At 45.1% G+C, this 117,962-nt stretch overlaps 1 protein-coding gene across 18 annotated transcripts; it reads left to right on the forward strand.

Moving 5' to 3' along the window:
* The first annotated feature begins 9,381 nt into the window (after positions 1-9,381).
* On the forward strand, positions 9,382-99,028 carry RIMKLB (ribosomal modification protein rimK like family member B). Of its 18 annotated transcripts, XM_075902205.1 has the most exons (11): positions 9,382-10,318; positions 11,225-11,738; positions 18,526-18,748; positions 65,311-65,541; positions 72,638-72,724; positions 78,879-79,082; positions 83,239-90,243; positions 95,264-95,332; positions 95,974-96,016; positions 98,540-98,608; positions 98,847-99,028. In XM_075902205.1, exons 3-7 carry the CDS (start codon positions 18,574-18,576, stop codon positions 83,700-83,702), a joined length of 1,161 nt encoding a protein of 386 aa, XP_075758320.1. In that variant the 5' UTR covers positions 9,382-10,318; positions 11,225-11,738; positions 18,526-18,573; the 3' UTR covers positions 83,703-90,243; positions 95,264-95,332; positions 95,974-96,016; positions 98,540-98,608; positions 98,847-99,028. The 18 variants fall into 18 exon arrangements, with proteins under 18 accessions (XP_075758320.1, XP_075758280.1, XP_075758299.1 ...); XM_075902165.1 differs by having other exon boundaries at positions 83,239-95,508; XM_075902184.1 differs by having other exon boundaries at positions 83,239-95,332.
* Positions 99,029-117,962: the final 18,934 nt, after the last annotated feature.

A 117,962-nucleotide genomic window follows, 5' to 3' on the forward strand; every position in this document is an offset into this window, starting at 1 on the left:
GGCTCCCAGCACATGTGTGGCCCTGCCCTCAGTGCGCGGCACATGTGTGGTGCCACCCCGGGCACACAGAGCATGAGCGGTGCCACCCCCACCCGGTCTGGCAGCTCCATGCAACGCCCCGTACAATGGGGCGCCCTGGGTGGTAGCCCGGCTGGCCCATTCTTTGGGCCAGCTCTGCAAAGAGAGAAAAGGAATAGCAAGAACATGAGGGGAGGTATCCCGTAAAAACTCCACCGGGTCCAGGGAATGCATCTGCTCTTTAGAGTTTTTTTGTTTTTTTTTAAGGAAGAGCAGATATGCTCTTTCGGAAGCCCTGTCTTCCTCCTTCCATAAGGAAGAAGGGCTCTTCTGAAAGAAGAGGCTTTTCTGAAATTTGGCTCAGTGTAGACAGGCCAAATTTTGGAAAAGCCTCTTCTGAAAAAACTATCAGAAAAGGGTATGCAAATTGCGGAGCGCAATTTGCTACCTTTTCCCGATAGATCAGTGTAGTCTAAACATAATGGGAGAGACAGAAAAGACTTTTCTAAGGCAGAAATAGAGAAAGAAAAAACTAGAAAGAAGCAGAAAGTATCAGAAGGAATTAGAGAGATGCCCAGAAAGATGCAAGGGGAAAGAGATCTGAAAGAAAAAAATCACAGAGAAAGGGGACAGGGAGAAGAGAGAAAGAGAGAGAGAGAGAAGAAAGGCATGGAGAGAAAAAGAGAGAAAAAGATGGGAATTCAGAAAAGTGAAAGAAAAGGACCAGGTGGAGGAGAGAGGATATAAAAAGATCCATCCCACCCTCCATCTTCTACACCATGGGGCATCATGGAAAAAGTGCTCTGGAAATACTGCTGAACACTTCAAGCTGCAGCTGTCAATCTCAGCCCAATTCAGTGTCCCCTAAGTTATACTTTCTCTCAAAGACCACTAAATTCCTCCCTTCTTTCTAGCACCCCAGTAGTATTTTCTTTCCCTGCAATGCCATTTTAGCAGTAGCTATACAGTTCTTTCTCATGGGGCCAACTACTGGCTGGCTGATTAAGCAGGGCACTTGAGAACTATGTCAGTGGTTATCAAACTTTTGTGATTGGGTGCCCCCTTTATTTATATGAAGATATAGCTATCTCATAGAGCTGGAAGGGACCTTGAGAGGTCATTAAGTCCAGTCCCCTGCCCTCATGGCAGGACCAAGTACCATCCCTGTCAAATTTGCTCAAAATGGCCCCCTCAAGTATTGAACTCACACCCCTAGGTTTAGCTGGCTCAAACCACTGAGCTATCCCTCCCCCTTCTTTATGTCTGCAATGATTTACACTCCTCCCACAGTACATATACTACCACCCAACTCAGAAGGCAGTCTGGAGAGCAGCAGTTTCTGGTTTAACTCCCACCTCTGAAGGCAGTGCTGAATGAGCAGCACACACACACACACACACACACGAAAAGTGTGGCAATGTGAAGAGTATTATTCATCAATATTACCTTTTATAAAAGACTTTGCACCCCACTGCCACCTTTACTTCTCCATTGCTACTGTTGCCCTGGGGTTGACTCCTGGGGGCTACAATCAGACAGGGTCGTGTTATGGCTAATCGAGCCCATTTCTCTAGAGATCAGTGCAGGACTAGTTACTCTCCAGGGCTTTGTCCACTACTCCTAGTTTTAAATTACATCAGAAATGGAACTCACCCTACTTTTTCTTGGGAAACTGTCCCACAATCCAACAGAAATGTCCTTTGGGTTCAGTTTCACCACTTTATTTCTCGTTTATACTAAATAATTCTTATCCTGCCTAGGAGTCTGCACCCTTCACATGCTTAACAGATGGGTTATGGTGCCCTCCCCTCTCACGCCCATTAGTTAAGCTACATGGAGCTCTACAGATTGAATGTCTGCAGCTCTGGAATTCAGGAAGGGAAAGAAACAGGCACCAAAAAAACCCCAAGCCCCACAACAGAAAAATGTAAATAGATATAAATTAGCAGCACCTTTTCCAGCTCCTCTCTCTCCTCCGCCTCCCTCCTTCTCCCCCCTGCTTCAGCCGATCTCGTGTCCCCCCAGATGCTCCCCTCCCCGCCCTGCCTGCGTCTTTGAGTAGCGAGTAGGCATTTTGTGTGCTAACTCAGTGATTCTGCTCAGCATGAGCTCAGAGGAGAACTGGAGGAGAGCAGCGGGAGGGGGAAGGCAAAACGGGCGTTTAGCCATACTGACTCTGACTGCAGAGACCTTGCTGCTGGGGCCGGTTCTAGCCGGCTGGCACTGGGTGATGGGAAGGCTGCAGACAGAAATGCTGCAGCAATTGCTGCTACAGCTATTGCTGCAGGGGAAAATATGGAGGATTTAGATGCTCATACTCAACACAATGCACATAAACAATCAGCTTACACACTGCCACCCCCATGCAATGTCACAAATATAGTCACATATTCACTAACCAAGCCTAATGCACGCGTACTCGCACTATTATGTACTCGTACTCACTCCTGTGTGAACACTCCTACTATACAATCACATACTGGCATACATACTAATGCACACTCACCCACATACTAACACACCCAGTCATATCATTACATGCTCCCTAACATCCCCTGCTCTGCTCAACATAATGTACCCTTGCACACTAGCACAGCTCAGACACAGTCACAGACAAATGCTTACTCATCCTGCAGGGCTTGAAGGTTAAAACCAGGTTTCTGTTTAAAGCTTGTCTCTAAGTACTCAAAAATCTACTCAATTTTCTGATTGCCTTGATGTTCTAACAGGGAAACATAGCCACACTCACACTAGCCACCCAAGCAATACACACACTCACATGACATGCCTACCCATAAGCACATGTACATGAGAGCACCAAATAAATTCATCTTTAACAGTGAGGTGCAGACCATACAACTGAATTGCCTGTCTCAGCCTTTCTTCCCATTCTCCTTCCTGTCTCTAGACTTCAGAACAATTTCCCTCTGCCATTCTCTCCTACCATTGATTTCTTTTGCTACTTTTGGACCCAGGATCAAGCAGTTTCTTCAGTGATTTATTATATATTATATATATCAGTGTGCAGTTGGCACATTCCTAGTCCTAGCTTTCCATAGGTAAAAGTGCAACATAGGTTTGTCATAAACATGTGGTTGCTGGGTTGGGGGAGCATCTGCCACACTGTGAAGTACAGGATTGGGAGTGAGAATGTTATATGCATAAGGAATGTAGGGCAATGGGTTGGGTTTCTCCCAGGTGAGGTGGGAGTTAGTGTTTCAAATAGGACACAGAATAACGGGCTGAGTGTGTCACATATATTGGCAAGGAGGTTACTTAGTTGAGTGTCATCATAGCTTTGAATGAGGATGCCTGGGGACTAATTGGGTGTATTATATCTGGGAGGCATGGGCAACTGGTTGGGGTTGTCATACACAGGATGGAACTGAGCTGTGACAGTTTTGGAGCTGATTCAACCAGACCTGGAATTCTCTGCACATTCCTTTGTTTGATGTCCTCTGCATAAGCAGTCATCTCCCTATTTTCTGTTACTTTATAACACTTTATTCTGAACTGAAATTACAACAGTCCGTATTAGCCAAAAACTGTGGCTGCATGAAAGTCAAGGTAGTTTTGCACCATTTTACACAAGCCACATTTTGCTTTAAGTGAAACATTGACGAAATGGCTAACATCTGAACACAGTCATTCACATGTGAACAGGAGCTTTTGCCTTGCCTTATATTTCTTATTTACTATTCAGTCATCCAGGTAGGCAGAAATAGTGCTATATTACTTAGGTGACCAAATGATTAGTTAAGGTAAATGTTTCACAAGTAATATATAGGTTGAAATGTATTGACATCAACCTATGGGCAAATATTTGTGAAAAAACAAATGCATTTGCCATCATCCAAATAGGCTTGAAAAAGCATTACAGTATTTAGTTACCAGAAAGAGAAACATTAATGTATTTCTGTTCCATCATTTCCATTGGTACTTAGCAGAATATACAGACAGGCATTTTCCACCATATTTCTTATCAAAATCATACACATCCAATCATACACACACAAAAGAGTGTATATATGAAGCCATCTGACATGCTAATCACACCTCTAAATTTGGGATTAAGTTGTGTTTCAAAACCAAAGTGCTATCTTGCATTTTTAGTGAGCCTACTGTCAAGAGATGTTTCATGAAAGCAACTATGAAATCTTATTTCAGCTACACAGAGGTTCTGGAACAGTATTTGCAGTATACATTTCAAGCATTATATCACATCTTGCTCTCAACATAACTGAGCAAGAGAAAAGGCAGAAAGGAAAGTGACAATGATGCTTAGTGCACTGATGTCCAGTATTCATTAATTAGCTTTTGCCCAAATTAAAATGAATAATATTATATGGATTGCCTGAATGGTAAAACTGACATTGTCCTCTGCTGCATTTGCACAGAGGGCAAAGGTTACTATAAAACTTTCTGTTTCAATCATCACCATTTCTTTGACTTGGGATCAGGGCTGTAGTTGCTGAGAGAGCTCTCATCTTTATCAGACTAAAAAGCTTTGTTTTCCTCAAGAGGGAATGTACAACAACCCCACCCAGCTCACAGGACCAACAATACAGGAGTAAGGACTGAACTTCTCAGGGTCTCTCCATCTACTGCCATGTGCCAGGGAACAAGATTGACAGGCAGAGTCCTCTGACAAACAGAGGAAAGACCCTTAGATTATTCCCAGACAGGGGCTTGGCTTCCAAATAGCGAAAACTTGAGGACAGGCAACCTTTTATATTTCCTCAGTACATTCCAGCAACAGAAGAAGGTGATCAGTCCAGCAATCAAGGAATGTGTGTGAGAGAGTTCAATGTACCTCAAGTTAAGCATCAAAACAACAGATCTCCATCTTCAGGCTACATCTCCTTTCCAGAGAAACAAGCAGGTAGGCAGTGGAAGCATGGGCAAATGTCCCAGCTGCTTCCAGTGAGGCCTGGGAAACTAGAGAGATAGCCATTGAAGTTAAGTCAACTGAGTTCCCCTCTTCTATGACACACTTTTGGAAGGAGGTTCTGAGACAGACTGCTTGGATATGGATTCAGGCTGCTTTGGAGAGCTCAAAAACATCTTCAGAAAAGCCTGTTGAAAATAATCACTGTTGAAAATAATCATCAAAGTTTACATCAGTGAGTATTTTTAACTATGAGCCATGGATTTGACGAGGGGAGGCAGGGCGCAAGGGGAGGACTAAGAAAAAACAGTATTACATATTACAGGTTGAACCTTTCTAGTCCAGCACACTTTGGTCTGTCAACATCTGTAGTCCGGCATGATTTTAGTTAACTAGATGTCCACTTATCATGGGTGTGGCCAAGTTTCCTGTGGTCCCATAAAGTTTATTTACAGCCACAATTCTTGACTCTCAATATTCTGTGCTCTTATTTAGCTCTAATTATCCCTAAATGTCTTCTGAGAGCCCAGTAAGCAATGGAAGTGTTGGTAATGCTGCTAGACAATATTGACTTCTTGTGGTTTGGTAAAATATTTGGTTTAGCACTGGTCAGATCCTGAGGGTGTCAAACTAGAGAGGTAAATTAGCATTGCAGCACAATGTAGGTGTTTCTTCCGAATAATTTGGGGGTTGCTGCATTAGGTGACTGGTAAAGAGGGATACAAAGGGGTCACTGGCCACATGACATCTTTACACCCACCTGACTCCCTGTGCCAGACTTTGCCAGGCCCTGGGCAATGTGTGTGTGTGTGTGTGTGTGTGTGTGTGTGTGTGTGTGTGTTTGTGGGGGACTTGGTTCAATGCCCCCGGAAAGAGCAGGGCCTCGGGCAAAAGGAATAGGGCTTGAAACCTGAGTCCTGCTTAACTATACCTTAATACTACAATTGGACAATGACTTCTCACACATACACATCCCTTTCCTGCATATACAACAGCTGACTTTTGTTCAGTGAATATGTCAAACATACATCTTTGGGTTCCTTTGTCTTTTACACAGAATTGTCTTTTACAATTTCTTGTAAATTTTGATCCTCACACAGATATCCCAAATTGTCAAGGGGCACACATCGAAACATGTCAATAGTTTTCCATTGTTGGTTTTCCTTATACACCCAGGAATGATGATCAGTGGAATACATAATCAAATTTTTTGTGAGCTGTATTCCCGTAGGCACCACTGGATAGATATCAATAGTTAGGCTATGGTGTACAGTTGATGCTCAGGTCCTTGAATTAAAACATGAGCATCAATTTTTAGCCTCTGCACTTAGGCTGGAGCAGCCAGCCCTCGGTGCTGCCCAGACCATGCTACGCCTCCCCTAGCCAGCCCTCATTGCTGCCTGGACCAACTGCTGCTCCTCTCATGGTAGTGGAGGCAGCAGCCCAGAGTCCTGGGGTTTTTTAAATTGCTAGGCTGCAGGGAAACTGCTCCCTTTGCCTCCCCCCCTCAGTGGCATCCCTGGTGCCACCCCTATTTGGGACCCACACACTCTCCCCATTCTGTCCCTTCCCCATCCCCTTACCTGGGCCAGAGAGTTGTCTATCTGTCCAGCTGCTCTGCACCAGGCATCAAGTAGTGCCCCAGGCAGCGTGGCTGGAGGTGCCTGGGACTCAGGAGAGTGCTACTGCACTATCCTATTCCCTCCTCCTGACAGGGGAGGGAAGTTCTTTCCCTGCAAAAGGCAGGCAGTGCCAGAGATTTCTTGGGAGAGCACAGCATCCAGGCAACATGGTCAGAAATGCAGAGACTCTATCCCCACCAACTGCTGTCCCTTTACCCCTCCCTCTATGGCATTGCAGGGGGACATGATCCTTCCTGCCCCTCCCCCTACACATCTCTCCTGGTTGCTGCTGTAGAATATGGGCCCATCAGGCCCAATAATACTTGGGTCTTGTTTTTGGAGCATGTATGACACACCCATAACCAGGTGATTGTTGCAGCTGAAGGATTCTCAGCTGGAATGGGTCTACGTGTGTCATATGAGCTGATGGTAGGTAGGCTGGGTTTTTCAAGCATCAGTCATTCATTTAGAAGGGTAGGGCATTTGATTGGGATGGGTCTGTCACATATTTGGGAGGTGGAGAGAAGCAGGCTGGGTGTGTAACAGCCATGTGTTACATCCATGGCTGGTGTATCACACATTTGGGGGCAAGGCTCTGAGATAGGTATGACTAATTTTTGAGTCCTAGAGATGGCAGGTTAAGTGTGTCACGTTTTCGGTGGTGCAAGTCAGTGATTTGGTATACCTAGGAAGACACAGGTTGAGAATACACTTGAATCTCTTTAATCTGGCAACCCTGGAAAACAGAATCTGATGGATTAAAGAATTTATGAGGCCAGGGAGGGCACTGAAGGATCTGGGATAGAGGGGGATGGCAGTGGAATGCTTACTTGGTGCCCCACTCCTGGGGGCACATGTGGCTCCACATTTAGTGGGTAAAAGCCTCAAGGGAAGTGTGTCACTGTGCTGCAGTTCCCCAGCTGGGCACACAGAACTGCTTACTCCTCCACTTGGCAGGGTCTGTACCATGGGTGTTTCTGAATTATGGAGGTTCATATGTATTATATATGCAGGCTGAGAGGTTGCGAATGTGACATGGGAGCAAAGAGCAGTACATTTGGCATATCAGGTGTGTGGTGATGAAGGGTAGCTATGTCACATGCCATCTAGCTATGTCACATGCAAAGGTGTCCAGAAGTAGATTCATAGGAATGTTATTTGGATTTGATAGTGTGTTAGATGTTAGACATGAGTGGCCGGCTAAGTGTATGTAGTGCAGTGCATTTGATGTTTCACATGTGAGACAGCATGGGACAGATAACGTTTTGGACATGTCACACCTGTGAGGGAATGAAGGGCAGTATGTATTGGATGTATTACACGTGATAAAAGGATACGGATGTTACATTTGTATGAATGGGCCTGAGACAACATGTTGGGAGTATAGGTTGGCCCTAGTGGGAATGTAGCATGCATACGGACAAAAGGCAGTTGATGCCTTAGGTGTGCCATGTGATGGGAAAGGATGTCTAGTGTGTTCATTTTTGGGGATATGGGTCAGGACAGTTATTATGTTAGATGTGTTATATGTGTAGTAGCTATAGGGTAGACAGTCTATTAGGCGAATCATAAATGTGGATGTGAGGAGCATGACAGGTGTGTTACACATACTGGTGGAAAAGGGGTTGACTGCTCTGCTTGGTGTGTCAGAAGCATTAATTGCCAACAGTATTACTTTGTCAGACATTGGGGGTTGGGTGTCTCTGTGTGTCATGCCCATGTCAGCCCTGAGGGTTTTCTGGGTTTTCTGTCTTTCTGGTTTTCTGGCTGGTGAGTCTTGCCCACATGCTCAGGGTTTAGCTGATCACCATATTTGGGGTCAGGAAGGAATTTTCCTCCAGGGTAGACTGGCAGAGGCCCTGGAGGTTTTTCGCCTTCCTCTGTAGCATGGGGTACAGATCACAGCTGGAGGATTCTCTGCATCTTGGGGTCTTCAAACTATTTGAAGGCTTCAATATCTGAGATATAGGTGAGAGGATTATTCTAGGAGGGGGTGGGTGAGAGTCTGTGGCCTGCATTGTGCAGGGGGTCAGACTAGATTATCATAAAGGTCCCTTTTGACCTTAAAGCCTATGGCTACGTCTAGACTGGCCACTAATTCCGGAAAAGTCATGCAAAGCAGGTAAGTCAGAATAGGGAAATCCGCGGGGGATTTAAATATCCCCCGCGGGATTTAAATAAACATGTCCGCCGCTTTTTTTCCGGCTTGGGGAAAAGCCGGAAAAAAGCATCTAGACTGGCCCGATCCTCCGGAATAAAGCCCTTTTCCGGAGGATCTCTGAAAGTAGGAATAAGAGATCCTCTGGAAAAGGACTTTATTCCGGAGGATCGGGCCAGTCTAGACACTTTTTTCCGGCTTTTCCCCAAGCCGGAAAAAAAGCGGCGGACATGTTTATTTAAATCCCGCGGGGGATATTTAAATCCCCTGCGGATTTCCCTATTCTGACTTACCTGCTTTGCATCACTTTTCCGGAATTAGGGGCCAGTCTAGACGTAGCCTATGAGTCTATGTGGCCCAATCTCTGTGTTGGCTGTGTTAAACATGGTGGTGGGGACATGGCAGCACGCTATGGGGTAAGGACGATTGTGTCTGTGCTATGTCAGGGCCGCAGGGCTGGTGTGGTGCAGGTGTTGTCCATGCAGGGGCGTGGGCTGCGAGGCAGCGGGACTGGTGTGCGGCACGCTGGGGGGCCAGGTGTGCCCCACACTCAGAGCAGGCCCGTGGCAGAGAGGCGGGGTGGCCGCGAGTAACACGGGGCTACCGCTGGGGAGAAGGGCGGGGCGGGGCACAAGTGGCCAGGGCACAAAGTGACGGTTAATCCCGCCCCCTCTCCCCGCTTTGTGGCGCGTGAGCTGTTCGCTGCAGCGCGGGCTGGAGGAGGGGGGCGGGCCGGCCCTTCTGCGCGTCTCGCGCAGCCCGAAGAAGCAGCAGCGAGCCGCTCCTGCGCTGAGGGGGGATTCTTGCCCAGTGCGCGTGCTCACCCGGCCGCCTCGGTCCCCTGCCCGAGCCTCGCGCCCCCTCCCTTTTCGTATGTTAGCGTTCGGCGCCTCGCGCACTCCCCCGGGCTGAGCTGGCTCAGTCGGACAGCAGCAAGCGCAGGAGGCGGCGGCGGCGGCGGCTCTGCGGTTGGAGCATCCGCAGCACGAGCAGGGGGGAGGAGGGCTCAGCAGGAACAGCCGAGGCCGGGCTCCCCTCTGTCCGTCAGAAGGGGAGGGAGACAGCGGAGGGGGAGGGGGCGAGGAAGGGGCGGCCCGTCACCCCGTCTCCCAGCGTCGCCGCGCGCGCCACTCCTGCTCGCAGCGGGGCGACTCTCCACTGGCCCCGCCAGCGGCCCGGCTCCCGCAGCGCCCTCCCCCAGCCCGGGGCGCGGGCTTGGCGGGTCGCGCTCTTGGGGGGCGGCTGTTGTTTTCCCCTCGGTGCTTAGCGGGTGTGAAGGCCGGGGCGTGTGCGGCGGGGAGCTCAACTGCTTAGCCGCTGGGGGATGATGTAGGAGGGTTGATTAGCTTTCCTAATTAGCGTGAATAATTCGGGGCGCTGCCGGCGAAAGCGATTGCCGGGGGCTTGCTCGGGGGCTTCTTTTTCGGTGGGTGGGATAATTAGTGGCCCCTTTTTTCGGGATTATTCTTCTTTCCTCTCCACGTCCCACCCTCCGGTTTTCACTGGTTTAGTTGGTTCCCATATGTATCTTTTACACTGTGCCTGGCGGAGACGGGGAGCATTTTAACCTCCATCCCCAACTTTCCCACCATCACACGCAGTGCTGCCCGGGAGGACAGAAGCAGCGGCCAGGTTTGTGACTTTAAACAACCACGTTTCTTCAGGCGTGCATTTGAACTCGTGCTGTGTCCTCCGCCCCAGACTCGTGTGCTGTGAGAATTCTCTGTCTGTGGTGGTTGTGCGTGTACCATAATATCTGCATTTACACACTCGTGCTTGCAGTCTGTATATTCACATGCATCACTGTGTAAACATGTTAAAATACATAAAGGGGTGCAAAAATGCGGGGGCGAGTGTTTGTATGGTTCTAAAATGCGTACAAGCGTGTATCCTATACTCTTATAACAAAATCCTTTCAACTGGGTTTCTTTCTCTTTAGTTGACTCTTTTTATTTTAATATTCGTTTTTTTATTGTTAACTTCTGCCATCATTCACGTATGATACATAGTGCCAAAGACGATTCAAGTGCTGAATAGTCATTAATCTTCCACTATTTAAATTTACTAAATTATGTAAGCAAACATCTTTAGGAAATGGATTTTATCTTTTGGTTATTTGCTTCTGTTTAGAAACCACTAGGCTTTATGGGGCTATGATTTCATTCACATGAGCATGCTTCTGAGTTTAAACATGGTTCAGTTAATTTAATAATTTTGTGTCTTGATTGGCTTCAAAATGTGATATTTGAAGGGTGTAGAATAAAATATAAAGCATGAATTTTCTTCCTGTATTGACATACCTGTTATTGAATGCAGTTACCCTTGGGTAACCTCATTTGTTCCCTATTAAGACTTCTGATTTTGTATATTTTATATAAATTATTTTACTTAAGGTCACGCTCCCTAAAATTATATCCATCTGATTTTTCTTCATATCTTGTGTCTGTCATTTTCTTTTTTCCAGGTTACAGTCTGATTTCCTGGTCAATAGGTTGGGTTGTTTTTTTTTATGTCTAATATAAATCTTTCTTTCCATAGGTGTTGGTGATTCCAGACCAGACAGTTAGGGGTTCAGTTCTCAGGAAGCAGAGACGCAAGGGGCTTATTGGATTGAATCTATTTTGCGCAGGGCGCCACAGCTCTACATCAATATCCTATCTTCTCTTGCCCACCCTCCTCTCCCCCAAGGGGGGGGGAGGAGCTGGGAATCACTTTTAATACCCCCACCCCTTCCCCAGCACACCTTGGTCCCTGGGGCAGACGCCAGGCATCACCCATTGTTGTATTAGGAGAACATAATCCTCGTCGCTCCTTTCCTGGCTTTGGGGGCTCCAGCAGGACACTGTTCCCTCCCTTGGAGTGCAGATCAGAAAGGCACTGAGAGGACTTCATTAGCACCTTCTTCTCAGGGGACATCAAGGAAAGAAGGTTACCTGCAAGCCTTCACTTCACTGGGAGAGCTGGGACTGAAGCACCAGCTATTGGAGGCACTGAAAGAAGCACCAGTCTTTCACACCCCTTCATCTCCTGCCCCCTGCTCCCCAGTCCTCTGGTAAGTTGTACCACATTAATTCATTGGATGCTCTTTCCCCTCCCCCACTGCTACAAGAGAGACATGTAGAGATATTGAGAAGAGGGTGGGGGAAGGGAGATGAGAGAAATGGTTATGTACATGTTTTGGGGGGGGAGGTGTATCACACACCCACTCTGCTATGGAATAAGGACAGAAGCCTGCTGTCCTCAGACAGTGTAGAATTTATACCTTATGTGCACACTAGAGAGGTGTGTAATAGCTTTGAGTCTCTGAGAGAAATGAGATGGATATAACATGTTTACAGATCAAGTAGTGGTGGGGAGTTAATGTTGACCAATATCAGTTTTTTTAAGGCAGGGAGGCAAGGGAATAGATTACTCGCTGAAGATCAGGAACTGTGGTGTATGGGTGAAAAATGTTCTCCCCTACTTGCAAGCTTGGAGAGATGAGGAAAGAGGGGGCAGATATGTCTGTGTGTGAGGGAATTGTGTGAGATGGGCTGCAGGTATCTTTAAGATTACTCAGTTGAAGGGAGGAGATTTGAGCCCATAAAAGTAGGAGGAGGTTCTGCAGGAAAGAGGGCATACTGTAAAGGAGGCAAAAAGGAAGATGATTTTATTTTTTTATTCTGTAGTCTTGTTTACCACACAATATGCTTACCATGGTCCTTCCTCCTTGGACTGCAGTAATCTACAAGTACCAAAAGGAGATGGGGAAGAAGGGTGTATGAATACAGTGCTTATGATTTCAAAGAAGTGTGTTTTAGATTCACCTGCCTGCAGTGTTTAAAAATTGTATAATGTGTATATGGGGAGGGCAGATGATGTGTAGGAGTGATGGATGGATTAAACTGCTGTTCAGGATACCATGGATTTTTGTTTTATTCCCCCCCCCCCAATTTCATTGTTTTTTGTAGTCTTTTGTTTTCTCTAAAGGCCTTGAAGCAGTCATGTTGGTACATGTTGCCGTTTTTATAAGAACATCTAATTTTTAAAAACAGTGAGCTGACCTGTGGCACTTTAAAGACTAACAGTTTTATTTTGGCATAAGCTTTCGTGGGTAAAAAGCTTATGCCCAAATAAATCTGTTAGTCCTTAAGGTGCCACAGGACTCTTCATTGTTTTTGCAGATATAGACTAACATGGCTACCCCTCTGAAACTAATTGTTATTTCTGTAATAAAGGAACTCTACTCCTTGAGGCTGTCCCTAGGCATCTATGTAGTGACATGAGGGTGGGTTGCATTTGTTTTGGTTTTATTTTTTAGTAATATAATAAATGGTCAAAGATATTTTTTAAGTAAGTCCTTATCTGTGAATATCCTATTGGTTAAATTCTTGATTCATAACTGTTTCTGTAAGTTTTTTTTCTTAGGTGCTGATTGCCTTGGTATCTATATGCACAGAAGGTAGAATTAGCTACTTCCTGTACTTCAATTTAAAATATTTTTGATTAGTTCTTTTTTCAGCATGACATAGGGAGCAGTTCTGGTTCCATAATGTAGTCATTTATCATGACTCTGCTCCCCTTGCACAATGACTCTGAAATTCAGCCACAGTCTTTTTCACCAATGTATGATGGATGGCATTTTGCTAACTGTCCCACCTTATCTCATCCCTGACATTGATCAGAATTATTATGGCAATCATGGGCTAGCTATCTTCCTTCCTGCTATTTATGTCAGTCTCGCAAAGGTCCTTTGCCAGTCTTGTAGCTGTTGATCCCACTGTCTTAAGGTGTGGCCTTGAAATAATGTAGAAATTGCCATCATGGAACAGGCATCTGTTCTGTTTAAAGTATAGTCCAGTATCTGCTTATTCATGAGGATTTGGGGGAAAGTAAAATAACCTTCCTCTCCCCAATAATGTGCTAACGAGAGTATTAAGAATTTGTTATAAATCAGAAACAAGGGAGTGCGTAGTAAAGTGTGGTGGGTGGGGTTTCTTTTCTTGATCACCTTCTCCCTGGGATGATCAGATTTCCTCCCACCTTCTGAATAAGATTTGATTACCATTATAGCCCCCAAATCTGAGCTGATAAGGCTCAAATAGACTTTGAGATCTATTAAAAATAAGATTAGCTTTTACTAATAACTCTGGAGTAGCTTTGGATGTAATTGAGACCAGAGTCTAACCCAAAAGACTAGAAAAGAGTTAATGAGAGATCCTCTCCAGTATCTTGTGCCCCCCATACTATTCTGCAGACAGTGGGAATATACCATAACCGCAGATCACAAGCCAGACCAATTGAGGAATCTAAATGACGTGCAGTCCTAATGTTGTGAAACATCTGGAATTTCATTCAGCATTCCTTCACAGAATAAATTAAGTGTGTTGGTGTTTTTATTTAAAATGCAGCGGACTCTTGTGACAGTGGCACATTGGGGAAAAAGGCTATGGAACAGTTTACTTCTACAATGGATTGATTCTAATTCAGTCACTTGTCAGTAATACCTAAAGGAGTTACTATCTTGATGGTTGTTCAATTTGTGCCGTAGGAATTGTTGGATTCTCAGTTCATCTGCTAAAGGAAAACTCTTCACATTACAAACAAAAAAATAGATTAGCACAGTTGTTCCTTTTGTTGGCTGACAATAGTCCATGGAGATACTGCATTGCTAGAGGTAAAGGTTGAGATGCACTACCATACTATCCATAATCAAATCACTGGAGGGTTGTGACTGATTTAATCTCTCTGAAGCAGATACAATCCCTGATTGCAGAGATAGTCTAACTGGCATTGAGTTAGCTGTGGTCCTTAATGGGATTTTTGTTGTCACTTTCGATCAGGTAAGTGGGTCGAGCATTTGATTGTTTCCAGTTTGGAAATTGTGGCTTTCAGTGCAAAGGCTTTTCAGCCATCCTAATATCGGAAGATGTTTACACATCATCTGCTTCCCTTTCCCCCTCATACATGGATTTTTGGAATTAGTACTCCCATAGACACTATGGAAAATATTTAACACACATGCAGCGTTATCTTAGTCTGTGTCTGTTAGATCATGGTGGGTGGGGTTAGTTTCTGGGGAGGAGATCTGGAAATCATATTCTACTTAAAAGCTGATGCTGTATGCAGCTGTCTGAAGCTTGGTGTACGCTGGTAATATATGTCAGTATAACTGTGTTGCTCTGGGAGTGGATTTTTCACAGTAATGGCATCTAATTCCTGGTGTAGACGATGCTATGTTGACAAGAGACCTTCTCTCGTAAGCATAGCTGCTGCCTCTTCATTACATGGATTACCTACCCTAGTGGGAGAAGCTCTCCCATTGATGTAGGTGGCTTCTTCACTGAATAACTACAGCAGTGCAGCTGCAACCCTTTAAGTGTAGACAGATTTTGAGAAGCAGACATTCCTCAGAATATTATTGAGAATATGGGCAGTTCTCTTGAGATGCTGGTGTTAATGGAACAAATTATATTTTTTTTCGGTGTGTTCCTAATGACACTAACTTTTAAGAATTCTAATGAGAGCTTGAAGCTGAATTGTCCAGACTGTCTTTCTGATCAGAATGCTAAAATAATGGTGATAAGATATCTTTACACCCCTGCATGACTTTCTTAGACTGTGAAACAGGTGGTGATCATGTGCTATGATGCTGGCAGAACAGAAGACTGGGAGCTAGGATTTGTAAGTTCTTTCCTCATCTCTACTGGTTGATTTGTTTTCTGGCCTTAAGCAAGTTCCTTAACTCTGTGTTCCAGTCAGTAAACTGGGGCTGTTTTCTACCTGCCTTACAAGGATGTGATTTATAATGTTTAAATGTTATAAACCACATTTAGATCTTCAGATGAAAGATACCGTAGAAAAAGAAAGTCCTGCTTCAAAGAAGGCTGATCTATATCTGTTGTTTACATAGATCAAACTAATTTGCAATGTAAACAAATTAGTTATAAGATATTTCTGATGTGTACATCATCTTAATATATATGTGACAGTATCTAGATGACTTTTCTCCTTCCTGGTCCTATTACATCTATGCATGAGAACTTGAAGTCTCCCACTCCTATGCTTGTTCCTAAGAAAGGAAGAACCAAGATAATCAGGAAATAGACGGCTGAGTCTCTGCAGTGTTCAAGGATGGAAGTAGTGTTAGGTTGGGAAGAAGAGATTTGAGAGAGGGGAAGTGAAAGGAAGAGATTCCTTTTGGCAGAGAAACTAAGGGGCAAATTGGTGGCAAGCAGTAGGAAACAAGCACAAGTGAGAGTACTTGATACTTGTTTTGATACTGGCAAGGGGATGAAATGTAGGGTTTGTTTCTATAGAGAAAAATTGTTAATTTAGATTGGAGATGTCAATGTATAATTGACTACAGGATTAACTGATAAATCTGGATGGGGGGCAGGTGGGAGCCGATATGCACAAGGAATCAGCTTTCAGGCAGGCTGTCCATGCGTGCTGTCTCTGTGGACCCGCCTGCCTCCCCGTCCTTGCTGCCTCCTATAGAGGGAGGGGAGCCAGTTTAAAAGCCCCTGCTTGCTCCCTCCCTGCCCTGCTGCCTCTAATGGGAAGGGTAGGCTGCTGTGAAGCAACCTCTGTCCATGGTGGTTTGGGTTCGCTGTGGACAGAAGCTGGTTCATGGCAGCAGCCCCAGTCTGGGGGGCGGTTCCGAGCTCCCCGTGGACAGAGGCTGCTCCGGCATCCTACGGAGCACCCTCTGTCTGTGGTGAGCCTGGGCCCACCATCGACAGAGGCTGCTCTGTGGCAGCAGTCCCTGTCCGTGGGGAGCTTGGACCCCTATGGACAGGGGCTGCTGCCACCCCACAGTGTTGCCTCTATATCACAGGGAGCAGCACAGAGTGGCAGGCAGCCAGTCTGCATAGGGAGCTGGTTTTTAACCTGTATCAGAGGCAGCAGCAAGGCATGGCAGGGGGCAACCCAGGAGTGGTGCTGGGAGTGCACTGGCTGCTGGCTCCTACCCCAGAGACTATCGAATAGTCATGTAACCGCCAAGAATTAATGCGGTTATACAACTATTCAGTTACATGATATCTAACATCTCTAATTTATATACACTACTTATTGGTGTGGAAAAAACAACAAATGGTCTGGTAGCACTTCAAAGACTAACAAAACATGTAGAAGGTATCATGAGCTTTCATGGGCACAGCCCACTTCTTCAGATGACTGGAGTTACTGGTATGGACACTCATTGCAGAGTGCCTTTGTTTGTATATTAGCTTAATGCACTTTGAAAGTATACTAAGATGCCTGAGTGTATTCTTAGTGTGCAGGAAGAGTGTCCACATGGGGAATTAGTGTGGGAGTTACAAGTGTGCTTTAAATTCACACCCTAGCTTAGTGTATGCTAATTTCCTTGTATATACAAGCCCCTTGAAATACATGCTGCAGACTTATAATAGTTTTAAAAATCAAAACATGTCCGTCTGTATTTTTATACATTTGATGCTTTATGGCTTGGTTTAAAATAAGGTATGTCTGCCTGGTTAAGGGTTATAGCGTACTTTTAAGGAGGAGGACAATAAGTGGCTTCTTTCTGTCTGCCATTAGTAAGGAAATGTTTGTAGAGAGCAGAAAGGCTAAACTGACAAGGAACCTACTGAACTTGGCTTTTCCTTTGCTGTTTATATTTTGCTCTTTCTGAACTAAATATCCTCTTCCAGTGCTTAATATGCTGCCAGCAGAGCTTCAGTAACCTGCTAGCCATAGAAGGAAACCTTAACCTAATTCCCAGAGGCTAATACGGAAGATGAAGTAGGGCAGAGCTGCAGAATTGCCGGCTAGTGAGGCCCAGGTTCCTAAGTTTCCAAAGAAATAGCAGTAGAATGATGTTGATACGATTTTTGGCAACTTTCTTGCTGTACGCAGGTCTCCAAATAGCAGATGAAAATGACCAGTTTTAATTTCATCCTGCTGTTTGGGAAAGTGAGTACCAGCTTTGCGTGTCTACAGTTACATTTTCTAACAGTTTCTGGCCACTGATGGGTGTTTCCAGAGAAAATCTCAGCATAGGGAAAGTCTTTGGGTAGATGGAACCTGCTTCAGATAATATTCAGGAATATTCTTTTCCTTTTTTGCCATCCATGAGAATAGGAAACTTAATACTTGAACAAGTGAAAGCAGATCATCTTTAATTCTGCTGCTTACTTCATGCTTCCTCATATTCATCAAGGAAGGTTTCTTATACACCAAAGGAATGGATTTTTCAGTGATACAGCCTTTTTTCTTGATTGCTTTACTGTTTTGAATGATGTCAGCAGGTGGTAAAAAGGTTACTAGAGACTGACATCCTCTATGTATCCAAAGCGGCATGGGGAGCAGCAACAGTGCAAAGCCATATGGTGCTACTTGTCACCTGGCAGGATTATTTGTACCAACAATGTGGAATGAGGAGGCTGTGGGTTTTATAATTTGAGGTAATATGAATTCAGTACTTTTCAGCTCTTGTGGGAATGGGTTAGAATCTGCTGATATATTCAGTGTTTGAGGAAGGATGTCCTTTTAACTGAGGAACAGAGTTGGGACTAAGACCTGAGTCCTGATTCTGCCATGGGCTTAGTGTATTGACTTGGGCAGGTTACTTTATCACTGTATGCTTCAATTTTTCCATCAATAAATTGGGATAATATTGAATGTCTTGACAAGATAGCTGGGAAGATTGATGAATGCTTATATTAATTGCGTCTTGCTTTCCTTGGATAGGATATGCTATATAGATACATTTTTTTCCCCTCCTCTCTGGACCCGGGGCAGAGCGTTGTGTACAAGGATGAGGTTGAGGTGTGATGGGAAGCATGGACACACAAACCTTCATATTCTGACTTCTTATCTTCCCCCTTACCTAGAGTTCCGTTGAAAGGAGACCCCAGAGGTTGCAAGACTACTCTATCAAGATGTGCAGCTCAGTTGCTCCCAGGCTGTGGTTCTTAACAGATCGTCGTATCAGGGAAGACTACCCTCAGCAGGAGATCTTGAGGGCGCTCAAGGCCAAGTGCTGTGAAGAGGAACTAGACTTTCGGGCCTTGGTGATGGATGAAGTGGTACTGACCATTGAGCATGGAAACTTGGGTGAGGATGAGGGGGAGGGCAGAGTATGGGCTGGGGAGGGGATCTGACAAGGAGGCTGTAATACTGGGGGTGGCTAATCTTTGTATTAATAAAGTACATATGTGCCAGCATCAGTATGTCTAATATAAATAGTTCATATAAATGCACTGCTCTTGGGTACTTGATCATCAAATAGAAATTGTTGACTTACAGTTAGATAAGTTTTATGCTCTGCCTGCATAATGAGGGGAGCAAAGCTGTTTTAGAGCAAAGAGGTCATGCTTGGGCATTGAAGCCTTACTATATGAGAAGGTTCTCTCCAAGAGATCATAGTGAGCTAATACAAGGTTAACTGTCTCCCGGATGGCTGGGTTGAAGAGAATTGATTTCATTTAATTTTTGTGGGTTTTGTAAGTTGATTACTCATGTTTAGGGGAAGCCATGAGGGTAATACATCAATATCTCGCTACAGGTAGAGAGCCAAGCAAACAAACTGAAAGTGAATTTCAGAGAGGAGTAATATGAATGATATTGGAAGGAGTGATTTATATTGAGATTAAAATAGTTAAATATCTGTAGCTTAGTTAAAAGATGACTAAGATGTGTCCTCTTCAAATATGATAAATATAAACATGAAAAATGAAAAGGTATATGGAAGAGGAAGTGAGCAGTGAGGAAATAAAATGTCAACAATGAGCACAGTTATTTAGGTTAGTTGAGACTGAAGAAGACTGGACTTAAAAGAACAAAGAAATTAGGTGAGTGGATAGCACAATGGCAGCGGGGCCGACAGCCACTGTGTGCCACTGGGCAAGGTGAGGAGGGGCTACTTCACACTCCCGGAAAGGGCCAGGCAGAGGGTAAAAGGGGTAGGTCCAAGGGCATTCAGCCTTCAGCGCCACCAGGAGCATGGCAATGGTCCCTCCTCCAGTCCTCAAAGCTGTGCAGAGTGGCACTCGGGTGCTCCCATGGCAGTTCAAAAGGGACTGGGGCTCCACCTGCTGCCACAGTAGCAGCGGTGGCGGCCAGGAGTTCCCACATTTGTCCCCTCCATTGGTGGGCTTGCACAGTGGCAGATGAAATTTAGGGTTGACAAATACGAAGTACTGCATATCAAAATAACTTGATCTATTGGTACACCTTCATAGGTTCAGAATTAACTGTAACAGTTTTGGGAATAAATTCTTGGTGGTGTTGTGGACAATCAGTGAATACCTTTAGTAGTGATGAAAAAGAAAATAAGACATTAGGATGTATAAGTAATGGGATTTAAAATAATACTGAAAATACAATACCATTATTACAAGTGGAGTGACATTATGTATAGTTGTCTAGCAGTTCCCGTTATCAAAAGCTTTCTAACCTTTAAGATTTCTAATGCTCTGTGATTTGTATCAGGAGCATGACCTTTTCCTGTGGTCAGTGAAGTGTTTTGTGTTTTTCCCCATGAAGTTTGTTCAGATTTGGCAGTGATCATGTTGTGCAAGCTGTACTGAACTCCACAGAGTTTGCAAGAGTCTTACTGCTAACATTTCAGAACATTCCGTCTGCACTGAGCATTCTTCCTTATGCCAGGCTAAGGCAACTACACAGAACCATAGGTACCAGTATTGAAAGATAGATGGAGTGGGAAACACATTAAAAAGCTGGAGGCCAGAACATTTCTGATGGTAGTGGCTTCATCCACTATCAGAAGAAGAGATACTGGGCTGGATGGACCCAGTATAGCCATTCTTGTATTCTAACACTGTGCAGATATAATCCAAGAAGATACTGACATGCTGCTGCCAGCTCATTTTATTTTTGCAGAAATTGTAGGTACCTAATGTAGTGTAGGGTTCAAGTGTCACTAACACATGGTGTAGGGAAGGTTTTTACACTTGAGTTTGTGTTTGCATTTTTCTTTGTTAGAAACCTAGGTCATTATGTTTTTAAAAAAAAAAAAAAAAACTTTTGGCACATTTTGCATAATCAATAGCACATTTTCCTTCAGCTTGTGTACAGTTGTTGTCATCCTGTTGCAAAAATATGGCAGAAACAGCAGAGGTTCAGAGGGAAAACTGATCAGCAGCAAAAAAAAAACCCCTTACATATGATGAGATTAAAAAGACTGGGACTGTTTACCTTAGAAGAGATGAATAACAGAGAATATAATAAGCTGTCATACAAAATAATGCTACAGAGAAAGTAGACTGGGCCCTTCTTTCCTACATTCTTACAAAGCAAGAACGATAGAGCACCGAGTAACATTGAAAGCCAGCAAGTTGAAAACTGATAAAAGGAAAAATAGTGCAGTGCACTATTAACAGTGGAACTGCTTGCCATAAAATACCACTGAGTCTGAAAAATTAGCAGGATTGTGTATCTACATGGAAACGGAGAACATCCAGAGCTACAGTAATAAAGTGGCTTTTTTTTTAAAGCTTGGAAGGGGTAGAAACTGCTAATCATTTGGGGGCATGAATCAGATCCTAAAGGAAGTGATAGAGGACTTTCCTTATGCGTTGGATGCTCCATAATTGCAAACTTCAGGGTTCTTGTAATCAACATTGAAGTATCTCTTGTTGGGCATGTTGGAGATAGGATACTATATTATTAAACTAGGTCAGTGGTTCTCAAACTGTGGCTCAATCCTCCCCCTCCCACTCTCCTCAGCAAGGAGCCCGCACTATCCCTACCCTGCTCCTGCACCCTCACCTGTACCTGGACACTCTATCCTCTGCCTTCTACTGCACCCTCACTTACTCTTGTACCTTGGCCAGACACCTACCCTGCTCCTGCATCTCCCCCCTGGACAGACTTTCTATCCCCAGCCTGTTTCTGCAGTCTCCCTCTTGGCTAAACGCTTCCCTCCCCAAGTGCTCCAGCAGCTCCCCTTGCTCTTGTCTGCTCCCCTTGGTGCAGGAGCAGAGTGTCTGGCCTACCTCCCATCCAGACTTGGCACCCTCACCTCCTCCTGAACCCCATCTCCCACTCAGATCCTTCACTCTCTTTCCTATCCCACTTGCTGGCAGACTTGTCCCACAAACTGAATCCCACATTTTGTAGGCCATGGGGGTCTACAAAATCCACTAACCCTGGGACCCCAGAAGAGTAAACCTGGCCTATGAGAAGCCCTGAACCTCACTATTCCTTGTCCCTCCCTCTCCCTCTGTGGGGCTCGAGCGTAAGAGGAGTGAGGTGTTTCAGTTGGGGGCCACATCAGTGAGGGTTGAGGGATTTTTTAGAGGCTTTTTTTGCTTCTCACTTATGTGGTCTCCAACTGATTGTTCTGTGGGTCAGTGGTCCCCAACTCAAAAAAGGTTCCCCACCCCTGCCATAAATAAATAAAACATGGAAACCCTCTGTGTTGGACACAGATTATTTAAAATGAAGTTTGATAAACTGACATGAGAAAGTTAAAGTGCTTAATCTGTTTAAGAATTTAAATTTATATTTTCTTTCTTACTGGTTAAATTAATCCATTCTCTCTAGCTACAGCACTAGCAAAATGACTCGGGCATAATTATGTAATTAATAGCGAGTTTCCATTAGCAACTGGTGGTCTGCAGAAAGGTTTGCATTGAGCTTGGTGGGCTGTGGGACAAAAGGTCTGAGAACCACTGAACTAGGTGAACTGTTGATCTGATCTAGTATTGCAATTGCTCTATCCCACTGAATGTGACCAGAAATAAATGGAATAAAATTGAGCAAAGTTGTGTGACTTGAGTCTGGATATCAGAAAATGCATGCTAACAGTAAGAATTCTGTTAAACTAGGGAATGATCTTCCCTCATCTCTCCGGGACAGCCATAAGGATCTTGCGCAAAATGGGCTTTTTGCGTGAAAAGGAAACGTCTGCATGGCTTCTTTTTGTTCAGAAACCCCTTGTGCAAAAAGAAACGGCAGAAAATGAGCTAATGATGTCACAACTCATGCTAGTGAGTCCCACGTTAGCATATTTTCTGCCGGAAAAAACCTGTTGTGCAGACGTAGCCATAGAGACTACTGGCACCATTCCTATCCATCCTGGAAAATAAATTCATGGAAGATAGGTCCATCAATGGCTATCTAGTTCTTTTTTTAACCTTGTTAAAATCCTGGTTGTCTTAACATCGTCTGATAAGGAGTTACATAGGTTGACTGTGCATTGTGTGGTGAAATACTTCCTTTTGTTTGTTTTAAATCTGCTACCTATTAATTTAATTTGATGACCCCTAGTTCTTGTGTTATGGGAGCAAGTAAATAAGGAAAAATTATCTACTAATCCAATAGTTTTCTATATAGAATTGAGAAGGTTTTGCATAGCTTTTTGTTAGTTGGCCAGTTTCTTTAAAAAAAGACAACAGAGAAATGGAGTAGGGGACGTAGATGCTGGTGAGAGCATCACTAAAGAACCCTTCCACCAAAATTGTTTATCTGAACATCCATCTTTGAAATCCTTGCTCAGTAATTACCAGCAGTTCTTCTTTGCCTCTGATATTGGAGGGGAGAGAAGGTTGGGTGTGTGAGATAAAACAGAGAAGCTCTTTTAGGAGCTCTTCATCAGGTAGAGCTGCTGAATTGAATGTAGGTGGTACGTCCTAAAAACTATTTGGTCATAAAACGACGACTGCAGACTTTAGAGGATTTTCCAGGCTCCCCCACACCTGGAAATGCAAAAATGAATGAGACCCTGGATAATAATGAACTACAGGAAGGGAGAATAGTGGTATGGGCATAAGTGGAAAAAACCCCAGCTGGGATTAGCTGGCCTGTTTGTTACCAGGTGGATGATGTCTGGAAACTGTAAAAGGGCTTTATTTCTATATTTTTGAAAGGGAGATACTCATAAAACCAAGATATTTTGTTGTGGAGAATGACTGTAGGGGCAAGCCAATAGGAGATACTGATTCAAGCATTTGAGTTTTCTCAGGTAGCTGTGACCTGGAAGGATGCAATCAAGTACAAGTCCACCCTGACCTACCTCTCCTCCACATCCAGGGACCTGACTAATTTCTTTCCATGCAATCTGTATCTTGTTACTGATTCAGCCATCGAGTTGGAAAGAAGTAGTTGAGGTCCTGTCTCACTAAGTTCCTGTGGTGGCAGACAAAGATGCTAAAGGGAATGATGAGAGCAGGACATGTGGGCAGAGAACTGGAAGGAATAATGAGGATTAGAGGATGATGATCATTCTTCTTAGTACAACAGCATAAAGAGTAGAAAGGTGCTTTCTTGTGTTTTAGAAGCAGTCCCTCTTACTGAAGCCCTTTAAGAGCCTCCATTAAATCTACTGAAATACTTTAATTTCTCTGCCTTTGTGTACAGATATTGCTGCTGCTCCCTTCATCATCTTTTTGGTATTAGTCATTCAGCTTTGTTTGAGAGCTCTCCCTACAATATGCAGCAGATAATTCTGGGAATGATGGAATGGATGCCAGTATGTATGGCAAGCCTCATTCAGCACTGAAGAATTGGAATGTCTCCTGCTGCTGCCAGCAGCTGTCACAAACTGTTTCCTTGATGATGTGTGGATTAAGGATGTTAAGAAGTGGGTAACTGACTAATAGTGTAACCGATACAATTTATATCAGCTACACAATTTGTCAGTGAGGAGAGGAACTCTGTCCCAACTCGTGCTAGGTCTAGGAGCTACTCCTGCTGCAGCTCTGCAGTTTAATAGTAATAGGAGCTGGGTGTGCAGGACTGTGGTGCCTCTTCATTTTAAATGTAGTAAGAGCTACTCAGCTCTTACTACAATTAAAATGTAGTATCTCAGCGGAGGTGGGTCCAGGACCCGGTGCGAGCTGGGACAGAGCAGTCCCAGGTCGTGCTGGATCCCAGACTGCTGTGCCTCTGCCTTCCCATTCCTCCTCCCCTGCATCACAGAGACAGTGCTGGGGTTTCTGCTTTCCCTCAGCCCCTCCCCGCACACTTGCTGCCTCTGTATCAGAGGCAGCAGTGTGGGGAGGGAAGTGAGTAGTCAAGTATTGACTTGACTAATCATTTACATTCCTAGTGCAAATGTTGTAAATCCACACTAGAGACTGGAGAGGAAATTTAGAGGCTGGAGAGAATTTATGTGAATGTAATGCTCATGGAAGGTGCTGAGATCGGTACCTATTAGAGCTGTCATAGTCTTTTTTCCATGATCAAGAACAGCAAAGGTGCAAGATATTTTTTGTATTGCCCGCCTCCCAGTGTACATCAAGTTTTAGTCAGGGCCATGTCTAGGAGAAAAAGCAAGATTAATCTCTGGTTTATTTAATCCTTGGTTTCTCTGGAGACATTCCCAACATTCTAAAATTAAATTTAAGGATTGTTTCTTTGCTTACCTTATGAAACCTGATATTTGCTCTACAGGACTGCTCATTGTTTTTTAAGGCTATCTCAAAATTTCATAATTATAAAACAGTGCAGTGACATGCAGGTTCCTTTGCTGTTAATTATATCAGCAGTTGTTCAAGACACTTTTATAACTACAGAGTTGGGTGTTGACAAATTAAAAAGCAATTTCAGTTTACATTTTAGTAGTACCCAAATTCCATCACATTAATTCTGCCTCTTGCTCTCTCTAATCTGAATTTCCAAGGATTTGCTAAATTGATTCAGGTTAAACCCAAGAGTTCAGAATCACTATTTGGACAATTACAGAGCACAAATTGTGGGGTTTATAATGGTAAGAGCAGCAACTTTTGTCATTCAAGTCCTGGCATCTAAAGAAACTGCAATTTAAACTGTTATATCTGTATACACTTTATAGCTGTCACATGAAGTGGCAAACATTGCTGATTCTCTGCATGTTTTCATCATCATGGTATTGAATATAAATTTTCCACTGCTGAACCTTACTTGCAGGTATTAGAGTTCACTAACGTGGTATTCTGTCAGCTAAAATTATTCTGAAGGCTAAAAGTGTGGATAGTTATCTGAAAATTCTTAGTCATTCCAGTGGGTCTTAATAATATCCCACCAATAGTAGAACTGGCCTCACTCCAGAGTATCATCTGTGCATGATTAAGTAATCTAGTTAGAAGGACAAGAATCTCTATGTGGGGAGTTGTTTCTTCATCTATCATCTCAGAAATGCGTATAGAAATCAAGCCATTGTTTTTTGCTTTAGACAATTGAGCAAGAAACTGCAGCTAGAAACTTGCTCAGAAGGTCAGTGTCTGAAAATGTTGAAGAATATGGTTGGATTTTGGGATTTCTGCAAGGAATCCCAAGGATGGCTGTATTGGAAAAACACTTCTTTATCTGGCATTATTGGCAAATATGACTTTTTGGATTATGCCCAGTTTCCAGGATGGCACTCCAGGCCAGTTCTGGTGTTGAAGCAACTTCTCCTGCTTTTGAGGTTCCCAGAACTGCTCAGGAAATCAGACCTCCTAATCTGCAGATGCTTCACCTAACAGCCTGTTTTTTGGATGGGCATCTTTGCTACCAAAAGGATGCTCATCAGCAGTGTGAGATGTCCTCTTTGGTTGCAGAAAATAATCCATAAAGTGATCCTACCTAATCGAATGGAAGCTTTACCGCCTGGGCTTAGTGCAAAGGTGTCACAGATACTATCGGCATTCTTAGATTATCTCCTATCACTGAAGGTATTGGTGCTTGCTCTCAGCTCTGTCAGGATGTATGTAGTGATCACTGATGTTTTTCCATTCCCTTGTGGAGGGGCACTCAGTTGTCATTTACCCATTGACTTATGACTCTGGAAGGGTCTCATGTGGATGTATCTTCTCATTTAATTGATTGCTTCCCAGTGAGACCTCAGCCTTGTCCTCGTGGCATTGATGAAGTTGTTCTTTAAACCTATGGCATCCTACTCCCTTCCCTTTCTTTCCATGACGGTTGCTTTTCTGTAGCTATAAGATGAGAAGATGGGTGAATTGGGGACCATGACAGCAGGGCCCCTTTTTCACTATGTTCTGAGACAAAATTTTCCTGTTTTGTATCCCAAGATTCTGCCAAAAATGGTTTCCTGCTTTCACATCAACCAATCCATACACTTACTAGCTGCCTTTCTGAAGCTGCATGCCTAAGAGGAGGAATGGCGCCTTCACTGTCTATAGAGCTCTGGATGAACCTATTCATGAAATTTTCTAGGCTATTTCTTGTTATAGCAGAAAGAAAAAGGACAGGCTATCTATGCTCAGAGAATTTTTAAGTGGGTTTCAGGTTGCATTATGCTCTTATCAGTTGTTGGGACTATTTCAACCCCGTGGAGTACAGGATCATTCCACAAGAGTGCAAGCATCAACTACGACAGTGCTTCTTGACATGCCATTCGTGGCCATATGTATGGGAGACATTTTATTTAGTGGGACTTCTGCTGATGCATCTTTTCGCACATTTCACAGAATCATAAAACACTAGAACTGGAAGGAACCTTGTGAGGTCATCGAGTCCAGTCCTCTGCCCTCATGGCAGGACCAAGCACCATCTAGACCATCCCTGATAGATGTCTATCTAACCTGCTGTTGAATATCACCAGAGATGGAGGTTCCACAACTTCCCTAGGCAATTTATTCCAGTGTTTAACCACCCTGACTGTTTGGAAGTTTTTCCTAATGTCCAACCATTTCTTTGAAGTTTACATCCTAACTGGTTAAATCCAGCTTCATGCACACATTCAGGCTGTCTTCTATCAAATCTTATGGCAGGGGGCTGGAGATGTGGAGGTGCAGGAATCTGGGTTGAGGTGTATGAGTGGCTCAGGGCAAGGGCTTTGAGGATGATTGACTCAGGGCACAGGGTTGGGGTGTATGTGGGTGTACTGCAGCCCTAGCCCCCAGAGCCACTGCACAGCAGCCAGCTTCAGCTCAGGCAGCTGTTGGCCATGTGCCCGGGTTATACCCTAGCCCTGATCCCGGAACAACTGCAGTATCACTGAGCTCTGGCAGCCGTTCACCACACAGCCTGGGTCTCCCCACACCCCTGTGCTCCTCCCTCAAGTCCACCAGCAGCAGGCCAGGAAGGTGAGTGCTGCTGTTGAGGAGGTGGGTGAAGTGCAATATTTTGGGCATGCCCCCCAGGTGCACACCCAGTGAACTCCAAAAGAGCCATACTTAGATCTCTGGGTCACAAGCCATAGGTTGCCGACCCTTGCATTATAAGAGGCTATTTTCAGTTGCTTGTAATTTGGTCAGGTTTTAAGTAGGAATGTTTGATATCGTGTACTGTAGTAATTGTGTAGCTGCAATAATTTTTAGCAGTTACTAAAATACTTCCTGGGGGCGAGGCTGCCAACCAGTGTACTCCTGGCTCCCGGCCCCAATCCCAGGAAGTCCCCTGCCATCCTGCGCTGGTTTTAAAAATCAGCTTCCAGTGCAGACTGGCTCCAGCCTACCATCCCGCACTGCTCCCCGTGGACAGAGACTGCTCCATCATCCTGTCTGCTCGCCTCTCCCCCATCCCAAGCAGAGGCAGAAGTGTGTGATCTGGTGCTCATGGGGAGCTGGCTCTTACCTTTGCCCCATACTGCTGCCTCTGTGTGGGGCGAGGGGGCAGGCAGTTCCACGGGAACGAGCATGTGCTGGGAGCCAGCTTTTAAGCCAGCTCCCCCCAAGCATCAGCTCTTGCTTTCCCCCCTTGCATCCTCTGATAGAGAGGCAGCAAGGGGCAGAGGGAGGGTTGTGTGTAGTCATTTGGATTAATTGATATGCCTAGGTTAATTGGTTAATTGTTTACATGTCTATACGGTGATATCCCTAACTACTTCTTCGGGTAGTGTCCCCGTGGGTGCTCCACTTGAGGTGTTGGGTTTGTCCCGGTGTTGCAGTTGGGAGAATCATCAGCTGTAGTTCAGCCGGACCGCGCATGTGCGGCAGCACACGCTGTTCGCACCGCTTGTGAGCATGCGCACGATCCGCCTCCCACCAGTTCCTCCTAACCATTCAGTCGCAGGCGGAGCTACTCCTTTCTCCTCAACAATTTGTCAGCAGAAACCTGTGAATAGTTTAGTTAAGAGTTCATAGTTATATAGTGTTAGCTTTTAATATACCCCTGTTACCTCATATTTAAAAAAACAAAAATTCCTTCTCCTCAGTTCACCATGTTGGCTTCCCCTGGTTTTAAGAAGTGTACACAATGCCGCGACGCAATGCCAACGTCAGACGGGCATTCTATGTGTATAAAATGTCTGGGTGAGGGTCATATACCCCAATAATGCCCACACTGTACAAAATTGACCGCCAGGGCCAGGCAGGACTGCGAAATGAGGCTGAAACTGCTACTCTTCAGCAAGGCGCTCCAGCCCGGTGATGCAGACCCTTCTAGGCCATCGACATCAGCGACCCCAATGAAGGGCACGAAATCGCCACACTGCTCATCTGCATCTAAGAGTGGGAGTGTTAAGCCTGGGTTCTCGGGCTCAAGGTTACCCTGGGAGGCCGAGCAGCATAAGTCCAGCCGCAGTGTCTCAGAGCCGAGTCCCTCTCGTCATAGAGGGCTGGCATTGACACCCGCCATGCCGCTAAGACCAAATTCGGCTCCGGCATCAACTAAATGTAAGCCGGCACCGGCAATATTGACGCCTACATTGCTGTCTGTATCCTCACCGGCACTGACACCAATGGCACAGGCTCCGCAGGCACCGGCTCCGTTGGTCGCTGCATCCACTGCCCGGGCACCGAGAGCAAGGGCACCGAGCACCCACCATTTGTCTCTGGCACCATCTTCTGCCGCCTCGCTCACAGCTTCCTCTCCCACATCGGAGTTGAGCTTCTTCCCGGCACCAACCGAGCATCGAGCACACGCCATTACACCGAGGGAGCATACACCTTCAGCAACGCACCGATCACCGTGCGGGGGAAGGCCAAGCAAAAGTCCAGATGAATAATAACTCCCTCTCCCAACCCGGAACCTGTGTTTTTTTTTTTTTTTTTTTTTTTTCTCCCCAACCACTATCACCAGCCTCAGTCCATTCAGTACCACTCCAACAAGAAACACAACCCACACCTATACCAGAAGATCACAGGCACTCCTCGAGGTATTCACTTTCACCTCATGATACAGCAGACATTCTCTCTGCTCTTCATATGCTAGACACAGATCTCGCTCCCCTAGATCGCTCACACGATCGTCCTCTTTGAGATATCGCCATGGCTCTAGAAGGAGATACTCACGAGACCACTCTCCTAGACACTACTATCACAGTCATTGAGACTATTACCGTCGACGCCAATACTCTTTGGAGCACTCTTTATCCAGATCTCCACGCCGTTATCATCGACACTCCCACAGTAGTTTTAGGTTGCCCACACCAGCAGAACCGTCTACCCGACCACCTACACCATCTGGCGATGTGCTGCTTCCTCCGGGACAATCAGAGCCAGTGCAGGCAACTGTACCAGAACAGATGCAACCGCTTGCCCAACCAGCGTCAGAACACTTTGTCGTCTTCGCCAGACGATGCGGTCTTCCCCGGTGACTCATCCCTTACCGGTGACATTTGCCAGTTCCTAGAACTGTTCAAAAGAGTGGCGGCATCTCAAGAGCTTCACGCAGCAGAGGTTCAACAAAAACAGCATCACCTACTGAAGAACCTCCAAAAATCACAAAAACCGAAAATGGCACTACCTTTCGATGAGGCAATCGTAGAGATTGAGGACAATATTTGGCAAACACCTGCATCGGTCCAGCCCACACACAAAAGATCGGACAAGAAATATTTCATCCCCCCTAAGGGGATGGAGTTCTTATTTACGCACCACGCCCAAATTCCCTAATCTTTAAGGTAGCGCAACAAAAATCCAAAGCACCACAGCATAAGAACATCGCTGCAGACAAGGAGACCAAACAACTGGACCTGTTTGGATGGAAAATTTATTCCTCTACTACTCTGATACTCCGGATGGCAAATTATATCGCACATCTCTCCAAACACAGTGTCGACAATTATTCAAAAATGGTAGCAGCCTTGCAGTACCTTCCAGAAGATCAACGACAGCTCGTTAAATTGCTGATTCAGGAAGGCTACATGGCTTCAACAACTGCCCTGCCAATCACGTTAGACATTGCTGATACAGTAGCTCAGTGGTCATGAGGCGGTCCTCCTAGTTGCGGATGGCCTCAGTTCCTAAGGACCTGCAAACTAAAGTTGATGACCTACCGTTTGATAGACAGAGTCTCTTTGCTGAGAAAACAGATTGGCTGTGTCTACACTGCACCCCTTTTCCGAAAGATCCCTGTCTAGACTGGTGCTTCTTTCCGGCAAAGCCCTGAGCCGGAAAAAAGCGGCAGCCATGTTCATGCAAATGCAGCAGGGAAAATTTAAATCCCCGCTGCATTTGCAATTCTGACTTGTCTCATCTGCATCCCTTTTCCGGAAAAGGGGTGCAGTGTAGACACAGCCATCAAGTATTACGCTCCGGCAAGGACTCTAGGACCATCCTAACAACATTAGGAATGTACACACTTCCGTATCGCTGTAAGCGATACATTCCTTACTTTAAACAGCGACCATTCACATACATGCCACCCAGGTACCAACAACAAGACCAGCAGCAACAATGTATGAGACCCAGACAACAAAAACATAGACGACAAACTGGACGACCTTCCAACTCCCAGTACAACAGGCAGCAAGTTTGACGGTTCCATCGAGGGATTGTGAACCATTCCTCTTATGTATCCTCCAGAATCAGAGATTATTTCACCATCGACTGAAACCCTACCAGCACAGATGGTTTGCCATCACTACAGATTGCTAGGTCCAGGAATTAATAACATTAGGCTACTCCATTCTCTTCCTCTCTCTTCCTTCCACCTTCCCCCAATACCGTTCCTTTTCTGGGACCCCTCTCACCAGAACATTTAAATGCAAGAGGTTCTTCGACTTTTAGATATTGGGGCGATGGAGAGAGTGCCCGACCAAGTTCAGGGCAAGAGATTTTACTCCCGCTGCTTCCTCACAGAGAAGAAATCGGGAGGATGGAGACCTATCCTGCACCATCGGAATCTCAACAGGTATCTCAGGAAACGCAAGTTCAAAATGGTAACCCTAAACACTATTTTCCCAGAGTTAAACGAAGGCGACTGGTTCACGTCCCTCGATTTACAAGATGCCTACTTTCACATGACAATACACCTGGCCCACAGATGCTTCCTAAGGTTCGTCATAGGACCTCACCTTTTTCAATACAAACTCCTTCCCTTTGGCCTGTCATCCATGTCCAGGGTCTTCTCCAAGACGCTGTCAGTGGTCGCGGCATATCTCCATCGCCAGGGCATCATGATCTTCCTGTACCTGGATGACTGTCTTATCAAGGCTCATACGTATGACCACACTCTCTATGCCACCGAAGTCACGCGGGACTTATTCGCGAATCTCAGCCTCGTACTCAACGTTCCGAAGTCCTCACTAACATCACAAAGATCCCTTGTATTCATTGGGGCATGATTAGATACTATGATGGCCAATCTTTCTCTCCAAAAGATTCCACGGAATACAAACCCTCACACAAACACTTTCCATCAGTCCAAGGGTACCAATACTTACCTGTCTCCAGCTACTAGGACACATGGCAGCCGCGACGTATGTGGTCCAACACACCAGGCTACGTCTCGGATGCCTCCAACACTGGCTGGTATCTGTCTACCGACCAGGCAATTCCGATATATACAGACTAGTGACATTGTCTCACTATCGGTGGCAATCTCTAACATGGCGGGCTTCCCCAGTGAACATGCTCGCTGGAGTTTCCTTCCATTGTTCGCATCCTACTATCCAGGTCACGTTGAACGCCTCTCTCCTAGGCTGGGGAGCCCATTGCGAGGGCACCTTCGCTCAAGGCCAGTGGAACATGCAAGAAATTCTTCAGCATTTCAATCTCCTCAAGCTCAGAGCGGTATGCAATGCATGCAGGGCATTCCTCCCAAGGATCTGCGGACAGATGGTCCAAGTCTTTACGGACAACACCACCATGGTTTACTATGTCAGTCGCCAGGGTGGGGCCCATTCCAGATCCCTCTGCGCAGAAGCAACGAAGTTGTGGAACTGGTGTATACATCACGGAATCACCATAGTCGCTACTTATGTTCTGGGCAAGGACAATTCAATTGCAGATGCCTTGAGTCAACATTTCTTTCCCCAGCACAAGTGGGAACTCAACCCAGAGGTGACCCACTCCATATTCCAGAGGTGGGGACATTCTACCATAGATCTGTTCACGACACATGTCAATGTGAAATGCTCGAAGTACTGCTCCAGAGCCAGTCTAGAGCCAAGATCCCTGGGGGACGCGTTTCTGATCAACTGGTCTCACTGTTTCCTCTATGTGTTTCCACCAGCCCCACTTCTCCTGAGAGTTCTGGAGAAGACAGTAGAGGACGAGGCCACAGTAATACTCATAGCCCCGTTTTGGCCCAGACAGACGTGGCTTCCCCTTCTGCTACAAATGTCTCGCCATACCTGTTGCCTAACCTACCCGACTTGCTCACACAACCGGGACTGTCTATGACACAATCCCAGATCGACTGGCTCTGCCTCAAAGGATGGCTCGTAGCTGGTTCCATTGCATGGAGTTCTACTCTATAGCAGACGCAAATCCTCGTGTAAGACTTACCTGTATAAATGGTGACATTTCCACGCTTGGTGATTGGCCAATGAGCTGGATGCACTTTCCACGCCAATCGATCGCTTCATTGATTATGTACTTCATTTACATCATTCCCGCCTGGGGATTTCATCCATCCGGATACACCTTTCTGCAATTTCTGCATTTAGACAACCAATTGATGGGGTGTCAGTAATGGCTCACACCGTGACCAAGAGCTTTCTGAAAAGGCTGATGAACCTATACCCCCCACACAGGAAGCCTTCCCTGCTGTGGGATCTAGAGTTCGTTCTTGATACTCTTACATATCCACCATTCGAGCCTTTAGCTACCTGCGATTTCCCCAATCTCACTATGAAAGTTGCGTTTCTCCTGGCTATAACTTCAGCTCGACGAGTTGGAGAACTGGCAGCTTTGTCTGCCAATCCACTGTATATTTTGTTCACCAACCAGGAGGTAATACTTCGTTCTCACCATAACTTTCTACCAAAGGTGAACTCGGATTTTCATATTAATGAGCCAATAATACTTACTACTTTCTATCCTAAACCGCATAATTCTGCACAAGAAGTTCGCTTGGATACCCTGGATGTCCGTAGAACACTGGCTTTTTATCTAGAACACACTCTGCCCTTTCGCCGATCTCCACACCTTTTCCTATGTTCGGACGCAGGAATTAAGGGCCAGGCATTGTCCTCACAGCATGTATCAAAATTAATTGTGAACTACATGCTACCCCTTACGCAATAGACCCATTACCACACCACTTATTGCTCATTCCACCAGAGCAACATCTTCTTCACTGGCATTTCTCAAAGCAGTCTCAATTCAAGACATTCTCTGTGCAGCGACATGGTCCTCCGACATGACATTCGCTAAACACTATGCCATAGACGCTATGGCCAGGGAATCAACACTGGCTTCCACGGTGCTGTCCACAGCACCCAAATACTGACTCCGATCTCTCTCCTGCAGATGGGGCTACTGCTCTGTACTCACCTCAAGTGGAGCACCCACAGGGACACTACCCGAAGAAGAAGAGGAAGTTACTCACCCTGTGTAGTAATGATGTTTCTTCGAGGTGTATGTCCCTGTAGGTGCTCCACAACCCGCCCTTCTCCCCTCTTCAGAGTCTCCTCTTTATGTCTTTCAGGAGTGACCTGATTAGGAGGAACTGGGAGCTGGATTGCGCGCATGTTCACAGGAGGCGCAAACAGTATGCGCCACTGCATGTGTGCAGTCCTGCTGAACTACAGCTGACGATTCTCCAACCTGCGGCGCCGGAACAAGCACAACAACTCAAGTGGCGCACCCATGGGGGGGACACACCTTGAAGAAATGTCGTTACTGCACAGGGTAAGTAACTTCTTTAACCTCTTGGGTTAAAATTTGCCATGCTTTATATTGATTTCCCTCTTCTTCCCTCCCCTCGTTGGGAAAACTTCATCCAAAACTGTTCAGTTTCAGAGAATGCAGTTATGGAAAATATTTTGTTTCAACTGGAAGTTCTGGCAACCCTTTCTTTGAGAAGCTGTAATGTCCTCATGCTTTAGAGCAGGAACTTGAAATTTGGCAAGGTAGTGAACTTTGTGTCATGAATGAACCTTTTGTTGTCCCTGTGAAAATTCAGACTTTGAAAAATCATAGTTTTGCTTACATGCTCAGAAGAGACTTGCTAGAGCTTTACAGCAGGCCCCCGACTTGCGACATGATTGGTTCCTGGGGAAACATCTTAAGTTGGGGGAGCATCATAACTCTCTAACCCTCATTTTTGATTGGCACCGTGCACTGTCATAAATGTAGGCCAAGAACATAAGTCGGGGTTTTTCAGCCCCTTCCACACTTACAACCATTTTTGTAAGTGCAGAGGATCGGAACTCGGGTGGTTGCAAATTGGGGGCCTTCTGTACATCTAAATTTCCTGAATCTGCAGAGAAGAATGTGCTCCTGTTCTGGACTGAGGAGGACTTTCCTTATAATTGTAGCCCTAGGATTGTACAGGCTGGGTTGGGGCTGCGCACTGGATTAGAAAGCAGGCAGACTCTGCTTTCACTGCACCCTCACTGATACTCAGGCTGCATGAAAGAGTGTTCCCTGTGATCTGACTGAGTCTAATGTATGTGCTTCACTGGTTCTGACTACAGCTCTTATGCATCATTCCTTACTGACAGCCGTTACAACTAATACACCTCTCAAAAGGCTTCCTCCTAAATTGAAGCAAGCAATTATTTCCCTAATACCTCCACCTCCAGGTTCAAATTGATCTTTCTGATACTGGAGGGGTGAACTTGTCCTTAGTCAGAGAAAGTGGACTCTTCATTAAACTCAAGAGGTTGATTCTTACATGTCTTGTTCTAGATATGTTCTATAGCCTTTGTGGGGGTGCCTGCCCCTCATTGTATTGGCCGCGATATAAACATTCTGAGGACGAATGGCCCAGACATAACTGAATCATTCTACCATATCAGTGGCCCTTTTGGAATCTTGGGGTTTCCCTCCACCTTCTAGAGCACCTTGGCTTCCTTACCTACCTACCTTTCCCTTGTGCTTTTGGCTAGGCATTGGGAGCGTCTGCAACAGTGTCATCTTTTACCTGGGGTTAGTACTGTGCACTGGAAAATTTGTGCTCTGGATTCTACTGTAGTGGAGTTGAAGGAGGCTCCACCTTAACCCTCGCCCTCTTTTTCATCTGGTGATGAGAAGGCAATAAGTCTGCTTCTCCCTTTCCTGGTGAGCTTGTCAAAATTTATTGTGGAAGGTTACTTCAGTTCTAGATTTCCATCTGGAAGAGGTACATGAGAAGTCTTGACAGGCTTATGAACGTTTTAGCTTTGGTGGGACATGATTGGTTAGCTTTCCCTGTTAATTAGGCTCTATTGGAGCCCTCTTCCCTGCTTGTCTCTCTAAAAAGGATAGAGAGAAGATATTGCATCTCTTTTCAGGGATTCAGATATTTTTATGCCTGTCTTCCAGGCTTCCTGGTAGTCTTTTCTGCTAAAGAAAAAGTGTGTCAATAACACCAGGCCTTGAGATCGAAAGGGAAAGATGCAAAGAAGCTGGACCTATTTGGAAAGAAGCTTTTTACCACAGAAGATTTGCCACTTAAATCGCAAACTGTCATACTCTGCTGGTACAGTTTTAGCCTTTGGAATAATGTCTTGAAATGCAAGGACAGATTTCACAGTGAATTAAAGTTAGATCTCACTGTTGTGGTCAAACTTCGTTCTTCTTTGAGGAGTGTCCCCGTGGGTGCTCCATCTTCAGGTCCATCAGTGCTGCTGCGCTCATGATTGGAGATTAGCGATAACAGTGCCCTGTGGCCGGCTGCGCGTGTGGAGCAGGCGCGTGCAATCTGGAGTGGCTACTGCGTATGTACAGCTGGTCACTGTCTTAGTTCCTTCTCAACTGCCATTGACTTTGGTCGCAGTTCAGCAGTTGCCTTCTACTATAGATAGTTTTTCGTGTGTTCACTTACGTGTTAACGTATTACACTAACAGTGTTAGCGACTTACGTAGTTATTACCTCAGAATTAGTTACTCTGTTTGATTTTTCTTAACTACAGAACCCAAAGGGATAAAAAAAGTATTAGAATTATTTAGATTAAGCTCTTTTTGCAGACACTGCAGTTCTGCCAAAAAATCTGTTTCCCATTATATGCCTGACTCACTCGATTTAAAAAGTGTATGGGCTGCAGACTATATTTGACAGACCAGACAGATTTCCCCATTGCCTTGGGGAAAAGCACCCCATAGAGCACTGTCCTCATTGTCATACGTTAACAACGTGTACCAGAAAGGCCAGGGAGCTACAAGTAAAAATGACTCAGCTTGAGAAAAAAGCTCGTCTGGCTCTAACCCCAAGCAGAATACCTCTCCCAGTCAGAAATTACCTGGGACGGGGTTGGAGAGAGAGCAGCGCCTGAAACGAGCCCGAAGGACTGGGGCAATAGTCAGTCCCAAAGGAGTAGGACCTCTTCTTGGGATTAAAATAAGGAATAAGGGATCTTTCAGAAAAGGCTTTATTTTCCGAAAGATCTGCGTCTAGACTGCTGCTTTTTTTCCGGCAAAGCTCTGAGCCGGAAAAAATGGCAGCCATGTTTATGCAAATGATGCGGGGGATTTAAATCCCCGCTTCATTTGCAATTGCGATGTGTCTAATTTGCATCTTTTTTACGGAAAAGGGATGCAGTCTAGACACAGCCAAAAAGAAAGAACATGCCTCTGCTAAGGGACCCTCTGAGGCGAAGCGCAAAACCTCCTTGCTAGCACTGGCGAAAACAGCTCTGATGCCAGACAAGTGGTGCAACCAAGTTGAGAGTGTTCCACCTCAGGCAGCAGCGACGGCACCATCAAAGCGCTCAGCGCTGGCCTCACATAAGAGGCAGCTGGCACCACAAACAACCCCACTATGCATGCCACACATGGTGCAGCCCTTAATGCTACCTCCCACTCCACCAGTACCACATTTTACAAAAGCGGCAGAGCTACATGTTAGTTCAGTGCCAGGTATTCTTCTTTTTGGTATTGATGGCATGCATAATACTTCAAGATATAGTCCTTCCTCCATACCTGCCACTTCAGCAACCCCTGTGTTTAGCGATGATGAGGAAGTGTCTAACACATCACATTTACCAAGACACTGCTTACCCAAACACCAGCAACAATTACAACAATGGCAACCTGCATAGTGGTTTCCTTCTCCGCTTCCTCCCAACTGACCGTATTGGGACCCATGGGCGGCATACAGACCACAACAGGGTTACCAACTTCAGCTACCATCCTTGGCACCGAGGTTTCGGGCACCAACACTCCAGTCTTCAGAACACTACAGTTCAGAAGCAGAAGACCAGGAAGTGGACATTAATAGCGATGAGCCTGATGACACAATCATGCCCCTACCAACAATCACCGGGGATGTTATTAAGCGATTTCAAGACCTTGTTAAGAGAGTTACCGAGACTTTAGAGATTTCACTGTCTATCTCTGAGACACAGCATAAACTGACATATCTTGAATGCACATCCCCATGAATGAGGCATTTATAGATCCTGCCAGAAATATCTGGCAGACGCCTGCCACAATCACACTGACCTCCAAGAGAGCCGATAAGAAATACTATATTGCCCCTAAAGAAACAGAGTTCTCTTTTCCCACCCCATACCAAACTCCCTGATGGTCGAAGCAGTCAACCAGAGAGGGAAGCAGCAGGCTACTTGTTTCATCCCACATATCAGGGATTGAAAGAGGATGGACATAATGGGGAGAAAAGCATATTCATCAGCAAGTCTTCAACTCAGAATAGTTAGCTGTGGCATTACTGGCAAAATACACACACCACATCTTTGACCAGTTAACAGCCTTTATTGAATCATTACCAGGCCATCAAAAGGAATAGTTTTAAGGCTAACATCAAGGACGGCAAGCTAATATCATGTATGGCCCTCCAGGCAGCGCTTGATTCAGCAGATACAGCATCTAGATCTCAGGATTCTGCTGTAGTGGTGAGATGGGCCTCTTGGCTCCAGATATTTGGCTTCCTGAGAGAGGTACAATCCACAGTGGAGGATTTGCCCTTTGAGGGCACCAAACTTTTCTCAGAATCCACGAATACTTCACTGCACATTCCAGAGCTACTCTAAAAACTCTAGGCATCCACATACCTGTCATGAAAAGAAAGTAAGGCAAACCATTCACTCAAAGATATGGACCATAACTGTTCATTCAGCAGCAACGGCACTATGACAATAGACATCAGCTACATCAAAACAGACACATACAATGCAATGAATAGTCATCGACTCCACAACCGTCAACATCTAGACAACACTTTTGAAGTCTTGGACAAGGGTCTGATAACCACAATATTTCTGAGGAAGCAATCAGAACCGTTCACAATATTTGGCAGCAAACTAGCTGCATTCTATCCAGCATAGTCTGGCATGACCACCGACAAGTAGGAATTGGAAATTTGTGAAAATTGGCTACTACATACCATTTTTAGTTATCCCACCATTTTCCATCCCCCCCATCCCTTTTCAGGGACCCCTCTCACAAGCATGTGCTTGTACAAGAGGCAGAACACCTTCTAAAGCTGAGAGCCATAGAAGACGTGCCACAACATCACAGGGGCAAGGGTTTCTACTCCCATTACTTTCTGACCACCAAGAAGTCAGACGTTTGGAGACCTATTCTGGACTGCCTCAGGTTTTAAACCACTTCGTCAGATACCAATGCTTCAAGATGGTGACCCTTGCCACGATTATCCCTGCCTAGGAAAAAGGAGCTTGGCTGTCTATCCTCGACCTCCAGGATGCTTACTTTCAGATATCAGTACACCGGTCACACAGGAGATTCCTACGCTTCACTATACAAGACAGACGCTTCTAGTACAGAGTATTACCATTCGGACTCTTGACAGAACCAAAAGTGTTCTCAAAGGTGCTGGCGGTAGTAGCTGCACATCTATGCAAGATGCTCATCGCCATTTTTCCCTTCTTAGATACCTGTCTAGTGATGGGTCCTATATAACAGCACACATTGCAGGCAGTAGCAACAACAACAGTCCTCTTCAAGACACTCAGCCTCCACATAAACATAGCAAAGTGCACACTCACCCCGACTCACATTAAAGTTTATAAGGGCACACCTAGATTGCACACAAGCCTGCGCCTCACTACTGACCCACAGTGGAGCTACACTGAGGGATCTTACAACAACAGTCCAAAATAGTCCAGTGACCTCAGCATGTTTCTGCCTTCAAATCCTGGGTCCCATGGCAGTGGCCGCTTTTGTAGTACCCCATGTTCACCTACATATGAGGCCACTACAAGCATGGCTGCATTCAACCTACCACCTGAGAATCCACTCTCTGAACAAACAACTCTCCGTACTGATCAGAATTAAATCTTCTCTCACATGGTGGACCCAGCAGGGAATGAGTGCATAGGCATCCCTTTCCAGGGCAGCCTCCCCCGTCAGCCACAATTACTACAGACGCATTGCTGCTAGGCCGGGAAGGACACCTTGGCCATAGAGCTGTCCAGGGCCAATGGACTCAGGACGAGTCCAGGCAACACATCAGCCAACTAGAACTAAGGGTGGTTCGAAAGGCATGCTTACACTTTCTCCCCCTAATATACAACAGAACAGTCCAAATCCTCACGGATAATGTTACCACAATGTACTACATCAATAGACGGGGAGGAGCACGCTCCTACTAGTTATGCCAAGAAGCGGTCCTATTGTGGGAATAGAGCGTCACGCACAACATACACCTAATTGCCACTCACCTCCGAGGCAATGACATCATACTTGCCAACACTCTGAGCAGGCAATTTCTACAGAACCATGAATGGGAACTAAACTGATCAATGCTGACCTACCACTGCAAGAAGTGAGGGGTCTTGACAGTAGATCTATTCACCACATATAAGAATGCTCACTGCCCACAATACTGTTCCAGGGTGGGGCACAGGGTCCCACTCCTTGGGGGATGCCTTCAGCATCCAATGGATAGCTCACCTAGCACATGCATTCCCCCTTTCCCTCTAATACAAAGGGTGATCCTCAAGATCAGACAGGACATGGCCAGAGTAATACTTGTAGTGCCCAACTGGCCCAGACAAACATGGTACTGATGAGCATCCGCCCACCACATCGATTTCCACTAGTACGCTCCCTGTTTACACAGTGCAGGGGCCAGATACCCCATCCAATGGTCCATACATTACATCTCCATGCATGGATGCTTGTTGGCTAAACAATACAGAGAGGTCCTTCCTGGATTCAGTACAGCTTATGCTCACAAATTCCAGGAGACCTACAGCAAGGAAGACATACATGTAGAATAGGAAGTGTTTCACAGCCTGGTGCAAGTTGTTCTCCTCCTATAAACCCTCCCACACAGGAGTCTCATGAATTCTACAATACCTACTGGACCTACTCTCTCCTTGAGTTCCATCGGAGTTCATCTTGCTTCCATATCAGCCCATCATGCCTTCAAACAGGGATATTCTGTCTTCACAGACTCCTCCATAATGCTTTATTAGGGGCTACACATGTTCCCCCCCCCCCCATGAAAGGACCGAATTCTACCCTGGGACTTGAACCTCATGCTAAAAGTTCTCATGGGCAAGCCATTCAAGCCCCATGCCATGTGTTCATTATTGTATCTGTCCATAACAGTGGCCTTCCTCGTAACAATTACCTCTGATAGATATGTCAGGGAAATGGTAGCTTTAATGGCAGATCCCTCCCTCCCCCCATACACAATATTCCACAAGGACAAAGTGGCACTGCGGATTCCTCCCCAACGTACTTGCCTCATTCCACTGCAATGAACCCATATAGATATCTGTCTTCTTCCCAAAGCTGCACAAGGCCAACAAAGAGGCAACACTCCTTACCTTGGATGTCCACATAGTACTTGCCTTTTACCTGCAGTGTACAGAGCCCTTTTGCAAAACACTATGACTGTTTCATCTGTGGAGGGATCACAAGGGTTACCCATATGAGACAGGCCCATCGGGGTCCCGAACTAACCCGGGGGGAAACCTCACCAGCTCCCCCGGCAGACAGGCGGGGTGACGGTGCTCGCCACAGCCAACCTGCCACAGCCGGGTCTGAGGGTGGCAAGATGCCACATTTCCCACCATGGAGGAGTCACAGCAGAACAGCATTGGGGCACGCTGGCCAGCCGCTGCGTAACCTGGGAGCACAGGAAGGCCCTTGGGATGGGGCTCCGGGATTCCAGCCCAGCGTCCCAGGGTGTGAGGACGCCCGGGGGTGGGGTGATGCACCACCACGGCCTCACCCTGGCCATTTGAGAAGAGGCTGGACCAGAGGCAGCAGGGAGGCTCAGGAGGAAGGAGCCACTGCCAGTCGCTACCTAGGGGAGAGGACGTTCCCCCACGGTGGCAGGAGGATGGCAGGAGGCGGCAGGAGGATGGCAGGATGCCACAGAACCCTACTGAGTCCGAGGATGGCGGCAGATGGGTAAGCCCCAGAGAGTCGCTGGCAGTGATGGAAGCTGGGCGGGAGGATAGGAAGCAGCCTGGGGCAGAGTGTTTCCGCTGCCCATGGGCTGATGAGCTTCAGGGTGGAACCTTGTCAGCAGGTGAAGGGAATTTATTCCCCAAACATTAGGGTCATGGGCTGGGACCCAGTGGAGAGGGCGGGCCTGAGTCCCTCTAAATCTCCCTTCCCCCCCGCCTCAGCGCACTGTCCTCATCTGCACACCACTAGGCACTGACTTCAGGTGAACCCAGGACTGCAGGTTGCTAAAACTTGGACCCCAGGAAGGGGCCAGGAAAAGGGGCTAGGAACCCCATGGCTGGGTCAGAGACCAGACGGTGGGTCCGCTGTGGGCCCCCCCCCCCCTCGGTTGGGAGGGAGCGCTCACACCCATTAAACCTGTCACCAACTCGGAACCGTAACCAAGATTAGACGGTGGGTCCACTAGGCCCCCCTTGCGAAGTTGGGAGGGGGCGCTTGCACACAGTAAACCCGTCACACCGTATCAAACCAAAGAATTTCAAAATGGGTATCTAGCTGCAGCCACCTAGTGTACAACTTAGTAGGGAGAGAGCCACTACTCCATGTCAGGGCCCACTCCATAAGGGCTATGGCAGCTTCTAGTGCATCCCTTCACCGTGTACCTATGGAACACATTTGCAAGGCTGCGACATGGGCATCCATGCACACTTTCATGCAGCATTTTGCTATCCAAACATTTGCAGATGCAGAGATGAGTTTTGGCCACACAATACTCAGTCACAGACTCTCACCTACTGATGCTGCTTCCTCCCTCTGTGACTCCTGCTGTGTAGTCACCTGAAAGTGGAGCACCACGGGGACACTCTTCACAGAAAGGAAGTTTACTCACCAGGTGTATTACTGGAGTTCTTTGACATGGTGTCCCTGTGGGTGCTCCACCACCCACCCTCCTCCCCTCTGCTTCGGACTCCAGCACATCCAGCTCAGAGAAGGAACTGAAGAAGCGGCTGGCTGCATGTGTGCAGTAGCTGCTCCAGATTGCACACACCAGCGCGCCGCATGCACAGCTGGACACAGGACACTACTGTCAAAAATCACTGATTGTTAGCGCAGCAGCACTGATGCACCTGAAGGTGGAGCACCCATGGGGGCAACCATCTTGAAGAACTCGTTACTGCACCTGGTGAGTAACCTTCCCTTTAGTTGCCAGAACAGACTTGCCTGCAAGGCTTTGCAGTTTGAACTATGAGCATGTCTGCCCTATAAACGTAAGCTGACTTCAGTGAAATCAACATCCAGCTGCCGAAGCAATTTTTTTTTTTTTTTTTGCTCAACTACTTTTCCTCTGGAGTACCAGCATATTTTTTTTTTTCCTTTCAAAAAAGCACTGCTAAGGACCATAACGTTATAAAAAAAGACTTAATACAAAGTTTCTACAATATAAAACGTAAGTCTTTTCATAATGTCTTATAGAAACTTTGTATTACTTTGTATTAAGACTGCATTATAAAGGCTACTACAAAGTTCAGACTTACGAAGTTCCGATGTTATAAAACGACTGATACAAAGATTTATCCACATTCGTAATATTTTGCATTTCAAAAGGGTGGCATAGATATGCCATATCTTTAGAAGCTTGGACTCTGCTCAGCTGTGTACTGTTATGGGCATTACAAATGCCTCACTACTTATCCTGCAATAATTCTAGATCTTCAAGAGGAGCCACTGCATGGAACATTGCAATGTCCTTCAAGCAGTTCTGCTCTCAAAGCCATAGAACAGAACAGAACAACAGCAGAACTTTGGAAGCGCCAATTCTGGCCCTGAGAAACAAGCAGTGACTGGTAAGGTGGCATTGTTATGCGATTAAAGGATGATGATTAGTGGCTGGAGAACAAGGCCATTTTCCTGGAACTATGTGCAGAATTTTCGCCAGCCTGCAGGGACCACAACACTAAAATGAGGTCTGCTTTCATAGTGGGGAAGTGTGTGTCAGTTGCTATGTGGAATCTTACAACAGCAGACTGCTAGTGGTCAGTAGGAAATCCAATGTGGGGGTGTTTTGATCCAGTTATGCAGGACCATTCATTACTTTGGCTAAGAAGCGTTGACTGTGTCAGGCTGTCCAGTCTCTATCTTGGGTGGGCATAGAGGAAGTTCCAACATTGCTAAGGCAAAAAGGATTTTATTCTTTATACGTCTTAATTCTGAAATCAAAGTGGGGCTGGGGGCAGAGGTTCCTCAGTTCTATTTTAGAACATAGCTAACTAAATTCCTAAAGAAAATACAATTCTAGTTTTTTATACGTTCCATCGATCACAGTAGTATGTTGTCTTTAACTTAAAAGATGCTTATTTTCACATGTCAATTCAACAGAACACCCCCCCCCCAAAATTCCTCAGGTTCAGGGTCAATGGATTCCATTGTCAATCCACAGTGCAGCTCTTTGGTCTGTTAGTAGCTTCTCATGCTATGGATCCTGTACCGTAGGCACATCAAGCGGATGGAGCAGTTCCACATGCGCACCCTATGATCAATCATGCGAGTATGCTGGCAGGACCGAATTACTAACCAAGAAGCGCTTGATAGAACTAGTTCCACAAGTATCGAAGCCAAGATCCTCCAGATCCAGCTTCAATGGTCTGGCCATGTTCTCCGCATGGACAAAAGCAGGATCCTGAGGCATCTGTTCTACGGGGAGCTGGTACGTGGTAGTCGCAAACAGGGACGCCCGAGGAAGAGGTATAAGGATAACCTGAAGACCAACTTGCAGGGTACAGGCCTTCAACCTCGACAATTTGAAATAGCTGTTGCAGACAGGACTAATTGGTGTTCCCTTATGAGAAAAGCAATGACAAAGTTTGAGGACTACCACCACCAACGCCTCACAGCTGCACGTGAAGGACGACATAGAGCTGTGTTCTCTCCTGTCCTGACAGCCGGCATCCCATGCCCTATTTGTAGCCACATGTGTGCTTCAACCTTTGGGCTCCGGAGCCACACGCGTATCCGCAAATGAAATGCACAACATGTCTTCCTCGGCTCCCGAGAGACAACCAACAACAAGCTTCTCATACATTCACAAAATGTGTGCCCTTATAAACTTTGTAGGCATTGCTATGGCCCCCCATCAGTACACCTGGCCTTTAAAAATGAATGGCATAGAGATCACTGCGTTAGTGGATTCAGGGAGTACAGTCATGCTGATCTCAGGAGAGCTAGCGGGGCGGGACAAGCTGTCCCAAGCTAAGTGCACTGGGATATCCTGTGTACATGAGGATGTCATCTCTTACCTCACCATCTTTGTGAGGATAGAAGTCCAAGGGAGCATCGCAAGGATGATGTGGTGGTGGTGGTGGTGGTGGTCTATAGGCTGCCCTATTTGGTTGTCCTAGGATGAGACTTCCCTATATTTAACAACCTGCTCCCCCTGGACGGGGCAGAAGAAGGTAGCTCCCTCCTGATCTTCCATGAATTTGCCCAGGACCAGTTCTCTGGGCCAGGGAAATCCTGGAAGACAAGGTGGCAGAGGAGAGCAACTGAAAGGTTGAAAACAAGAATCTTGGCCCAAAACCTAAAGCATGCACTTACAGGGGGAGAGGAGGAAGCGGGTACGACTACTAGGAGGGCAACACAAGAAGTGGATGAGCCAGAAGCAGGACACAGTTCTTCAGGGTCCCTGGAGGAGGGGCCCGAAATAGGCCCCCTTAAGCTCAGACATGTTGGACCCTCATGGGAGAACTTTGGGCAGGATCAAGCCAATGATCCCATCTATCATAATGTCTGTAAGGACATAGTCGAGGTTAATAGGGTCCCGGTGGAAGGAAAGAGCAAGGTCCTGGGCCCTATTATATAATTGAGAGACCTGCTATATTGAGTAGTTCATGTTCCACTACTTGGTCTGGATCAACTCTTGCCTCGGAAGCACTGGTGGGCAGTATTAGATTTAGCCCACAGCCATTTGTTTGGGGGGCATCTAGGGGTATTTAAAACCCTGGACTGGATGTTATGGGGGGTTCTTCTGGCCAAGGGTTTACATGGAAGTCTGAAGGTATTGTGCCTCCTGTCCCGAGTGTCAGTTATATGGGCCCTGAACACACCTGAGGGTCCAATTGGTACTCCTACCAATTATTGAAGTCCTCTTCAAGAAAATTGGACATAATTGGGTCACTAGAGAAGTCCGTATGGGGCCATCAGAGCATTCTAGTTGTTTTGGACTGCGCAACCCAGTACCTGGAGGATGTGCCCCTACGCAATAACTTGTCCAAGACTATCGAGGAGGGAGGAAAAATTGTTCTCCTTGACCTCTGAGAATAGAACAAGAAACAAGGGGGTTAAACTGCAGAAAGGTGGTTTAGGTTGGACATTAGAAAAAACTTTTTAACAGGGTGGTTAAACACTGGAATAAATTGCCTAGGGGGGTTGTGGAATCACCATCTCTGGAGATATTTAAGAGCAGGTTGGATAGGCATGTATCAGGAATGTTCTAGAATGGTGCTTGGTCCTGCCGTGAGGGCAGGGGACTGGACTTGATGACATCTCGGTCCCTTCCAGTTCTAGTGTTCTGTGATTCTATCACTAGAGAGCTCATTCAAATTTTCTCTAGGGTGGGAATACCCAAAGAAATCCTAACGGATCAAGTGACTCCCTTTGTATCAAATTTGACAAGGGACTTGTGTGCAATGCTCTGCATATAGGCCCTGAGAACATCAGTCTATCATCCCCAAACTGCCAGGCTTGTTGAAAGGTTTAACAGGACTCTGAAAATTATGATAAAGAAAATGGTACGCCAGGATGGAAAAGACTGAGAGACCCTGCTTCTGTACCTCAGGTTTGCCATAAGGGAAGTCCCTGAGGTTTCAACTGGGTTCTGCCTGTTTGAGCTGTGCTATGGCCATAATCCATGGGGTATACTGGACCTTGCCATAGAGGCTTGGGAGGTGCAGCAAATCCCAGGAAGAAATATTGATCACATACTCCAGATAAGGAAATGTATTGGCTTGTTTCTTCCAAAATATAAAATATGCTGATAAATTATGACACTTTCCTCCAAGAGTTTTTAAGAATATTTAGTATTGTGGGCATACTCTGCATGAATGAAAGTATCCAGTTTTGTTGGGAATTGGTCAAGGGTGGGATTCTTGGTTGTTCAGGTAATGTGACTATGAAGCTAAACAGAATCAAATACCATAGTTTCCATATGTACCGTTAAAAGCTTTGGCATTGCAAACTGTTCAAACTGGCTATTACTGAGTTGCATCCAAAATGCTGCTAAATGAGGGGGGTCATCGGAAAAATATGTAACCATTGGACATTAAACTAAGCTTTTTGCAAAGCTGGGGTGTTGTTTGCAGGACTAAGGAATGTTGGCTGGGGAAGCTTAAGTATCAGTGTATAGCGCTAACTAAACTCAAGACCATATTTTCAAATGTGAAGGCTGGCTGCAATGTAGCCTCCTGTTTTGAACATAATATCTTCAAAGGCCAAAACTAAGGGCACGTCTAGACTACAGGCTTTTGTCAACAGTCTAGACTACAGCCAGTTTTGTCGAAAAGCAAGCCACTTTTTTGACAGTCTAGATGCTCTCCTTTGAGAAAGCACAGAGTGGATGCAATAGTGTCTTTTTTTTGACATAACTCTGTCGCAATAAGGTGTTATTTCTCATAGAATGAGGTTTACCACCGTCGACACAACTGCCGCGTTCTGTTGACTTACTGTCAACAGAACTTAGTGGTAGTGTAGATGCAGGTATAGTTTTGTCGACAAAAGTCCACTTTTGTCGACCAAACCCTGTAGTCTAGACGCACCCTAAGTATTTTTGGAAACTATAGGTTTGGATAGCAGAGAGCTTTCCTTATGCTTGCTTTAATTTGCAGTCTTTGGAGTGGAGTAATAATAGTCTTTGAATGTTTTTCTAATCACAATTTGAAGAGCTGCATTCAAGTGTAATACCATGGGGGGTGTTGATTTTTTTGTATCAAGTTCTTAATTACTGACCTTTGTGTTTCTGGTGTTAGCTGGAAGATCCTGCAACCATCTCAGAATGAGATAGGTAGTCTTGGGGTCACTTATTTTCTTTATAATTCTGGCATGGGACCCTGCAGTGCTGCAACAGCCACACACACAGTGTAAATCATATAACTTTTGTATAGAAACCAAGGACATCTTAACAGGGCTAGAGAAAGCTGAGGTACTTTTCCTGTGTTTGCCCTCTCTCTGGTTGCAAATTCTTAATTCCTGCCAGTTGACACTAGCCATTTTATAGCTCATAATCCTGAGAGCTTTTTCTCTAAGGTGCGTGTCCTATGACAAGTCCCAAGTCCACGTGCAGTGCACATTTGGGAGCATTAAATATTTGTCTTTCTAGTGGTGCGTACTCCCACAAAGCAGGGAATTCAAGAGATTGGATTTATATGTCTTAAAGGCTTAGTCTCTCTTATTTGAAGAGTAATGGTGTGAAACAATTGTTGATCTCTTGTCTAAATATTTTTATTGTGTGTGCAATTTCTAAGTTTACTGACAACTGCAAGAGAAATATAAGGAACAGTTTCTGGCTCTACTTTAAAAGGGTAGCTCATGGTCAGAACATCTCTTCAAGTGGCTATTGAGGCCACTTATATGCTCCCCTTATTCAGTGGTCACCACGAATTCCATGATACAATCTTCCTGGCTTCAGGTTTCTAGTGTTTTGAAGAAAGTGTAGAATACAATAGAAGATTTATCCTATGTAGCATCTGTACTATTTTTCAGCATAAGTCTATGCTGTGCACACCTTGAGAGAATCCCATACAATACTTTGTTCACTAGGAGTTTACATTCCACAGAAAACTGCTTAAACCACATTCTTATAGATCAGGGATGGGCAATAATTTTTGATGTGGGGCCACTCCAAGATAAGTCTTGGTAAGTGGTCAAGGGCAGCACTTTACTATGGATGCGATGCGGGATCTGGGATGAAGATTGGATGCACAAAGGAGCTCAGTAGGGGTTTGGATTGCAGGAGATGGTGTGGAGTCTGAGAGGGAGTTAGGGTGAAACAGGGGGTTGTGACTTGGGGCAGGAGAGGATTCTGACCTGAGGGATGGGTGTGGGAGGGGATGCTGGGTCTGTGAGAAAGTTGTGACCTTGGGGAGGGAAGGTGCAGAGGGTTTGAGTGGTGACCTGGGGTAGGAAGGGGTGGTGACCTAGGGTAGGGAGTTGAGGGTTGGAGGCAGGGTTTGGCCATAATGCGCTCACCTGCAGTGCAGTGGGACCTTGAAGCAGACCCAGGCCACTCAAAGCAGCTGGCTGCTCCACATGTCTATCTGGCTATGTGGTTTGTGAGGGTGGCTTTTTGCGCTGCCTCTGCCTCTAGCACAATCTCATAGTTCCCATTGGCTTGGAGCAGTCTGGGCTGTGGCAGGCAGGGAGACTCTCTCACGGTCCTGGTGGGACAGGCACAGGCTGGATCCAAAGGCTTGGCAGGCCGGAGCCTGCCTCTGCTGTAGATCCTCTTTCCAAGGATGCAAGGATTTCTTGAACAGAAGGTCAAGTGCTCCTCCAGGTCTCCAACTGACTTTGTCTCCAGTAGGCGCTTTTCACCAGAATACTCCAACCTCTTAAGTAGCCATTTCGACTGCTCAGTTGAGGACAGCAAGGTAATTATATCTCCTTCCTTTGGAACAAGCCTCCCTCTTTCACAGGGCTTGGGAAATGTCACATCAGCAAAGTGGATACTCAGTACAGAGGGGTTATGTTATCCTGTGCATCTCTCTCACTTTTTCCAGCTCACCTTCCCCATCCTGTCTCAATGGCTAATTTCATAAAACTATACTACTTCAAGTAGGATAGAAGAAGTTCCTTATCAACAGAGGGAAAAGCTTCTGTTCTTGATACATCCTGAACCTGAGGCTATTTGGTAATCTTTGCCTAATTCTAGAGGTAAGTAAGCTGAAAGTTTTCTTTAACAAGTTTAGGATGAACACTCTTGTCTCCATTCTCTGTAAGTTGGAGACTGTTGTGCATCCCTCAGTTTGCAGGATTCATACTTCCATGGGGGAGTGCTTCCTGTGGTCAAGTTGCAGCATTGATTCATAGCATGTAATCCATATACATACTTGCCTTCCGGCTGTCGTCAGCCCTCTGGGCCTTCTCCAAGTGCATCTCAGTGGTAACAGCTGATGCTGTTTTAAGAGTTCAAATATTTTCTTACCTGGACAATTGGCTAGTTCATGGAGCATCAAGCAATGGAGTCCCAAACAGCATCTGTGTCATCAGACAAATGTTTTCTCATACGAACCTGAAACTAAATTTGGAGAAATCACAGTTACAGCCAACACAGCACATAACTTCATTGGAGCAGACCTTGACGTCATGATCACTGTGTGTTGTATTACAAGAAAAGGGTTTTAGTCTACAGCCGTGGTGTCCAACCCACTAGCCACATGTGGCTGTCCGGTTGAGTGTGGCTAGTTGTCTTGAACAATTGTCAGTTTGGCCAGTTAAGAGTGGCTAGTTCACTATTCTGGTAGCCACTATAGTGGCTCCATGTGGCTCCACTATAGTGGTGACTGCATCAGAACTGGGTTCACCGTCTTTTTCAGAAAGCTCCATGTCCAACCCAGCAGCATCACTACATGCATATCTATTGCTTCTCAGCTACTTGGCTTTGTGCATCTATGTAATTCCTACTAAACTTCACTTTTGCTCTCTGCAGTTCTGTTTGGTGTATCATTTTTCCAGTCATCTATGGACATTCAGATTTGTGCTTCAGTCTCCAGACTGGTAGATGGATCTGTGGAACATGTGAGAAATGGAACTCCTTTGGCTTCCAGAATTGAGTATGATTCTAGTAACATATATCTACAAAAGCATGGGAGGTTCATCTTGATCGACTTCAACCCCAGCTGCACAGTTAATGATTAAATGCTTAAAGTTACATTGTTTAACCCATTAACTTTTTAAATTTATATTTATATCCCTAGTTAAGAGCCAGGTTGCACAAGTTTGTATTGGCAATAGCACTGCCATGTTTTATCTGAACAAGTAGGGAGATGCAAAATCATCTCAGCTATGCCAGGAAGCTATTCTCTTATGGAATCTATGTATAAGAAACGGTGTCTCCTTTAATGTTCCATCTTCCAAAGTGAGACAGACAGTTGCCGGTTCCCTTACCTGGGATTTCATAACATGTTTTCAGTCAAAAAGAATGTTCTTCAGATTTTCCATCATGGAGGGTATTTAGTGATAGACTTGTTCAGATTGCAGGAGATTTTGCTTCGGGACCGACTGCAGCTGGTCTCTGTCACCACAGATACCATCCTTCTCCCTTGATGCTATCATTTTCTATATATATTCCCTTGAGTTCCTCTCATTCCAGAGGTATTCAGAAAACTGAGACCAGGTCTGGACCACGTAGGGAAGGTCGGCTTAAGGTATGCAACTTCAGCTACATAAATAACTTAGCTGGAGTTGACATACCTTAAACCAAGCTTGGCTCTGACTCCGTAGTCGGAGGTTGACAAGAGAGATGCTCCCATCGACTTCTTTTACTCCTCGTGACAGCAAGGAGTACTGGCACAAATGAGGGCAACTTCAGCATTCAATTTAGCGTGGGTCTTTACTAGAACCACTAAATCAAACCCCAGAAGATCAATCACCAGTGTTGATCCTTTGGTAAGTGAAGATGTGGCCTGAAAAGAGAGAATTGTAATCCTTGTGGCATCAACGTGAGTATCCATCTGGCTTCCATACTTGCTCTACATCCACCAATAGGTGGCATCTCTCACACTGGGATTTCTCAGTTCTAGAAAGGCATGCTTAACACATACTCTCATGTTCCTGATCATGTATCTCTATAGTGCAGTAATATAGTCCTCTCAGAAGTGCTAGGATTTCTTTTTCAAACTGTGGTGACAACCCACTACATATACTGTTAATGAAGATGGAGTTTTGGTGACAATCTGAATCCCACCTTGTGAACATGAACTTGAAGCTTTCCTGGATGATCACAGGGATTTCAGCAACTTCCACTCCAACATAGACCTGAGCCTTTACCAGTCCATAAAGGAGATCCTCTTCCTTGACACTACAGTACAATTAAATGATGGCCACATTACCACCACCCTATACTGGAAACCTACTGACTGTTAGTTTTACCTATATGCCTCTAGCTTCCATCGAGGACATATCACACAATCTGTTGTTTATACTCAGGCCATAAGATACAACTGGATTTGTTGCAATCCCACAGACAAACATCTATAAGATCTTTATCAGGCATTCTTAAAACTTAAATACCTACCTGTGGAAGTGAAGAAACAGTGACAGAGCCAGACGAGTACCCAGGAATCTACTTCAAGACAAGCTCAACAAGGAAAATAACAGTATACCACTAGTCACCACTGCCAGCTCCCAGCTTAAATCCCTCCAGCACATCATTAGCAATCTACAACCTATCTTAGAAAATGATCCCTCACTTTCACAAGTCTTGGGAGACAGGCCTGTTCTTGCCTAGACAACCTCCTACCTGAAGTAAATTCTTTCCAGCAGTCACCCATCACACCTCAGAAACACCCAAGAACCTGCTGCAACAAACCCTGTTGTCAATTCAGTCCACACATCTATACAAGCAATATCATAACAGGATTTGACCACATAAGCCACAATATCAGGGGCTCACACAACTTCACATTCTCTAGTGTAATATATGCCATTAAGTGTCGGCAATGCCTCTCTGCCATGTATATTGGCCAATCCGGACAGTCTGCGAGACAGGATTAATGGACACAAATCCGATATTAGAAATGGTAACACACACAAATCCATAGGGAACATTTTAACTTGCTTGTTCACTCAATCATGGATTTAAAAGTAGCCATTCTTCTATAAAGGAATTTCAAAAGAGTGCAAAATTGACTTTCATATACAAATTTGACACTTTTTCCCTTGGCCTGAACTAAGACTTGAACTGAATGGCCCATTATAAAACCAGCTTTCCTTACTTTCAACACCTCATTGACATCAAAAGCTAAGTATGGGACACTTCGAGTCCACTCAATTAGCCTCATTAGCACCTGCACTACAGTTGACAAACCCTCCCCCCCCCCCCCTCCCCACCTCTCTTTCCCACAAAGAAAACAGAAGTGCATGTACCACCCTAGTGGTACTACTGGAAAAATTCTCTGACTCAGGTGCAGTGTTCTCTAACCTTTTCAATCCTTGGGTGTGTTGAACTTTTCTTTGGGCAGGTTAAATTTTCTTCTGAGCAATACTAATATTGAGGTTGTGTGGATGTGCACCACCACTACAAACAAAAAACCTAGATATTTTTAAACCATTCATAGGTATGGAAGAGGGGGGGAATATTAAAACAAGAAATAATTAACAAGGTGCAATGCTTAACGTGCATTCAAAATGAAATCAAATAAAAACAAATTAACACTGTCCTTGGAGTACATGTGTTTTATCATCCTTTCTAACTGCTCAAGATGATAAAACACCAAAATGGGGCATACTGAAAACAGCTATATAAATAAATCCAAGACATGGCCATTACATAGATAGAAGCATGTACCAGAGCCCTAATTTAACAACTTTATGCCCTAAATCACTAAACCACTAAATCTTCAGAATCTTCAAAAATGAAACATGATAAAACTAGCATAATACATACAGACTTTTGCAGTTCACAAAATTATCCTTCTTGCATGCATATTATCTACACATGGCTCGTCTTTAAGATGCTAAACAAATTTGAATCAACTAGAAATTGTCATGGTCTCCTTGCAGATATTAATACAGTATTTCACTGACACTGGAAAGGAGAGTAAAAGGCATTCACTCAGGTTTATACAGTTTCTTTGGGATGTCAGCTCTTAATTTGATTAATAGTGCACAAACACAAAACAGTAAGTAAAAATAAGTAATAAAGCAAAACAGACAGCAAACAAAGCTGCAGATAGCTGACAATACTGAAAATACAAAAGTTAGTAAAACAGGAGATGATTGGTTATGGGTATTTTAAATGAATGTTTAGGATCCATGCTATGCAAGTGAAACAGAGACCCCAAATTCTCCTGGTTTGAAACTAATCAATTCAGATTAGGAGCCGCAGGGCACATTAATACATGGCTTCAGAGTTTGTAGACAGATCCTTTTTGCCTTTTTGGATATCTGATGTGTCTTTCCTGTAGAGACTGTCCAGTTTGGCCAGTATCCATGGCAAAGGGGCATTGCTGGCATTTGATAGCATAGATCACATTAGTGGATGTGCAGTTGAATGAGCCTCTGATGTGGCTGGGTCTAGTGATGAAATCGCTTGTGTGGACAGAGTTGGCACTGGGGCTGATTGCAAGGGTGGATTCCTGGATGATTATGATGGAGGTGTGACGTGTGGTTACTGGAAAGAATTTGTTTGAGGTTGGGGGGTTTTGTCTGTAGTTGAGTATTGGCCTGTCCCCAAGACCTGTGTGAGTCAGGAGTCATTTTCCAGGGTAGGTTGTAGATTGTTGATAATTCGTTGGAGGGGTTTAAGTTGTGGGTTGTAGGTGGTGATAACTGGAATTCTGTTCTTTTCTCTTCTTGGCCTGTACAGAAGTAGTTCATGTCTGGGTACTCTTCTGGCTCTGTCAAATTCTGGCTCTGTCAAACTGTTTTTTCACTTCTCCGGGTATGTATTTCAATTTTAAGAATGCTCTGTGTAGATCCTATAGGTATTTGTGTCTGTCAGTGGGATTGGAGAAAATCCAGTTGTATCATAGGGCTTGGCTGTATACAGTAGATTGAGAAATGCGTGTGCAGTGAAGCGAGAGGTATGAAGATAAGTGTAACGGCTGGCAGGTTTCCGGTATAAGGTGGTGGAAATGTCTGTCATGTAACTGTACTGTAGTGTCAAAGAAGTGGCTCTCTTGTGTGGACTGATCCAGGCTGAGGTTGATTGTGAAGTGGAAGTTGTTGAAATCCCTGTGAAAGTCTTCAAGGGTCTCTTTTCCATTGGTCCATATGATAAAGATGTCATCAATGTAGCATAAGTAGAGTAAGGGTGCTAGAGGGCGAGAGCTGAGGAAACGTTCAAGGTCAGTCATGAAGATGTTGGCATATTGAAGAGCCTTTTGGTTGCTCATGACTATGCCACTGACTTGAAGATACAAATTGTCTCCAAATTGGAAATAGTTCTGGGTGAGGAGAAAGTCGCAGAGTTTTGTAACAAGTCTGCAGTGGTGTCATCAGGAATGGTGTTCCTGACATCCTGTAATCCATCTTTGTGTGGAATGTTGGTACAAAGAGCTTCTACTTTCACGGTGGCCTGGATAGTGTTTTCAGGAAGATTACTGATGTTCTGTAGTTTCCTTGGGGTGTCAGTGGTGTCTGGAAGATAACTAGGAGTACTGGTAGCATAGGGTCTGAGGAGAGAGTCAATATAGCCAAATAATCCTGTTGTGTGTCAATGCTTGAGATGATGGGTCGTCCTGGAATTCCAGATTTGCATATCTTGGGTAGCAGATAGAAAACTCCTGGTCGGGAATTAGGGGAGGTGTTTGTGTAACTTTGGTGCTGAGCAGTATCAAGGAGCTTCATGAGCAGTTGTTTTAGGATGTGGTTGGGTGTGGTGTGGTTTTTTTTTTTTTTTTTTTTGTAGTAGTCTTTAGTGGGATCAGAGGAGAGAAGCCTGTGGAATCTGATGTTGGTGAGTTGTCTGGTTGCCTCATGTTCATAATCTGTTCTGTTCATGATGACGATAGCACCCCCTTTTTGTCAGCCTCTTTGATTATGATGTTAGAATTGTTTTTGAGGCTGTGTATAGCATTACTTTCTGCATGACTGAGGTTATATAAGCTTTTGTGAGTTACAGGTGAGCCACCTCCACTCTGATTTAATTAGCACTGATGTCACACTCCTGTCTTTGTATCTCTTCCTTTTTTTCCCTTCAGCATCTTAGGAAGTGAGTTGTAGCTCATGAAAGCTTATGTCCTAATACCCTAATAAACTTGTTAGTCTTTACATTTGCTGAAACAGAATAACATGCCTACCCCTAAAACCTGTCATTATAATCAAAGAATCCAAACATTTCCTGATCAGTAGATACCTTCAACTTATCTGAAAAATTAAATTCAATAGATTTAAATCAATCTCAATATTAAAAGAAGCCTTGAACGCAAGTCTGTAAAAAGAATGTCAAGCAATTATATGCTTTCTTATCTAAATACTTTAGAACGCTTATTTGACTCTGTTGCTTTTGGAACTAGTTTCTGATTTGCCAGATTGAGACATTAATTAAAATATATTATAACGCCCTTCACACTGATTTGTAGCAGTAGCCAAAATGGAAAGGTTTCCAAAATGACTTAGTAGTTTGTAATTTGGCATTTGATTCTTTGTCTTGTTTTAGTTTCAAATGGAATTGTGTAGAAACACAAATTTATTAGAAATGTATTACTGTTATAGACTATATAGTGATAAGGTGGTGCACTGGGTGAGAACATGGTTAAACATAGTTTGGTCCCATCTGTGCTAGCAGAACCGACTACAGTAAAACCTGTGTTATCCAGCACGCTTCGGGATTAGGGGGTTCCGGTTATCTAAAAATTCCGGTAATCTGAGGGTCCCATCAACCTAGGAAAAACCAACGGACAATAATAGTAAAACTCAAGTTTTTAATATCTGTAGTTTTGTAGCGCGAGGCAGTTGGTCTCACATTTCTATTTTGAGTTAAAGATGATTAGTACTTCCTAAATAAAAAATTAAGCCAATCATGGTAACTAAGCCAGGCCTGTGCGCCTGAAGATGTGACAATATTGTGGCTTGGGGCAATGCCGGTTAACAAAGTTTTCTGGTTAACGGAGTGCCAGATAATAAAGGTTTCACTGTATATTTAAATGTGTCATGGAATATTGTAGCTGCTAATAGTATAGAGAGGACCTTTTGTTTATTTTATTGTAACTTTTTTCTGTGTGTATATATAACAAGCATATTTGTTTTAAGATGGAAATATTTTTAATGGACAATTCCATTTTTATTGCTGCTGTAGAATTAATTCACAAGATGGAAATAGAGCCAGGCTATCTAAATTAACTCTTATGTCTGCAGCATGCCTTTAAAAAAGTCAAACCCCATGCATTTGTTTATTTGGGTCCTTTTATCACAGAGATGGAAATAACACTCAGAGGCTGATCCCAGATTGCATCATTTAATTCTTTCTATGGCTGGAAACCTGGCTTAGAAGTACAACTCTAGCAGTTACCACATGAACATTTTTATTGGTACGAATGCAGTGCTGAATATGGGCATCTGATATCTCCTCACATCTGAAATGAACCCCTATTCGGAGGGGCTAAAAACAAAAGGGAAAAAAGGGAGGAGATGTTGCCTTATATATTAAAAATGAACACACTTGGAGTGAGGTGGAGATGGACATAGGAGACGGAAGTGTTGAGAGTCTCTGGGTTAGGCTAAAAGGGGTTAAAAACAAGGATTATGTCATGCTAGGAGTCTACTACAGGCCACCTCCTACTGGTACACGTCATTCCACGAGGAGTAATGGTAGTTCGAATTAGCCTAATTTGAACTACCTACTTGGTGCCGCGTGTAGCTGCAGGCACGGAGTCGGCACTAACGGGGATTTAAAAATGGCGGCGCCTGGCAAGATGCAAATGAAGCCCGGGATATTTAAATCCTGGGCTTCATTTGCAACTTCGAATGACTACATTAACCACCCTAGTTTGAACTAGGGTGGTAGTGTAGACATACCCAGAGTAATTATTAATGGTTCACAATCCTGCTGGAAAGGAGTAACTAGTGGGGTTCCGCAGGGGTCTGTTTTGGGACCAGCTCTGTTTAATATCTTCATCAACGATTTAGATATCAGCATACTGAGTACATTTATTAAGTTTTCAGATGATTCCAAGCCCGGAGGGGTTGCGACTGCTCTGGAGGATAGGGTCATAATTCAAAATGATCTGGACAAATTGGAGAAATGGTCTGAGGTAAATAGGATGAAGTTCAATAAAGACAAATGCAAAGTGCTCCACTTAGGAAGGAATAATCAGTTTTACACATACAGAATGGGAAGCGACCGTCTAGGAAGGAGTACGGCAGAAAGGGATCTAGGGGTTATAGTGGACCACAATCTGAATATGAGTCAGCAGTGTGATTCTGTTGCAAATAAAGCAAACATGATTCTGGGATGCATTAACAGGGGTGTTGTGAGTAAGACACGAGAAGTCATTCTTCCGCTCTACTCTGCACTGGTTAGGCCTCAGTTGGAGTATTGTGTCCTGTTCTGGGCACTGCATTTCAAGAAAGGTGGAGAAATTGGAGAGGGTCCAGAGAAGAGCAACGAGAATGATTAAAGGTCTAGAGAACATTACCTATGAGGAAAGGCTGAAAGAATTGGGTTTGTTTAGTTTAGAAAAGAGAAGATTGAGGGGGGACATGATAGCAGTTTTCAGGTGTCTAAAAGGGTGTCATAAGGTGGAGGGAGAAAACTTGTTCATCTTGGCCTCTGAGGATAGAACAAGAAACAATGGGCTCAAACTGCAGCAAGGGAGGTTTAGGTTGGACATTAGGAAAAAGTTCCTAACTGTCAGGGTAGTCAAACACTGGAATAAATTACCCAGGGAGGTTTTGGAATCTCCATCTCTGGAGATATATAAGAGTAGGTTAGATAAATGTCTATCAGGGATGGGTTAGACCATATTTGGTGCTGCCATGAGGGCAGGGGACTGGACTCGATGACTTCTCAAGGTCACTTCCAGTCCTAGTATTCTATGATTCTATGAAAACACAAAGTCCGTTTCCCTTTTTCCTTCCCATAATGCTCCGCTCCATGGATTTTTAACCAGCGTGTTGCTGTAGCTTGATTTTTCTGATGAGAGGACGCAGTGAACTGCCCTTACGACAGGGAGGGGGTTGAAAATAGAACTGTTGCATCCAGGCTCCTGTTCTCCTATCTGGCCAGATCTGCTGCCAAACTGAAAGAGGCCTTCTTTTCCAGGTTTCTACAGCAAGTTAAATTTATAGACTTGTAAATTGTAATCAAAGCGCCTTCTGTCTCATTGTCTCCCTCCTTTCTCTCACCCCTACTTTAAGGAAGGAGAATGTAATGAATGAAAATCTCTTTTTTACTTTATAGTTCTAATTTTATTTGATTGGGGGGAAGCGACTAGTGTGCAAATGCTTATTGGATAGTCAACTAGTTGTTCACGTCCCTATTGAAGATGCTCCATCACCAGCATCAGCAGCGAAATGAGGGTGGAATGGTATGAGGGGGTCGTCACTTTGGTGGGTAGGGGGAGGCTGGCCTTATGTGTGCTGTGGTCAGTGTGTGCATTGGTAACAACCCTTACCCTCCACGCAGTCAGCCCAAGGTCCCTTGAATCCTCAAATGCTAGGACTGGGCAGGGGTAAAGCTGGGGTGACCTAGCTTGGGATTCCTACCATGCTCCAGATTCTAGCTGTTAGTCAAGCTAGGAAGAGAAAGGATCAGACTTCCGCTTCAAGAATGCCTGTGGGACTAGGCCAGAGCCATCTTTAGGACCCTTCCAAAGTACAGGAAACTCTCTCGCTATTGATTGAGAACCCAGCTCTGAAGGCAGCACTGCTACCAGCAGCAGCACAGAAGTAAGAGTGGTAAGGTATGGTATTGTCACCTTTATTTCCATGCTGCTACTGACACAAAAGTAAGGGTGGCAATACCACACTATGCCACTATCACTTCTGCACTGCTGCTGGTGGCATCCCAGCCTTCAGAGCTAGGCGGTTGGCCAGCAGCTGCTGCTTTCTGGTTGCCCAGCTCTGAAGGCAGCACTGCTACGAGCAGCAGCGCAGAAGTAAGGATGGCCCCCACAGTAGTCTTGTGATCTCACCCCCTCCAATGGAACCTCTTTTGGGTCAGGGTCCTCACAACATATGAAATTTCAGACTTAATTATCGGAAACTGAAAATTAAGATTTTTTTTTTTTTTAAATCCCATGACCAAATCATTTACCAGAATGAACCATGAATTTGTTAGGTCCCTGTTTATAAAGCTTTTAGGAGGGTGGGTTTGAGGAGATTTTTATATCCAAAATGAGCTAAAAATAAAACTGATCCACACAATATCTCTTTATTTATGAAAAGATGGGTAGAGATGGAAAGAAAAATCAAACAAATCATTCAACCTTTAGGTATTTTGCAAGATACCATTTCTGTATTCATTAGAGTCATAGATGATGTGAAAGAGCCATGGGCAGGGGTGAAAAGAACTTGAGAAGAGAATTGTGACAAATTAGGGTAATCTTGAGTTGATACATTGAGATTCTTTGAGGAGAGGAGCTACAGAGAAGGTTCTTCAGCACTTGATGAGGAATGAGATTTTTGGGAAAGGGTGGAATGGGAGTTATTTAAGATAGGTAGAAATAAATCCAGGGACTACTTCTAAATAAATAATATGCTTATATGTTTCCTTAAATTCTAACAAATACGAAGTTGGTTTCTCTGTCCTATCTGTGGATTTAATTGATTAATCAGAATCGGCAGAAAGGGCCTAGTGCTTGACTATGTCCAATCAAATGTATAACAGATAAGTGGGACTTCAAAAAAACCCCAACCTTCATCACTTAAACCAAACTTTTCACAGGTTGCCTCTAACGTGAAGTGACTTAAGTGTTTTGGTTAGCTTCACTCTGGGAGCAGGGTTGGCAGGGGGTTCCGCAGGAGTGGGGTTGGAGTGCACTGGCTGCTGTCCCCGTCCCTGGGGACTATCGAATAGTCATGTAACTGCTAAGATTTCATGCGGTTATATGACTGTTCAATTATACAATATCTAACATTCCTGTTACCCACGTGTCTTCCTGTACTGTAGAGATGTGGCTTCTCACCTCTGATCTGATAGCAGTGTCATTGAAAGTTGGTGTTTAGAATTTACACATATTTGATTTGTGTAACTACACTTGTAAATATATTCCCATAGTTCCCATACAATACTCATTGTGTTAGTGTGTTAAAATTATTCTACATGTTTAATTTTATATTTAAAAAATAACAAATAGTCTGGTAGCACTTTAAGACAAAATATGTAGATGGTATCATGAGCTTTAATGGGCACAGCCCACTTCTTCAGATGACCGGAGTGTTGGATGTTTAACTTCATATTAAAATTCTAATGGTCAGGGACAGGCTAAGGAATGGCTGTTTTACTGAGTGTAAAACACTATTTAAAAGTAAGATTGATGCTAGTCAAACGGAGACAGTCAAAGAATCCCAAAGTGCTTATTGTCATTACATATACAGGAATTTCTTCTCCCTGTTAAAGCGAACATTTTTGCTGGTCAGAGGCCTCAAGTGGATATCAGTAAAGTACAGGAAGTGTCAAATTAAGCTTCCCTTCTCCCAATATGCCTAAACTTGATAGGAATGAGGATGAGTGGATAGCTGTGTCTACCTGGACCATTCATTTGTGAACCTCCACTTAGACTGCCAGCAAGGCAGCCAGTCAGTCATAGTTAGGATACTCACAGATGCCTGCTAAACGCTGGCCTAAAACAAATTCATTTCAGAAGCTGCCAATTAGCCTGGGAAGTGACATATCATTCTGGCCTCTGGACAGAAGTAGTCAGTACCATAGAGGTGAGATACTCTGTATGCTGTTTGCAAAATTCTCAAGCCATTCACTCACTTCCTATAACTCTCTGCTATCTTGGTTTTCATATCCTATTGAGAAAGCTGCTGTTTGAAAAATTAATTACCCATATACATAAACATATTACTGCATACCCCATAACCGAATGAGTGGATTTATAAATCTACTCATCATGCAGTCAGCTTCTGGATATGCATTTGTCTATAAATGGCTAAGTTTCAAGGACAATGTTAAATAAAAGCTTACTTTTCAAAATGGCAGGATCTGACTTTCCTGTTTACCGTAATGGAGCTGCCTCTCATTGGCAGCTCTGTTGCTGGGAGACTAACTAATTTTTATGGTGCACGTCAGTAGCGGTGACTCAAATTATACATTTCATTGAATGCCTTTCTCCTCTTTGTTTTTAAACTGTCTTCTCTAAAGGGAGAGAGAATGCTTTTTGTTCTGGAGAGAACAGTGTCCAGAACAGTTTGAATCTAAACAAAGGGCCAGATTATCCTCTTGGTTACATCATTGTAATGCCAGTGTCACTCCATGGGGGTCGATGGCCTGATGAATTTTACACCAGTTGTAATAGTCAAATCTAGTCCAAAATATTTAGGAGGATATTAAAGGTGGCTTATACTTCTCCTTCAGTTGCTGCATCCCTTTTGTAAACTCCTGCAGCCAAAACCTGCTGAATTTAATATAATTTTATTTTAAAGAGAAAATGCCAAAGTGGATTCAAAGATTTTTTTTTTCTATTAGAAAACTGCCCAATTCCAGTTCACATCACAAAAACATACAATGACTGCTGTAGGGTCCTGTCTCTTTCCCACTAACCTAAACAGTTACACAATTTACATGTGTCTCAATACATGCATACAAGTAGGATGGTAAAAAGTGGGTGTGTATAGGGATTTAGTCAGGGAAGAGTGTGACTAATGGAGAATCCTACTATCTAATTGCTCTGACAACATCAAAGCTTTGTGATTGCAAAATCAAACTTCCTCTTCATGTTGTAGGCGATGGTAGCCCTCTCCTTAATATTTGTGTCCCACTTGGATTTTTGTAGTGGCTATTTTTAATCTTGTTTGAGAGCACTGTAAAATGGTGTGTGTGTGTGAAGCCTGCCTGCTTAAATACACAAGCCATGTCAGCTGCAATGCGGCAGTGCTTGGTGCTAATGAAGTGAGCTGCCAGAGCAGCCTTCCCCCTTGTGTTTTCTCTCTCTTTTCTCTGTAGGAGATGGAATTGGGGGAAAAGATCTGTATATGGAAAGGCTCTGTTTCTGCTGTTTCCAAAAAAAGGTTCTGTGTGCACGTGAAGGTGGGGAGGGCGACTTTCTCTGTGTATTGCAGGTGGCATCTCCTTTCTATTAAAGGCATGATCTGAAATGTATCTTAGGTGGGAGGAGAGAGCTATGAGAGGAAGAGGAATAGAAAAGACCTGTGTCCAGCTAAAAGCATGAATTCAAATACTCTTTAAAAGCAAAGTGAAACATAAACTGTAGATTGGCGTTCTTAAAATAAATATGTTTTTGTTATGGGGAGAGTCAGCAAATATACAATGGCCAGATTTGAATTGTTCCAGCTGGCTTACACTGTTTATGGAAATCTAAGTGCACTGTCATCTCTTCCTATCTCTTCCCTCCTCTTTTAACCTTTAGGGTACCAATAGCAAGTACCATCATTTCAGTTAATTACACTGAATTATGGGTTTCCATCACCTCACTTTATTGACATGACAAGATGATCAAAATGGCTTCTGGGCTCCCAACCCATAGTCATCTGCCAGGTCCTCCTCTGGAGACTTGACATCTTGCAAAAGCAGCCCTTTCTTGCGACTTGTTTCAATCCAGCTTTCCCTACAACCCCGTCCCTCTAGACATACAGGCTGTTGATTAGATTGCTATTTTACCATCTCTAATAATTCATCTCATTGGGGGCTAGTCCAGGATTGGTCAGTCCTACTTTTAAATATATCAAGGAGGATAGGAAAGATTTTTTGCCTTTGTACAAAATAGGGATGTTAACTAACGTGTATTTGTGTAAATAATGGATATTTTTTAGTAGTTACTCCCCCCCCCCCTTCCTGCTGCCTCTGATAGAGGCACCAGCATGGGGGGCAGGCGGCTGTAAAGCTGCTTCCCACATGTACTGGCTCCCAATTGCCTTCCCTCTCTCCACCCTCCCGCATGCTGCTGCCTCTTTATTAGAGGTGGAGGGAGGGGAGGCAGCTCCTTAGGCATGGGCACTAGCTTCTGCCTCTTCCCCTGCACTGCCTTTGATACAGAGACAGCAAGGGGGGGGGGGCGGCTATGCATAGTCATTAGTAGGGATGTTAAATATCAGTTAATCAAATAGTCAAGTAACTTCATGAATTCTTTCTTGTTAGTTGACTACTCTAAAGTACCCGGGGGCGGGGGTGGCAGCCAGTGCACTCTGGCCCCACTTCTGAAGAGCCCTCCACTCCTTGCTGCTACCTCTGTATCAGAGGCAGCAGTGTGGGGTGCCAGGTGGGAGCTGGTCTGCGAGGGGAGCTGGTTTAAAAACCAGCTCTCTTGGCGGACCAGCTGCCTGTTGCCCCAGGCTGCTGCCTTTGACACAGAGGCAGCAGTATAGGGTGGCAGCAGCTCCTATTCAGGGCAGGGGGAATCTGAGCTCTCAGATCTGGCATGAGCCGGAACTGAGCTGAGCCGAGCTGCCTGCCAGCCTAGCTCTAAAAATGCAGCACCTCAGCAGGAGTAGGTCCTGGACCTGCCACAAGCTAGGACTGAGCCAGGTTGCTGGCCATCCTACTAAAAAATTTACTTGGAGGAGGTGGGGGAGGAATGCATGTAGTCTGTAGCATTAACCTATAAGCTTTTGCTTATCGGTTAATCGACTACACTATTACATCCCTAGTCATTAGTATTAACCAGTAAGCCTGGGCTTATTGGTTAATAGTGTAAACAACTACATGCTAACGTCCCTAGTACAAAATGGGACAGTTGACCACGTAGATTACTCTCATAATGGGGTGGTATTTAAATATAGAGCATTAGACATCTCTTACACATAGAATAAAGATCAATGGTGTGCTCTGGCACAGATTGAACCTCTCTAGTCCAGAACACTCTGGTCCAGAAACATCAGTAATCCAGAATAATTTTAGTTAATCAGAGGTCTACTTTTCATGGGTGTGGCCGAATTTGCCACAGTCCCATAAAGTTTGTTTACAACCACCAGTCGTAGAACACTGAGAGCTGTTCTGTTTAGTTCTAATTTGCCCCTAAATGTCCTCTAACAGTCCAGTAAGCGGTGAAAGTATTGGTAGACAATATTGACTTTCCATGGTCCGGAAAATTCTCTGGTTCAGAACTGGTCACGTCCTGAGGGTGCCGGATTAAAGAGGTTCAACCTGTAATATAATTATTTCTATGCTTTGTTTAGCCATCTGTCAACATTTTGGGCCCTTTGGAGTGGCATTCTTTTCCTTCTCTTTTGCAGGTCTCCGGGTAAATGGGGAGCTCATTACCGCCTATCCACAGGTGGTTGTTGTACGTGTGCCAACACCCTGGGTCCAAAGTGACAGTGACATCACAGTCCTTCGCCATTTGGAGAAGATGGGCTGCCGGTTGATGAATCGGCCCCAAGCTATCCTCAACTGTGTCAACAAGTTCTGGACCTTCCAGGAGCTGGCTGGTCATGGTGTGCCTCTTCCAGACACCTTCTCTTATGGTAAGCCAGTGGGTTAAAAGAGCAGTATACTAATAACAGTTGAAACATTTAGTCGAGTTTGGGAAGGCTATTATTATTGAAGTGTGTAACAGCCCTAAAGGAATATTGTATAGTGGCTAGATTGGGGATTGGAAGTCAGGACTGCTTGGGTGTTCTACTTTGGGCTTTGCTGTGACATCGTGGGCAAGTCATGTAGACTCTGCTTTGATTTCTCTATCTGTAATGTGGGGTATTGTGAAGATTATCTAAAACACTTAGCTTTTTCCGCTGAAGATGTCCATTGCTCAACACATAGATAATTTGTGGAACTTGATGTCACAGGATGTTGCTAACGTCAAGAATTGAGTTGTATTTGACAAAGGATTAGAACTGTATATGATCAGGCACATCCACAGCTACGTTGGACAGGAAAAAATGTATACGGGTTACAAATCCTACTTATACTTTATTACTTACAAATTTCCAGGGATTAGGAAGATACCTTCCTCTATGGGATAATTATTCACTTGTTTACAAATGATTTTACTGCACCTTCTTATAGTGTCTGATACAGGCCATTGTCAGACACAGGATACAGGGCTAAAAAGATCTGTGATATTATCTAGTATGGGAACTTCTTTGTTTTTAACTGTATTACAAGTTGACTGTTTCCTTGCATTGGAGACTTTGCTGCCCCAACAATTGGGACAGGGGAAGTGCATGTTGTTTCTTTGTGAAAATGCATCTCTTATCCTTCACAGCTTTCTGTATAACAGATGTATTGTTTGCATAATAAATTGGGTTTAGGATTGCCCTTCTTCTGTTTAAGTGGTAGTTGGCTTGTAAAGGGTGTCATTGCCAAGAAAAGCAGGAAATGTTGAGCTGCTTACTTTCCATTGTGAGCAGCAAAATCCAGGGCAGCAGCATTTGCTGCTGATTTTTCAAACCATCAGTCACTCTGATTTGAGTTCTCTACTGCATAAGTCTCTGAGGGATCTCTCCCTAACCCCCTCTCTTCTGTTCACTATACTATAATCAGCCCTCTAAATAAAGGGTGAATTGAGCTCAGGTAACCTTTAGAATGTTAAGCTGTTTCCAGGTAAACAACATTTAAAAATACTGTTCTGGTGGCTGTATTACTTGCAGAGGGAAACATTAATCCAGGAGTTAGGGAGGCAAACTGAGATGTGAGGAACTCAGATCTATGAATAATATATATGAGTTACAAATCCTTGTATTCTTATTACTAAAAACTGCCTGGAATTAAGAACATAAGAATGGCTGTATTGGGTCAGACCAAAGGTCCATCTAGCCCAGTAGCCTGTCTGCCGACAGTGGCCAGCACCAGGTGCCCCGGAGAGGGTGGACCGAAGACAATGATCAAGCGATTTGTCTCCTGTCATCCTTCTCCAGCCTCTGACAAATAGTGGCCAGGGACACCATTTCTATCCCCTGGCTAATAGTCTTTTATGGATCTAACTTCCATGAAAGTATCTAGCTTCTCTTTAAACTCTGTTATAGTCCTAGCTTTCACAGCCTCCTCTGGCAAGGAGTTCCACAGGTTGACTACGCACTATGTGAAGAAGAACTTTCTTTTATTAGTTTTAAACCTGCCTACCCATTAACTTCATTTGGTGTCCTCTAGTTCTTCTATTATGGGAACTAATAAATAACTTTTCTTTATTCACCCTCTCCACACCGCTCATGATTTTATATACCTTTATCATATCCCCCCTAAGTCTCCTCTTCTCCTTCGAGAGGTCCCTCTGGGTGCTCCACTCTGGGTGCTGGTGTGTCCTCGCGCCGGCGACCGGAGATCTTTCTAGCTGTTTCTACCACGCTGTGCACGATCCAGAGCACCCCCCTGCGTCGTTGGAATCCGTTAGGCGCGCATGGGGTGCAGCTCCTCAGTTCCTTCTTTATCGTCCTCGGCAATAGATGGAGCTTCTTCTCCTCTTCATCTTTGGTTAAAAAATAACCTGGTTAATTCGCACAGTTACCTCAGATTCTGAGTTTTTTTTTTTTTTTTTTTTTTTTTTTAACCTTACTACCTACCCTAATCTATAGTTAGAACAAAAAACAAAACAAAAAAATTTTCTCTCGTTGCGGCTTGCCACTTGTTTCCCGCGCCTCATGCCGGGATCTCCCGGCTTTAAAAGGCGCTAGACATGCCGGGATGCTATGCTTGTGTCTGATGGACATGCGGAATGCATTAAGTGCCTTGGCGAATCCCACCAGACTCAGAAGTGCCAGCACTGCTTTAAATTGACCTCCAGAGCACGGAGGGACAGGGCTAATAGGCGGAAACAGTTCTCTAAGAGAAGTCTCTACGATCTCCATCTGACGACCCACCAGCGGCTCCATAAATGGCCTCTCTGACCAAGGGTATGGACGAGTCATGTCCCTCTGCCCTGTCTACCCCGGCAGCATCGAGAACTGCTCGTTCTCTGACCCGTTCGCTACCCTCGGCGTCCTCAGCCTCACGGGTTAGCACCACATACAAGCCGGGCATGTCTGGTACGGCTTCGGCCAAAACGCTGGCACCGCACAAGCGAGCGCATTCTGATCTGAGACAGAAAGCATCAGCACCGTCGTCCTCCTCGGCACCAGCCACACTGGCGGGCCATAAGGAACATTCAGCGCCGAAACACCCCCGGCACCGGTTGCCAGCACCGACTGTGGAGAAGCCCCGCACTGACATGCTGCCCCCGTGCCGCTCGGCACCGCCATCGACACCAAGCAAGTCCCGCACCTTGGCACCGAGCCACCATGCTGCGCACTACCACTCGCTGGTACGGAGCCGTTCACTGCTGGCACCGACTTCACCAACTTCTTTGGTGCAGTCAGTTCACTCAGGCAGACCGTCCCACATCTCACGGTCTCCAAGCAATGCTGGTATGAAACCCAGGAGTAGATTCTCCTCCCAACATTCTAGTCCTGTCCACAGACCTCCTCCTTGGCAGCCTTCGGTCACGCAAAACGCATACCCACCTCTGCCACCACCATGGTATGCACAACAATATAGCTACCCACCGCTGTCATACGCTATTCAATGGCAGCCATGCGAGCCAAGACCAAAGCAAAGTCGTCATCATCCTCTTTCAACAACTTCTAGAACACCGGCTTCGCCACCTCTTACTGCGTCCATGACAGAACTAAATTCCCCAAGTCGCTCTGAGATACAAGATTCTCTCTCAGAGGGCGAAGACAGATCCCCTCTACATAACTCCTCATCCTCTCCTGATGAGGCTGTCACACCAGAGGCTCCACCATCCAGTGATGACTCTAGGAAATTTCATGATCTTTTTAAAAGGGTGGCGCTAGCAGAGGAACGGGACTTACAGGAGGTACAAGTTAAACAGTATAAGCTCCTACGTACACTGGAACCATCTACTACTTCTCGACTGGTGATCCCTATGGATGAGGTCATTATGGACCCAGCCAAGAGTATTTGGCAGACTCCTGCGTCTATTTCCCCCACCAACAAGAAGGCTGACCGCAAATACTTTATTGCACCAAAGGATGCGGATTTCCTTTTCACCCATCCACCACCTAATTCCTAATGGTGGATTCGGTTCGCCACAAAGGGAGACAACCTAACCTAAAGACGACACCACAGGATAGAGATCACAAGAGAATAAACATTATGGGTCTATTCCTCGGCTACCTTGCTCCTTCGAGCAGCAAATTACACGGCAATGCTTGAGGATTATGATCACACAAATTATTCCAAACTCCAGGACTTGGCACAACATTTACCTGAACATAAACGGTCAACACTCCTTAATATAATGCACGAAGGTCATGCAGTCTCGCGTTCTGCCCTACAATCCGCAATGGATGTAGCAGATACCGCAGCCCGTGTTACCGCATCAGCCATCGTATTATGCAGAATATCAGGAGTGCACAACTAGTTCCTACCATGACGGTACGCGACTGTCTCAAGATTCTAGGGCATATGGCTTCCACGACACATGTGGTCAAGCTCGCCAGACTTCATATGAGAGGCCTTCAGTCATGGTTAGCCACGACTTACAAGCCCTCCAGAGACTCTCTCTCCAAACGACTAACTATACCACCTCGCATTCTAAACTTGCTACAATGGTGGACAAACCCCCAGAATATGTTAGAAGGCGTACCGTTCCATCAACCTTCTCCCACACTCACTATTGTGACAGATGCATCACTCATGGGTTGGGGAGCTCACCTAGGCACCATCACAGCTCAAGGCAAATTGTCCTTTATGGAACAAACCTTACATATCAACCTCCTCGAGTTGCATGCATACCTGACCGCTCGCCAACCTTTCCAATCCTACATAACTCACAAGTCATTTCCATAATGACAGACAATACTACCTGCATGTACTATATCAACCAACAGGGAGGGGCGTGATCTCACTCCCTTTGCACGGAAGCCATCAGATTATGGAATTGGTGCCTTACGCACCATGTTACCTCCATAGCTTCATACCTACCTAGAGTGCTCAATGTCACGGCAGATGCCCTAAGCCGAATGTTCCACGATTAACATGAGTGGGAGATGAACAGGAACACTGTTGCACCAGTTTTTCGTCAGTGGGGGCAACCAGACATAGACCTCTTTGCCACAAAAGGAAAGAAAGTGCCACCTCTACTGTTCAAGAGCAGCTCTAGGGAAGCACTCCCTCGGCGATGCCTTTTCGATCACATGGCATGGTCCCCTTCTCTACGCCTTTCCGCCCTTTCCTTTCCTTCACAAGGTCCTCAACAAGATCAGATTAGATCGTGCTCGAGCCATACTTGTGGCACCAGCCCACACAGACGTGGTATCCTTACCTCTGTAAGATGAAGCTAGCAGATCTGTACACCGTCCCACTTCACCACGACCTACTATCGCAGAACTGCGGGAGGGATCTCCACCCGGAACTCCACAAGCTACATCTTCATGCTTGTCTCCTTCATGGCTCCAAGATGCTGAAAATGCCTGTTCAGAACCAGTGAAACATATACTGATCAATAGTAGGAGGCAGTCCACTAGGAGAACAAATCTCTACAAGTGGAACAGATTGGTGCATTGGTTCAACACTTCTCACATAACATCCTCTGAGCACGCCCCCCTCCCCACCCTATTGGATTACTTGTTACACCTGAAACAGGTCTAGCTCTTACTACTATCAAAGTACATGCAGCCGCCATTGTAGCGTTTCATTGTACAGGTCATGGGATCTCTTCTCGCTGACCCAATGACGAAAAGATTCCTTAGGGGCTACAGAATACCTTCCCACCAGTCCGACCACCACTTCCTATCTGGGACCTCAACCACGTTCTCAAGAGTCTCACAAAGCCACCTTTTGAACCACTGGCAACTTGCTCCTGGTCTCATTTATCAATGAAAGTCTCATTCCTTGTGGCAATAACCTCCAGTAGAAGGGTGAGTGAATTCGCCTCACTGATGGCGGATCCCCCTTATACAGTATTCACTAAAGATAGGGTGATACTTCGACCACACCCTAAATTCCTCCCCAAAGTCCTTTTGCCCTTTCATGTCAATGAACCTATATACTTACCTGCATTTTTTTCCTAAGCTTCATACCAATCCTCTTCAAGCAGGTTGGCACACTCTGGATGTCCGCAGGGCGCTTGCTTTTTACATTGACCGCACCAAACCCTGGCGACAAGCCCCGAGACTTTTTTTGTCCTATGCGGAACGGTGCAAAGGACATTCAGTCTCGTCAGAGGATTTCTAAATAGATCTCTTCGTGCATCCAAACATGTTATGTACTCTACAACAAAGACTTACCTGAAATGGTTACAGCACATTTTATCAGGGCGATGTCCTCCACCACCGCCTTCCTCAGCAATGTGTCTCTACAGGATACCTGGTCCTCAGACCATACCTTTGCACAACATTATGCTCTCTCTTCCTCAATTGCATCTTCCCTAGTTCGAACTAGGGTGGTTAATGTAGTCAATCGAAGTTGCAAATGAAGCCCGGGATTTAAATATTCCGGGCTTCATTTGCATCTTGCCGGGCGCTGCCATTTTTAAATCCCCAGTAGTTCGGACTCCGTGCCTGTGTTCCATGAGGAGTAATGGTAGCTCGAATTAGAAAGCCTAATTCGAACTACCTGCTCCATGTCGCATGAAGCCACGGGCACGGAGTCCGAACTACTGGGGATTTAAAAATGGCGGTGCCCGGCAAGATGCAAATGAAACCCGGGATATTTAAATCCCGGGCTTCATTTGCAACTTCGATTGACTACATTAACCACCTTCATTCGAACTAGGGTGGTAGTATAGACATACCCCCAGAATGTAGCACCCGTGGGGACTTCTCGAAGGAGAAGAAAGAGTTACTCACCTTGTGCAGTAACGGTGCTTCTTTGAGATGTGTCCCCATGGGTGCTCCCTCCTTCCTTGGCTCGGAGCCCTTGGTTCTGACGGGTGCAGAAGGAACAGAGGAGCCGTGCCGCGCGCGCGCCTAACAGATTCCAATGACACAGGGGGCGCTCTGGCGCGTGCACGGCACGGTGGAAACAGTTAAAAAGATCTCCGGTCGCCGGTACGAGGATGCACCAGCACCCAGAGTGGAGCATCCACAGGGACACCTCTTGAAGAAGCACCGTTACTGCACAACTGAAAAGCCCCAGTCACTTTAACCTCTCTTCGTATGGGACCCGTTCCAAACCCCTAATAATTTTAGTTGCCCTTTTCTGAACCCTTTCCAAGGCCAAAATATCTTTTTTGAGGTGAGACAACTTCCTTTATGGAATGATTATTCAGTCCTTATCTACAAGTGGTTTTACTAGAATGGGATAGGATTTGGAGGGTGCTGGTTTCTGTATTACATCTTGTCCCTCTGCTACACATAGTCAGAATGGGCCTGTGTCTCCAGAGAATTCCCTGGTCAGGTAGATAGAAGGCAGGTAAGTAGAAGTTGATAAAAGTGGAGTGGGAAAAGAGCCGAAAAGAATTAACCCTTCTAAATGTCCTGTCGTCTATTAACCTTTGGTTTATGTTGCTGTCTTTAAGATCAGAGGTGGAAGAGATGTAGTCTGTATCCAGCAAGTCTCATACATTAGATTGGTAGTATCAGATTGGCAACATGTAACATTTCTTGGTTCTTTTTTTACCAGGTGGTCATGAGAACTTTGCCAAAATGATTGATGAGGCGGAGGTGCTGGAGTTTCCCATGGTGGTGAAGAACACACGGGGTCACCGAGGTAGGTGCAGGAGTGAGGGAAAAGGTGCATGGTGGTGACCCTCGTTTCAGGGATCCATGTGTGATGAAGGGAAAGGATTTGAAGAGGCTTTATGTCAGGGGTTAGACTTTGTTTTCATTCTCTGTCTAAACTCTTCTAACTTCTGAATTGCTTCTGAGGGTATGTCTATGCTACTAGCTGAATTGATGGTCAGTGATCAATCCGGGGGGTTGATTTATTGTGTCTAGTATAGGCACGATAAATTGATGGCCAATCACACTTCTGTCAATGAAAGAATGTCTCCTGTGGATACACCACAGTGAAGATCTACTTAATGAGGTGTCTAAGTATTTCAACTTCAGCTGTACTATATGTGTAGCTGAAGTTTATGCAACTTAGATCACTCTTCTTGTGGTAGTGTAGACCAGACCTGTGTGTTGAACAGACTGCAAACTTGGGAGACAATTTTTAATGCCGCTGGTAACATAGGGTATGTCTACACTACCCCGCTAGTTCGAACTAGCGGGGGTAATGTAGTCATCCGCAGTTGCAAATGAAGCCCGGGATTTGAATTTCCCGGGCTTCATTTCCATGAAGCCAGCCAGCGCCATTTTTAAATGCTGGCTAGTTCGAACCCCGTGCCGCGCGGCTACACGCGGCATGGAGTAGCTAGTTCGGATTAGGAACTAGCTACTCCGTGCCGCGTGTAGCCGCGCGGCACGGGGTTCGAACTAGCCGGCATTTAAAAATGGCGCCGGCTGGCTTCATGCAAATGAAGCCCGGGAAATTCAAATCCCGGGCTTCATTTGCAACTGCGGATGACTACGTAACCCCCACTAGTTCGAACTAGTGGGGTAGTGTAGACATACCCTTATAGATTAGAAATTACAGGGGTTCTGCAAGTGGTGCATTGGCAGAACTGTGTGAGGAGGCAGGACTGGAATAGTGAGTTTCTATAGTTTTTGATTGAGTGGCATGAGCATAACTGTGGAGGGAGGATCCAGGACTTGGAATAGTAGTGAAAATGAAGAGGAATTTCAAGGCTTAAGGTACATCATCTGAATTCAGTGAACCTCCCATTTCTTTTTCTTTATGCTTGTCTTGGTCAATAGTTTCAGTTTAATCAAGTGGTTAAGAACCAAACTGGACCTAAATTCTATAGCAAGATTTCTGATTCTGTGAGAGTGCTGCAAATTCTGAAGCAGCTTCCAATAACTGAATAAGAACCTCAATTTATAATGTAAATGTCAAAAGTTAAGTGTTAAATCAGTTTATCTTAATGTTAAATTAGTAAATTATCAAATGAAGGAAGATATAAACAAATGTGTTTTTTCAACACGGGATTGTACCAGTTTAATTAAATTAACTTTAAAAAATTGCCTTTAGTGAAAGTGATAAAAGCTTCTTACGTAGCCAGAGCCTTAGACTTTGGAGCATGATTATGTAGCAGAGGGTAAGCTCCATATCTGTGGAATATGTGGGACCCACCAGGATTTAACTTGTCACTGCGTGGCATTCTGCCGATTAGATCTGCTAAATAGAATCAATAGACAAGCTTATAGCTATCAGTTCTTCTCCTTACATAGCCTGACCTTGCATAAATCCCTATTTATAAAAGGTACTTCAAAACAAAAATAATCCACTGTGAAATCTACCTTTGAATAGTGTCATCCTTCCTTGAATGCTTGCTAATGTCCATTGAATATAGGTGTGTGTGCTGGAAGATTTTCATTTAGCAGTATCCATAAGGCGATGGCTTCAGTGCCCTCTGGAGTGACACGTGCACACACACACACGCTGTGCTATATAGGACACTGCCTTTACGCTCATTTCCTCCTTACTGCTAGTGGTGGTGCTCGGAATGGCTGTGCAAGAGCCCTTACAGTTGCTTTTCTGGTGATTGATATCTGTTTACTTGTAAATAGTTCCTTCTTAGTGGTTAATTGTTCATAGTTCAGAAGAAGTAGTAAGTCCCTTAGGGACGTTGCCTTGGGACTGGGCGTGCTCCAGTCCTCCCTTGCCCCAGCTTTCAGTTGTGTGTTCACAACTATCCCAGGTTTATGCCCATTGGCCACCCTCTTGATGAGTGTTTTATGGTGCTTGGGAGAAGCCCATATCAATGACAAGCACTGAATCTGCAAATCACTTCAGCCATGAATTAAAGAGAGAGACATTTGCCTAAAAGCGCTCCTCATGGAGTCGGTGCTCTGACTTGGAACAGGGTGCCAGTGCTTCGCCAGCACCGATCTCCATCCTTGGCTCCAGCTAAGAGGCCTATGAAAGTGGGCAGAGGCAAGTCGCCAGGCTCACGTCAGGGCAATCGAAGAGATGATCCGGACAGGCAGCTCCATCAACCTCCAAGGCCCCACCTCAAACGTAGAGATGTAGTCCATCTCACTCCCTGCCACCTAGTCTGGGCAGCTGTGCTCAACTATATGTATCATCCTCCCTGGAGCCTCTTCCAGCAGCCTAGGACATTATGTCAATGCTGGGGCTGTCTACATTAGTTGCAGCCCCATCCACACTTTGTCTGCCTTGGTTCTTTATTGGGCAGCATTCCCGCTCTAGAGGAGCTGTCAGCCGACGGTCAGGGCAGTGTGTTTGTGTGTGTGTGTGTGTGTGTTTCCGAGAAAAGGTTAACGTCCGTGTCTTTACTGCTAGGACCGGGGTCCCATCGCAGAGGGTAGCCAGCAGGCCAACAGACGCACCTTTATAGGAAGAACTTATTACACCTTAGATTTTAGCTTCCTATAGTCAGCCGCTGGCCAGTTTCAACAGCGGCTGAATCTGGACGCCTGGGACAGAGCAGCTGGGGCGCTGCCAGGTAGGTCCCCACAGTGCCGCACCTCGGTGCTGCGGGGACCAACCCGGCAGCACCCCAGCTGCTCTACCCCAGGTGTTCCCAAGTCAGCCGCTGCTGAAACTGATCAGCGGCTGATTCCAGGAAGCCCGGGACAGAGCAGCTCTGCCTTGGGCGTCCTGTAGTCAGCTGCTGGTCAGTTTCAACAGCGGTTGAATCTGGATGCCAGTTCCGACTTGCATACAAATTCAACTTAAGAACAAACCTACAGTCCCTATCTTGTACATAACCCGGGGACTGCCTGTATAAGAGGCGGCCAAGGAAACAACCCCATTTTCCTTCACTTCATGCTCCACTCGTTCCAAGTCTCTCAGCAAATTCCCTTTTTGAGGTTGAGCCTGAGGGTGACACCACTCAGTTCACCGGATTCTCCCCCTTTTATTTGCCAGCCATTAATACCCCTTCCTCTTTGCTTGGCACTCCATATTTATGGACCGTTGGGTCCTCATCACGGCTATATATCCTGCAACTCACCTCAACTTCCTTCTCCCTGCTCCAGTCTGTCCTCCTTCAGGGACCCTTATCACAAGAATCTGCTTGTTCAAATAGTTATGGGGTTGCAGCAGATGGGAGCAGTGAAGGAGGTTCAGCCCCAATACAGGAACCAGAGGTTCTGTTCCCTCTACTTTTTAATTCTCAAGGCCAAGTGGGGCTTTCGGTCCACCTTAGATCTGAGAGATCTCAATCACTATCTGTTGAAACTCAAGTTTTCCACGGTCTCCCTGACCTCCATCACCCATTCCCTGGGTCTGGGAGGTTGGCATGTCGCCCTCCAATCTCAAAAATACATACGTTCACGACACGATTTTCCAGGGCCATGGACACTTCTTCCAGTTTACCGTAGGTGCCTCCATGCACTAGACATTGGGGGGATATTCTGAAGTCCAAAACTATAACAGGGTTAAAAAACTAGATAAATTCATGGAGGGATAGGTTCATCAATGACTGTTAGCAGGGATGGGCAGGAATGGTGTCCCTCTGTCAAAAGCTGGAAATGGGTAACAGCGGATGGATCATTTGATGATTCCCTGTTCAGTTCATTCCCTCTGGGATACTTTGGCTACTGTCAGAAGACAAGATACTGGTCTAGATGGATTTTTGACCCAGAATGGCCATTCATATGTTCTTATTCAACGTCCTGCCCTCCTTCTCCACTGTTGGAGTTTCTGGCAAGAAGGAATTGAGTGTGGAGGGGATCTGCAGTACTCTGTATTGCATGGCATGTGCATGCTACTCCAGGAAGTGCTGAACCCATCTCTGTATGGATACTGCTGAGGGAAAATCTTCTGCCACTCGTGCATGTAGTGAGCACACACGTCTACGTTGAATGGACACGAGCAGCACATCTCAAAGAACACCTGTTACAGAAACAGCTCTCTTTTCCAATGGTGTGGTTTCTTCTGTGTCCCCGCTCTGCCAAATACAGTAGACTTCAGATAATCCAGAATCTATGGGACCTAGGTGGTGCCGGATTATCAGATATGCTGGACTATCAGGAGGTACTATAAGATGGTTATATATACACACATTATATACTGTATATAAAGTGTTCTTAACCCTTTTTATTGTACATACTGTATACAGTATACTGTAATGTTTTCGTGGTTTTTTTAAGTCTTTTTTTACCCTTTTTGCTCAGTTCAGCTGCTGCCGCTGTTACCTTGTAACTCATTTTTTGCCGAAGCTCACTATCTAGGCTCTTGCCATTTTGATGCCGGACTATCAGGAATGCCGGACTATTGGATGCTCGACTATTGGAGTTTTACTGTACTTGAAAGTTAAATACAGAACAGCAGATAACAAATGGTATTTTAGAAAACAATGGCTTACATGTTAATTAAACCATTCAAACCTAAGGCCATTTAAAGAACAGTTTACATCAGTGCAAATGGGCACATTGTTTTTTATTTGATAAAGCGTAATTGACTGAAATGCTTCCTACCATTTTCCAAGTCCTTGTTTTTTCCATCCCCATTTTGGGAGCACAGTAGCTGGGAGAGAGGGGAAATAGGGCTAAGAAGCAGCATGAGGAAAATGAACTTAAGCGCTCTCTGGGACTGGGTAGGTTAGGGTACCATCTTAAATCCTTCAGAAGCAGTGTTCCATGAGTGCTGGCTTTAGCAATTCCATGTTGTATAGCAATCTAGTGCTACAGAGACCATCATCCCTAAAGGAGCAGAGTCTGCTATATTGATGTCTCCAGCATAATACTTCACCTCATCTTCCTTCTGCTTCTCTCCCCCATCCCATTTTCTTCGTTAAACGAGGCAGTTGACCAAGAGATTTTGTAATGCAATAATGATGCAGCACAATTCAGTGAAGTTCTGCCATACAAATTGGCAGTGCCTTAGTACAAAGTGTATTATGTAACACATTTAGATTCACAAAGGGTGTCAACAGAAGAGGAGAGCAAATAAGAGTAAGGCCAATGAAGGTGAGGAAATGAGCTCCAGAGCAGCGAAGTCTGCTCCAGAAGTGCTTTCCACTGACATTAGAGACGTTAAAAGGAAGGATAGGAAACTTATGTGAGGTGACCTGAAGAAATAAGATGTGGAGTAAAAAGAACAAATCAGAGGTTGACTGAAGTAAGTCTTTAGAGTCGCTTGTTAGAAATAGGCATTGGATTTCTAAAGACTCAAGGTGGCCTTCTTTCATAACTGTCACTATGGTCTACTGGTTCTTATGTTTGGTGGAATAAGCTGCTGAAGTTGTCTAATTATGTCAGCTCCATCAGAATTAGTCACATATTTCTCTCAAAACCCTCATGTTCCCTGGGATGTCTGTCACCTCAGTACTTAGATGTTGTGTTTACAGGCATGCTATTTTCCTTGGGTATTTTTATAAGCATTTTACAGCAATGTGTTAATGCCATAGAGTTCTAAATTAAATTTATTTCGTAGCTGTCTGAGCAGCTCCCATGCATGAGAGCTTTTTATACCTTGAAGTTCCCCCTTTCTGCCTGAAAGAGGGGAGAGGTTGGCCTGTTGGTTGCATGTGTGCTACCCAATTTGTGTCGCTTCTCCTTTTATCTGTCAGCCCCCTATCCTTAAAAGGATGAATGTTACAAAGGTCCAGCTTCTCTATTAAAGAGCTTTTTTGACTTACCACCTTGACTGTCTTTGTATATTCTGCGGCACTGAAGCAGTTGAAGGTAAAGGGATATAAAATATATCCAATTCATGAGGATGGGCAGTATTTTTTTTTTTTTTTTTTAATTTGAGATTCTTTATGTGCTGAATCTGTAACACAAGGTATGTATAGTGGCTCTTGCCCTCTTTCACCAGTCCCTGATCTCAATGTTTTCTCTTGGAACAGGCAAAGCTGTATTCCTGGCACGAGATAAGCACCATTTGGCAGACCTGAGCCATTTAATTCGTCATGAAGCCCCTTACCTGTTCCAGAAATATGTCAAGGAGTCCCATGGCAAGGATGTGCGTGTCATCGTGGTAGGCGGCCGTGTAGTGGGGACCATGCTGCGCTGCTCAACAGATGGGAGGATGCAGAGCAACTGCTCACTTGGTAGGAATGGCACTCTTAGTGGTCTGGATTGGAATTTGTGAAGCCCCATGGGAGATGAGTGGCAACCCCAATTTAATTGAGAAGTTTCATATTTTTTAATGTATTGATGTTTATTACAGTAATGCTTTGGACCACCTGAGAGTGGGACCCCATTGTTCTAGGAACTGTACCGATATAGAATGATACTGTCCCTGACACACAGCTTAGTCGAAATAGAGAAGACTATGTGGGAGAAAAGGATAGAACACACAAGCAGAGTGAATTGGTGGTAAATATATCGGTGCCATGGTATTTTTGGTCTTGGTTGGTTTAAATACTTTCAGTGGGATTATGTTATGGGAAATAAGATAGATTGGGCAACAGAAAAAAAGGAGATGAGGGGTTGAAGCAAACCATTCTGCACAAGGGTGAGACTGTATGGAGTGAAAACTGGAGAGAGCTGTCTGAGATCACTGTCGGTCAGCACCTGCTTAAAGTGTTTTCTACAGCAGCTGGACCAGCTTCAGTCTGGCTGGCTCCTCCATGCAGTTTTGTTTCCCAAAGACACATGGCTCCTACTGACCTCAAACGGGAGGTAGGGAAGAGATTCTCCCATGCACAGTTCTGGGTTGGGGGAGTTGTGTTGTGGGAGGGTTGGCTGTGGCTGAGTCCCATTTTTACCTTTTTCTTCACGTGCAGTACAACTTCAGTTTCTCAAATGTTATGGAAATCATAAATGGTTGAATGATTGAGGAATTTTCAATGTAACAGATCCTAGGGGACGTGACTCCATTTCAGAACAGTGGTTTGAGAAAAGGTATTTCAGATAGGATTAAGCCATAGAGTATTCATCTTAAGATGCAGAGCATGCACCATTTTCATTAAAACCAGTGGGATCTTTGGCTATAAGGTCATTAGTGTATATGGCCCATTAAAGCAAAGATATCCCAATGATCTTGGCAAAACATGCACATTCATGTCTGAAATCTAGGTACATTTCCTAATGCTTACACACCCACCACTGAAATATAGCCATTCTGTGACAACCGTTTTAACATTAAACAAACGTGCTAGTTAATATTTAGTACAGGAAATAAACAACACTACATACAACTAAAGCTTCAAGGGGCATTTTAAGGAATCAAAATTACTGTTCATCAACCTAGTATTCAACTTGGACACTGGAGTTAAGAAATCTGTGTAAGATTTTTAAAATATTGGGTCAGAAGCACTTTCCACCTCCCTTTTTAATCTTACACTGAGTAAAGATAGCCTTAAAGAGTTTCTGTTAAATATTTTACTTTAGATTTTGGCAGTATTTGGAATGCTATGTGTGGTCCTCCTTGGTCTTCCAAAGGCTTCTTGAGATGTATTGGGAGCCCACACTCTGATTAAAGGGAAGAATGTTCAGCAAAACTGCCCTTTCTTTCAAATACTCATTAGGTATTTGAATTAAATAAGGCATTCTTTGCATGGCAGTGGCATAGCTACAGCACTGCCATTGTACTTTTTGTGGTATCATAGCATAGATGCTTCCTTCATCCACAGAAGGGATTAGGTCTGCAGTTGTCAAACTATGGTCTGCAGACCATTAGCGGTCCATGGTTCGACCTCAGCCCACTCCCCCGGCGCTTCTGGGAGCCTGTACTGGCATTCCAGCCTTGCTTCCCCGTCACAAGGTTAGAGCACCAGCGCTGGCTTCCCTCAGGGGAGGGAGCCCTGAGCCTCCCTGCCGGATCTGGTTTTTGGGGAAGAAGCAGAGCCAGAAGCAACTCCATGCGCTGCCACTCTCCTTCCCCTAGCTGGGGAAACAGCCAGAAGCACTGTCAGGAGGCTTTCTCCACTGTTCCCATTGGCTGGAGTTGCAGCCATTGGGAGCAGTGGGAGGCCATGCCTGGGACATTGCCTGTGAGTGGCGTGGGGCGTGAAAGCAAGTGCATGCCCTCCCCCATGCCCAGATCCTGCACCCTCACCCTGCTCCTGCACCCTTCCTCCTGGCTAGACACTCTTACCCCCATCTATGCTACTGCACCTCCCTTCTGGCCACACCCTGAACATAAGAATGGCCATACTGGGTCAGACCAAAGGTCCATGTAGCCCAGTGTCCTGTTTGCCAACAGTGGCCAATACCAGATGCCCCAGAGAGAGGGAACATAACAGGTAATCCTCACGTGATCCCTTTCCTGTCACCTGCCTCCAGAGAAACAGAGGCTAGGGATACCATTCCTACCAGTCCTGGCTAATAGACATTGATGGACATAAACTCCGTGAATCTGTCTAGTTCTTTTTTGAACCCTGTTAAAATTCTAGCCTTCACCGCATTCTCTGACAAGGAGTTCCACAGGTTGACTGTGAGCTGAATGAGGAAACACTTCCTTTTATTTGTTTTAAACTTGCTGCCTATTGATTTCATTTGGTGACCCCTAGCTCTTATATTGAGGGAATAAGTAAATAACTTTTCCTTATTCACTTTTTCCATACCAGTCATGATTTTATAGATCTCTATCATATCCTCCCTTAGTGTCCTCTTTTCTAAGCTGAAAAGTCCCAAGTTTTTTTAATCTCTCTTTATATGGAACCTTTTCCAAACCCCTCATCATTTTTGTTGCTCTCTTCTGAACCAGTTCCAATTATAATATATATTTTTTTAGATGAGGCGTCTATGTCTATACGCAGTAAAGATGTGGGTGTACCATGGCTTTATAAAGAGGCAATAAGATATTCTCTGTCTTATTCTCTATTCCTTTTTTCATGATTACTAACATTCTATTTGCTTTTTTGATTGCCCCTGCACACTAAGTGAATGTTTTCAGAGAACTATCTACAATGACTCCAAGATCTCTGTCTTGAGTTGTTGTAGCCAAATTAGTCCCTATCATATTATATGTATAGTTAGGATTATTTTTTCCAGTGTGCATTACTTTACGTTTATCAACATCAAATTTAATTTGCCATTTTGTTGCCAACTGCACCTTCCCTTGCTTTGCCCCTTCCCTCCTGAACCCTACCTCCCTTTCCAGATCCTGCATTGCTATCCCACTCCTGTCTTACACACTGAACCCCTCATTTTTGTCCCCACTCCAGAGCCTATAGGGGTCCCAAAATCCACTAATCCTAGAACCCCAGAAGAGTAAATCCGGCCCATGGGAAGCCCTGAATCTCAGTTCTCCCTGTCCCCCCTCCTCGCCCAGTGGGGCTAGTGTGCCAGAAGAGCAAAGTGTCTCAGTTGGGGTTCACATCTCTCTGTGGAGGGAAAGAGGGGGGATTTTTTTGCTTCTCACTTGTGTAGTCCCCAGCTGACTTTTCTGTGGGTCAGTGGCCCCTGATCCAAAAGTTCCCCACCCCGCCATAAATAAAAAAAACATTGAAAACTTTTGTGTTGGACATACATTAATATTTTACTTTATTTAAAAAGAAGTTTGATAAACTAACATGAGAAAGTGAAAATACTTGATCTGTTTAATAATTTAATATTTCCTTTCTTCTTACTAGTTAAATTAAACAGTTCTCCCTAACTGCAGCACTAACAAAATGGTTCGGGCATAAATATATAATTAATGGTGAGTTTCCATTAACAACTGATGGTCCATGGAAAGGTTTACATTGCGACAGGTGGGCCACAGGCCAAGAAGTTTGAGAACCACTAGGTTAGTGCAACATCATTATCTTGACAAGGATGCAAAATTTTTCACATCCCTGACCGATGTAGTTAGGTCAACCTAAGTATTCAGAACAGTCTTTGCTTAAATGGTAATAAGAAAAACTAAAAATCCATTTTTCTCTCAGTGGCTTAGGTTTTCAGGCTCATCTTTTGTGATGCCAGATCACCAATTCTTCAGTTACCATAGTCTTCATGATAGCAGATCCGAGTAGATAACAGGAGAAGCAAGCGGTGCTCAGGGAGGGGACGGCAGAAGAATGACACAATGTCAGACCACATGCTAGCAGAACAAAGAAGCAAAACACACATGGCTTCTTTTTATAATTTGCAGGTCAACTTTAACATCCCTACAATTAAAGTATGTGTTGCTGTCTTTCCTGACCATCCTTCTCTGCAGCACTCTGGATTTGCCTTGGATGTTTCCCATTCATGAATCGAGCCATCCCTGCTATGATAGCAGGTGAAATTTGACCAGACTACAGCCTGAGGTCTGACCCTTCTTTTCCCTTTTGCCAGGCGGTGTAGGGATGATGTGCTCACTGAGTGAACAAGGCAAGCAGCTGGCAGTCCAAGTATCAAACATTTTGGGGATGGATGTGTGTGGCATCGACCTACTGATGAAAGATGATGGCTCATTCTACGTCTGCGAGGCCAATGCAAATGTAGGTTTCATTGCCTTTGACAAGGCTTGTAATCTAGATGTAGCTGGTATCATAGCGGACTATGCCGCTTCTCTCCTTCCCCCCGGTCGCTTGACGCGGCGTATGTCCTTGCTCTCTGTGGTGTCCACGGCCAGCGAGACTAGCGAGCCAGAGCTGGGCCCTCCAGCTAGCGCCGCTGTCGACAATATGAGTGCTAGCTCCAGCTCTGTCGACAGCGACCCTGAGACCACGGAGAGAGAGTTGCTCACCAAGCTCCCGGGGGCTTTATTCAACATGAACCAGCTATTAGCCAATGAGATCAAACTTCTTGTGGAATGATGCCACGTGTAAATACATGACCAACAACACTCTTGTAAATTTTTTTTTAAACCAACTTGCAATGCTGTTTTTCAGAGAAGCTCAGGGAGATGAGGAGAGTGGAGGGGGAGGGAGGGAGGAATTAGATAAGAGTGAGATTAAAAGTCACATATTCTCTGATTGCTGCTCTTACTTTTTAATCCTGCAGAGCATATGATTGATTTAATTTTGGCAGCCAATCTCTAGTCAGTGATAACTAGTTCAAACCCAAATGAGGATTTTATTTATGTGCAGCTGTGGTCCCAAGCTTATTGCAGAACATGTGTATTCATGGGGAGATATTACAGCGCAATTCACACTTTTTTGGATTTAGAATGCTATCTTGCAATTCTCCAAAAGTATCTGTGAACTAATGCAGCTGTGAAGTTTCTCCTTCCTCTTTAAGAACTTGATCTTGTGAATTGCTTGAGTGCCTTTAGCTTCTAAGAGAGCTGAGGGTGTTGAAGGCCTGATCTTTCAAAGGTGCTGAGCATCTGCAGTTCTCATTCACATGAATGGGAGCTGTGAAAAGTTCAGCATCTCTTAAAATCAGCCCATTATGACCTTACAGGATCTGGCCTTAAGTGATGGGGTAGGGACAGGAAACTTGAGCTTTCAGCATAAACCTGCGACTTCTGCCATCTCAGTATTAACTGGCAGCTGTGTGTCCATATTTGTTTTTTAGGGGATTTTTGTTAAATCTGTTGGGTTTTTTATCATTTTAAATCCTGGCTGCAAGGCAGGTGGGTAGAGGAATCAGTCATGTACTCATTCATGGCAGAAGTGGCATGTTTTAACTATTTTTGCACGATTGGAGGAGATAAACAGCATTGTAATGTTCGGTGTACAAAATAATGTTTATCCAATGTGAAAAAGAATTACACTAGTTTAAAACAAATGTGCATTGACTTGTATTTGTTAGTGTTTTAGTCTTTTTGAGAGATAATCTGTTAATGTTCCATTTTTTTTAATACATGCTAGTCCAACACACCGTTCTCTATGCTTGCATCTTTAACAGTGGCCAAAGTGAAAACATCACAACTTATTTAACAAAACACTGACTTGAAGCCTGTAAATCATTATTTTATTTTTGTCATTTTGGGGGGGGGGAAATGTGGTAGGGTGTGGAGGAGGGAAAAGGTTGGTGGAAACCTCAAGGATAAAGCTGAAGTTCATTTATTACCACTAATACTAGGCTTGTATTTTCCATATTGAAAAATGTCTGAACTCTTTTTTGTCAGCTGAGCTCCAAAGCATGGATCCAGGGGAAAAATACACGGTTCTTGGCTTTGGGAAATTGTGCAGAAGATTTAAAAAAAAAAAAAAAAGGCCCAGCTAGAATAAAAATATAAAAGGCCACAAGCAGTGAATAGATGGATCCTGGATCCTGTGTATGTGTGTGTGCTTTGCTTTATTCCTTTTTGGTTTTTGGGCTATTCAGTTTCATTTTTTCGGCTGACTGATTTTCTTTCTTCAGTCCTTCTGGCTGTGCAATTTCTCATTCAACTTGAGCAGTTTTGGGAAACTAAGAACCAAAACAGCAGTGTTAGGTCCAATTTTAAGTCCTCACCTTCCTCCTCCTCACCCCCTGCTTGTTCCTTCCCCTCCTTCTGGGTTCATAAAGCACCACAGATAGGTTGAGAGATGCGCCTCTTTTTAGGGGGGGGGAAAAAAGTAAAACATTCACAACTGAAAAATGGTTTTGTGAAAAGAGGGTTTGGAGGGTGGGTTTGTGTGTGTGCAATGCTGCTGTTATCTGGATACTTTAAAGGAGCATGTCCCATATATCCTCTGAGGCTCTGCGCTTCCCACCTCTGTGGCCCCTTCTCACCTCTCCGCTGCTCTGCTGCTTTACCGTCACTCGAATTAAGCAAACACAGCTCATGGACACTACGGAGAGAGACTTCAAGAGGCAATAAACAGAACAGTATTAACCTGCTTTCATGGAGGTTTGATCATGCTTATTTGTACAGTTTTTTTAATTTTAAAAAGGAATGTAATAAAATGAGGGGGTTTTGTAGAATTAAATATTATTATTAAAAACAAGTGAAAGGTTGATTGTTGATGTTAGCTGATGGAGTGGTCCAGCTGATCCAGCAACTAAAGATGTTTCAACAGTCAAGGTCATCTTTGAAATTTTATTCCTGATCCTTCAAATACACAAGTTATAACAAATTAAAACAAAGGTTTTCACTTCTATAAAGAATCAAAACACTGCAGCATGGGCTATTTCCCACCCAACTTTCTAATTATTGGGTGAGAAAACTCTTCCTCACAGGCTTGCCTCCCCTTATCTGCTTTCTAAAGAGCTATTTTTTCAGTAGTGTTGTGTGTTCCCTTTGAGACCCTGATTGAACCTGCCGTTTTGAACCCTACTTTACTGTACATACTGTTAGCACCTATGGAGGATATAAATGAGGGAGAGCAGACAAGTCAGCTCCATGCCAGCTGGAAGTAATCAGCTAGAGCCTCTGCACTACTGTGTCAGTTAGTAAATATACTATGCTGGTGGAAAGTGGCTGGTAATAGCTATCTGATATGAGCTGTCTTGAGTCCCCTCATTGCTAGAGGGAAAGAGATTGTGGCAGGAGGAACATTTAACGCAGCTCACCTTTTAGAATTTCCTACTTGCCCTTTAGAATAATATAAATTTGTGAAATGGTACATATATTTATTCTGAAACAAGCAAATAGACTATGGATATCATGTTGTGGCTGGCTCCCTTGTGATGAGATGCTCTTGTGTGATTGCTGCTTTTTTTTTTTCTTTTTCCAAGATTGGAGAAAAGTATTTGGGTAGTGCTTGTTATGGAGTAGGATCAGGAGTTAAACCTTTATACACATTCGCGTAGACAGTAATTTTGATATTGCTTATGGAAAGCCTTGCTGAGGATTCAAAGATTTGTCCATTTGAATCAATCTTGTATGTTCCTCCCCTAATCTACCCATTGCCCCATGGTCAGTGGGGAAGAAAAAATGGGTTTCACATGTATGCATGTAATACGCAACTAAAAACTCAAGCCTTTGCTAACCAAGAGATGTCTCATCACATCTAAACACTATATAGCTCAGCACTATGTGCTATACTCTCTTGAGTTCCAAGTCCTAAAGAACACTTTCCACCCTCCAGTACCTTAATAGAGCTAACATTACCTGTCATATTCTGGTTTGGAAGCTAATATTGGGAAAAATGGGTTATCAAAATATGCTGATGGGGTTTATTAAAGAGTTGATACAAATAATCATAGTACATGAGTTAATTAAAAAATAGATTTAAGAGCGGGGAGGGAACCTTGAGTTAGCCAAGCAAGAACTTAGGTTTGCAGAAATAAGTTTCTTAAATTAAACTTGATGGAATTTGTTATCCTGTTGGTAACAGTGATATTTTTGGGGGGTTATGAATTTTTCTGTTATGTGATTTGGTTACATGTTTACAATTCCTTGTTTATCATGAATAATTCTAAATTGTCTGTATGGCTTTGTATATTGTTACGCCTTGTATTATTTTAATTCTTTGATGTGTTTTATAAAATTGCCCCTTTCTGGAATGCTACAATGCTGCGTCTGTAACACATGATGGAAGAGCGATGCTGTGTACTCACATGGACTATTTATTTTTTCGTGTTCCACCCTTCCGAGCTATGTGGTCATACTTTGATGGCTTTTCCCTCCTGCTTCACATTTATAATCTTTCATGTGTGATATTTTGCCCAGGAAACACCTCTGAACTAATCTGTATGTTGGCCAAAAAGAGAGGACATTTCATCAAATTTTTCACTGGACTTTTTAATCTAACACATGAAATCAGTAACTCTTTTAAACCTCCTCTCCTCTTCCTCAAATGCAAAAAGCCCTAGTTGGTTAAATATGTAAGGGGCCTCAAGAGCTTAGAGAGACTTTGTGAAAGCAACCCGTGTATACAATATCTTTCTCATGGCTCACTCTTTTTGAGAAGGTTTATGGGCTATATGGCTGGTGTGAGACACACGATCCACTCCTGTTCTCTCTATGGAATTGTAGGTGCTCAGACAGGTAACCTCTGTTGCTACTGTTTTATTTCCTTCATTTTTAATTTTTCACTGTTCTAGGAATTCCTTTAAAATGTTAACATATTGCAGGATTTATATCCAAGTGTTTGCTGCCTTTTCCTTTTTGTTTTGTTTTGTTTTCTTTTACATCTCTCTTGGCCTTGGAGAGTGTTCCGATGGCGGATCTTAGCCGGTTGTTGGTAATCTCCAAACCCCTTGTGTTCCAGATTTCAGTTGAAATGCTTGGGTTTTTTTCATTTGTTTAAACCAACATCACGAAGCGTAGTGTGGGTTTTGGGTGGACATTGTAATTTTGTTGAACTGAAATTGTTCTATTTTGTGTGCATTATTTTTTCATTTAGAAAAGATGTGTTCTAACAATTCGCACTTTCTTACTGTTCTTTGCAAAACTTTTCAGGAGCCAAAAAAGTCAAACAATCCAGAGAAAAACTTCCCTTCTCCTCTTTTCTGATGGCGAGAGTGAGAGCTTATGAAAAGTCCTTGAGAATGTTCCTTCCTAAACTTTTCTCCCCAGTAATGCAAGCTGGTAAAACAGTAAACGCAGCAGATTGGCAGCGTCCAAAATCGACCTGTTGGCAGGTAAATTCTCTTTCTGCTCCTTCTTTTCTTTTTTTAAACTCTCACGTTTGCCTTTCTTTCTTCCATTTTCCCTGTCCACCCACTAGTTTGATGAAGCTTCTCAAAGGATGTCTTCAGTAATCAGGGTTAGAGAGCAAATCCTGTTTTTATTTCCTCTGCTTGTACAGACAAGATTTCAAGAAACTTCAGGATTTTTCTCTTGCTCTGCTCAGCTGAGCCGCTGCAAGGGTGGATTAAATACCACTGCTGTATCAAAATGATTGGGGGGATGATGCCTAATTGCACACATTCGACCATACTCTTTGTATTTCTATACTTTCTCCTTCCAGTATGCTATTCTGGCTTAAGTTTTTACAGGGTTATGGGGCTTCCCAGGTATACAGTGAGCACAAAGTTTAACAGCATCAATTAGGAGTTGAAATGTATGGAGAACTAGTATTAAAAAGGTTCAATTAGGGTTAAAGTTTTGCAGATATGGTGGACGTGGCAGATGGGAGAATACCTCTGCTAAAGAGAACAACCTCTGGGCTTATTGCATCTGCTTCAGACACTTCTAATGTCCTCCTAACTATAATATCCAAGTATCAACATATAATTTTCTCTTCTGTGGCACCTCCCATCCACTAAAGCATGTTGCACATGTTGACAATTTAACCTCCCAAATCCCTTGTGGGATAGGAAACCCCTGGTTAAACAGGTAGAGGCAGAGGTGAAGTGGGTGTCGGAGCAAGAGTCATTGCAGTGAGAATATGACACTTCAGGCTGACTTACAAGTGCTCACTTTGTATAATTTATTTCTAGGTACACTTGCTCTTCTTTTGAAGATCTTTGTGAATAATTCTTATCTTTATATGTGTTTAAAAATTCTACTTGTGAACTTCTCAATTTGTTTCCTCTGTGCTCTTGAAAAGAACAGTGCTTGTGTGAGCAACAGTACTTAAATAACAGCTTCAAAACAAGACGGGGAATAATTTTAGGTAGAGCCAAATTTTGCTCTGTTACGCTAATCTGAAGTATCAGTGGAATAACCAGATTTTCACTGGCATAACAGAGTATAGAACCTTGTGCCTTTTAATTTTACATGCAAGATAATTGTATAGACCTGTTTGTACTCATATTTCCAATGCTTTTTCCTTTCAGACACACCCACTTCTCTCGTCTCACCACTGGGCAGGCCTTTTCCTTTATTTGTGTATATTTTTGTGAATCAGCTGCTGTAAGACACAATTTAACACTTTCAGGCATGTGGCTGGGTGTCTTCTGTTTTCGGGAAAGATCTGTGGATTTGTATATTCTTTAAAGATAGATTTGAACCCTTCTTCTCTCTCCTGCTCCCTGCCCCTCAATCCCCCTTAAGTTAACTAGATCTTAATTCACCTCTAGATTTTGCAGCTCAGACCCATGGTTATTTTATTTCTTCAAAGTTTTCTTGGTGATAGAAAATGTTAAGCCCTGTAGTTTGTGTAAACAGTCTTTGGTGGGAAACAGAAGAGAAAAGCTGTTGTAGTACACTGAAGCTAATGTGTATATACTATCCCACCCCTCCCTTGTTGTTGGATTGGCTTTCAAAGAGTGATCTTGATATTGCTTGTGTCCAGTGCTATGCAAAAGGTGTTGGGTGAGGGGAGGGTGTTGGAGAAACTTGAATAAGCCTTGGCATCTTAGACAAAGGAATCCCTGTCCTGTGATTATGTGAGTGCTGAACAAGAACTTCTTCTATATGCCCTTATGCTGCAACAGAATAATAAAACTGGTAGGTGGCAGTAGCAGAAGGAGGAACCAATGTGGCTGGGACCCGCAAAACATACAATTCAAGGAGAGATGGATTACAAAATGTTAACTGAAGTAAGGGGGACAGAGGAGAAGGGCAGAGTCCTTGAACTGTCACTTTGAATGGTGAGTGTGATTTTTTACTCAATTCTTTCCTGTCATAGGAATTGTCACAATACAATGGGCGCTTTGGCCCTTCTTGACTAGTGCCATCTGACATTCAGCATCCCAGGTCCAACTGTCTCTGACATGTGCTAACACTTCGATATCTTAGATATCTCAGAGGGAAATAAGCCCCCATAGTACTACTTGTTGTCAAATGCTACACTGTGGAGAACATTTCTTCTTGACCACCAGCCAGAGATCAGACCTGAAGCCACAAGTCTCTCAGCCAGTATGCTTAGCTACTCTGTGTGCTGTTTACTTTATATGAATATATAATCCCTTTCAGGAATCTTTGACTATTAATTTATTATAGCAAACACCACAGGATAAATATGTTTAGCATTTCCCTCTAGTAAAATATTTTCCTTGGTACGTTAAAATCAGTCACGGGTTTTAATCTCAGGTGCTCTCATCAGAGTACTCTGATAGCTTTTCATCCGTTTAGTTTATGTGGGGAGCATTAACTACTTATTTTGTAGCAGCCAGCTAGATGAACTTCTTACTTTTTACAGTTCATGTTAGAATCTGGGATGTCACAGTTATCTCGCTGCACACTGTGGCCACTCAGAATTGTACAGCTACAGTGAAGATCCTCTTTCAGTAGGTGGACAGGTCTCAGCCACTTAAACTGAAGGGCAGATTAGCAGCATAGACGATGACACACAGTTAAGCCATTCTGATTCCTGCCAGTAGAGGGCAGCTGTGAATATACAAGCATTGTTTCCTTAGAAAACCATTTTTCAATATTTAATGTAAGTAGATGTGTTTTTATTTAAGGGGGGAAAGAAGCTCCTTGGGACTTAACACTGTCCCCTCTAACATCGTATTGGTGCATGTGAAACATAAAGTGAAACTAACCTGTCAAGTTCAATGTTGTAGCCAGGTTGGTCCCAGGATATGAGTCCTCTTCTCAAAGGAAGCCTGCAAAACATCTTCCAAAGATGGCCTGGGGAAGTTGTTTATAACTGCTGGACACACAAAAACCATGGACATAAGAGACTCTGTTTTATGGCTCATTATAACAATTTCTAACATACCCCACTGCCTACTATTCTCCTTTGTCCTGTGAGGTGTTAATTGTTCGCTTTATTTAAAGTAGTCTCCTACAACATTTGCCAAATTCTTATGTGTAACCCTTTGTCCCAACTTGCATTTAACTAGAACACTTGGGTTACCTTTTCCACACATCAAATAGATCTATATGTAGCTTGAAAGCTTGTCCCTTCTACCAACAAAAGTTGGTTAGTAAAAGATACTGCTTCACCCACCTTGTCTTGAAATAGTAAGTCAAGTTGGTAAATGAAGTGCAAAAAGCTAAATTGCTTACAAGGTGAAATATGAAACACTCTTCAAAATAATATTTTAATAATTGGTTATAGAATTTATTAAAATACTGGTTATGTGGAATATCAATGTTTTGTATAATAATCAAATATAAGGAATTAATACACCAACAAAAAGAATCCCAACATTGTAGCAAAAAGCTATTGAACTAGGAAGAGATGAAGAACTGAGGCCATTTCAAAATCCATTTTAGGTATTGCTATGCAAATATTAATTACTGCATATGGTACTTAGAATACTGTTAAGTGATAGACACCCTAGGGCTGTGTCTACATTGGCACGATCTTGAGCAAAAGCGACCGCTTTTGTGCAAAAACTTGCTGCCTGTCTACACTGGCTGCGAGTTCTTGCGCAAGTATACTGACATTCTAATGTATGAAATCAGTGTTTCTTGCACAAGAACTATGATGCTCCCGCTCAGGAAGAAGCCCTCTTGCGCAACTGTTCTTGCGCAAGAGGCCAGTGTAGACAGGAAACATGAATTACTTGCACAAGAAACCCCTATGGTTAAAATGTCCATCAGAGCTTTCTTGCACAAGAGCGTCTACACTGGCAACGATGCTCTTACTCAAAAGCACATCTCTTGTGCAAAAGCAAATGCCAGTGTAGATGCTCTCTTCTGGAAGAGTTTTTGCACAAGGACTCTTCCGCAAAAGAGTTCTTGCGCAATATCATGTCAATGTAGATGTAACCTAGAAGTATAGTGGAGAAGGATATTGTGTGGTCTTGATGGAAGAAAAAAGTAAAAGGTGATTACTGGAAACTAACTATTCATTGGCCATGTAAAACAAGGTATAAGGCTATGTCTATACTGTGCTTTTGTAGGTAAAACTTGTTACTCAACCCACATCCCTGACTGACAAAAGTTTTACCAATTACAAGCACTGTTGTAGCTAGCACTTTGTCATCAGGGGATGCTCTCCCACTTTTTATTGGGGGTGTTATTTTGTCACCGAAAGAGCTCTCTCCGGCCCACAGAGAGCAACTACACTGCATGCCTTACAGCAGCAAGGCTTTAGCAGCACACAGCTATGCCGATGTAAACTATGCAATGTAGATTTAGGCCACATCTATATTTGCGGGAAGATGAATGCTGTGGCGATTAATATTCTATTGTTATAAAAACTTGCTAAATCGAATGCTGAAGGTGCCACATTGACCATGGTGCTCCTTGCTGTCACAAGGAGTAAGGGAAGTCAATAGAAGTGTTTCTCCCATCGACCTGCTGTGGGAATGGCACCAAAGTTCAGCATTAGGTACATTGACTCCAGCTACATTATTTACATAGCTGGAATTGCATACCTTAAGTTGACCTTCCCCTGAAGTATAGGCCTGGCGATACGCTATCATTCAGCCTGATAATATCCATGTTTGTCTGTCTCCCTTCCAGGCAGAAAGACAAAATTTGAGTGGGGGCGGTGAGAAGAAAGAAATGGGAGGGAGGGTCACATCTTGTTCATGGCGTAAGGGAGGGGATAGTGAGGGATACAGGAAGTCCCTGAAATCAAGGCATTGTAAGAAGGCATATAGAGCTTGTAGGGGATGAAGGGAGGCAAGGAGTCCCTGGCATGTGCAGTGCACTCAGCCGTCAAAAGCAACAACATGTATGATCCTTTCATTATAATGAATGCTTTATAGATTTATACCATAACTCACTTTATTTGGTTTCTAAATCAAGTACATGAGAAGTAACTTGTAAAATGTGCAGCCTGACTTCTAAAATAGCTCTGGTATTAACTAGCAAAACGGTGTTCTGTTGCTTATTCAACCAAAATGTCTTAAAGACCAAAAGGTTCTTGAAATTATAGTGCATTGATATGGCAGAAATATTACGTAAATGTGAATGTAATGCATAATACAGAGTTGTAGCTTTTTTTCTTTAGTAAGACTATCCACTGTTCACTTAAATACTAGGAGAAAACCTTGTTTGCTTTCCTTATCTGAGCAGTCCCATCAAAACTATCTGGAGTATTTATTGTGTGGAAAATTAAGCAGCATTTGACCTGAGGTCATTGCAGAGGGCACAAGAAGCTTGGTCTAGGTGCAAATTGGAAACGTGTTTTGAGTACAGATTTGAAAAGAGTTGTGTTCAGTGAAGAGAGACACAAATACAGTTCTAGAGGATAGAGAACTGTAGAGCAGAAAGCTCTTTATTTCAGTGTCTTGACTGTAAAGACATCAGATTGTGATAGTCCAGGCAAGCGGAGTCAAAAAGCACAGGTGAATGTTTCAGCAGCAGTGGAGTCAAGATAGTCAAATGGAATCCAGTCAACCTTAAAGCTCCCCAATTGTGTGTTGAGAGAAAGAAAACAAAAAACAAACCTCCCTCCCCTGTGGAAAATACTTTTTGGTTTTTACAAGTTTGAGGAAGAAAACAGATTGCAGTGGATCTGAGGATTAGCATGATGCAGGAACCAGTGGACCTGTCCAGACACAGATCGTTATTCTGGTCAAAACTGCTGCCATGTTTCTCATAGTAAAATGTCAGTTTTTTACCTCAAGTGGGAGTGGAACAGGAAAACAGAGAGGTGTGAGGAAGGCAAATCCTTCTGAGAAGAATAGTCAGTCTCCTAACCCAAAATGTATGTCAGTCTTATAACAAGGAGCCTACCAGATTCACAGTCAATTCTAGTCTTATTTCACAGTCACAGGATTTTAAAAACTGTAAATTTCATTATTTCCGATATTTAAATCAGAGCTGTCATAGTTTTGTAATTGTAGGAGGTCCTCGCCCAAAAGAGGATTGGGGGGGTTGCAGTTTGTCACCCTTATTTCTGCACTGCTGCTGGCAACAGTGCTGCTTTCAGAACTGGCTGATTGGAGAGTGGTGGCTGCTGACTAGGAGCTCAGCTCTGAAGGCAGAGCTACAGCAAGCAGTAGCGGTAAAGAAAGGGCATTGCCACCCTTACTTCTGCACTGGTGTGGGTGGGACACTACCATCAGAGCTGGATGTCTAGCCAGCAGCCACCACTCTACAGCCATCCAGCTCTGATAGTGGGTCAGAAGTAAGGGTAGTTATACCATGATCTATCTACAATAACCTTGTAAACCCCCCTCGACTGTCTTTTGAATCAGGACCCCCAGTTTGTGAAATGTTGGTCTCTGTGAAATCTGTATAGTTCAGAGCAGTAGTTCACAAACTTTAGGAAGTTGAGGATCCCTACTTTGATTTACAGTCAAGCCCTTCTGCTTGACCCAGGACCTGCCCCCTTTCCTGAGGCCATGCCACTACTCAGGCCATTTTTTGCTCGCTGCTCACTTTTACCAAGCTGAGGCAGAGTTTGGGGTTCATGAGAGGTTGTCAGCTCTGGGAGGGAGTTGGGGTTCAGGAGAAGGTTTGGGGTGCACACTCTGGGAAGAGTGTTGGTGTGTGGGAGGGAGATGTGGGGTAAAAGTACACAAAAGACCAGACTTCATGGTCTGAGACACATTTTTTTCTTGACTGTGAATTTGTTAGAGCCCTACTCAATGCATCTCCAGCAAAGTTGTCTGGGGAGATGTGGATAAGGGCAAGGCTTTAGGTAGCCATTTTAGGTGTTCAGCAAAAGCTTCTGAGATGCAAGAAAAGTGAGGATTAGATTAACATTTTTCTCACTTTTTTGCATGGCAACATCTGTCCAGTCTGTTTTCCCATCAGATGCAGCAGAGAGCACAGTGTTTACTGCAACCCCCTACTGGTAAAGAGATCCAAGAAGGGATTGAAATGGTTTGTATTTCTTTTCATAGAGTCGAGAAGGGGAAAGAGGTGCATTCATGAAAAGGGGTGGGGCTTCATTGGATTTTTTTCTCTCCTTTCCCCCCACCTCCATGCTGCGCGCCTGCATGGATTAAGCTGGGACAAAGAGTGGCATTTACATTGTGCTGAAGCAGGGCATTGTCAGGGTATTTCTCCATTTTCCTTTTGTTCTCTTCAGAAACCCTCTTTTTTTCCTCTCTATAGAATGTCAGTTAAAAATACAGGGGTTGGGTGGGGTGACAGAGGGAATGGAGACAGTTGCTGTTAGCAAATCAAATCAAAACTCTTAAATGGCATGACAAGCGATACAAGCGTTGTCAAAGTATACATACAGCTCCTTTGTTACTGTACTTTAGAGGAGGGTCAGCATATTGGACATTTGTCCTGGAGAGGGCTTAATAAAAAGATGTCAATGGGTTTCGGCCTCTATGTCTAATTAGTGGTATTGGTCATTTCTGATTTGGTGGCAAGTTGCTATATAGGAAAGAAAGAAATAGCATCTCTAGGATATGCAGAGGTTTCTCTTTGCTCTAGCACTGTACTTGGCGGGAGGGAGAACAATGTTTTTTCACTTCACTGCTCATTCCCAGTCTGGAATTTCTCTCCTATAGGGAGCAGAGTGGGAAGGAGGAGGGAAACCTGGATACATCTTTGGTAAGCAGTAATTTTGCCTGTGAAATAAAATGCAGGTTTCCAGTCTGATTCCAATCCTGCACTCAGTGATATTTCCGAGAGAGAATCAGACTTGCTGGTTAGTAAGGGAGGAAGAGAAACAGAAGGAGGAGGAAGTTGAAAGTGCTCTATGCCTTGAATAACTGCATCCTTTGTGGCTGGCTTTTTATAGCTTTCTGGTGTGGCTGTGTATATGTCTTACTAAAGGAATGGCTGGCTGCCGAAATCCCTCTGCTTTTGAGAGATGAGTTCAGTTGGGGAGAGGATTAGACTAAATGGTACCTAACTAAAACCTACCAGTTAATTCAATTTTAGGGCTTGGCAAGACTAAGACAAAAGATGTTTTTCTTTTTTAAATGTTAGCTAAAAAGTTTTAATTATATTTTCAAATGTCTATAGAATAGGCAAGTTGTATTTTAACATGTTAGCTGGTAAAGGTGAACTCCCAGGTGGGGTTTTAACACCTACTAAAATACACCTTGCCTAATCTACTCGAGATTTAAAATATTTTAGCTAATGTTTTAAAAATTTACTTTTTACACTAGTCTAGGCATATCCTTTCAAATACTGGGGAAAAAACGGAATCCTGTGGCACCTTAGTGACTAACAATTATTAGGGCATGAGCTTTCATGTGTAAAACCCACTTCATCAGATGAATTGGAGTGGAAATTACAGAGGCAGGGAGGGTATAAATAAGAAAAGAAAGAAGTTACTTATCATGTATAGGACCAGTATTAATGATGCCAATTAAGTCTTGGTCTGGTCTACTCTAGAGATTTAAAATATTTTAGCTAACATTTAAAAAAGAAAACAATTAAATATTGGCCTCATTAACACTGGCTTTGCACTTAATAAGCAACTTCCTACTTTATACACGCTGCTCTGCCTCTGTATTTTCCACCCCAGTTCATCATGAAGTGGGTTTGACCCACAAAAGCTTACCTGTTAGTCTCTAAGGTGCCACAGGATTCCTCATTTTTTATTTTTTTTTCCAGATAGACTAACATGGCTGCCTGCTAAGATCTTTCAAATGCTGTCATTTAAACTTTTCTGCCCCCTGTGAATGACCATATTCATTTCTCAAAGGGAAATGTTAGAGTCCAAACTTTACTTAGTCTTCTTGAATGTTTAATTTGTGCTGAGTACAATGGCAAGGGGTAGTTCTGTTTTGGGATGCACTACAAAAATGGTTCTTTGAATTTGCAGAGCACTAGTAATATATAACTGCCACAGAGAAAGGCAGCAGTTTTCAGACATTGTTTTTTTTAATGTGATCCTGTATCATTTACCATATATATTGCATTTATATAGCAATGTTATATCCTTGGCTTGAACTACAGCAATATGATGGACTTACATTTTGTGGTTTGGAGGCAAACTAGAATCAAGTTGATAATAGCTACTGTTTTATGGTATCATAAAAAGATGTGTATAGTCAGTGCCCAGGGGGATTATTAGTTCTGAGTCTGTTATATGAACTCTTTGTATTATCTGATGGAATCTTTGACAAATTGTGTCTTGATTCAAGTTTGACAAGGAGAAGGATGCGGTTGTGCTTCAAATCACTTGGACTAAGAGTTGGAAATCCTGGGTTCTGTTCCTTCCTTTGCCACAAACTTGTGTCCTCTGGGGGAGTCATTCAATTTCACTAAGCAGGCTTCCTCTACCATTCACAAAGGAAGAAAGTGGGGGGAATGATGGATACTGACTCCATCATGTGTGTGGTCTGAGACTTAATTCACTAAGAAGTACATCTTCTTAGTAGTATTATTGCCTAGATAAATAAACAAGAAGTGCTGTAGAGCATAGCTCCATGACCCGGGAAACCTAAAACTTCAGCAGAAAGAGGGCAATGGGTAGTACTCGGGGGGAGGGGGCACGTGCGTGCACACACTAGCTCCACTTTTCGATGTTTTAATGCAGTTGTGGGGTAGAGTTCAAGAGTGTTTGCGATAGCAGTGTGTCTGTGGTGGGGGATAGGAAGACAGCTGTGGCTCTGCTTCATTGCCTTTTTGTATAAGAATAGGATTCCCTCCAGTGTCCTGCAAAGTTTGTCAACACTTTGATGGGGAATATGCTGCATCACTCAGTCTCCACTCTCTCCTACAGGTATTGGCCTTTTGCTGCAGTTGTATTTTATGCACACAACTTGCAATACACACTAGATTCATTAGGAAAATAGTCAAGATGAATTGCTTAAATTTTTTCAGGGGAGTGAGAATACCATACAGCCCCAGCCATCTGACAAACATATGTACGATAGATTTCACACCAGCATTCTAATTACCTTCCTCTCCATCTGTGGGTCAGCGTATGAGATAAGTAGCCCAAAATCACAGTCTGCTGTAGGAAGCTTTTGTACCCCTTCCTGAATGCCAGAAATGTTTGTCTTCATGTGCCCGATTCTGAGGCTTTGTCAGTGGGAGAGCCAGGAATAGAGAGATTGCCGTTTGACCCTGCTAGATTTTTACACAAATTTCTCTCCATATGAAATGTTTCTGCAGGAATGTAATGCTGGTGAAAGATGCTGGATCAGCTGCCCAAGGGATTGACATCCTCTATCCACAGGACAGGTAACACACAGGCACCAGTGGTCAAACTTTGGGCATGCAGCCTCCACTGCACTTTACCCCCTGTGGGGAAGGGAACTTCCTTCAGGTTAAGAGGGAAGTTTGATCTACATGGCCAATTTAGTCCCTGGCATGTCTGCTGAGACTGCCAATTGCAGTGGTGGTTTTTGTATTGCCTTCTTGAACTTCTGTTTGTACAGTCTCCTTGGTGAGAATAATTTTCTGTGGTTTATTTCTCTAGGTTTTGTGAAGCGGCAAAGAGATCTTCCTTTCACCTTTTACCCTCTCGATAATGAAGGGAGAGGAGAACAGCACTGTATAGATGTGAGATAATAGCCAGAGTTTCAAGATGAGATGACAGCAGCCACATTGACGCTGCCTTTGTAACATGGAAAAATTAAATAAAAGTGTTGTAAATTGTAACTTACAGAAGTATGAGGTTATTTTCAGTAGCTGTTTCTCTGTAAGCTTATTCTCTTCCTCTGCCTTGTGATTAACTTTTCAGTGTGTCAGCTGACATAGAAAATGTGGTGACCTCATAGCACTAGTGTGGTAAAGACAGAAATGTACAGCTAACTCCAAATTCTCTATCCTATATCTTTTAAAATATCTGGTATTTCCCCTGCACATTTCATTCTAAAAGGCTTTATGGAGTGGGTATGGGGTAGAGCTGGATGACCCCGAAATGCTTTAGAAACCAAACATCACTTTTCCAGTTTTATCAGATCTTTGCTATAAATCAACAAAACCATAATACAAACCAGAGTGTGTGTACGTGCACTATTTCTGTCCACAGGGCAGTCAGAACTGCTCAGCTGTGTGTCATAGGTCACGTATTGCTGACCCCAAATGAAAATTCTTAGATCATGTATTGGTGATACCAAATGATTAGATTAGAGTAGAATATACTACTTATTACATCTTTTTCATGTGATAGGAATGTGTGTTAAAAAAACAACCTGAGATGTTAAATATATACATTCTGAACATTTCCCCATGATAGAAAACTGCAAGATATTAGTAAAAATACAATATATAAGAAGAAAAGTACATTTTGACTACTGCTTAATTTATAACTTGCCTTTGGAAAGTTTTAAAAATGTGTTACAAAGATTGAAGCAAATTTATGAGAGATCTAATTTGACACAGTCAATGAACGCTCTTCACTCCTGTTAAAAGTCAAGAACTTCAGTTTCACATCTCTCCAAAGAAGGCTTTGCAAAACACCATAAGGATTGTCAAAATTAAGCTCTGTACCAAAGACTGAAAGACCTTTGCTTGAGAACTTCTGGAAATGCAAATCTAGAGTCAAACTTAGGTGTCTTAGTTGATAGCCACTGCCCTAGGATGACACAAGAAAGAAGCAGTGCCTGTTGAGGACCTAACAGACTAAAAGGGCTTTTAAGGTTAAAACTAAATACTTGCATGCAATGTTGCTCCTGCACCCTCTCTCGTGGCCGCACACTGCACCCTCCCTTGCTCTTGTTCCCTTCCCCTGGTCATACACCCCACTCCCAGCCTACTTCTGCACCCACCTCGCACCCAAACCTCGCACCCTCACCTCTTGTACCCCACCTTCCGCCCAGATCCTGCACCCCATCCCTATTCCGCTCACTGGTAGCCCTGCCTCTCTACACTGAACCCTTCATTTTTATCCCCACCCCAGCGCCTAAGGGGGTCCACAAAATCCACTAACTTTGGTACCCCAGAAAAATAAATCTGGCCTATTAGAAACCCTGAACCTCAGTCCTCTTTGTTCTTTCCCCTCGCCTTGTGGGGCTGGTGTGCCAAAGGAGTGAGGTTTCTGAATTGAGGGTTGGGGATTTTGGGAGGAGTTTTTTTGCTTCTCACGTGTGATCCCCAACTGATTTTTCGGTGGGTCGGAACCAAAAAAGTTTCCTCATCCCTGACTGACAAAGAAAACTGAAGCCTTATGTGTTGGACATAAATTAATATTTTACTTTATTTAAAATGAAGTTTGATAAACTAACACGAGAAAGTTAAAAGGCTTAATCTGTTTAATAATCTAAATTAAACCATTCTCCCTAGCTACAGCACTAACAAAATGGCTCTGGCATAATTATATAATTAATGGTGAGTTTCCTTTAGCAACTGGTAATCCGCGGAAATGTTTGCATTCAGCCAGATGGTTCACGGACCAAAAAGTTTGAGAACCACTGGAATAGACTGTATTCAGCAGTACTGCCTGAAGGAAGGGGCATCTGGTAAGGAGCCAAGACATTTAGGGTCTATTCTTATCTCAGCCAGTGATTTGCTGTGTGTTCTCAAGCCAGTTGTTTAATATCTTCATGCTTTGGTTTCCCCTTGTGAAAAATGGGAAGTAATTACATTTGGCTACTCATGTGAAGTACTTGTGAGACATGTGGATCATTCATTCTGGCCGAAAAATAGGCTGTTTCACTGACTTATTATATATATTGAATGTCCATCTACAGGACTTGACAGGGAATTACACAACTAAACAATTTAAAAAACTTTATTAGCAGATTTATGCACAAATTGAATCTGTGTTAAATTATATATAGAGAGAGCAATAGATAATGCTTGTGCCTTTAAGATTAAAATAGCATCATGCTTCCCTGTGACTAACACTGCAACTTCTCTTTGTGCACACACGTGCTAACCAACATGTGGGAAGGTGGTTCTGAAAAGAAAACGTAGGATCTCTAGGGCTGTATTTTATGATCATCCAAAGATGGGTGTTCCTATTGTACAGTGCTCCTAGCAGCAGGATTGCCACATAGTACAGATTTGCTAAAGAGTGCTAATTATTGAATCAGAAATGTACTTTATGTGTATCCCTTATATCAGTGATTTTCAACCTTTAGTCTAAGATTTCCAAAGGGATCTGCACTTCCATTTAAAATTTTTTAGGGATCTGCAAATGAAAAAAGGTTGAAAATCACTTCCCTTAAATATCCCCTCCAAATACTGACCAGTTTCATCCCACTTCAAGGTGCATCTAAACTGCACCATTATTCCAGTAAAACAATACTAGTGTCCATGCAGCAATTGCATTATTTTGAAAGAAAATCGAAATAATGGATGGCTTTTTCCAACGTTGGTAAACCTCATTCCACGAAGAATAACACATCTTCCGAAAAAGCTACACTCCATTGCTGCTACGTCAAAATAGATCCTCACTAGCGCCCCCCAGTGCCTCCTGCAGCTCTAAATCGAGGTAGTGTGTCTACATTAGGGGATCCTCTCCAACTAATTTGATGGCTTCCCTGTAGTGTGGACACACTCTATTTTGAAATAAGCTATTCCGGAAAATATCTATTTCTGAAATAAGCTTGCAGTGTAGACATACCCTCAGCGGATGAACTTTTTGGAGGCAATGAGACTCTATTCTCCCAGTTTGCCTTGAGGTGATATGGGTCAAGATGTACTAATATGAGTCAGTAGTGAAATCTATTGCCAGCTCTCTGACTTGACTTAAAAACCCTTTTGCAATATATATCAGGAACGTCTTTTTGCAACTTGGCTGTAGCAATCACACCCTGCCACTTTACAACTTTGACTTCATGGATTATTTGTTCCTCTTATTCTTGGTCTTTGTGTATTAATTAAATGTCAGTGGAAGCTAGAAATGTGATTTTAATATGTAGAGTCACTATAGAAGTATCTGCAATCTGCAGCTGTTTGTGTTGGAACACATGCCCAAAACAACATCCTTGACTACTAATATCAAGAATGGCCAGTAGTGGCCATTTTAAGTCAATTGCAGCTTCCTTGGAATTTCTCTGGGACTTGCCCCTTTTTTTTACTGCTCTTACTCACTAGCCCTATTTGCTTTCTCCAGTCTGGTTTCAGCTGCCTGCTTTCCCACCCTTTCCAAATCACAGTGGCTTATTCATATTTGCTGTTCAATGGCTATTGACAGCCGCTCTTTGATATTCAAATTAATTCCCCAAAAGGCCTATTGTCATTTTTCAAGTGGAAAGCGAGATTTCTTGTTTAGACATTAAACATTCCCTTTTAGGAATGTGAAGCCCAAATGCAGAATCAGTGAGCAGCTAGTAAAGTGAAATGGAGCTGTCTAGATCCTTTGCCAGAATGTTGTGAAGTAACGAAGTTAGAACACTGAATCAATGCTGAGAAAAGTAAGTGAGACCATGGCTTCATCAAAGGGGGTTTCCCATGTGATCCCTTTCCTTGCTACTTGGCTCTCAAATTTTCATTCTGTCAATTCCCACAAGGAACTGGTCAGCTGTAGTTCGAGTCCTGCTATGCCGTTAAATGAGTGTCTTCTGCCCCATTTTACTTGTGATCCTTGGCATTCTTCCCTTGGTTGGTGAGGGAACGACACACTGTGGCCTGTTCTATAATTGAAAAGCTCTGGTATAAACAATCTCAGAGGGATAGCCACATTAGCCTAAAACTTATGGTCCTGTAGCACCTTAGAGACTAACAAAGGCTGTGTCTAGACTGCAGGGTTTTTTTGAAAAAAGCCTTTTTTTCGAAAAAACTTCACCTGCATCTAGACTACAGCCGCGTTCTTTCGAAATTAAATCGAAAGAACGTGGCTTTTCTTTCGATGGCGGTAATCATTTCACGAGGAATAACGCCTTTTTTCGAAAGTGTTCTTTCAAAAAAAGGCGTTCTTGAATGCAAACAGGGCTTTTTCGAAACAGAGCATCCAGACTGCCTGGGTGCTCTCTTTCAAAAAAGCAGCTCACTTTTTCGAAACAAAAGGTTCCAGTCTAGACACTCTTTCGAAAGAGGCTTTTTCGAAAGATTCTTTTGAAAAAGCCTCTTTTGAAAGAGGCTTGTAGTCTAGACATACCCAAAGATATATAAATAGCATCATTAGCTTTTGTGGGAACAACCACTTCTTCAGATCACAAATAAACAGTATAAACTGGTACAAATTTCTGCTGCGCTCCTGAATCTGTACAGCTCTTCATTCCTCTCCAGTGGAGCTCTTGTCATAAACAAAACATAGTGGGGTGGAGATGCTGAACTTGTTAGCACAAGCTTTGGAAAACATTACTTTAGCTGGCTTGCCTTCCCAGCTGTGTATGACAGAAGCAGACAGTTGTGCTTTAACCACTGCCCTTTCTCTGGATCAGTTTCATCCATTGCCTTTTGCTCTGTCATCTTCTTCCTGGTTTAACAAGTTGAGGGGAGTGGGAGTTTCTTGTTGCAGGGAACAGCACAACACTGGAGACTCCAGTGACCTGGTGACCAGGAGACCCAGCTTGGAGGGCACAGACGGTTCTGGCCAGAGGGAGGACAATGGGCTGCGAAGAGGAGACCTTGGTGACCTGCTCAGCTGACTCCAGCCAGGGAGAACAAAGGATGGAGGAGAGGAGGTGGAGAAGAGAGGGGCCCAGGCGACCCTGTTTACCTATATAGAAGACAATGGATAAGGTGGGGGGGGATATTGGAGGCTCAGCTAGAGGAAGGGGGTTGCTGAACGGGACAGGGAGAGAGCAGGCAGAGCCCACTTGGCTACAGGGGATACTTAGATGTGCAGGGCTGGAGGGAGGGATGGACAGAGATCCTATACTTAGTTCAAAGCTTAATAAACCCTCCTATTTAATACTGGCTGAGAGTAGCTCTGGTCTGGAGAACAGGGCTGCACTATTCCCTCTGGGAGTGGAGGCCCCAGAGGTCCAGAGGGAGTGGACCTTCTCTCCCTCCCCCCCTAGGGGCTCCCAGCAGAGACAGTGCTTCTCGGGGCCTTCCACCTATCTCAGAGGTGGATGGCTGGACCCCTATGGGGGAGAGAACTTCCCGAGAAGGGGCTGTTGCACTGGAGGGGTTTGTTCCACTTGGGGACCGACTGGTCGAGCGTGGGCACGACTGTGAGCCTGTAAAAATGTGGTAGCAGTAGATGGCTTGGGGTGCACTCTGTGCACTGTTGGCTGTGGGCGCAGGTGCTTTGCAGTGAGTGGCTGCCAACGAGAAACGAGGGCATTGAAGGAACCAACAAGGGAATGGCTTATGTGCTAAGGATATTAAGAAGCAAGTATTTGGCTAATCATGTAGCCAGTACAGCTTTTATTGACTACACAATTAATTGATAAGGGGAGGTGCTCTGCAGAGCCATAGTGGGGATCGCTCCTGGAGCCCATGTGAGGGGATTGGTCAGTTCCGGCTCATACCAGCTCCGGCACTGCTGCAGCCCTGCATTTTAAATGTAGTAAGAGCCTGGCAGCTCTTACTACATTTAAAATACAGATCCACAGCGCAGGTGGCTGACCTGTCTCATGATGGCTCTGGGACCACTGCGGTTCTGCCTCCCACCCACCCCCATGTGGAGACAGTGCTGGAGGGAACCAGCTTTTAAGCTAGCTCCCCTCAGCACCGGCTTCTGTTCCTCTCCCTCTTGCTGCCTCTGAGAAGCAACAAGGGTGGGGGAAACAAGTAGTCAGGGAATGGACTTTGACTCCCTGAGAAGCCTAGGCTCATCAGGAAGTTATTACTCGAGTAGTTGCTTACATCCCTGCTATGCCCAGCTCCGTAAGAGTGACCTGACATCTCACAAAGGAGCAGCTAATAGCTCAGCTTGTGGAGACTGAGTGGTTGGTGCTACAGGCTCCAGATCCCAGTGGGGCTCCCAGGATGCCCAGAGAGTTGGGGAGTAGCCTTGGGGGCAGTCAGTACAGCAGCCAGGAGTTTATCAGAGCTGACTCCTCAGACAGCACAAGGGATCCCCAATCTGGGCTCTCCCTGAGGGAGCTGCAGAGACGAGGTGGAGCTGAAAGTGGAGGAGTGGAGACTGGTGAACAGAGAGAGAGCAAGAGTACGGTGCAGAGCAGCGGAAGCATGAGCTGGAGTTGGAGGTGGGATGGGCCAACAGGGCCTGCTGGGGCTACATGAGGAAAGGCCCCAAGATGGCAACAGGAGAGGAAGCTGGATTCCAAGCAGCTACCCCAGTTTAGGGAAGGGAAGGATATTGCCTCCCTCACAGCCTTTGAGAGGACTTGTGATCTGCACCTGGTTGACCCTGCAGATGGGCTCCGCTGTCTGATTCCCTCCCCCCCCCCCCCCTTGCTGGGACCCAAGGCCATCGTGACATTCTACCAAGTGCATGGGATTGAGACTGGGGTCTATGATCTGTTCAAACAGGCCTGGCTGCTGTCATGTGAGGCATGGGGACATGGATCCGGGGTGTGCGCAAGTCCCCAGGTGTCACTTACAAGGAAGCTGCCGAACTGCTGGGGAATATCTCTACAAGTAGGGGGAGGTGGCTGGGGCCAGTACCACTGAGGTTGTGTATAACCAGGTGGAGTTGGAGCAGCTGTAGGACATTTGCCCTCCAGACCTAAAGATGTGGTTGGCTGACCAGAAGCCCGAGGTCTGTGCAGTGCAGTGACACTGGCAGATGAGTTTGTGGCCAGTTGATTGGGGGAGGAAAGAGACCCACATCAGGAACCCAGAAGGGGCATCACCCAGAGACCCCTCAAAGGTGGGACTCCAGGAAGCCCAGCCCAGGGGTGCTCCAAAATGCTGGGGAAGCATGACCCCCACCATGGGACTTGAGGGACCTGAAATGCAATTTCTGTGCCCAAAAAGAACACAAGGTAGCACAATGCCAGAGGGTGAAGGAAAGGCAGCCAAGCTGAGCCCTCAGAGCATCAGCTCAGTGGAAACCCACCATGAGGAGGCACCACTGGCCCTGGAAGGGTGCAGTGGACTAGGCTGTGCCAAGGGGAGGGGACTGGCAGGGCACGCCAGCTGGGGAGGGTGGAGTGTCTGCCCCAGAGTAGCTGTACTCCATCTGCTTAGTGAGTGTGGGACAGGCCCTAGGGAATAATCATCGCATCATCCCCATTGAGGTGGGGGGTAGGAGCATCCAGAGGTTCTGAGACACATGCGTGGAGGTGATACTGGAATGGCTGGAGGTGGTGGGCACAGACTGCCCAATGGCTACCTGACTGTGAGGGGAGTGTTCAGGCCCCCTGTCAAGGTGCCTGTAGCAAGGAGACACCTAAACTGGGGGACTAAGGAGAGGCCCAGAGAGGTTGGGATGCATGAAAGGCTGCCCATGGAGGTGCTAATGGGTATCAATCTGGAGGATTGGCCGGAGGTCACACACAGTGGCCTGGTCCTCTTCTGGAGTCAGAGCCAGTGAGGGGTGCAGGACCTCCCAAAAGGGGGGACTGGAGTACTAAGGTGGGAGCTATATGGGAGCAGGCCAGAGCCTCTGGCCTAACATGTAGAAAGCTGAGGCACAGCCCTCCAGGCCAGTACCCCACAGCCCGGCAGTGGAATTCCAGATAGAGCTGCACAGGGATTCCCCGCTTGGAGAAGCTGAGGGCACTGGCCAGCCACCGCAATGCAGGATCCCTCGGGGAGGACTGCAGGGAGAAGTTCATGTGGGAGAAGGGATTCCTGTACTGGGAATGGACCATCCCAGGGCAAACTGAATCGTGAGAGGTGAGGATGCATCTGGTGGTTCCTTAGAGGTACAGCCACAGGCTGTTGTACCTGGTTGACAATATTTCCTTTTTGAGTCATCAGGGAATCCGGTGCACCAGGCAGAAGCTACTGCAAAACTTTTACTGACCTGGGTCTTTGACACTGTTCAGCAGTATTGCAGGTCCTGTGACTCCTGCCAGAGGGTGGGGAAAGCTCAGGATAAGTGTAAAGCTGCTTTGAGGCCTCTGCCCTCACAGAGGAGCCTTTCCAGAAGGTGGTAATGGAGGAAAGAAATACAAACTTGGTGGTGGTAGATTTCACTAGAGTAGCTCTGTCTTCTATCAAGGCAAACTCTGTGGCAGATGCACTGCTGACCATTTTCAAGGAGGTCCTCACTGACTAGGGGTCCAACTTCATGTCAGCCCTGCTCCAATGCTTGTGGGAGAAGTGTGGGGTCCAGCACATCTGGGCCTCAGCCTATCACCCTCGGTGTAACAGACTAGTGGAGAGATTCAATGGAATGTTAAAACGAATGCTGAAAACTTTTGTGGACCAGCACCTGCAGGAATGGGACAAGTATTTACCACATCTGCTGTTTGCTTACAGGCATCCACAGGGTTCTCCCTATTTGAGTTGCTGTATGGGAGACGGGTGAGGGGGGCCCCTAGAACTGAGGAGGGATTAATGGGAGGGGAAGGCCTCTCCAGAGGGAGAATTGGTGGTGGAGTATGTACTGATCTTCCAGGGAAAGCTTACTGAGCTCATGGGCCTGGCCAGGGCATAGAGAAGACAGAAAACCTGGTACGACCGCTCTGCTTGTGCCTACTCCTATGCCCCTGGGGATCAAGTGATGCTTCTCATCCCCGTGAGGAAGAATAAGCTGCAAGTGGCCTGGGACTGCCCCTCCTAGGCAGATAGGTAAAAGAGGTGAACTGTGTAGTGGAACTGTCCAACCAGGCGCACAGCCACCAGGCACGCCATGTCAACACTATGAAGCTGTACTGGAGCAGGAAGAAGGTGCTGGCCGTGTGTGGGCAGTGGGAGGAGAAGGGGGAGGATCCCCTGGTGGATCACTTCATAGAGCCTGAAGCTGACACCTTGCTGGAATCATTTCCCCTCTGACCAGCTAACTCCTGCCCAGCAGACAGACATCAGAGAGGTGTTGCATTCCCACCAGTGGCTGTTCTTCTCCCGGGTGGGGCTCACTAACCCGGCTGTCTACCAGGTAGAGATGGGAGCTCATTCACCCATCAGGTGTACCCCAGCACCTGGAGAGAGAGGTCGGAAACATGCTGGCTCTAGGGATGATCCAGCCATCCTCCGACCCCTGGGCCTCTCCAGCGAGGTTGATCCCCGAGAAGGATGAGACAATCGGGTTCTGCCATCACCGTGTCCTGATGCCTACCTCATGCCCAGGACTGGTGAGATCCTAGACAAGTTGGGGGGAGCCCAGCACCTCACTACTATGGATCTCACCAAAGGGTACTGGCAGTGCCCACAACGAAGTCTGCCTTTGCCACCCCAATAGCGCTCTTCAAGTGCCTGGTCCTACCTTTTGGCCTCAAGGGGGCACCTGTCACCTTCCAGTATCTGGTGTATCAGTTACTGAGGGGAATGGAGAACTTTGTTCTGAATTATATTGACGATGTCTGTGTCTTTAGCCAGGCCTGGGAGGACCATGTGTCCCAAGTGAAGAAAGTTCTGGGTCTCCTCCAGAATGCTGGACTGACCATAAAAGCTGGGAAGTGCATGGTGGGGATGGCAAAAGTGCCATATCTGAGCCACAAGATAGGGAATTGCTGGCTGAAGCTGAAGCCCGCTAAAGTGGAACCCATAAGAATGGCCATACTGGGTCAGACCAACGGTCTATCTAGCCCAGTATCCTGCCTGCCAACAGTGGCCAATGCCAGATGCTAATAGCCACTGATGGACCTAACCTCCATGAATTTATCTAGTTTTTTTTTTTTTTTTTAGAACCCTGTTAAAAGTCCTGGTCTTCACAACATCCTCTGGCAAGGAGTTCCTGGATTGTGCTCTGAATGAAGAAAAACTTCCTTTTGTTTGTTTTAAATCTGCTGCCTATTAATTTCATTTGGTGTTTACGTTATGAGAACAAGTACATATTTTTTTCCTTATTCACTTTTTCCACACCAGTCATGATTTTATAGACCTCTATTATATCCCCCCTTAATGTCCTCTTTCCTAAGCTGAAAAGTCCAAGTCTTTTTAATCTCTCTTCATATAGGACCTGTTCCAAGCCCCTCATCATTTTTGTTTCCCTTTTCTGAAACTTTTCCAAGATATATATATTTTTTGAGATGAGGCAACCACGTCTGTATGCAGTATTCAAGCTGGAGCCAGCTAAAACAGAAGCCGTAAGAATGCCATACTGGGTCAGACCAAAGGTCCATCTAGCCCAGTATCCTGTCTGCTGCCAGTGGACACAGTTCTGATGCAAACTAACTCTAATGGCGAAAGGCACCCCCCTTGTGTACTTGAGCAAGACTGTGCTGCCCTGGGAGCTGCACTATGTGGCCATAGAGAAAGATGCCTGACCCTGGTTTTATAGCGGCAATAAGATATTCTCTGTCTTATTCTCTGTCCCCTTTTTAATGATTCCTTATAATCTGTTTGCTTTTTTGATTGCCCCTGCACACTGAGTGGATCTCTCTCATGAGTAGTTGTAGCCAAATTAGTCCCCATCATATTCTATGTATAGCCATCAGGGATTGGCACGCTTCCCAGACTAAGAATCAGATCCAGGCTTTCATTGGGATGGCAGGTTAATACCAGAGGTTTGTGCCCCATTTTAGTGCCCTGACACCTCCACTGATGGAGCTATGTAGGAAGAGCCAGCCTGACGAGGGGGTCAGGATGGAGTAGTGCCAGAGGGCTCTCTGTGTGCTGAAGGAGTCCCTCATCCAGATCTGGTGTTGGCCAACCCGGATTTTACTGATGCCTCAGACACCGGGCTGGGCTCAGTGCTGATGTAAACAGACTGTAATGGTGACAGGCACCCCTTGTATACTTGAGCAAGAAGCGGCTGCTCCAGTACCAGCACTATGCGGCCATAGACAAGGAATGCCTGACCCTGGGGTGGGCCCTTAGAAAGATGCAGCCATATCTATTTGGGCAGCATTTCAGTGTATACTGACCACTCTCCCCTGACCTGGCTGCACCAAACGGAGGAGGTCAATACCAACCTGCTGAGTGGAGCCTGCTTCTGCAGCATTATGACATGGGGGTGGTCCATGTCAAGGGGATCGTTAATGTCATAGCGGATGTTTTATCCCAGAGCGGGGCACCTGAACTTCCCTAGGTCACTGGCTGAATGACTCTGCTCAGTTCAGACTGGAAGCAGGAAGAGATGTGGCAAAGTGGGGGATTTTTGGGGGGCGGGTTGCATGCAGAGAGGGGAGACACTTATTTTTACTGGCTTAAGTTGAAGGGAGAGGGAGTTTGTCATTGCAGGGAACAGCACAGTGCTGGAGACCCTAGTGACTGGCAACCTGGTGACTAGGAGGTCCAGCTTGGAGGGCACAGCCAGTTCTGGCCAGAGGGAGGACTATGGGGTACAGAGGAGACTTCAGAGACCTGCTCAGCTGGTTCCAGCCAGGAGACAGCAATGGACCGAGGAGAAGAGAGAGGCCTAGGAGATCCTGTTACCTGGATAGAAGATAATGGACATGGGAGGGGATACTGTAGGGGATATTGGAGGCTCATTTGTAAGAAGGGGGCTTCTGAACTGGACAGCTGGAAAGCAGGCAGAGCCCACCTGGATGCAAGGGAGACTCAGACATGCTGGGCTGAGGCAGGCCAGGCTTACAGGCCTAAGGGGTCTTTGTTGCATTCAGCGTTCAATAAACTCTCCTGTTTTATGCTTGCTGAGAGTTGCTCTGATCTGGAGAACAGGGTTGCACTGATCTCTCTGGGAGTGTAGGCTCACAGCAGAGACAGGCTGAAGGCCTTGAGAGGCACCATCCCTGATGCGGAGGGTCGGATCCCAATGAGAGAATGGATTTCCCGAGAAAGGGCGGTGGCAATGGAGGGGGGGTTCTGCCTGGAGACCTACGGGCCAAGAGTGGGCACGACTTGTGAGAAAGTGTTGTCTATTAGCTAGAACAGGGATTATGGAATCCGGACAGCAGTGTCATCTTTCATGCTCTGGAGCTGCCTAATGAGATCTTGGCCAAGTTCCTTAACACCCTGCTTTTGTTTCCCTCTGCTGTAATGTGCGGATAATTGTGGGTGTGGTTGATCATATTAGGCTGAGAGAGGTGCTTCAGGAGAAGCAATTATGGTCATTCCCTGCTTTGTTCCACTGCTGTTGTTCTTTGATGCAGTTTAGTTCTTTGAGTGATTGCTCATGTTCATTCCAGTCCACCACATGCACAGATCGTCGGGAACTTTTTCCCTCAGCCATACGCATCAGGCCAGCAGTGAGCCTACATATGCACACATATATTCCCCTTCCTCACCACCCCTTCAGTTTCTTTTTACTGCCCATGACGGTCATTGGAACCTCCATCTCACTTACTTTGCAAGTATGATTAGCGGTACCTGTAGTTAGCTTAGTTCTCACTTTTCAAGTTTTTTCTAGTTAGCGTTAAGTGTTAGTGTTCTGGTTCTCGTTTTTGGTTGGGGTTCACTCGTTGTGTGCCCCTTCCCACCTTTCCCTGGGGCACTCCTGGGTCCAACCCAAGGGTTCAAGCCCTGTGTGGACTGCTTCAAGCCCATGCCCTATGGGGACTCGCATGACTCGTGCCTTAAGTGTTTTGGGTCAGGCCCACATTTCCACCAACTGTAAAATTTGTCAGTTTCTCAAGTCCTACACTCAGAGGGAGAGGGATTTCGCTGATGGAATCAGTGCTCCGCCCAGCACCAGCCGCTGACTCGACACCTGCCTCCCACAGTCCACCATCTTCAATGTAGGAAGTCCTAGGACTGGCTGGTGCCTCCTCGGTACCGAGATGACCAGCTCCCAGTACCACTCTCAGTCACTGGTGCCACAAAAGAAGAAGGGGTCAGAGGCAGCTCTCCATCGTGGCACTTGTCTAGAGTGCACCCTCAGTCAGGGCACTCCAGCACCTCCACCTCCGCCGTGAAGCCTGCAGTGCCAACACCCTCGCCGTGCCACTCAAGCACAGCCCAGGATCCCAGTCCCAATGAGCATCCCATCCTGGTGAACCGGCCTTCGATACCGGACACTTTTGAGGTAGCCAAGGGGTTCATAGAACTTACATTCTCCCCTGTCCTCCTGCCAGTATTGGCACAACCAAGAGACTCCTACACACAGCTGTGCACCAACGCTTCTCATAGACTCATAGACTTTAAGGTCAGAAGGGACCATTATGATCATCTAGTCTGACCCCCTGCACAGTGCAGGCCACAGAATCTCACCCACCCCTCTTAGAATAATCCTCTCACCTATGTCTCAGATATTGAAGCCTTCCAATACTTTGAAGGCCCCAACATGCAGAGAGTCCTTCAGCTGTGATCTGTGCCCAATGCTACAGAGGAAGGCGAAAAACCTCCAGGGCCTCTGCCAATCTACCCTGGAGGAAAATTCCTTCCTGACCCCAAATATGGCGATCAGCTAAACCCTGAGCATGTGGGCAAGACTCACCAGCCAGACACCCAGACACCCAGAAAGTTCCCTATAGCAACTCCTATCATCCCTCCATTGACCTATTTCCAACTGGAAATGAATGGTCAATTAGTTACCAAGATCATGTTATTTCATCCAACCATCCCCTTATCATAGAATCAGAACTGGAAGAGACCTCAGAAGGTCGTCAAGTCCAGCCCTCCGCTCTAGGCAGGACCAATCCCAACTAAATCAACCCGGCCAGGGCTTTGTCAAGCCGAGACTTAAACACCTCTAGGGATGGAGACTCCACTACTTCCCTAGGTAACCCATTCCAATGCTTCACTACCCTCCTAGTAAAATAGTTTTTCCTAATATCCAATCTGGACCTCTCCCACCACAACTTGAGACCATTGCTCCTTGTTCTGCCATCTGTCACTACTGAGAACAGCCTCTCTCCATCCTCTTTGGAACCTCCCTTCAGGAAGTTGAAGGCTGCTATCAAGTCCCCCCTCACTCTTCGCTTCTGCAGACTAAACAGACCCAAGTCCCTCAGCCTCTCCTCGTAGGTCATATGCTCCAGACCCCTAATCATTTTGGTTGCCCTCCGCTGGACCCTCTCCAATGCGTCCGCATCCTTTTTGTAGTGGGGGGCCCAGAACTGGACACAGTACAGAACTGGACACAGTACAGAACTGGACACATGGCTTCAGCCATGCCCAAGGCCAGCATCGATGATGACGCACTTTCACCCGCATCCACCGGCACCAACAACAGCCACAGCCTGGAGCTAAGGCCTGGCACTGAGTGCCTGCGGGTCAATGGTGCTGCCCACAGCACCGGGGCATTTGATGCTGCTACTGCCTTCTCAGCACCGTGGCAAGCCCACGGCCATGGTCTGGCACGCCTCTTGACACCGGTCTCCAGGCCCATCTTCCACACCGCTGTGGTCAGCTCAGATTATTCTTCGAACTCAGATGTCCCTTAGGTCCAGAGATACGGCCTCTTGCTCCGTGCCTGGCACTGTTCCTGATCTCAGTGCCGATCTCGCTCTGGGTTAAGGTTGAGCAGGTCTCGGAGGACTCTGACCAATCAGTGGACATCCTGAACGAGGAAGCCCCATCTATGGTAGCCCTGCCTCTGAACAGTGGCAGCCTCCATCCCCCCTATGGACAGGCAGGTAGAGTGGAAGTACTTTGTCCCCCAGGCAGGCCACGGGCATCTTTTCTCTCATCCACCTCCGGGTACACTCATGGTCCAGGCAGCTAACCACTGGGAGCGGCAAGGACACCCTGGCCCTACTTCTAAGAACAGGGAGGCCAAGAAGATGGACATCCTGGGCCATAAGGCCTATATATCAGGGGGACTGAAGCTCAGGGTTGCCTACCAACAGGTGTTCCTGAGCAGATGTCCCTTCAACACCTGGGTGGTTATGGACAAATTCAAAGATCTATTACCCCAGGACTCGAGGCAGGAGTACCACACACTGGCCAAGGAGGCCAAGGTTGACTCTTGTGCAGCCCATCAGGTGGCCCTTGATTCAGCCGATGTTGTGGCCTGCACCATGGCAACTGGATTGGTGTTGTGGCGAAGTGCCTGACTGCAGGTTTCAGGTATTCCCCCAGAGGTCCAGATGACCATCCAGGACCTGCCATTTGAGGGGACAGGTTTGTTTTCAGATCAGACTGACACCCACCTGCACAGGTTGAAGGATTCTAGGGCCACTCTTAAGTCCTTAGGGATTCACACACCCCTGCTCCCCAGAGGTACTCACTCCACCCTAGATCCCCTTCCCTCGTGTTCCAATACGGCTCTAGTTCACTATGGGCAGGGGTAGGAAAAACAACAGGAATGGTAGGCGGCCTCTAACCGTGGGACAGGGCCCTTGAACAAGCCCCAGGGCCTCAGGCCAAGTCTTTGAAGGTTTACCCGGGGAGAGTATGCCAGCCAGTTTTCTGGGTCTTTTGTCAACCAATTGTCCCTTTTGTTCCATGGCTGGTCAGGTATTACAATGGACTACTGGGTCCTAGGCATGGTGGAAAACAGATACTCGATCCCATACATCTCCCGTCCTCCCTTCCATATACTCCCTTTCCTCTTCAGGGACACCTCTCATGAACAACTTTTGTGACGAGAGGTGCTTCAGTGCCTTGAGCTGAGGGCTATAGAAGAGGTCCCTGTGTCCCTCAGGGGCAGGGGTTTTTACTTCCATTATTTCCTGGTCCCAAAAGCCAAGGGAGGCTTTCATCCCATCTTGGACCTCAGGGGCCTCAGCGCGTTCACAGAGAAGTTGAAGTTCAAGATGGTGACGCTAACTTCTATTATTCCTTCCCTTGCTCTGGGAGACTGGTACATTGCCCTTGATCTAAAAGATGCTTATTTTCACACTTCCATCACAGAAGCTCACAGACACTTCCTGCATTTCACTATGGGCCGGAGCCACTACCAATTTACAGCATTGTGGGCCAGGGTGCAGGTTTTCCCTTATCTGGATGACTGGCTCATAAAAGGAACCTCCTGTGCCCAGGTGTTGGGCTACATCTCCCTAGTCAGGGAAATCTTCCTCCAGAAGGGCCTCATTTTGAATGAGGCCAAATCCACCCTAGTCACCTCTCAAAAAATAGAATTTGTGGGAGCCTGTTTTGATGCTATAACAGCAATGGCCTCCCTGCTGGCAGCTTGGTTCCTCACCATAAAGGAGGCCATTGTGAAGTTTCACCTGTCCCCCATCACCATGGCCAGGAGCTGCATGAGGCTTCTGGGGTTCATGGCAGCATGCACGTATGTGTGCAGCATGCCAGACTCAGGCTTTGTCCACTACAACTATGGCTGGGGCAGGTTCACAATCCTGCTTTCCAGCCCATGGACATGGCACTGACTGTGCCTGAGGATGACATGAGGTTCCTTGACCGGTGGCTGCAGGAGGATGTGGTCTGCGCCTGGGTGCCATTCAACAGACCTCTTCTGCCGACCCGGTTGGTGACAGATGCCTCTGACATGGGATGGGGAGCCTGGCGATCTGAGGACTCAAGGTATGTGGTTCCCCTCAGAGCTTTGCCTGCATTTAAATGTCAGGGAGCTAAGGGCCATCCACCTCGCTTGCCAGGTGTTCTCCCACAGCTTCAAAACAGGTGCGTTTCGATCCTGACAGACAACACGGCAGTGATGTTTTATATCCACAGACAGAGTGGAGCTCTGTCCCCTGTGTTGGGAAGCCCCCATCCTTTGGGAGTTCTGTATCGCCCATGCCGTTCACCCGGTAGCTTCCTACCTTCCGGGGACTCGGAACGCAATGGCAGACTGGCCACAAGTGGTCCCTCAAGGTGGATGTGGCCTTGGACATCTTCCACAGGTGGAGATTTCCCCTCCTGGACCTATTCACAACTTGCAGCAACAGGAAGTGTCCTCAGTTCTGCTCCTTTCTCAACCACCATCCTGGTTCCTGGGGGATGCTCTTCTAGTTTGCTGGCCCCCTGTCCTCCTGTATGCCTTCCCTCTGTTCCCATTGATTCACAAGGTGGTCCTCAGGGTCACGGAGTTCAGGAACTCCCTGACTGTGATAGCACCAGCTTGGCCTTGACAGCCCTGGTTCTCGGCCCTGCTTGACCTGTCGGTGGGCCAGCCCACAGCTCTCCCATTGTACCCGGACCTGATAATGCAGGGCTTCATCATCTGAGCTGCCAGTCTCTGCACCTTATGGCCTGGAAGCTCTGTGGCTAACTGCCTTGGCAAGACAGTGCTCAGAAAAGTTCAGAGGGTTTTGCTGGGTAGTTGGAAACTCTCTACTAGGGCTACATACCTAGCAAAGTGGAAAAGCTTTAGGTGGCTCTGAAGGGCTTTTCTCCTACAGAGCCCCTATCCCAGCCATCTTCGACTACCTTTTGGACCATAGGACTCAGGGCCTTGCCACCTCTTCTGTCAGGGTTCACCTTGCAGCTGTCTTGCCCTTTACTCAGGTCCCTGGGGAAAATCAGTTTTCACTGACCCCATGGTAAATGTGGGTTTCTGAAGGAGCTAGTTAGGCTTTGCCTCCACCCTGTTTTTTTCCCCAAGGTGCTGTCCCAGTTTCATGTCAATCAGGGCATATTTTTCCCATGTTTTACCCCAAACCTCACAAGGCTGGAACAGAACAGGTTTTATGCACTTTGGATGTGCCTTGGCCTTTTATTTGCATAAGACAAAACCTTTCCACAAGTCTTCCCAGCTGTTTGTCTCGATAGCTGACAGGATGAAGGGTATGCCAGTCTCAGCCCAGCATGTCTTGTCCTGGATCACATCTTCTATTAGGGCTTGTTCTGAGCTAGCCCATTTACCAGCTCCCCCCATTACGGCTCACTCCACTAGGGCCCAGGTCTTGTCTGCTGCTTTTGTGGCACAGGTGCCCATTCTAGATATCTACAGAGCAGCCACTTGGTCCTCGTTGCATACTTTCACAAACCATTATGCCATAGCACAGCAGGCCAGGGATGACGCAGCTGTTGGTTGAGTAATGTTGCAGTCTGTCTGCAGGTAGTCTCTGACCCCACCTCCTTGGGTTTGGCTTAGGAGTCACCTACGTGGAATGGGCATGTGCAAGCACTCGAAGAAAAAACAATTACTTACCTCTCATAGCTGTTGTTCTTCGAGGTGTGTTGCTCATGCCCATTCCAAAGCCCACCTGTCTCCCTTGCCTCAGAGTGTTCCGGCAAGAAGAAACTGAGGATGTGGCGGGCTGGCAGGGGATTATAAGCGTGTATATACAGGCGCTACTGCAGAGGGCTCCCTGCTGGCCTGGCGGGTACCACTGAGGGAAAACTCCAACAATTCGAGCATGAGGTGCACACACCCTACATGGAATGGGCACATCTCGAGGAACAACAGCTATGAGACATAAGTAATCGTTTGTTTTTTTTCTTGCAGTAACATCAACCCTAATAGGAAAAAGCAATGGCCCTATGTTTCGGGCATGGGATGAGGAGATTCTCTGAACCAAACCTCCCAGCTCTTCAGAGAATTTGTTGGTTAATATTCTAGAGAATAAATCAGGTGCATTATAAGAAAGGCATGGTGGCTAGAGAGGCCACATGGACCTCTGGGTTCTTTTCCTGGCTTGGCAACTGACCTACTGTGAGAGCTGGGGCATGTCACAAGACATGTGCCTCTGCCTTGCAATTTTATAGATGCAGAAACTATGGATGTGCCCCTCCCAGGCTTCCGTGCCTCTTATCTCCCCAGTGTTTGTGAAGCACTTTACTATCTGTGGGAGGTAAAGTGGTATTTTAAATGGAGGTTAGGACTGGATCCTATGAGGAACTCTCTACACACACAGTACTTCAGAAGATCAATCACTTTTTCTGTTCCTCCACTCCTGCCCTTGTTGATTTTTTTTTTCCAGCC

Source organism: Pelodiscus sinensis, chromosome 1 (genome assembly GCF_049634645.1).
Source record: "Pelodiscus sinensis isolate JC-2024 chromosome 1, ASM4963464v1, whole genome shotgun sequence".
Lineage (NCBI taxonomy): Eukaryota > Metazoa > Chordata > Testudines > Trionychidae > Pelodiscus > Pelodiscus sinensis.

Excerpts from the sequence above, each read along its gene's own strand:
- RIMKLB (XM_014571955.2), top strand. The coding sequence starts at position 18,574 with ATGTGCAGCTCAGTTGCTCCCAGGCTGTGGTTCTTAACAGATCGTCGT. Across the intron at positions 72,725-78,878 it reads GAACACACGGGGTCACCGAG|GCAAAGCTGTATTCCTGGCA; the intron begins GTAGGTGCAGGA and ends CTCTTGGAACAG. Across the intron at positions 79,083-83,238 it reads GCAGAGCAACTGCTCACTTG|GCGGTGTAGGGATGATGTGC; the intron begins GTAGGAATGGCA and ends CCCTTTTGCCAG.